Source organism: Carya illinoinensis, chromosome 7, assembly GCF_018687715.1.
Source record: "Carya illinoinensis cultivar Pawnee chromosome 7, C.illinoinensisPawnee_v1, whole genome shotgun sequence".
Taxonomy (NCBI): Eukaryota; Viridiplantae; Streptophyta; class Magnoliopsida; order Fagales; family Juglandaceae; genus Carya; species Carya illinoinensis.
The window spans coordinates 11,990,339-12,110,298 of record NC_056758.1 but is presented as its reverse complement, the minus strand read 5'-3'; the positions used below and the strand labels follow the sequence as shown (position 1 = coordinate 12,110,298).

General features: G+C 36.6%; 3 protein-coding genes and 2 pseudogenes across 3 annotated transcripts; 4 read left to right on the top strand and 1 right to left on the bottom strand.

Moving 5' to 3' along the window:
• Positions 1–15,853: 15,853 nt before the first annotated feature.
• LOC122316713 (auxin-responsive protein IAA4-like) lies at positions 15,854–17,299 on the top strand. The gene is made up of 4 exons (XM_043133451.1): positions 15,854–16,301; positions 16,439–16,641; positions 16,758–16,860; positions 16,989–17,299. The coding sequence occupies exons 1-4, from the start codon at positions 16,081–16,083 to the stop codon at positions 17,062–17,064; spliced, it is 603 nt and encodes a 200-aa protein (XP_042989385.1). The 5' UTR covers positions 15,854–16,080; the 3' UTR covers positions 17,065–17,299.
• A 25,497-nt stretch (positions 17,300–42,796) lies between these two features.
• Positions 42,797–46,835, top strand: LOC122316172 (annotated as a pseudogene).
• Positions 46,836–48,331: 1,496 nt separating this feature from the next.
• LOC122316171 lies at positions 48,332–49,372 on the bottom strand. The gene is made up of 2 exons (XM_043132705.1): positions 48,811–49,372; positions 48,332–48,666 (listed from the first exon to the last, which is right to left on the bottom strand). Exons 1-2 carry the CDS (start codon positions 49,370–49,372, stop codon positions 48,332–48,334), a joined length of 897 nt encoding a protein of 298 aa, XP_042988639.1.
• A 23,617-nt stretch (positions 49,373–72,989) lies between these two features.
• On the top strand, positions 72,990–77,391 carry LOC122316169 (cysteine-rich receptor-like protein kinase 26). The gene is made up of 3 exons (XM_043132704.1): positions 72,990–73,082; positions 75,515–76,199; positions 77,162–77,391. Exons 1-3 carry the CDS (start codon positions 72,990–72,992, stop codon positions 77,326–77,328), a joined length of 945 nt encoding a protein of 314 aa, XP_042988638.1. The 3' UTR covers positions 77,329–77,391.
• A 227-nt stretch (positions 77,392–77,618) lies between these two features.
• LOC122316168 lies at positions 77,619–78,689 on the top strand (annotated as a pseudogene).
• The last annotated feature ends 41,271 nt before the right edge of the window (positions 78,690–119,960 follow it).

Below are 119,960 nucleotides of genomic sequence, written 5' to 3'. Positions count from 1 at the left end.
CTGGACCAAATAGGTCCAATCCGGTCCACAAAACCTCCTGAAACTGGACCGGACCAAACTCCTCCCTAATCCTTATAATTACCACTTTCTGAAAAAACCAGTGATCACCTAATAGATGTACATTCTTCCCATTTCTCCATCAAGAATAATCTTGATATATTCAAGCACAACACAATATGAAAGTACAAAAAATTAAATAAAGGCAATATGAGAACACAATATAAATAAAAAGAATATGAAAGCATGCCGGATCCGAGCTATTTAATTAATTTTGTTTTCCCTTTATTTTTCTTATCAGTCCTCCACTCTTGATTGGATTCGAGCGATTGAATTTGTACATGTAAATTAGTTGGAAAATTAAAATTAAGGTGTTTATAAAGCAAGTATAACTTTATTGATTCTCCTGAATATTTTCCTAAAGCTATATCATTTTTTAAAAAAAAAAACATAAATGTCTTATATTTGCCTAAAGCTATAGCTTTTTCGAACCACTTATAATTTACACAATATCAATCAAGATCAAGGCACATTGGATACAATTATAAGCTTGAATATCCAGTATATCTAGGAATACAATAAAATTAGCAATGAGCAAGATTGAGAGCAGGAAAATCAAGGCGCATGAGTAGTGATTTTTACCAACGAGCAAAATCATAGGAAAAACAACAAATCAAGGAATATCTAGGAATACAAGAAAATCAGCAAGGAGCAAGATTGAAAGTAGGAAAATAACAGGAAAATGAAGGCGCATGAGTAGTGATTTTTACTAAGGAGCAAAATCATAAGAAAATCAGCAAAACAAGAAGAAAGTTGAAAGCAACAAAATCACAAGTAGCAAAACAAGGAATACCAAAGAAAACAAGATTGAGAGCTAGGAAAAATTACCAAGGAGGTCGTTGGCAGTGGAGTATGTCACTCTATAGATGGTGGAGCAAATTGGGTTAAGGGTGGTTGTCGATGGTGGAGGGGAGAGTAGTTTGGGTTGGGGGGCATGCATGATAGAGGGAATTTTTTTTTTCTAAATTTGAAATATTTGGGATTTAGGTTGTAGGAGAAAGAGGGTAATCTAGTCAATTCATGCCTAAAAATGGGGACAATTTGGTAATTTTATACAATGGGATTGCAATACAGTTCTCTTAGAGGACTTTATATAGAACTACTCTTCGAATTAATCTTATTTAACGTTGGTTTGGAGTCTATCTTGCTTGTTTTCATCCATTTGAATATGATTACATGTTGTTTGATGCTTTGGAATGAGTTTAAAAGCATCTAATTCATGATATGCCATAATCGTTTTAGTTTATGATTTTTCATTAGAGGCTATGCTATGACATGTTTAAGATCAAATTCTCTGCAGGAAAACATTCATTATGATGTCAAAAATATGTTCGTTAAATTTGGTAAAATTTCAATATTGTATATAGAGGGAGAAATTTGAAACCATAGTTTTAAAGTTCAAGTTTGGGCCGTTACTTTGAGCCTATTTTTAACCAAACAAATTTTATCTTCTGGAAACAAATTTTATATAGTTAGAAAGCTGGGTACATAAGCTTTAAATTGACATATCACACGCTTGATTTAGACCTAACATGAATAAGTTATGGCCAATTGAAAATGGATGGTCGAAAACGAGGAAAACCAGAAAATGGGGTTAAGGATGAAGATGATGAACAATAGGTTTTTTTACCAATCCTACTCTCGGCCTTGGTGAGTGTAATCTACCCTTATACTTTAGGTGCATTTTTGCTCACGTTATCAACACACATATAGATATGTTGTCATAACTTTGTGTTTTGGCATGAAAAAATATCAAAAACAGCAGTAGTGATGTATAATCTCCACTGCAGCAAGTGAAAGGCAAGAAGCCTCTTGAGCCAAAACAAAGCCCACACGTGTAGGTGACTTGTGGGGATTCATTTTGCAGCTCCCACTATCTGTTTTCTTCATGTATGGCACATGTAAACTTGGGCGGGTCTCCAAAGTTCATACATATATGTTTTTATTAAGGTCAAGAGTCGAAAATATTTCTTTTAAAGGTCATTTTTGGTAAAAAAAAAAAAAAAAATTAAAACAAAAAATGATTATTATTAAAACTTATTTTTGGGACACTTGTCATACTTCCTAAAATTTGATTTTTCTGTGTTACATGAAAATTATATAGATTATTTGTGGATGCACGTATTAAATTATTATTGTGAAATGTATGTCTATATTGAATATGTGTCCCTAGATTTGATGACGTATTAAACTCTTTTCATTAGGTGAGAATGTGGGTTTTCTATTCATTAAACCATCATTCATACCGCTATGATTGAATGTTTGAGTTCATTTATATTTTTTAAAAAATTAAAATGGATAGAGTTGGCATTGGTAATTTGTTATTCTCATGTATAATGTATGTATTTATTTTTATGTGAATGGATAAAGTGTAGCTTATAAGTATATTGGTGATGTAAAATTTCTATTTACATATTATTTTCTTAGAATATTTGTAGTAGAAATTTCTTTGAAAATATAATATTGGAAATGTAATTTTATTTTTAATGCTTTGTAAAGGGATGTGTTTCACACAATGTTTTGAATACCGTACCAGATGTCATACCGGTCAAGGCACTAAAATGAAATATTTCGGTACCGGTACCGTTTCAAGATAGTCGATATATGAATAAATTATATATATAAATATATATTAATTATATTCTAAAATAATAGTCTATATATGAATAAATTATACATAAATACATATATATATATAAATTATAAATAGTCTAATTTGAATTGGGGATAAAAAATGAGCTTGTAGTTTGAAAAAAATAAAAAAAATAAAAAAGTAAAGGCCAAATACCAGTTGGTACGAGCCAGTATAGGCCGAAATATCGGCCGATACTGGTCAGTATTTGGACCGGTACGAAACAGGTGAAATTTCTGTACCGGACCAGTGGCTAGTACGGCATGTACTGGCCGGTACGGTACGAAATTTAAAACACTAGTTTCACATCTATAGATATACTTTATGATCAACTTAACATAATGCAACAAATTGCTAATGAGGCTTTAGGTAAAGTATATACACAATGTGTTTAGTGTAACAATTATGGACCTTTTATATTTGATGAATGAATTATATGTAGATGAGTTTTGAGGTTTTTTGAAGACTTTACTATAAATTTTATTCAAAATTAATTAGATGTGGTATTTTGACTCTATAGTGGGAGATGATTACTAGTTGTTTGTGAAATTTTTGATCTCACTATGTAGGATGAAAGTCAATAGTCTAGTTAGATTTTAGAATAAAACTAAATGTGTGTTAATGTCAATTTTGTACAATAAAAGTGGTGATAATAACCATTAAGAACGTATTTGTTGACCTTACTAAAAGAGATAAATTAGATAGGACCAACTATGACATATGGCATAAAAATGTCCAGTATATACTTAATGAATATGAAGTCTTAAAAAATATGTCTCATCTTATGATACAACTTGAGGAAGGGAATACTTCCCAACATTATCGTAATATAGAAGCCTATCAAATTTGGGCAAAGAAAGATCTGTGTGCGCGCTTTATCATGTTTAGCAGTATGCACAATGATCTTATTAGAGAGTTTGAAAACGGCTCAACTGTACAAGACATGTGGAACCAATCGAGAATTGCCTATGGGGGACATCAGCTAGCAGGCATTGTGCTCTCACTTTGAGGTTTGAGATCGATGTTTGGCTTAATTCGTTATCTAAAGGTTGTTGGTAATAATCTCATTAATGAATAACAAGCTACTACTATTATACATCTTTACCTTAATCAACATGGGGGAAAATGAAGCTCGTTTTGACACATAATGAGAATATTAAAATTTTTGTTGATATATCTCATCATTTGAAGCTGATGCACCATAGTACTCTTCTTGTTGAAAAAACTAGGAAGCACAATGCATTTAGGCCTAAACGCAAGCAACATGAGAGATTTGCTAGAGTGGCAAATACACTTGGGCCAAGAGATGGAAAAATAGCAAAGCGTCGCAGATGTGCTAGCAATAATAAATCCAAATTGAAGTGCTATAACTATGAAAAAGTAGGACACTTTGCTTGTAAGTGCATTGAGACAAAGAAGGTATCCACTGAATACAATTTTCTCATTACTTATGTTTGTTCACATATGCTCACTCAATCCTTGAATGAATTGTGGAGCAATAAAAAATGTTGCTCGAGATCGAGTTGGGTTCATTGATTATAAAATAATATCAACTGAAAGACAATATGTTATATTGGGTAACGGAACTTGGGAGGAAGTACTTGGCGTTGGCACCTACCAACTCAAGATGCATTTGGTGCTCTTGTTACTTCTCTATGATGTGCTTTATGCACTTTATATGTGAAGCATGCTAGACTAGGCCATATAGGAAAAGATAGAATGACTAAACTAGCTAGAGAAGGCTTGTTGGGGTCTCCCGCTAATGTAAGTCTACCTATGTGTGAGCCTTGTTTATCTAGGAAAGCATGTAGAAAGCCTTTTGGAAAGGCTCCTGGGGCATTTTATCTTTTAAAGCTAGCTCATTATGATATTGATAGATCTATGAATGTGAAGGCACACCATGATGCCTTTTATTTTCTCACCATTATAGACGACTACTCATGTTTTAGTTATGTCTTTTTAATCTCTCATCGCTTTGAAGCACTGGACTACTTCAAGTGCTTTGTGATTGAGGTTGAGATTAAAAAGAAAGGAATTTAAAAATCTTACGAGCTAATCAGGATTGAGAGTACTTGTCTAAATAGTTTTAGGGACTATGTGAGCAAAATGAGATGCATAGACAGTTAACGATTCCTAACATACCACAACAAAATGATATTGTGAAAAGGAGGAATCATACCTTATTGGAAATTTTTGATCAATGATCGCACATGCTAACCATCCAATATCATTTTGGGAGGATGCTCTTTTAGTTGCTGCCTACATTTCAATTTGTGTGCCTTCTAAATCAGTTACTTCAACCCCATTTGAATTATGGAATGACGCATAACAAAATTTAGAACATTTGTGCGTTGGGGTTCTACAGATTATGTCCATAGTAATTCCCATAAACATGAGAAACTTTGCCTTAGAGCAAATAAACTTATCTTCATAAGATATTTAGAGAGCTCAAATGACTATGTAATGTATGGTGAAGATTCTAAAAGAGGAATGACTGAAATAGAGTCGCGTGATGTCACATTTATGGAGAATCATTTTTCCAATATTGGTGAAGCAAAGAAAAATCTTGAACTTTTTGAGTTGTAAGAACTTGAGGGAGTTACACTATCTTTTAGCCAAGATGGAGAATTATCACATTCTAGAATCACAAAAGATAGTGGGAGTGACTTGCCTTCTAGTAGAAATATACTATTAGAAAATGATTCACAAGAGTCTCAATTATGTATAATCGAATGTGGACCATTTCTCGTCATTATTTTGAGATTGTGGGGAATCTTCCATGTTGCTCCATGTGACTTTTATGAGCATGTTTCTTATAACGAAGTACTAAGTTCAACTGTTTCAAATAAATGAATGGCTGCTATGAGAAATGAGATGAGTTCTATGGCAAATAATCAAGTTTGAGAGTTAGTTAATTTTCCACCTGAGTGCAAATCTATTGGAAAGAAATGGGTTTAAAAAGTTCCAAGTAGATGGATCAATTGATAATTTAAGGCTCGAATAGTGGCGAATGACTATACACAAAAAGAGGGTATAGATTATGAAGAAACATTCTCTCCTATGGTGAGATTTGCTTCCACTTGATTCATTCTAGCTGTAGTTGCACATTTGGATTTGTAATTTTTTCAAATGGATGTGAAAATTACATTTTTCAATGAAAAACTAGACTAAGAGATCTATATTGATCAACATGTTGGTTTTAAGGTTAAGGGCCAAGAGTGCAAAGTATGCAAACAGAAACATTCCATTTATGACCTTAAACAATTGTCTCAATAATGATATTTTAAATTCCATTGTGTATATGTCAAACATACATGAAAGAGTTTTCTAATTTTGTCTTTGTACATAGATGACATCTTATTAGCCAGAAATTATGTGTTAGGAGTTAGGTGAAGCAAAGGACATAGGTGAAGCAAATTATGTATTATGAGTTAAAATTTTAAGAAACATACATTAAGAAAACTCTGGAATGATTCCATATGCACAACTCAAAACCCATAAATACTTCGATTGAAAAGTGTTATACATTAAGCCTAGAACATTGCCTTAGGAATGATGTGGAAAAGAAAGAAATGACTAGAATTACTATGCAAGTGCAATTGGAAGTCTGATGTACGTTATATTGTACATAAGACCTAGCATTTGTTTTGCAGTTGGATTGGTTAATCGTTATTAGAGTAACTCAAGACATGTTCAATGGCAAGCAATTAAGGGGATTTTTTGATATTGTCATGGGATAGCAAACCTCGTTCTTTGCTATTAGGGTGGAGACATGAAATTGAAGGGTTATAACGATTTTGATTGGGCTAGTGATAAAGATGAGCATAAGCCCACAACAGGTTATGCATTTATGCTTAGTGGGGAAGCTTTTTTATGCTGTAGCAAGAAACTATCAAGCCTTGCTTTGTCCATGATGGAGTCAGAGTACATTGTTTATTTAGCAGCTATACAAGCGGCTGTTTGGTTGAGTAGATTTTTTCAGCTTCTAGAGGTTATTACTCTTGTAGATGGAGCCGTTAAGATATACATTAATAATATGACAGCTTTAGTATATGCTAAGGATGCCAAATATCATGACAGAACCAAACACATAGATATTCATTTTTACTACATTTGATATGCTATTACACGAGACGAGGTGATCCTACAACATATATCTACTAGTAAGACAGTAATTAATCCTCTTACTAAAGCTAATAGTATAAATGTTTTCAAAACTCATGTTCGAAGTTTGAGATTTCATCTAATTTTATATATGTTGCATTAAGGATAACATAAATTTATTGTAAATTTGACACTATTAGTATCTATTGCATTAGTGAAATTATTGAGTTTATCTCATATTATTAATTGATTTATATTAATGAAAAGCACATATTATAAAGATTTCACCAGACAAAGATCCATCCATTCAAATGGATGATCACCTTGGTGCTTGAATAGTGAGTAAGATGAGACAAATTGATTACTTTGACATTTGAAAATTGAGCAAGTAAACATCTTGATGCTTTTGGATCATTCAAGATAAATTTAAAAATGTCACTTTAACTTGGCTAAGATGAGACTTACAAGAGTCATATATGAAGCATTTGCACAACTTTATGAAACCTGATTAAAGCAGAATGTGAGATCTTATGCAGATGCTAGATAAGTAACTATGCTAAGAAACTCAAGTTAGAGCGCCTTTCTTGGCGACTAGATTAAGATTCCTACAATGTTTGAGTGTGACAAGCCCAATTGAGTGGGAGTTCCACAGTAACATACATTTCATATTGTATGTGCTATACACGACTATATGAGGGAGTGATTGGATAGGTCTCTACTCCATCACTTTGTAGCCCTAATGGATTAATAGATGATCTATCACTGTGTCCTTGAACCTAGAACTATATCATGAGATGAAAACTTAATGTTGCTACTTTAACATATTTTCTTAAGGCCACGAATGATATAGTCTCATGGAACATATCTAGGAAAGCAGTCAAATCTAATTGAATTGACATGAATGTCTATGGAAGATTATTTGGATTCTTACTTATTATTTTATGTCTCATAGCTCAGGCAATTATGTTGTTTTGATTCGATGTAATCGTGAGCATATTATATAATACAAGGTCAAGAATTGTTTTGAGTTATAAACTCGTGAGGGATTAAAAACCATTGACCTAATGAGATCAAATAGTTTGGAGTATAGAAGAGATGTTATAAGTTATGTACTATGTTAGTAAAATGATGACTTAATTTAGTACTCCTACCATTTGCCTTGTCGTCAGGTCATATGCATCATTTTCTTTATGAGTGATAATTGATTGAGAGATCAAGAGGAGATTATTAATGTGCATAGCACCCATTGTGGATAAGTAGAAGATGTTAGTAATGGGTACCCCATGGCGCATGTTGTGTCCAGATGGGGTGGAGAAGTTATTAATTAACTCTCCACTACTAGGAGTTAATTAACTCCCCACCACTACTACTTAACTTCAAGGAAGTTAATTAATCATCCTAATACAAAAATCTTTAAATAAAATTTTCATGTACATTAATAAAAAAAAGAGTGCAAAGTGAATGTCCAAAACAAAGGCTCTCCTTTGTCTCTACGATTTTCTAGAGTAATTATCTTGATTAGCTCTTGATCTTGAATCATGAAATTATTTAGGAGTCACTAGTAGCTTCTTAAGTGACGTCGATGTGCAATCACCATAATTTGACGTGAACTGTAAGATGAGCAAAAATTCTAGCTTGTGGAAATTCCGCTTCTTGAGAAAATTCGAATTATCCTTATTTATTAGGAAGAAAGTCCAATCATTCAAACCAAGAAGCTTATTGTCCAAACTTGAACTCAGAGAAGATCCTGTGTTACAAGCTGGCATAGCAAGCCCATTATGGTGTAATTGATAAGTATGCAACATGGGTAACGATACCCTTACACCTCCTTTAATACTAGTTTACTAGCTAGCTATTTTTGTTGGTTTTGCTATTTGAATCTGGATTAAAAATCTTAAAACATGACCTTCTTGCATAATCTAAAAGAAAATAAATTCAATCAATCAATGTAATCATGTCATTTAATTAAAAATAAATTCAATTTTATACAAGTTTGACATATTTTCTTCTATATTATGCAAGAAGTTTATGTTTTGAGATTTTTAATGCATATTCAAATAGCAAAATGAACCCCCCCCCAAAAAAAGAGTAGTAAAATAGTAGGAGTTTTGCTACTCATCATCCCCACCCACTATGTTAATATCGTATTTTGTATGCTTTTGGGCCGAGCGCTCAGCAGTTTGGGTTTTCGATATTGGGCCAGAAGGGGAGAAGGATCTATCCCCAACACCATTGAGGTGGTCTTGTGTGGGCCTCTAGCTTATCCGGTGTGGTTGTACGGGGTCGGTGCGTATACTTGTGTCGGTGAACAGTAAATAAATGTAAGGAAAGTAGAGAGATATATACACACAAATTTATATAGTTCGGCACTGAACTTACGTCTTTGGGAGTTTTGGGATGAGAGAATCCACTATAATAAGATTATTTTACAGTCTCTCATCCTCACTGTACAATAATGTTTGTAGGTCGCTCTTCCATATCTAGACTCTATCACTGGAACTCATGTCTTGAGATTGAAGAAGCCTTGCCCAAAAATATATTGAAGTGGTAAGTCCTTTACCTTTTATCTTATGTCTTTCCTTACTTTATATCACATCACTTTTCTTACTTTATGTCATATCACTTTTCTTTATATTCCATCTATCTTTTTTTCCTGACCTACCCCTAATGCCATATCTCCCCTTCCCTCCCTTTCACTCCCTTAGTTCTCCTTTTATTTTTTTTCTCTCTTCTTTTATCCTTGATGACTCTTTGATGGCCTGCGCATTAAGAAACATTTTTATAATATTTTATCCCTCAACGCATCGGACACTATACGTACGGACTAAAGACTGATGTTTTTTTTTTTTTGGTTTTTTTGAAATGCCAAGATGAGAATGATGTTCATCTGAAGAATGTTGGAAGTAATTTGAATCAACAGTTGCGTGTTGCGTGTAACTTCGTTATAACCTTCTATCCCATGACATATCCTTACCCTCATGATACTGTCGATTTCTGTCAGAAAATGGTCCTAAAATCCATTGCTTACTTGATTGTCACTTGGGCATAAAAAATCATTCACGTCACTTTTCCAAACTGTTGATGATTATGGTAGACTTATTACCAAACCCCTTACCAATCACAACCTGAACCGTGGAGGCTTTAAGGTCACGAGTGGTTTGTCTCCCTCCTACCTAGCCAAGCACATAATGTGAAAGCGATGATTTTTTTATTATTATTTAATAAATATTTTAACTAATTTAATAGAATTAAATTTATAAAATTATTTTTATTATTAATTAAATATAACATGAAATCATCATAAATTTGACACAATCTTAACCATAAGAAATTATAACTTCATTTTCAACCCTAAGAGCGTTGGCAATAATTTATTTATTTTTATATTCATCTTCATATTTACATGATATCTTTTTAAATTAGTCTATATTAGATTATGTATTTTTAAAATTTTACATAACTATAAATAGTATTTATTCAAGTTTGAAGAACCATAATTCACTCTTCAAATATTATTTTACTATTTTTTATCTCATACTCATTAAAATCAATTTTGTAAAATTTGTAGTAATATGATTGTGATATATTAAGTTTATATTAAGTTAATGATACAAAATATTTTTTTAGTATATATTAATATTTATTGATAAAAGTAATCATTTTGATATATAAAATTGAAAATATTTAAATATATAGAATTTGTATTTTTGAACACATTGTGTTAATTGTAAAATATATAAAAATAATAATTTTAAGAAAAAAATAAAGAAAATAATAATATTTTATTGTTATTTGGTTCAAAAATATATAATCCAATGTAAAAATTTTTCTTTATATGGAAAATTAATTTTTAAAAGTTGTGATTTTAAAGATCCATATAAAAAAATTAATGCTAGTGCGCTTAGCATAGGCTTGAACTTACAATATATAGGACCTCTATTTTGGCCATTTTTTATGTGGTTTTTTCTGTATTTAATTTAGATGAATCTTTTGTCTTTTTTTATATATATATATATATATATTGATTATCTATTAAAATTCATCGTCAGAATTAATTTAAATTCTGTCTGACATCAATTTTAATTTTTCTCTCCAATTTTTACATGTGCCCACGTAGAAAAGCATTCTTTCAAAATTTAAAATGGAAATATTACATCAATTTCTCCTAATTTTTCTCAAAGATTAGAATGATCACAAGATTATAGAGATTAAATGAGTATAGAGAGAGAGAACAATTATTATGAACTTATAACAAATTTATTTATCCATTATTCAAATTCTGGTTTATTTAAAATTAAATAAATAAAATAAAAATACCAGATAAGCGAAAGCTGTTAGATCATTATTGGTTTTGAAGGGACCCATCCTGGTCGAGAGAGAGGTCCCCAAATGGTGGGATATGATTGGAGAAGAGGTCCCTCCGGCTAGAGGGTAATCTGTAGGTAAGATTAACAAAGCTCTTAATAATGGAGTATCAATAAATCATCAAAAGAAGTGGGACCCTTTCGTGTCAGTGGCTCTTACCTAAACGATGAAGCTCTGGATTGTCTCGACCTTTGAATCACATGTAATTTGCTGATTTCGTGCAGTACCGAACGGGCCACCTCTTTTGGAGGTGTCGGTGCTAACTTTTATAAATCTAGTTTTTATATAAATTTTTTTTAAAATTTACTCCATATAAATAAAATTATATATTAATATATGTATTAATATTATTTTTTTTATAATTAAAATTTAAATTAATATTATTTTTAATAAAATTTAATTTTTAATTAATCACATTAAATTAATATACATATTAGTATTTAATTATATTTGTAACTAGATTTTTTTATTTATATAAAAATAAAATATTTCGAATTTAAATTTTTCATTTAAAAAATCGAATCATATATCATCGCACTCTTGATACTAACTATTATATATTTAAGTAAACTACAAATAACATTTTATTAGAAGATTTTATATATGCTTGGCATCTAGAAGATCAATTAAAACGAACATAGTGCATCTTTACCTTATAAAATTTATCAATTTACATCCTAATTCCACATAGGCCATTTTGATGAATGAAACCTCCGAGCTATGAAAATCGACACATTGCACTCCTAAAGTGTAAAAGAACCGTGCTTTATATTCTTAATCAATTAGAATTATTGAAATTATGAATGAAAATAAGACGAGGCAGCATGATCTTAAGAGCCAAATCTTAATTGATGGCACAAAATATCAATTTGTAATTATATAAGAGTGTACTAGGTTTATTTATTTATTTATTTTTATTTTATCTATATATATATATTGAGAGATTTGGGGATGGGGATCGAACCCTAAACCTCTCTTATAGAGGCTGGGTCTCATGCCATTTAAGCCACATGATTTGACATATTATAAGATAAAAGTTAAATAAAAATATTATAAAGTTAAAATATTATTAAAATATATTTTTTTATATTATTTTTGTTTCGAAGTTTAAAAAAATTGAATTGTTTATTGTATTTTGTTTAAAAATTTGATAAAATTATAATAATTAGAGGAATGAGATGAGTTGAAATGATTTTTGAAAATAAACGAGACCTTAACGTGTCACTTTGGATAATTTGATGTGCAAAACTTTAAACTTTTGTAGTTTTTTAGTGCAAGTGTATATATCTCAAAATGTTAAAAAAAGTTGTTACTCGTTATCCCACATGACATATACCATATACATAGATTTCTACTCTCTCTCTTTCTCTCCTTCCTATATCCATCCATCTTATTTATGAATGTAGTTGTTTTTGCTTAGTTTTATTTTATTTTATTCAAAGCTAAAAAAGACAAATCTAACAACTTTCTAGTAACTCCCAATAGACATGTGTGGCATAAGCAGACTCCCAAATTGCAAATTGTCTGGAGGAAATGGGTGGTTTTGCAAAAATACCATGCGTGGTCCTCATGTGCCACTCCTTTAAGTCAGCTCTTTTCATTACAAACGCCAGATCATCAAACTTGCCACTACTAATTCTTTTAGATCTAACTTTTGTGGTTGAAAAGAGACCAACGTATTGCTTTCAAGCGTTATTACGGATTTTGAAGTCTAACAGAGTTGGTCCAACTGTAATCCATCAACATCTATTTTATTACTTTTCCTTTTACTTTTCTTATTGTTAATTAAAATAAAAATATACTTCATCTATCATAATTGTGTCTATAGAGGTTGGGTCCTCTTATTCTATAAATGGTGATGTTGAGTGTCTATTTAAGTAAAGAGTGTTATCTCTTGTATATTTCTATGTAGAAAGTATCAGTAGTAGTGAAAACTAAACCAGTCATAAAAAGAAATAGTGTATTGGTAGAGTTCTAAATATATTATTTTAGTTTATGATGTTATGTATGATATAACAACATTCCAGAATGTATTCGGTTTTGAATATAAATCTTTTGATAAATGAATGATGACAATTTCTCTTAAAAAAATAAAAAAAAAAATTTACAACACAAAATGCTGGTCTAGACCTATGTGACCAAATAAATCATCTAGTTTTCTGCAGGAACTTGGAGCTTATTGGATGCTCAAAATCCATTACCATCTACCAACATGTTATAGAGGTCCATTAAGGAAAAAAAAAAAAAACACGTGTTGTGGAGGCCATTAATCCCTTCCTTAAAAAGGCTTACACAACTGGAAAAAAAACAAAAAATAAGAAATAAAAGAAAGTTAAAATGCTAGCTTATAAGTTATTTTCCATTAATAAATTCTCATAGTTTAAATTTATAGTTTTTTTTAAAAGAGGGATGCCATTCATCATCATATACTATACATTTTATATATTTTAAAATTACTTTTATTTTTATTATTTTTTATTTTATTTTATTTTTATTAAACTAATTAAGTTGTTCTATTTATTATCTATATATTATGTATTTATTATATAAAACATAAAAAAATTAAAATAAATATAATATATAACATATAGAGAAGAAAGGTAGAATTATTATTTTTAAATATTCATATGGGTTTGTCTATTAATATATTTTCGTCGACATGCAATAATGATCTCTTTCCAATTTCGTAATTTTTTATTAAATCAAACTCGATCGTTGTTGACCTATCAGCCATATACCTTCTTTCTTTTCACGTAGAGATTATAATTTTACTCTAATCCAATGAGATCACTAGCCTTTATTACTAGACATGTCGGCTTTTAGGGACTAGACTGTTAACTGTTAACACCCTTTCAAACCCAAACCTGTTTAATTGATATTTAATGATCATATTTACATAGATATCCCTAAAAGTATATTATACCGTATTTAAGTTTTAGTTAGCTTTAAAAAGACCAAAAACCCCATGCAGATCTGGAAAGAGAGGCAACAAATAGCATATAACTGAATAGGCTGGTTCCCCGCCCCACCTCGGCCCCCACACCCGCCTGGGTCTGGGGGCAATTTTTGCACTGCACCTCGACACTGCCTCTATCCCGTTCCGCCCGCATCCGTTGAACGAACGAGCGTATTTTTTCCCGTAATTCCATAACAAAATATACAATAAAGATGCCCCGGCCACAAAAATGACAAAGGCGGCGAGAATAGATGTTTCCATGACCATGAAACAGAAGTTCCTCCATAAAAATGACAAAGAATATAAAATAGAATAAAATAAAAAATAAAACCAAAATTCTATACACAATCATTTTTACGTATTTTTTTATTTACTTTACTAATATGATTGACTGTGTCATTTTTTTAAATATAAAATAATTATTTTAATCAATTATATTAATAAAATATATAAAAAATATATAAAAATAATTCTACGTAAGAGAATTCGATAGCGGATTGGCTAGATAACAGGTTATGGGCAGGCCGAGTAACGGATAACCTGTTATCAAGACCTGTAAGTAATGGTGCAGTAATTTTTTACAAGGCTCGTTAGAACTTCATTCTCTAGATGGAGGCAATTTAGGTAGAATTTAAAATTTAATAATCATGCTTTTTTTTTTTTTTTTTTTTTTTTTGTTTAAAAGAAGGATAATGTCCGAGATCCAAACAGAAGTTAGTTAATTGCTCATGGAGAAAACCCTTGAGACAAATAGGCTCATATGGGTTTGAGGCTTTAAGGATGCCCACATGTCATACCTGCCCGGCTGCCCCTACTTTGGATCCAATTAAAGCCCTAACCAACACCATGCCTTGCCCATCAACGACAGCCCATGTGCAATCTACACCGATTCTTCATCCAAAGGTCCTGATTTCTTTTATGTGATTCAAAATTTTTCATCTGATCCGTATGATTGGGAATCACCAATCTTCAATATGGGCGGCTAAGCTCTGTCCCAAACTTGTCTCCAAAATGTAAGTACATGGCCTCAATTGTGCTGTTCATGTGAGAAACACCCTTAGCTGCTAATGTCCAAATTCACAAGGTAATTAGATGCCTTTGCACGCCCCATCCATGCATACTGCTCTCCCCCACTCTTTCTTGGTGCGTGAATCTACTTTCTAACCAAAGGGAATCCAAAGTTTCCAAACTCCCTAATAAAAAAATAATGATGCATCCACAAAAAATTAGATGCTAGAATTACAATATTCTCAAATGTATAGATCATGATGACAAGTGGTGAAGAAATTAAACTTTATTATATTATAAAGAACTTAAAGAATAACGTTATAATATTAATTAATGCAATTTTCTTGCAAACTAGCTTCATCATTTGAGATAGTAGATAATCATGATCTACATATATATATGTTACTTTTGCGATGTCATCATATATTATATGAATTTTGTGATAAATTCATCAGAAATGGAGAGTTGTTTATTAATAAGCATGACAATGATGGTGCTTCAAGAGAAAGGTGCATGGGTGATAAGCATGGCACTCGAGAGGTAAAACCCCTTTGGTGAATAAGTCAAAATCGTATTATATGGATCGAGTACTGTAAGATCTATTTGGGAGCAAATAATGTGCCATGCACGCGCTTCAAGTAGAGATGGTAATGCATATTTCTCTATTTTCGTAGACAGTTTCCATTAATTAACCTTCATCACTGTCTTTCCATCTCCAACTCTATATAATACGCCCTGATTACCAATATTAGCTAGGCATGCCACGCATTTCTCTGCCTTTTCCCCCTAGGAATTATACTCCCAACCTCGCCGGAACATAGAATAATTTATTGTGAAGTTGCAAACTCAATCTGGTTTTGGTATCATAACCGATTGTTGGGTTTCAAAATTTGATAGAAACATCTTGAAAAGTGGGAAGAAAAGTGTTTCATTAATATCTATCTAAGTTCGTCCCAAAATGGAAGGATGTATGGCGTTCGACAAAGAACTCAACCTTGAGGCCACAGAGCTTAGATTAGGCCTACCCGGCATCAAGGAGTCAGAAAAGCAACCATCTAGTACCATCAAGAGCAACAAAAGAGCATTTCCCAACATGGATGAGAAGTCATGCGGATCTAAGGACAGTTCTAAAGCGTCACACGCACAGAAATGCAACCAAGAAATTGCTTCACCCTCCAAGTAAGCACTTTTTATGTTCAATTTTGATGTTACATGAAACCTTGTATTATATATTGTTTGTAATTTTTGAATATTAAAGTTCTTATGTTTTGGCTACAAGAGCTAATCTGGTTGATAGACATGTCTTATTATTATAGGGCACAAGTTGTCGGGTGGCCACCTGTGAGATCTTACCGGAAAAACTGTTTCCAAGCAAAGACAATGGAGGCTGAAGCCGCCGGCGTGTACTTGAAAGTTAGCATGGACGGAGCTCCTTATCTAAGGAAGATTGATTTGAAGATCTACAAAGGATACCCGGAGCTCCTCAAGGCCTTGGAAGACATGTTCAAGTTCAGTATGGGTATGCGCATCTTCATCTGAACTTGCATCAGTGCATGGTGGAGAATTAAAAAAATGGTTATAATTATAATTATTCTAATTTTTTTTATTCCTCATTTCCTTTTGTTCCTTCTTCAGGTGAGTATTCTGAGAGTGAAGGCTACAATAATGGCTCAGAGTTTGTGCCGACTTATGAAGACAAAGATGGAGATTGGATGCTGGTTGGAGATGTCCCATGGGAGTAAGTTCTCTTCTTTAGTACCTATCTGATCTCAGTTTACAATTTGTTCTAAAAAAAAAGGAAAAAAAAAAACAAAAAAAATAAATGACGAAAAATTTATTCTAATAGTCATTTTTGTTTGATTGCAGTATGTTTATATCCTCGTGCAAAAGGCTGAGAATCATGAAGGGGTCAGAAGCTAGGGGCTTGGGTTGTGCTGTGTAAAGTCCCATAATTTAGAGCCAGTACCATTAAGGACGGTGAAGAAAAGGAGATCCATTTCTCTTGAAGATCACCGAACGCTAACTTTTTATCCATGAAGAAAGTGATCAGAAAGGGAAAAGAGAAAAAAAAAAAAAAGAAAAAAAAAGTGCATGCACGTTGTATAGTTTCCTAAATTTGCTTTGGTATGAATTGTATAAAGTTTCGAGAAATATACTTAATTACTATATACGTTCCACATGAGTTTCTTTGTTCCACGTTCGAGTACTACTATGCATGAAGGAAGTTGTAGTCCAAAACTTGTGTTTCAAAAAAGTAATCTCAACGTTGTGGGAGATATGGAATTAATCACATGAGAAGAGGTTCATTTTTTTGGGTGTGGTTGTGCCAAAAGATCATACTAGCATCGATCGATACTATATGCGTAATCTAGCACCAATGAGACGGAGAAAAAAAGGATATTGAGATATTTGAGACTACAGAGATGGATCTAGATCATAGGGGAGACGAGCACGGCGAGAAAGATTAGAGAAGAAAACATGTAGTTCTTAGATCAAGAAATGATACCGGCACAAAGAGATCTCATAAAAGTAAATTTATAAATTGATTGTAAAGTTATTTTATTGTAAAGTAGATTTTATCATATGAAGCGATGTTAGTTTGTAAAGTTATTCTTATAAAATATCTTTATGACTAATTAAGCTACTGTTTGGATTTGGAAAGTATCTTATATCATCATTACAACTTTTTTAAATTTTTATACAAAATATGATAAACAATTCAACTTTTCTAAATTCCAAAACAATATTAACAAAATTTTATTCAACTTTCATTTTTCATTTTAAACCATCTCATATCTGAATCCAAACCAGCCATGATTTTTGTCTAGTTAAGAAAAATAAAAAAATTATCAAGCCCATCTTATTAATCAATCATGCGCGCAGGAAAAGAAAAACAAAAGTAGTTGTAGAAACAAACAATGAACCCGAGGCAACAAGCATTCAAAAACTATATGTACACATGATTTAACAAAATAATATAACTAAATGGCCGGATCCCATTTTACTGAAAGCAAAGGACCACTCGAAAGCGCAAACCAAAGTTAACAAACCACCATTTATATAGAAAACGAGTTTGCCATGATTTAACATTTCAAAATAGCCCAAAAAATTGCACTTTGAGTCAGGTGAGAAAAAAAAGGAAAGAATGGGAAGGGAGAGCTTACATTGGGGATTGAAGAAGCTAGAGAAGGGAAGATCCATTACATCCACATTAATTGCATCCGAAACTAAAAACGTAGAAGAAAGGATGCCTGATTTTCCGGCTGCATTAACAAAATCCAGTAAAAATCTACACTAAGCCAAACCTGATAGCATAAAAACCAATAACCCTAGCTTAAACAACCTAGCTACCCCAAATCCAGAAGAGGTAACCAGTAAAACATTAACCAATATGTTGAAGGATTTTTCCGCTTTAATGGTATGGCCAGGCAGCCCTCTATTCTTATATTATGTGACAGTTCTTGGTGGTGGTGTGCTTGGAGTGCCCTTTCATAGCTTAGGTAATGATATTTTGTTGCAAAAAAAGAAGATAATTATTTACATGGTTCGGCACTGAAATCTACATGCACAGGTCTTGGGTGTAAAATTCATTATAAGCATGATTAAATACAAGTTCTCTCATTCTTTCCGGTAGTCCCTTCAAACCTCAAAGGAAGCAGCTCGATCTCCCTCCTTCCCCTTACTTTATATATGTCTTGTTCTCCAACTTTTTGTCACATTTTCCCTTTATATTTGATCAAGCCTTGACATTGTCAGACCATCTAATTCTCCCTTCCATTCTAGCATGGACGAAACTAGAAATCTAATTTAGGGGGCCAAATTACATGTAAAAAATTGTCTAAAAATATGACATAAATTCATATATAATAATAATAATAAAAAAAGTACATGTCGTCAAAGTACAAAGTTTGAACGAAAAAAAAGGAGTAAAATATAAGCAATTATGTTAATTGAACTAATCGTTCTTTCATTGAATAAAATTAGTCAATTATGGCATCTATTCTAAATCTTTTAAGAATTTCCTTCTCAATGTAGACCAAATTCACAACATTTAAAATGTCCAGAGCTTTTTGAATAAGCTCTTTTGTACTTGAGACCAAATTCACAATATTTAAAATCTCCAGAGCATTTTTTTTCTTTGTAAACATTGACAAAGACTATCAGCGATCCCCATAATATTTCCCTTTATCAAATGGAAGATAAATATAAATTCATATGGTGTTATCATATCATAAGCTGAGGAAAGTATCCCACGTTGGCTATAAGAGCTTCCTTCATCAATAATATTTTCTAAAACTAAACAAGTTGTACAAAACATTTTTATCAATCCATAAAATGATGAAAATGGAAATCTCACCTTGTATCTCCAACGTGTTTTAATGTTCCAATTTGATTAAGCCCTATACCAATCTCAACTTCATTAGTTGTAGTCAACTTGGTAGTTTCACTTGCTTGAGCAGCACATAATTCATCATTACATTTATAGGAAGCTCCAATAATATTAATAATGAAGGTTAACTTAGAGAAAACCTGGTGCATGGGGATAACCTCCCTTAAGGTTGCAATCAGAGCTAATTGTACTTTGTGTAATAAACAGTGTATGTAATATGCATATGGGTAATCATATAAAAATAGAGCTTGCAAACCATTCCACTCACCTCACATATTACTAGTGTTGTCACCTTGACCTCAAATATTTTAAATGTTGAGATTATGATGAGATAAAAAATTAGATATCTCATTCTTTAGAGTTCATGCAACAATATTGTCAACATGCACAAGATTAATAAACCTCTCTCGAACAAATCATTTTCTATAAAAAAGTCTTAAAACAATAGTTATCTATTTTTTTAGACTCATCACATGTTTCATCAACAATAATACAAAACTTGGCATGCCCAATATCATCATAAATCACACTTCTAACTTTTCTTGCAAAATCTCTTTTTGAATTTCTGATGAGATATATTTGGCATTTTGTTGGCTGGACATTTTCAAAGACAAATTCTTCAACATTTTTATTATATGAGGTTAAAAATTTCAACATCTCAGTAAAATTACCTCAACTCTCAATATTTAAGCTTTCATTCCAACCTCTTAAAGCAAATGCTTCAAAAGTGAGCCATCAAATAGCATCTATTAAAGCCTGAATTCGAAGTCAATTCTTCAAAATTTTTTATGTTGTTTATCGATGTATCACTCTGTTAGTATGCTACAATTGGTTAATCAAATCTTCACAAGCTTTGTTAGCAACATTATGTGGTGAACTAAAGTCTTTACTCACATGACACAAAAAGGCAACATCTTATCCGTTGTTAACTATTTCCCAATTGCGAAAGCACTCTACCATCACTACAAGAAAATTACTTATTTGCGACTAGTTATTTCCAATGAAAATGAGTACTTCCGATTAAAATGAGTATGTTTTCGTCTAAAATAGTCAATTTTGTTGCAAAAAATTAGTCACAAATACTCATTTTTCTTGTAGTGCATAAATGCATTTGAACTAAAGAACTCTTGAGTAGTTTTGGAGAACATTGCATAAGATTTTGAGGTTGCATTTGGATAGTGAGGTAATCTTAGATATTCTGAGAATATCTAATGATAAAAGGTAATGAAAAGTAGGTAAAAAGTAATAATAAAATAATAAATAGTAGTGGACTACTCAAACAGAGCCTAAGTGTCAATATTTGTAGTAGAAGTAGGTTCAACTTATGAAATATCTACATCTTTTTTCTTAAAAAAGGATTCAATATTTTTTTGTTTGTCAATATCATTTAGTCTAAATCCTTCAAAATAAAATAAATAAAATGACGAGTTGACAACTCATAAAATTAAGTGCAAAGCTAGTTTAATCAATTTTTGATATGGGAAGACTTATATATTCTTAAATATTTCAAATGCATATAAGACACTCCTTTAGTAATTTTTGTATTATTGTGATTTATGATGGGCTTGCAAATACTAATATATTATGGCGATTTTTTTTATTTTTTTATTTTTGCAATAGAACTAAAATTGCTGGGAAAAGCCAGTTACTAGTAGTGAATTCATGTCCAACATCAATCCTACTAAAAATGATAATGAAATTTCAATCATAATTAAAAAGAAGTAGATGCTTAAGATATTCTGTTTGGCATGCGTTAATTAAAAGAGCAACATGCAACTAAACAAGGTATAGACCTGAATACATTTAAAAGAAAATTATATAACCATTCATCGATAAAGACTTTTAATTTGAGTTTTTGCCTAATTTAAGCCTTGATCACTTTATATGTGGTACGGTTAGTGTAATATCCTAGGCCCAAGGGTGTTTTAACACAAGCCCAATTTCAAGGCCCAAGTCCATAAAAAAAAACTTAGAAATATTTTCTTTTCCTTCTTTCCCCCTACCCGGACGTTTCACTTTGTCTCTCTGTCTACGTCTCTCTCTCATCCTCAATTAGTTTTTGCTACACCGCGATCTCTATCTCATCCTCAATTAGTTTCTGCTACAGCCCAAGCCTTACCCTGGTGTCGTGCACAACATTGCATGAAGCCACTAGTAAGTCCTCTCCTCCATCTCCTTCCCTCTCTGTCACTGTCTTGCTCTCTTTCTCACCTCCTTGTTATATCGCAACCAAATCGGGTGCTATTGTTGACCAAACCCTACATGACGAGCATGCCGCTGACTACACTATCGCTCGAGCTCTGCCACCACAAGCCTTGTTGAGCCACTGTGACTACCCAAGACCCTGCTTGGGATTTGGTGGAGGTTGAAGTGTCAGGACATATAACATAAGGTCACATACTATTTTTTTTAGGGGCCAAAGGTCATATATCCAATAGTGACCCTATCTCAATTTTATTAATAACATTCACTTATGGCGGAGGAATATTGTAGCAACAAGATAGACACTTGGGATTTATAGATAAGACAAAAAAAAACAATCCCAAGCATCATACCCAAATAAAACAATCAAACCAAACCAATAAAAGAATCTAAACAGGCCTATAAGGAAAACAAGTGAATTCTAAAAGCCTATATAGAAAGCACAAAGAAATCTACACAAGCTTAATACACAAAAAAAAAAAAAAAAAAAAAAACCAAAATCGAAGCACACAACCAGCTAAGTCATATGCCCCTTTTACATGACTGTTAACATGCAATACACCTAGCTTGTTTCTAATAGCATGCAATAATTATAGTGGTTGTATCTCAGCTCACTAACACATTGACCAATGGCAATAATAACAAGGCTAGCACACCCCAAAACAATATCAAGAACCATTTTTATTTAAAAGTAACATATTTTTATTTACAATAAATCAATTTCTCAGTAACATTTCCACACTTTTTGTTCACTGTCCAAAATCAAGAACCATGATAAAGTTCATTGCAATAATTTCCTTAATACAATTATACACATATTTCTACAATCTACACAATCTAAAATCAATAATCAAAGTCAATAACATTATATAATTCTATGTAACTGAAATTCTTAAATTTAAAATCTTAAAATTACCATTTGCAATTGATGTTGCGACTGCAACGTGAAGATGCAGGGATAACTAACTGATCTATTAAACTTGCAACACGTGTAAAATAGAAATAACCTACTGCTTACTTAAAGGAAATATTACAATGACTTGGGGACAAGAAATAGAAATAATGACAAGCATAAACGATAGACTTAAGAAAAATGATAGGGTTACTACTCCACTTTAATCCATCTATTACTCTTTTTGTATTTGATTTTTTTTAAAATTTTTTATTTTATTTAATGATTAAGGAAGTGAATATTAGTAAAGTTATATATTTTTTTAATTGTTTCTTAGTGATTAAAGATGTTAAAAAGATACTTAAAAGAAAATGAAAAATTGAAAATAAAAAGACTTAAAATGCACTTGAGTAGTGAATGGATAATGATAGGATTACTCGACCCTAGACTCAATACTTAGACGGCAACACTTGAAAATACTAAAAGGTTCCTCCAAACGCTGTGTCCTGGCCAGATTATTGAAACGGTGAACTCCACTCCAGCTAATGGCTTCTTTTACACTGCGTTTAGAGTTTCCCCCCATTTCCTACCTTTTCCAAACCCTTCTCTAGAAGATGTCATAACAACTTCCGATTTGATGGGAAAAAAGTTATTCACATTTTTGTTTCTATTTTATTTGATTAACTTCTATCTAATATATGGGGGGCTTCTGTGTGCTCGTCCCGGGACAGATGCACCATGCTGCTGGGCTGCAGCTTGCAGATCCTAGCTCATCCCGGCTCTACTCCCCAACGGCGCGCAGATGGGGCACGATGCTTATGCTTGGGCTCACGCATGGCCTCCTTACTAAAAACTGCAGTAGATTCTATCAATCTTCAACTCTGTTGTATTTGGATGTTAGATAATGAAATGGAGATAGCTAGAAATGATGTGAAGAAAAGAAACCACTTGGTGTTCTCAATGTAAATTATGCTTCTTATATAATTTGTCTAGTACCCTGGATCCTCTCTCTGTTTGCAATAAAAAGATGATCAGTACTGGTGTCTTTTTAGTTTTTTAACCCCCACCAACTCAATATTAAAATCTTTGTAGAGCTTCATTTCTGAAATTTGAAGGTATCTATACACATTCATACTGTGATGATCTGTCTCTGAATCAATGTCTTGAGCTGCTTGTACAGTTAGTGAGACCATATATGTTGGGATCCACCTATTATTAAGTGGAAAATGATAGCATTACTATTCCATTATTACTTATTTACTACTATTTTTTTATTTGATTTTTTTATAATTTTTTATTTTACTTAATGATTAAGAAAGTAGATAGTAGTAAAGTTATATCACTACAAGAAAATATGTCTTTTCCAGCGCCACTAATAGTCGTAAATAACCCAAAAAACGCTGGGATAATTATTTATAGCGTTTTTTGATACGCCGGATGTTAGTCGCATTTGTATACTCACTTGTAAATTAAACTAGCGATAGACCAAAAACGCTGCAAATATTCCACTATTTACAGTGTTTTCTCACGCTGCAAATAATCAAAAAAACGCTGGTAATATCAGTTTGCCTGTGACCATAAAACGCTGAGAAAAACATTCTGCAGCGTAGCTTCAATGTTGCAAATAATACAAAATTCGCTGCAAATAAACTGGATTATTTCCATCGCTGTCAAGCAACGCTGCCACTATCAGTACATTATTAATAGCGTTTTAAAATTACGCTGCAAATAAGTTTATTAACAGCGCTATAAAACGCTGTAAAAGACTATTAGAACGCTGCAAATATTCGTTTATTATTGGTAGCGTTTTAATATAACGTTGAGAATATTTTTTTTAGCAGCGTTTGTAATGCTGCAAAATCTAATAACAGGGTAGCCAACATATTAGTCCCAGCGGGATGTAAAACGCTGCAAATAATATTCTAAGCCAGATTTTTTTCCCAGTGCCTCATTCAATGCCGAGAATGAGGTAGTTTTTAGACATACCCAGTACGTAATTGTTACGTACTGTTTGGTACCTAATTCAATCCAACTCAGACCACAATCCAAGATAGAAGCATATTTGCCTTTTAACAACCATAACATTTTCAATATAAGAAAAATTCAAAAATCCAATACAACATTGTTACAATCTTTTAGTAATCAATACATTAGCTTGGTGCATTAATGGAAGGGAATTTTAACTACTATGTTTTGGAGTCTAGCTAACAAGAAATACTTGTGTAAATTTCAAGTTCTCTCCATAAATACAGCCCAATACAGTAGTTTTAGGTGTTCATGGAACTGGAGATCATGAAGCTTCTACCCCGAGAGCCGCTGGAACATCTATAGCACCCCCTCATGTGAGACACCATAGGTTACGTAGCCCTTCAATGTTAGTTGTTGCAATCAAAGATCCAGCTACAAATGTACAAAATTAATTTCATGCTTCAGCTCTTTGGCATTCCCAGCCTTTGTATATGATAAATATCCACTTGAAACAAAGTCTGGATCTTCTGACAGCAGTACACCAATGTATTCTACATGGGTTACACATAGATCTACTTATCTGCATATAATATATATATATATATATATCAAACGTAACATGAAATTCTACTTTGCATTTAAGACCAAAAATAAAAACATCCAGACTCTATATATATACACATTTCAAACTCATTAATAAATGTCCAAACAGATTGGGTTATGCTTGAATTGACAATAGAGTTTAGAGATGGAAGAATTTAATGCATGAGGTGATGGAGGATTGATTGAACAGGACGTTGAGGCTTTTAAGCTGCTGCATACAGGTCATTTAATCAAGTAACTGAGTCTTCTCAGCAGCTTGTATACTAGAGATCAACAATTTCAACTACACCAAACGTGAAGATTACCTAATCACTGGCTGCATGGGCCTAATTTTGGTATCCTCATTCTCTTGTATGTCTTTTGTAGAATTTTGGTAGGTTTTACTTGCATATGGCTGTAGCAGGGTAAAAATGTTAGATAAACTAACTTTTCTTGCCATTTATTCCTGAATCCCAACTCTTTTGATTTCTTTTTCTTGCACATGGTTATATTTAATGTTCCTTCAAGTGGTCTACCAAAGAAAATCCTGGAAGCTTGATACTTAATGGGCTACAATCTAGTGATAAAGAGAACATAGAAAGAATATTCTTTAAGGCCTTCTGCTGCTCTTGTACCAGAGGTTCAAAACGTTGCAGAATTTCTAGTTCATTTAAAAAAAAAATGTCTAGCTCTCATTTCTTTCTCTCTGGATGAATTGCTGATTTGAGATCAAAGCAATTCATGTCAACTATATCTAGAATACTATATCATGTTATCCAGGCAAGTAGACCCATCATGTCAACTATGAAAATGCCAATTATCAACAATATCTAGTTGTGTTTATCCTATCAAACACCATAATTAGTAACTGAGCAGAGAAGAAATTCCATAAAAACAACCCATTTTATATGCACAACTTCTTTTGGTTTCAGCATTATAAGCTTGGGTAAATAACCACCCCAATAAATTTCCCAATGACCTGAACTGTGAGAAAACACCAAGTTCAGCCCCAATAATCGACATCTACAAGAATCGACCTGAGATCAATGATTATTTGGACTAGATCAGCAATCTTTTCTAGTATATTCATAACATACCATAGACCAATGCATGAGGCTAATAACAAGTGTAGATGTTTGAGAAATGAAACTTTTCCTTTCCTTTCCATTACATGTAGCAACATGTGGTTTAACATTTTAAATGTTTATTGATGTGGCCTATTACTAATGATGTTATCATGGTGTTTTTTTATTTATCCTTCATTTATTCTTGTAACGTAGGTATCTTTTGGTAAAATCCGTTGCGCATATAAGTCCTATAAGCAAAAGTTAGGTTCCACACAATTCCTCAATTGTGCTTCCATAATTTTCCCCAAAAATCTGAAAAACATTCTAAGATAGGTGCATAAATGCAGTAATCACAATACTAACCCTACATGAACCTTTGAAGGGAAATACATTTTTGTTTCATACGTGAAATTATCGTATATCGAAAATCCATCATACTAGTGTTTTCTACACAATTATAATCATTGCCACCTAAAAGCTAAGGTCAGTCAATTAAAATATAAGTCATCCAAATCTGTGCACGTGTTGGATGCATAATCAATGGGTGGAAGAAAAGATGGGGAATGAAGACATCACCTGAAATTTAGCTTCCTCTTTTGATGTAGTTTGCAGTTCAGGCATCCTCTATTTTGGCACTCATCACACAGGCCCACACCTTACCAATCTACTTTTCCAAGCATGCCAATCATAGTACAATGGCATTGCAATAAATTCCCCGTCCCATTCAGACCTTTCCATGGTTGGTCAAATGCATATCCTGTACATGAGTTTGTCAAGCCCAACAGAAATATTACCATTAGTTTTTAAAGTCTTCAATAAGTAGTAAGTGACTTATTAGCTAACAACTACAATATGTTTAAATTTATAAAGATAATGGTGGCTTAGAGGTTTACCTTTATGATATTACCACATTGCATAATCTCATGGATTGTTGGTTGCCCAAACTGAGCATATGAAAATTTAAGGATATCTCACATGGCACAAAAAATAGTTTTACCCAACCCAGCTTGCTCCCACAAAACATATACATATAGCCTTCCATTGGATATATATATATCTTGTCAATATATAATACCATCGGCACAACAAAAAATGCACCCAAAAAGCAACAAAAAACCTTCCCTTGTCTTCTCACATGTCCCCACTCATTGAGTCTCTCGCTGAGACTCACTGAGAGGGGTCGGGTTAGCAGCGAAGAAAGCCCTCAATAAGCGGTCAGTTTCCGCTTGTCTCTCCAACAGAAGCTGCATGTTTGCCTTCATTGCTCCATCTCACTCTTGGATGATTCAGCCTCCTTCTTATGTTTCTTAATCAAATCTAGGTACTCTTTCTCTCGTGCCAATGTGCGTTGTCTCGTAGACTCTGGGATTATCATCTCTCCCAATCCTCTTGCATAGCTTGGTCTATGACCAAGTACTTCTTTGAAGACACCTGCTATCCTTTCATCAGTTCGTTGATCTGGTTCTAGAGTATCCAACTTCAAAACCATGTCCTTCTGAAATACAACATTATAAATCCATTAACTACAATGATGTGTAGTTAAGTTAGCATTTTTTTGCACAATTAAAAAACAATAATAACAAGCAATTATGTTAGGCAAATTCAGAAATTCTACGAATTTACTCACATATTTGTCTTCGGTGGCTGGTGTTAAAAAGTTATTTTTCTTCTTTGACCAGTGGGTTTCCTTGAAGAAGTCTACCATATTCGCCGATTCAGCCCTCTACCAAATGTGTGTGGAATGTGGCATGGTATAACACACAGTCAGGAAAGAGTCGTCGACATATTTCCACACCGGGATTGGTAGCTTAATCCTGGTATTTATTAGAATAACAAATAAATCCTATACGTTTCAATAGGGACAAGATGCTTTGTCCCTATATGAAAATAATTTACTACAGAATAGAAGTAAAAAGTGTAATAGCCTAAACCTAGTACCTTCTCTTCAAGAATCTGCACAAAGGATTTGCGACCTGCTGTGTGGTTAATAACCAGCCTCTTCCTACTCTCCCTATTTTTAGTAGATAATTTCTGCCATGAAATAACCATTAAATTAAAACAATTTTCACACATATGTTGAGTAACATCCAATCAATGTCGTGATACATTAACTAACTGAATAATAAGTTTGTATTGACCACCCTTGATGCATACCTTGAAGGCCTCGCTACCCCATCTACCACATAGCTTCACCCAAACAAGGGGGCTGACCAAAACTGTGCCGTTAGCCAATGCTTTGTCATGGTTGGCATATGATAAATATATCCTATGCAATTCATGGTGGAAAGCATTAAATCGCTTCCGAAGTTGTTTCGTTACAGTCAATCGATGGTTCTCCAATTCCCAATCAAGTTCAAAATCCCCCTGCATATATAATCAAATGTATTTGGTTTAATCAATTATACTACGACCACTTGAAACCTACCATCATTAAAGTGGAAAAGTCTTACCTGAACACGATCGATTAACTCATCCTTATGTGCTTGGGGTACATCGCTCCACCTTGCATAACTCATGTCACAATGATGTTTGACTATCCATGTTAATCGTGTTGTAAACATGTTGGCATTTGAGCAGCATGGTGTTGTTTCTCCATTATTTATCTTCAACAGCACCTTTCCATGCTTCCGCAATTTTTCAAATTCAGTGTACTTAGCTGGGCCACGTCCACATCTCCTTTGAGCCTAGTTTCGTACAGGCTCCATGGGAATGTCCTCACCTGTAAGTTCATAAATAACATCAAATGTATATGGTTACATTATTTGATGTGGTATAAAACTGAGCATGTGAAGCAGGATAAAATATGTCATTACAGTTAATAAAATTGGTTATGTGAGCATTACCGATCTGAACTCCTGCAGGCTCTGCCTCTATATCATGTGAGGTCACTTGAGCTGGCTCCGTGGGGACGTCCACACCTGTGGAGCAGGATAATAACAATAAGAGAAATTCTTATGGCAGTCCGCAAATGGGGACTGCGTTGCAAGCATAATGAAACGCAGTGTTTCATTATTAAATAAAACGTTGCATTTCATTACATGAAACTAAAATGCTCCATACATAGATGAAATTTCCCCCCCTCACCCAAATGAAATCGCTCCCCATACCTAGATGAAATCGGCCCCCCTGACCCTATCACTGTGGTCATCAACTATCCCCATCGTATGTTGCGTCGTCGTCCTCTTCCTCAGAGAAGAATAAATCCCCTTTCTTCTTCAGATGCAGATAAAAATCATAAAATGTGTTTGTATTTGGTTCTGGTAAATCCCCTTACTAATTCTTGATGTCTCACTAATTAGTACATAGTATTCATTTATTTCCACATATGAGTGAAACTCGAGCAAGTGATTTGCAAAAGCATGACTACTATCCTTGCAATCGATCTCCCTTCTCGTTTCCTAGAAAACAAGTACTGCAAATGAGACTCAAAATGGAAGAAATGAGAAACGAGTGAAGTAGAGCTTGAGACCCAAAAAAAAAAAACTTGAGACCCATGGAACGAAATGGAAGAACTGTGAGAAACAACAACTGCATGACTAAAATGGAAGAAATGAAAAACGAGTGAAGTAGAGCTTGAGACCCAAAAAAAAAAAAAATTGAGGAAAATGGAACGAAAACAAACAGCATGTTCTGTTGATAGTGGAGGAAAAGGGAAAGAAAACAAACCTTGAGTATGTGATGTCGTTGATGGTAGAGGTGGGTTTTCCATCCATGGAGATTGGTCTGGGGCGCAGGAGTATTCCAGAAAGTCAAATGTTATCATAGCTTTTGGTTTTAGAAGGAGGGGTAAAGTAGTAATTTCAAGCCTAAAAATGTGGACAATCTAGTTATTTTAGACACTAGGACTGCAATACAGTCCTCTAAGGAGGATTGTATATAGCACCGCCCTAACAATAATGTCATACAGGTTCTGATGGAATTTACAAATATATTGTAACACCATTTTTGTGTAAATGGTTAAGAATATACATAAAAAAACAGCCAGCATATGTGGACTGTACCAATTTCAACTCTTGCAGGCTCTGCCTCTATATTGGGTGCGCTCACTCTGTTAGGCTCTATTGGGGCATCCACACCTGTATCACATAATAGTGTTAATATGCAGTCAGGGTGGATTGGAATTTACAAATATATAGAACTGCATGATATGTATATTGAGAACTCATCAAAAAAATCATAAACATGTAACTATACTGCTTTGAACTCTATTTGTCTTCGGCCTTATACTGGGTGAGGTGACTCTGTTAGGCTCTGCCTCCAGTGTTGTGGTCGCACATGGTGGCTCCCATGGATGGCTTGGGGGTTGGGTAGAGTCATCCAAGCTGGCCTCATCGACATTATCAGGACTATGATATGAACTAATTCGAGCACCTCGTGGCCGGCGGGCTCGGCATGAGTAAGGTGCCATTCTTCTACCACGGAATCCTCGGCCTCTGGGCCGACCTCGGCCACTATATCCCATTGGCGCACCTGCATTGATAAGGAGATATCATTTGTGTTAGGATCATAATTTACAAAAATCAATATCAAGCGAAAAAAGTGTTTGAATATCAACCTGAGCCGTTCATGCTCCTTGAGTGTGAATTCCTTGAGATGGGATTGCAACAGATTCTTTTAGAACACTATGCGCATATGTGAACCCTTCTTCACCCGACCTGAGATCATAATTAAATCAGTCTCTCATCTCTAACCTCAAGTGTAGTTTACAAATATAAGTGCACACTCCAATTTGCATAATGCATTAAACTAATAAGAATTGTCGAGTATCGAAATACTGTGTATCTTTTGGTAAGATATGAGAATTCACCTAATATCATTATGTTGTCAGTTGGTTATTCTGAGTCAGACTCTTCCTCGGTGGATGGGTCATCATCATCTGAATATTCCCAATCACCATAAGCATCTCCAGAACCAGATGGAGCCATAGCATCATCAATAAAATCTCCCAAAATTCTGCTATTACCACCCGACTCCCTCTGGTCTTGTGGCTCAATAAGGGAAGGTTCTATATCAGTCCTACTAAGTGGAGTTGACACTGGACATGCATTACAATGCAAAAGTGGATAGTCATATGGGGACTCATTCTCTTGATAGGCATCATCATCACTCGATTCGCCATCAATGCTTTCTAAAACCCTCTGCACTGGTGGAATATCATACACATTCCTATTATTGTACTTCTGCACAACATACCAATTCCCTTTCTCCCTTAGATCCCTAATGTAAAAACACTGGGAAGCCTGGCATGCCAACACATATGGTCCGTCTTTATACCAAGTCCTATTCATATTGAGACTAGTTAAATGATCGTCTACTCGTACCCCCCATTTTTTGTCACTGACATCAAACCAATCACAGCTGAACAAGTACACTCTACGACCCTCCATGTAGTGTAACTCCACAACATCATTGATAATACCATAAAAGTCTACATTATCAGTATCTTGGTCACCAGTTACCAACACCCCAGAATTTTGTGAACGTCGGCGAAGTTCACGAGACTTCGTATGGAACCGTTTACCATTTATAATACAAGCAGCATATGATGCAATCCACCGATCAGGTTCGCAAGCTAACGCATACAAATTTGGGGACACATCAAGTGGATCGTTGCTACGCTGGTCCAGAACCTACATTCAATCGGGGTAATGAGTGAACGTGTAAGTTTCAATGACATCGACCACCAGCGTCGGGTATAACACATGAATTAGTGTCTAAATATAATTCTTAACTTACACGTTGCTTGAACCAAATGGGAAACTCAGTTTGTTGCGTGCGCTCTATAGAATTCGGGTTTGACACCTTGCATTTGTCATAGTGTTCCCTGCATTTGTAGAACACAAATGGGGAAACAGATTTAGTCAGTGATGTAAATTAAATGACAAATGGTAGTAGGTTGTTTCAAGATAGCATGAAAGGAAGTAATTATTGCTTACTCTAAATAGGGTCTGATCTCAATGCACTTGTTTAGCACGTACCAAATGGCTGCAGCATGGAGTTTATCTTCTAATTGCACATTATTAGCTATACCCAAGGGACGAAGTTTCTGGTTGAAAATTTTGAACCCATCTATACTCTCCTCTTCAACAACATCAATGTTGCGATCTGGTCGATTAAACTTCGTCTCCACATCTTGGAGATAGATGGAGCAAAATGTCAAACACTCGATGTGAACCCAGGCTTCCGCTATTGATCCTTCTGGATGGGCTTTATTCTTAACATACCGCTTGAATTTTTCGAGAAATCTCTCAAACGGGTACATCCACCGATATTGAACTGGACCTCCGAGAATGGCCTCACAGGGTAAGTGTACAGCTAGGTGGACCATAACATCGAAAAAAGATGGAGGGAATATCATCTCCAATTTGCATAAAATGGTGACGATATCAAGTTGAAGCTTTGATAGACGATTCACATCTAGTGTTCGGGCACACAACTCTTTGAAGAAACTACTAAGTTCAGTCAAAGCCAATGCAATATCCCTCTTTAAGAACCCCCCCACAGCAATAGGAAGTAGTGTTTGCAACAAAACATGATGGTCATGGCTTTTGAGCCCAGAGATTTTGGAATCCCGTACAAATACACAATGAGTGATATTAGCAGCGAACCCATCTGGATATTTAACCTCAGCAAGCCACACACAGAATTTATTCCTTTCATTTCCATGTAATGTGTATGCTGCATGTGGCATTGTAACACACTCACCTTCACGTTTCAAATGTAATTCCTTTCTGAAGCCCAAGATCTCTAGATCACGCCGTGAATTAGTGTTATCTTTTGTCTTGCCAGGAATGTTCATAATAGTGCCCAAAATGTTCTCAGAAATATTCTTCTCAATATGCATAACATCTAGATTATGTCTAAGCCGCAAAGTTGACCAATAAGGTAGTTTGAAGAAGATGCTTTTCTTAGTCCAATTCAACTCCTCTGCAGTGCGTTTCTTCTTCCTACAAGATTTTCCAAATTGAATATCTCCAAGCATTTGTAATTGAGTTAAAAGATCCGCTCCTTCAACCATTGTTGGGGTCATGCGAAGATCTTCTTTACCATTAAACAACCCTTTTCTCGTTCGCCAAATGTGATCTCTCGGTAAGAGACGTCGATGTCCCATGTAATAATGTTTCCTACCATACTTTAACTAGTTGGAATCTGTTTGTGCATTACAAGACGGACATGCCATTTTCCCTTTTGTTGACCACCCAGATAGATTTCCATAGGCGGGAAAGTCATTGATTGTCCACAATAAGGTAGCATGTAACATGAACATTTCCTTAGTAGATGCATCATATGTAGGTACCCCATGCTCCCAGAGTTCAAGTAACTCATCAATTAACGGTTGCAAATAAACATCAATATCATTTCCTGGTGATTTTGGACCAGGGATAATGAGGGATGTCATGAAGAACATGTCTTTCATGCATAACCACGGCGGTAAGGTATACGGGACAAGAATCACTGGCCAAATGCTATAAGGTTTAGCTAGATTGTTGAATGGATTAAATCCGTCGCTTGCCAAACCAAGCCTAACATTGCGAGCATCCCTAGCAAATCTGGGGTGAACTTAATCAAATGTCTTCCAGGACTCTCAGTCAGCAGGATGTCTCATACCAGTGTCATCGGTGACCCGTTGCTCCTTATGCCATCTCATGTCACCTGCTATCTTGCTTGACACAAAGAGACGCTGCAATCTTGGCTTCAAAGGAAAATGCCTAAGCACTTTTTGAGGGATCACTCGTGACCCGTGTGTATTTGGCATCCATCGTGAAGCCTTACAAATAGGGCACTCATTAAGATTAGCATTTTCCTTCCAAAATAAGATGTAGTCATTAGGGCATGCATGAATTTTGTGGTACGTGAATCCCAAACCTCGCTCCAAAGTCCTGGCCTCCTCATATGATTGTGGCAATTCAGCATTAGGAAAGGCTGACTGCAAAAGGCTTAAGAGCATATCAAAAGACTTGATTGACCACCCACCAAGTGTTTTAATGTGTAACAACTTCACAACGAAAGAGAGCTTTGAGAATTTTGTGCAGCCATCAAAAAGAAGACGTCGGGCATCCTCTAATAGTTGGTCAAAAGTTGGGGTTGGGGAGGACTGTGGTATTGCTGAGTGAGTTGGTGATGTAGTGTTGTCATCAGGAGCATCTCCGCATGTGGCTGCTTGTATGTCATCAAACATATGGTCCATGTCATCAATGTAGCCGTCTCCACTTTCAACTTCAGGATCGTCATCATCGTCAATGATGGGGAGAGTTTCCTCCTCCCCATGAAATATCCACTGGGTGTAGTTTGGATCTATCCCTTTTATGAACAAGTGAGACTCCACCTCAAATATAGGCAAGAAGAGATTATTACAGCATATACGGCACGGACACCGAATGCGATCACTTCCCATGGAATGGGTTCGTGCCATTGTTAAGAAATTTTTAACCCCTTCAGTGTAAACATGTGATAGAAGTCTATCACCTTTACTCATCCAACTTTTGTCCATCTAATAAAAAGAAGAAGGCATGAGTGGTTTTGATATGAAGTCATAATAATAAAAGCGGTAGGTTCTAGAACAAACTAGCATGTGGAGCATGATACAAGTAGAGGGAATTGCTAGTTGAACACACACAATGATATACATGTTAATGTAAAAAAATTTAAACTTATGTTTAAATTAAGAAGTAGTATCATGGGTTGGAGGTGATAATAAACATTATCCATAATAAACATAATTTGCAAAATCTTCCAAGTGTATTATTAATTATAATACACTTGAAAGGTAAATTATAAAAAAAAAAGAGGTAGACACAATATCAAGTCGACAACAAAAGCATAGAACAAGATATGTCTTGTATTCATTTCTTGGTACTATTTTGTTATACTATTCATTTCAGCCCATGGTAGGCGTTTGGACACAAACAGTAACATATATATGAAGAATCGGATTTTAAGTGCACAAGAAATTACATGATGACTTGCAAACTTTATGATAGGCTAATAAGAATAACCACCAGTTTGATTCATGGAAGTAGTGTCACATTTTGAATATTTTCATGGATATTTGAAGAAGGGAGGTTTAATATATAGTTTTAGGGGGTCACAAATCTGTACAGTATTTTAAAAAAGAATATGATATGCTTGGAAATTAAACTGGATAAAACTCATCACAGTTTTTAAATAATAAGCGTGATACATTATTCATGGATCTTTCAATTTTAAAAGTTGGAATTAAAACTGAAACATTGAGACTATTCCCTTAGTCATATGTTATGACTCAAGAATGTAATATCTAGTCATGGTGTTTCTTGTATGCAATATCTAGAACTATGATAAAAACAATCGATTGTAACGCTGTGTGGAATGTTGAAGCTGGGCTTTGAAAATGACAAAGAAGAACACAAGGGGCTGAAAGTAGTTTCCAGCCTTATAGGGCAACACCATCTCACTGAATTTTGGCATGGAGATCATGGTTTCTGATATTGAAGAGGATGTCTATTCACTTTTCGTCGTGCCAGGGTATTTGCATATATTAATCAGTTCCAGATTAATTGCATTGGAATCAGGTGAAGTATAACTTTATTTACATCTAGTGTTTTTCCAGCAAGGATCTGCTCTCAATTATCGCTATCAGGCCTATCCCAAACTAGCATTGTGTTTAATCTTGAAAAAACACATAATTAATCACTTTCTACCCATAACTTATACAATTATGCTCTTATCAACAACATTTGCAGACATTGATTCAAGGATCCATCAATTAGTGTTTGGCAAGCAGAGGAAAAAAAAAAAAACCACCAATATCTAACATGATTTTAAAACTTCTCAACTAAAGTAGATTTTCTGTCATCACCAATAACTTTTGTAAATAATGGTTCATATCTAGCCCCCTGCCTTATTATGAACAATTTTATTGCATATGAGAGTTTAGAAAACCAATTTTACGATGCAACGAAGAGAGATCCATGAAAAATAGCTAGAATAATCAACATAAATGCAATTGGGAAAGGTAGGGTGGTAGAAATCTTGATGAATCCAAAAAGAGATCAGAAAAGAAACTCCACCTTTTATTCTGGCGGCAAATAAAAGGTAAAAATGAAAACACCAAGTTCAAAAACAAAATGGTGCAGAAAAGTTCAGAAACAAAACAACCAGCAGAAAAGTTCATCAAAAAATTATTCTTTTATGCCTGGTAAGGATCACTTATAAGCAGTACAACATCAGTCATATAGTGATGGGGATACACACAAAAAAAAAAATAGCCTCATGGTACTATTATGCAATGATGAGCAAGACAGTATACCAACACAATCCATATACAAAAAAGTAGAGCTGTATCCCAATAGAAAGTCATATCATTTACTAAATACTACAACTGTTACACAGAGCTGTATATATACACACAAAGAGGCCTACATGAGGCTAGTTCATTTCTAACAAGATGAGCAACACATTTGGGAAAAACGAGAAGCAAAAAAATAATCAAATATGAGCAGAAAAATGAGCGGATTACCAAGCACAGTAGATGACATCAATGATTATTAAATGGAAGAAGACACCAATTACATGGAAGAAGATACTTCTTTAACTGTACATATCTATCAATGAGAGAATATATTGATAGATTCATATTTATCCCAGATTATAAGTTAGGTTCTACACAATTATGCATATCTGATTAATAATGCATTGGCAACACGGCACTACATGAGATGGAGATCATAGGGTGGGGTAGCTGTGGAATCAGGTCAAAAGAAAAGCAAGCAGCATGGTGGAAATTAATCCATCATGCATTAATTATATTGCAATATGTTTAAAGTATTCCAACAGACAAATCCAAAAAATAAATGCCGACTTCCAACAGTAATAGCATATCAAAATGTTAGTTTGCATTTTTAACTTTTATAACACAAAGACATCATAGCTTAGCACGCTAGCTAGATTAATTAGGAAAATTAGAAAAATGGAAGTACTAGACTTTTATCTGTGATTTTAATACTTTTGAAGGATAATCTAGCCAAAACAGTTATTTACTAAGAATAATAGTGCTAGAAAGTACTACACCACTATATATATATATATATATTTATATATATATATTCATATCTCACAATAATCTCACCTTGGCTGATATGTCAGCATTTAATTGGATTTTTAAAACAAGGATTAATTAATCATTTGAAAGCTATTAAACAGCATTATCACATTAATAAATATGATAATGGTGGGATAATAGATATTATAGTTTATAGCATTTTCTTTATATAAAGTTAATTAGGTTATCAATTTAAGAATAGCTAATGTCTGACTTAATTGGATAAATGACTAATATAGCTTAAAATTAAAGTACATAGACCTAACGAAGACAATTCAAGAATCACAATGCAACAAACACTCTAGTTTTTATATATTTGTATATATAAAATTGTTATGAGACATGATGAACAGCATAGTCATATATATTAAACATATAAAAATAGTGATACTTGATGAAGCACAAAAAGGAGTCCCATTGAGTGTGGTAATTTAAATTAAACTTAATGCATTTTAAAGCTTATCCAGTACTAATTTATAGATGTGTGATGCACTCTAACCTATCCACTAATTTACAGAAGTGCATGCTTGGTATGCACAAAAATTTTATAAAAGAAAATAATTTATCATATCTAGTTTACAATAGAAAACACAGTCAGAATCTAACATATATTAACGTTAGGTTATATTGATTTAATTATAAGCTTACTTTTGAAAGACTTTTATATAGACTGGCTTGGCACTTCTCACCTATTTATCTCTCGTGTCCAGATCATTATGGAACTATAACTATCACGAACAAGAAAAATATTTATTTGTAATCAGTTATTTGCTAGGAAAATGATCATTTCCTACTAAAAAGAATTATTTATTCTCGTTGCAAATAACTGGTCACATATAGTACATGCATTTCTTGTATATGCATCTTGCATGTGATCTTGTTCATGTGTAAGATTATTAAATTGTCAGCAGCTTTGTAGGCTTCATATATATATATATAGTGCACCATGTCCCGTGTCAACGGGCAGAAGAGTTCACATCATGAATCTGACTGCAAAATATTAGACATGAGGCTTTGATATGTTCCAATTGACTATCAGCAATTAAGAAATTGACAGTACCATGAGTGATAAAAATCATGATCTTTAATTAATTCTTTCGTTGAATTGTTTATATATTTTGCTAATTATGTTCTTTAATTAATTTTTTTGCAAGTACTCGATGTATAGTCCATTTTATCTAGTCTCTATTTTTTTTTTTCTGAAGTATAAACCTGTATGTTGTATTCATGTATTGATTGAATTACACAGTTTATCAAAGTTTACACATTTAAGAATCTCCTGAGGATAATCCTCCATCCAAACTCTCTGCTGTAGCTTATCTAGTCTCTTTTGAACCTATTAAATATATATATATATATATATATATATAAATATCATATATACACTACATATATATATGATCTAGCTCCCCCATGCACTGCCTAAAAGATAAATCTTTCTTACCGGGCTTATAATCTTGGCCCTATATATTTTTCCACCAAACTGCATACAGGTTTAATCAACTTACTGAACATAACACAATGAGATTAATTCAAACAAGTGATCAACTTAAGCGACAAAGGCGCTTTCGTCGTAGCTACGCGGTCGATAATGGTACGTACTGAACTTATCTACAGAAGATGATCATGACAGATAGTTAGAAATCCATTCTCATTATATGTGTTTGTAGATATATGTATATATCTACAAACACATATATAATAATAGTGATACTTGATGGTTAATTAATATTTACATCATAATTAAATGGAGATGAGATTTTTGTTAGTATCTTAATGGAGTTGTCAATAAAATCTCCTCATTTGGTCAAGCAGGAAACCAACAACTCTTTGGTTGATAATTATGAAAACCAAATCTCATAAGTCGATACATATGAAAATCACGTGTAGATAATAATTAAAGCAAATCATTGATTTGATATTATCTCTAACATACCAAAAAAAAAAAAAAAAAAAAAAAAAGCATAACAACTCTAAATCAGTTTTTCATTACTTCCATTATAGTCAAGTTATAGGCTACAACATTGCTTGTATGAATCATGGACGAAACTGTAAATACTTGACCTAAACGTTGGGAATAAAATGGGAAAAAAAGCAGAGGAAATTACCAGCTAATTTTTCATAGACCAACTGAGTGGAGGAAATGAAGGGGAAGAGGCTTCTACCAATAACCCTTTGCCACCAAGAAAAGGATCGTGCTGCAACAATAACAGAGGGGATTAGTATATTCGTGTAGAGGAGGATTTTGTGGAAAAAATCTCAGCATAATGCGTCAAACACATGGGCTGGTGTTTACATTCCTAAGAGGAAAACCCAGAAATTCCTTCCATAGGTACCAAATGGGTGGAGGCAGCGAGTTAGTGGTCATTAATTAGTGGAGGAACACAAAAACTATTAAGAAGTGATAGACCAAATTAGAGGGACAAGAAAACATACCTTCACAATGACCACTATGAGCTGAAAATCAGCATCGGTCGACGCTGCAAATTGAAGCCCAAATCCGCAGTGAACAGCCTAATAACAGGGCACCAAAACCTAATGCTCAGCGAAGGGGGCTCTATAGTCGGAATTGATAGACCAAAAACAGAGGAATTTACACGAACTAGGGGGAAGGGGGTGGGAAAATGGGACTCCGAAAACTGAAAGAGAGCTCCGTGAATGTGTGTGCCTTGTGAATCCTTCTAGCTTCAAGTTCGGTTCCCCCCAAATCAGTTGGTCAAACTCGCGATTTGCAGGTGGAGGTAGGGCAAATAGGTTTTGCAGATGGAAGCTTGCGGTTAGGGAGTTCTCTGAACACGGGGGAAGAAAGGTAATGTGGTTTGCGAAATGTTGGGGCGGGGGGTGGGGGAAATTAAACATTTTTACTACTTTGGCGCCCAGCTTCATCCCGACGTAGCTCCCAGTGCCGTAACAAGTCCATTTCTATTTACAGCGCCACTAATTGCCGCTATTACTCAAAAACTCGCTGTAACAAATAATTTCAGTACACTCCTCCCGGACAGGTAACAAATGTGTTAACACATTTGTAGCGATGTGAAAACGCTGCAAATAATCCCAATTTGCAGCGTGTTTATTTGCAGCAGTTCAAAAAACGCTGGGTTAAGTGGATTTTCTTGTAGTGTATATTTTTTTAATTTTTTCTTAATGATTAAGGATGTTAAAAAAATCCTTAATCAAGCAAAATGATAAGTGAGGGTTATTGCTGTGTAACCAACTATTTCAGCCAAAAAAAAAAAAAAAAAAAAAAAAAAAAAAAAGGAAAGAAAAGAAAAGAAAAGAAAAGAGAAAAAGCTATTTGAAGTTCCTAAGTTGGAAGTTAAGCCTAGCCAGTGAGTAATATGCTCAGAACACCCACTTTTTTCTGTTTAGTTCACTGTGTTAGATATGATCTGTAATGACATTCAGATGGAAATGAAACTTGTTTTATTTTTTCAATCTTAGCTTCTGTGTATGTCTGATATGATTTGTTTCCACTGTTAGCGTATCTGGGGTGAATTTTTGGGTCCTATTGTTTTTGTTGTTTCCACTCGGTTCTGCATGGACGGTTGCTGGGATGTGATGCTTGTATTGAGTTTTACAGAGATTGACCCACCAGCCCCAGCAGGGGCATGGCTTCTTGGTCGAACCATAGCTTGACCCACAAGCAGAAGGGTGAGGCTGTGGTTAGGTGAGATGTTAAGGTCTGGCTGTCAAGAATGGACACCCACACGGACATGGGGGCTGACTTGTTTCGTTCATGGTTTTTGTTATGGGATAGATCTCACTGTTCATGACTTTGGTTGGGTTGGTTTTTATTGAACCTTTGTGGTGCTTATTTATTTCAAGAACTATGTGATTATGTTTGGGAGGTTGAAAATGGAGGGGTGACAATCTCGTTTTGGTACAAGATGTTTGATCCTTCCCTGTTTAGGTTATTTCTTTCTCTTTCAACGCGTACTTGATCGTATGGCTTCATGGATCGACTACGTTTATTCCGTGATGGATAATGGATTTTACCATTGGCAAAGCAAAAAGCACCTGCAACGTTTGTTCAGGTATTTGTGAAAATGAGTTCACGTGCAAAAGTTTTCATTAAAAACTTTCTTTATTTATCGATCTGTCCTGTTATATATTGTTTTAGCTTGAGGTTAAGATCCTTAAAAAATCATTTCCAAAGTATTCAAAATCTCTAACCCTCGATTTCCAAAAAGATTCAAACCATAAAATCTGTATAATCTCAAACCTGGTTTTAGTATGAGTATCTGAAAAATGAGGTTAAGAATCTCGTTTTCGTAAGCTTATTATGAGGTACTTTTGATAAAATTATTACTTTTACCGTAATCTTTCAGGAATGCTTTATTTTCTTTTCAAGATTCATTCACCAAGATAGACATTATCATTAATAATATACAAGAAGTATAAAATATAAATATAAACATAACTTGTACGTAAACTATGGCCCGTTCAAACAGAAATATAATCAGAACAAGGCTACTTTAAAGAGAGAAGAGAGCAATTCCTTTTAACGGGCATCTCTTTGCTCTATTTTCACAACAGTCAGTGTTAATTCACGTGACTAGGGTCCGCATTTCTTTTTTCTTTCTAAAAAGCAAGACTGCTCCCAAATATATTATCCATGGTCAATCCCACCAACTCACCAAGTCCACTAATATTAAAAAACCCTCTACTCGGCAATACCCGGCTATTGATTTTATTAAATCACTTCTCTTTAATCTTTTCTTTTTGAATGTTGAATCAAGAGCTCTTATAACTAAGCCCACAGAGACCACCCAGATTAGCTTCCTAGACCACTTTGCGTGGTGTCATGCATAGCGTAGAAACTGTGGTAGATAATTATAAGAATTGATCCAGCACAAATTGACTAGCTATTCAATTAATTTTTTTGTTTTTTTGGGATATCAGTTTCGAGGTAAGAAAAGTGGCATTAAAAGCTTATTTTTCCGACAGTGGCACACATACACGACTTGTTTATAATGATCTATTACATCGGCCAATGCAGAACAAGACCTTAGAGGGTCTAGGCCCATATAATGCCCATAAAAACTGATGAAAACTGAAATGAACAATTCTTATATTTTTGGGAAAAACCATTGCAATTATTTGTTCTCGGATGAGTAAGAATCAACAGATATTACGGTTTTTCTGGGTGCTAAAAATCTAATACAGCAACAGAGATGCATTCAAGTAGCAGAATATGCCAAATCTTTTCAGAGTTCAGGGTGTTCAATTCTTCAACAATAGTAGGTGAAAATAGAAAGCATATAGGACATAGAACACTGATTTTTTTCTTTTTTGGAAAAGATAGAACACTGATGTTTGCTGAACAGTGAACAGGCACTACAGGCGTGTTTATATTTTTTTTTTATATTTTCCGCACCCTAGCGGGGATACATACCTCTGATCTATGGCGTACGTTTGGCCATTGTAATTTGATTCCTTGTTTTCCATGTCTACATGTATTTCTTATTAAGATGCTCGATCTGGTCAAGTCATAAAAATTAGGTGTTCGAAGATGTGCTGTTTGAGAATACTTTTCTTCATCTTCCTAATTCTGATCTTGCATCTGTTTGCTCCCACGTTAGCGCAACTTGCGCAATATCCCTACGTCTGCTCTGATAATGGTAACTACATCAGTAACAGTACATACAGAGCAAATCGCAACACCGTCCTGGCGTCTATGTCTTCCAATACCAAAATCAGCTACGGGTTTTATAATATCTCCGTCGGAGAAAATTCCGACCAAGTAAACGCGATTGCACTTTGAAGAGGAGACATTGGGCCAGACGAATGCCGAAGTTGTGTAAATGCGTCGAGTCACGATCTATTGCAGAATTGTCCCAACCAGAAGGAGGTGATCATATGGTCCGAGAAATGTATGGTGCGATACTCAAAACAGAAATATATTTGGTGTTTTGGAAGCCTACCCTTTACATCACTACAACTACATACGAAACGCCCCAGATGCAGATGCGTTCACAAAGGTTCTAGGGTCCTTGTTAGCGAGGCTAAAAAAGCTCGCCGCAGCAGGAAGTTCTACTCGCAAATTTGCTGTGGGAAGCGAGACATTCCAACAGAATTCCCAAACAATACATGCACTTCTTATGTGCACCCCTGATTTGGATGAACTCGATTGCAAGAACTGCCTGGAGCAGATTACGGGAGGGGTATTTTCGTGCTGTTCTGGAAAGCAGGGAGGGATATATTTATCAGCCAGCTGTAATTTAAGGTATGAGACTTTCACTTTCTATGACCCCATAGCTGAGGCACCACCGCCGTCGCTACTACCGCCGTACTACCGCCGTCGCTACTGCCGCCATCATCCCCTCCAACAGAAGGCATGGTCTAATATTACGTGCATGCCTGACACAAGTACTTGATACCTCCTTCTTCTTCTTCTTTTTATTTATTTATTATTATTATTATTATTTTATTTTTCTTTTTGTGATGTTTTTCCAAAGACTGCGCCTACCAAGTTTAGTACTCCTATCATACGGTTCCCATACACACAAGAACTTAGGGCTTGCAAATGCAGGATTTGATCCGGGTTTTTTCATACAGCATCGAAAAAGAAACTTCAGAAAACAGAGGATGGGTAAATTGTTGAATTATTAGGAACCATGGATCATACTATAAAGAGATGTTCATTCCAAGAGACGAGAAGATTAATGCAGATGTTTCAAACTTGCACAACTTAACTTGTTAATAGGGGAATGAGGTTGCTCATAAACTAGCTAGACATGTTTAGAATATTGTAGACATTGAAATGTGTTCGGAGGGTGTTCCCACTCATATTTCTCAAGCTATTTGGCTTGATAAATAGTCTTTGTAATGTCTTTGATTTGAGTTAATGAAGTATTATTTCCTATAAAAAAAAAAGTATTACTCTTCTACATACATGTATTACATTCATGCTTACTCAAATCATCTTTAATTTTAAGTTCAATTAATCAAAAACAAATATGAGAGACAGAAACAAAGAATAGAGAGGAATGTTTTACAAATATTATTTGCTGCCACGAATCATTCGCATATCAATCGAAAATTTGTCTATAACAGTGTATATATATATATTTAAAGTACACATTGTGTAGCTTGTTATGGTTCCTCAATCCCCACTTCACCTTACCAGCTTGTTAGGAGCCTTGATGAGAAGGGGTCAGATTCTTAACTTTTTATTTTTATAGATGGAAATCTGGGCCGGGGCAAGATCTAGAGTCTTGACAAAAATTAATAACTTCTAGACGGAAAGGGCCTATCATTCAATAGAGGCCTTACCTTGTTAGCTCTAACAACATCCAGACGACTCTGCGCCGGGCAAGATGCAGTGACAGAGTCTCGACAAAAATTTATAAATTTGACTAGGTTGAATACGCAACTATATTCATCCATCATCTATTTTTCTGGAAGCATCCGGACATACTTCTATTTTATTACACAAATAAAATAAAATAAAAATTAAAATTAAATAAAATATTATTATAATATAATTTTTTAATATTATTTTTATATTATGATTTGAAAATATTAAATTGATTATTATATTTTATACAAGAATTTAAAAAAAATATAATAATTATATGAAATGATGGAATGATTGTCTGGTTATAAAAAAAAAAAAAAAAAAAAAATTATATGAAATAGATCCCAAAACAAACAACGTAAACTTACAATCAAATGTGTCAAACTTCTATTGTTTGCAGGAAAGGAAGGTAACCCATCTCGAACTACAATCCTTAATAGTTGTGTCAGCTAGTATTGGTTCTCTAGTACTGATAAGAATCGGAATCTTCATCTTCTATTCAAGGGTGATCAGGAAAACAGGAGAGAGAGTTAAAAGTAAGTTCAATAATCCCAATCACGCCGTTCACTAGTCCTTCTAGAATATGAGCCCAGATTTAACTTAGGTCTTGCTTGGGACTTTACAAATTAAATGGATATTTTCTTGAAATCAAGTTAACAAGCTGAAAAATTAAGTGTTTTGGGCGACTTTTAATAAAATTGATCCATCCAGATTTCTTACTACTATATGCACATTATATTAATTGAATGACTAGCAATGAAGAATAACATTTCAATGTATTATCTTGTTCCTTATGTGAAGCAACGCATGACATGAGTACTGTGGAATCATTGCGGTTCGACTTTGGCACAATTACAAAGGCTACAGACAACTTTTCTGATGAAAATAAATTTGGAGAAGGTGGATTTGGTGCTGTTTACAAGGTGATGACATTACTGAGATGAAAAGCATCTAAGAATTCTTTGCCATTGGATTTTAGATCCATTTCTTTGAGTTACTGAGTATTGTATATATTCTACATCATGAAATATTTTCATTTTTCAGGGTATCCTAGAAAATGGACTAGAAATAGCTGTAAAAAGGCTATCTATGGTTTCTGGACAAGGCCGAGATAAAGAGTTTGGGAATGAAGTTCTCTTAGTAGCGAGGCTTCAACATCGAAATTTGGTAAGGCTCTCAGGATTCTGTTTGGAAGGAAAGGAAAGGCTTCTAATCTATGAGTTCGTTCGTAATGTTAGCCTGGATCGATTCATATTTGGTATGTTTACACCTATTTCCCTTCAATTAATTCAGGTTCTACGCAATTTTTTTTTTTTTTTAAAGTTTGCGCTCGACATGTATTTGTTTAACAAAATCAATTGTTGCATAGCATGAAGATCCAACAAAGCATATCCAATTGGATTGGGAAAGGCGCTACAAAATTATAGAGGGCATTGCTCGAGGGCTCATTTATCTTCACGAAGATTCTTAGCTACGTATTATTCATCGTGATATCAAAGCCAGCAATATTTTGTTAGATGAGAATATGAATCCGAAAATTTCTGATTTTGGCATAGTAAGATTGTTAGATCAAACTCAAGGCAATACAGGGAGAATCATTGGAGCCCGGTAAGTACGTAGATTTGGGCTAGAGATAATTAACCATGCCATCGCATCATCTATACCAACAGTACACATAGTTATGTTGTTTCCTAGAAAAAGCATGGATTTCATTGAAAATTTGCCTTACAATCTCTCACTGATGTGATGAAATTTAATGAATTCTACTATGTAAGTATTATAGTGCATGTTATCATTCAAACAATACTAATACTATTGTTGTACAAATGTAGTGGATATATGCTTCCAGAGTATGCTATGCAGGGTAACTTTTCCTCAAAGTTTGATATTTTTAGTTTTGGTGTGTTACTTTTGGAGATAGTAAGTGGGCAAAGGAACAGTTCTTTCCCCAATGAACAAATTGGAGAAGTCCTTATAGGCTATGTATGTACAATTCTCCTTGTAAACCTTTCTTTCCATCTCACTTTGTGACTACTAAACATGCATATGATATTTGCAAATTAAATATCTGTGTAGGCATGGAAAATGTGGAGGGAGGGGACACCTTTAAATCTTGTAGATCCCACAATGAAGGTTAATTCAATTGTTCACTTAATGAGATGCATCCATATTGGGTTACTCTGTGTTCAAGAAAATAAAGCTGATAGACCAACAACAGCTTTAGTCATTCTCATGCTTTTTTTTTTTTAATTTTTTTTAAATATTTTTATTTTTAGTTTTTAAAGAAGAGCCGGTAACCACCCACTTAGCGGCCCCGTCCTAATTTTATTAAAAAACCCTCACTTATAACGGAGGAATGCTGTGATAACATTAAAACACTTGGGGGTGTATAAGATAAGAGCTAAGAAACTAATCCAAAACCAAGTGTCCAAACAAACAACCCAAAACACAAAAGAACCAAAAAATTCTAACAGGCCTAAACTCAACATAAAACAGAAACCAGAACCAAAAACCAAAGCACTTGCAAAAGGAACAGTCAACATAAAAGAGTCAAGAAAACAAAAAAGCGAGAAACGTACCAGGTGCTACGCATTGCGCAAATAAGGGAGACCAATTCTGTCCAAACAAAGTAGACCACGAAGCTGTTCGGGTAAAGTATCGATAAAAGACCAATCCATAGTTAAACCCTCAGCTCCCATTTTGGCTAAAAAATCAGCCACAGCATTACCTTCACGAAACACATGGCTCAAGCGATACTCCATACAACCCAAAAGACCCCTCAATTCCTCCCAAAAATCCTCTAGGTACCAAATATTACACTTACCCTTAGTACATCAATGGACAATCATTTGGGAATCAATCTCAATCTCAACCTAACGGAAACCAAACTGGTGGCACCTCCTAACCCCTTCCAACAAACTTCTCAACTCAGCGAAATTATTAGACCAATGACCCAAGAAGACCGAATAAGCTGAGTGAATCCTACCAAGACTATCACGAATAACCCCAGCACCAGCCGACCCTGGGTTCCCTAAGCTACTACCATTAGAATTAAGCTTCATCCAATCTTGAGGTGGCTGCTTCCATCTGATCACACGAGGTTGTTGGAGCTTAGGATATAAAACTGGGATATCCAACCTTTTCAGAATATCAACGTCATGGTTAGAAATCCTAGAAACTTTCATAAATGAAGGCATAATCCTCCGGATCCACAACTTAACAACATGCCAAACTGACTGAACTGATTCCACTTTATCCTCAACCTGAGCTTTACAATGCCTATTCCAAAGCTGTCAAGAAATAATAGAAGGGAGAATCCCAAAGATAATCCTTAACTGAGAAGACTTACCAGCACGACGAAACCAGAAATTAATTTGCTCCTTCCAAGTATGGAAAACACCCATATGGACACCTAAATGGGTCGCTGCCAACTGCCAAATACGTCTGGCAAAATCTCCAATATAAAGAACGTGATTTAAATCCTCCAAATATCCCCTAGCACAGCAATTACATTTAGACACAACAGGAATTCCAATCTTCTTGATCTTCTCATCCACACTCAAACAATTATGGTAAACCTTCCACATCATGACAGAAATTTTCTTGGGAACATGAATATGCCAAATCCAATGGGCCCAAGGTAACAAAGGAGCTTTCACACAAATACAGTCCCAAGCACTTTTTGTATTAAAATTCTCATTATTATCCTTCATCCAAATTAGGATATCCTAACCATCCTTTCTCGTGGCCAAGAACTGAAACAACTCAAGGGCTTTATGTTGACCCACTAATCTTTCCAAAAGAGGAATATCCCACCCATTATCAATCCGGCATTCTTTGACTCTAAGCAAAGGTCTCTCAATAACGGGAAACTGATCCCCAATAGGACCCCCATCCACCCAATTATCATACCAGAAAGAAACATTTCCCTCATTCACAAGCCACTTAGAATTATTTAAAACCTCCGGGATACAATGCACAATAGCTTTCCAGAATCTAGTTCCTTTAGTAGGGTTCAAGAGGGATAAATAATTACCTTGCACATACTTGCCTCTAAAGAAATCTGCCCATAAAGAATGACCCTGAAGAAGGCGCTAAGCAAATTTCATATGTAAGGCCCTCTGAACATCTTCAAAGTCCCAGATACCCAAACCGCCTTCTTTAGTAGGATGACAAATCTGTTTCCAAGCCACCCACTTCCTCTTACCTTTCCCTTCAACATCACCCCAAAAAAAGGAACTCATAATCCTATTCAGCACCCTGTAAACACCATTAGGAACATGTAGAACTGCCATAAGATGAATTGCCATGCTCGATAAAACATGATGTAAAAGAATTACACGACCCCCAATAGATAACATTTTCATTTTCCACCCTGCAATTTTCTTATTAAAATTCCCAATTAGATCACTAAAGTCACAAACCTTCAGACGACCCACCACAATAGGAACACCCAAATATTTAAAGGGAAAAGAACCTTCTGAAAAACCAGTCATACGGAGAATGGAGGACTTTCTAGTATTAGAGATTTTGTTAGAAAACAAAATAGCACTTTTATTCTTATTAAGGACTTGACCTGTCCAATTCTCATAAAGATTAAGAACCTTCATCAACCCTCTCATAGACTTGTTCCCACCATTAGCAAAAATAATAATATCATCCGCATACATAAGGTGGGAAATAAGGGGAGTACCTCTGGCTTGAGAAAACCTACCAATTTTACCATTATCAAAAGCTTTCTTAAGCAACCGAGATAACACATCTTGCATAATGACAAATAAGTAAGGAGAGAGCGGGTCACCCTACCTCAGACCACGCTCACCTTTAAAGAAGCCCAAAGAGATACCATTCAACATAATAGAATACCAAGGAGAGGAGATACAAAGGTTAATCAGGTCACAAAACTGAGAAGAAAAACCAAAAGCACCCAGAACGTGAATAAGAAACCTCCAATTCACTCTATCATAAGCCTTGGACATATCAAGCTTAACCAAAACATTTCCCCCATAGATAGTTTTATAAATAGAATGGACCATTTCTTGAGTAAGACTAATATTTTCAAAAATGCTGCGACCAGGGATAAAGGCCCCTTGCTCCTAGGAAATCATCTTAGGAAGCAAATTCGTAAGACGACTCACCAAAATCTTAGCACAGATCTTATAAACCACTGAGCACAAACTGATAGGTCTAAACTTATCAAAACCCATGCATAGGAGAATCAACCTTAGGAATCAAAACAATAAAAGACCCAGAATAATACCTAGGAAGCAACTGTCGTTCTCATGCTTAATAGCCACTCTAATACTCTAGCAGTACCCGGAGGACCTCAATTTCTTATAAACATGCCATCTGAATGTTCAGATCAAGCTAGAAACAGCCATGTCCAAGCATCAATAAATAATGTCTTAATTTCTGAGCTAGATCCTCGTTAGCGTTCACACTGTTTCTTTTTTTTTTATAATTATTTTTTTTATATTTGGTGTCCTTATTATATGAGGCTTTGGCTTTTGTCTGTATTAGGAGTTTGGTTGGAATCCAATAATATTGTTATGTTTACTATTGTTAAGACTTGTTGAGAGTTCTATAGTTCAATGATGATGTGTATGAAGGGAAAATATACATCACCGGTCATCTGTCTCTTCATTTAACCCATTGATCCTCTTTAATCAAGTCCTTAATTTATCATCTCTTGTTACAATGCAATGTACCGCAATTAACTCCCTTGCTCGCCCTTTATTGCAACATATTTTAACTATCCCATTTTAATCATATTTGCACTAATTTGAGAGGCAAAGAGGATTAAAACTATAGAGATCGAGCAACATTTTTAATAAATACTGATGTTTCTTTTCTACCACCCCGTTTTATTGTGGTGTTTCTTTACAAGTATTTTGTTGAATAACTCCCTTTGAGGCATAAAATTCAGGCATATGAAACTTCAAACCATTATCAAACCAAATGTGCTTTAATTCTTCTATCGAATTGTTTCTTTTTCAAAGCAAATAAAGATTAAAAGAGATGTCAGGTTTAACTTTTATGATGCATGAGACATATTCTGGTACACTTGGATCGAAAAATCATCAATGATGGTAAGGGAATATTTAAAGAACTGTCAAGAGAAGATATGGAGAAAGGACCTCATATATCACAGTGTATTATTTTAAAAGGAAAATGAGATAGTCTATGTTGTTTGGCTACAGGACAAACTATACAATGAGAATTTTTTGACCACTTTATATCAAGTACAATCTTACTAACAGAAACTAATCTAGCAAAGGAAATTTGGCCTAACCTATAGTACAATAAATCAAAAGAAGAGGAACTTACAGAAGTAACATTTGATCTCAAACAAGGAAAAATTGCAGCAATTTTCGAGCTTGCTTTGGGTTCTTGTAGCAGATAGTATAGACCAGATGAATCTGTCGAGAATCCACTAGCCGAAATAAAGTTGAAGGAGAAAGTAGGTGCGCAATGTACAGTTTTGAGAACTAAAGAATTTGAGAGATGCACGATACTTATATAAGTTACATGGGCAATAGTGCCATTAGGGTGTTTAACTGTATGGTTAGTATGGGAGGAAATAGAAGTAAGGAAAGAGGTGTAATTGACCATAAGAGATGATCCATTCTTTGGATGATAAAGATAGTGGCTTATAGGAATTATTAAAAACGTAATAGTTATGAGTTTTACTTGATAGATTAGCATTTTTTTGAATATATGAAATGGGAGTTGGTAACAAATTTGTAACACCTCAATCCAATATTATAAGGAATGGGTTATAGATAATTTTATTGGATCTAAATTAGGTTTAATGAGCCATATTGGATAAGACCACGAATCTATCAATTTTAGGTTTATAGGCCCAAAATTATATTTTAAAATCTATCAATGTTTAGTTGATGATTTTGAATAGGCTACGGTTCAAAATTTATTATGATGAATTAATGCTTTTTATTGGTCTAAATAATTAGATTAGATCCCATTAGGTCATGCCACTTACCCAAGAGTGACGCTTATGCCTAAAATCTACAAAATATAAAAACTTTAGATACAATATTCCTCAAAAGATCAAATACCTTAAGAATCCTTTCGAAGAAAGTAAACTCGACACTCCTAATACATATTCTCCAAAATCTTACAAATTCATGTATGTCACCTAGCACTTATCTCACCTTTCTTTTATAATTTTGTCACATGCCATCTATTTCAACTATAACAACCATTAAAGCCATTTGTAAGAAACATTGTGGAGATAAAGGGGTGAGTCTACTAACTCCGTAAGTATTAAACCTATACTAGTGTGAAACCATGAGCTAGTTACAAAATATAGAACAAAATAGATTATCAAAAATAAAAAAAGATATTTTAGAAATATTTATTTACAATAATAATATAGAGAAAATACATTTGTCAAAAGCATAGCCAAAACATGCATCATAACGGAATAGAGGCCATGTTTAACCCCCATGACAAGGTTATAATATCTTGGAAGGCAATATCAGACAGAAGCAAAAGTGAAATCTCCCTCTTTTTAACTTGGCGTGCTGAGTGTGCGAAGTGATGCCTAATGAACCTTTGTTGTAAGCCCCAAGCCCCTGCGCAACCCAAACCAGATTTAGTCTACGTTATAGAGCCAAAACGACATTGTAGTGGTAAGTTTTTTTTTTTCCCTTTTCAGTTTCATCTATTCCCGTTTGTTTCTCCTTGTTTTCACGTTCAGTTCCCCTGTTTTTCTCCTTCAAATCCTTTCTCCTCTCTCTTTTCTTTCAGTTATCTCTCACTAGTTTTTTTTGGCAAAACCGTGCTCATCTCCCTCTTGCGCAGCCTCTCTTCCAGTGACCTCTAAGTGCTGCGATTTTGCAGTTTCTCAGACTTGTTTTTGTGCTCAAAGCCACCTCCAAGCCGGTACCTTTTTTTTTCCTCAAGACCTCTCCGCTCTCTCGCTTTCTCTGTTTTATTTTTCTGAGTGTTTGTTTACTGTTTTTTTTTTCTTCTTCTTCTTCTTTTCATTTTCTTTTCTTTCTTCTTCTCTGGTAGATTTCTTTCAAACTTAGATGTTCCCTCTTTTACTCAGTTTCTGTTTTTCTTTTCTTTTCCTTGTTTTTTTTTTTTCTGCAAAGTTATATATATATTTTCTCTTTTTCTATCACAAACCGTGCTTCTACTTTGTTTTCCTTGGAGTTTTAGTGCTAATTTTTTAGTAGATTTTCAACGGTGTTGCTGGCTTTTGTTTGGATATAAACAGTAGAATTTAAGAAGATTTGGACATTTTGTTTTGTGGAGTTGTGAATGGAGAAGAGGTTGATGTGGTTATTGCTTATTTAGTTGAGTTTGTGGTTGTTTGAGTTTTGGGTTGCTGTATTGGTGTTGATATTTCTATTATTTGAGTTTGATGTTGGTTGATGGGTGTATAGGTTAGTATTGAAGTGGGTATATGGTAGATTGGGTTGAAGTGTGGGCTGTTCGGGGATTTTTATGTGGTTGTTTGGTTTGCGTTAATGTGCTGATATTTGATGTGGAATTATGGATTTTAATTAATTAGATCGAAGTGACGATTGTAGGTATTTAATACTTAGTGTATATTTATTTTTATGAATAGGTGTCGAGGCTAATAGAGGTCGAATTCAAGGCATTGATAATACGCTACAGGAAGCAGGTAAGCGGGGTTCCTATGCTAGATTTGCATAAAAAAAAAAAAAAAAATGAACTGAGGTTGGTTTGTAAAAATGTGTATGTTATGTTTTGAAAAGAAAAAGTAAAAATGACCTGAGTTATATGTTTTGCATTCAATCATGAAATCTATTTGAAAGAGAGAATGTTTTTTTTTTTTAACATGAAAAGTGTAGACATGAGCAATATTTGACATGTTCTAAAATGTGAATAAGAGCGAATATGATATTTGAGTTTTTTATCCATGTGATATGAATTGTTTTGGATCTATTGTTGATCATTTGAAAATGATATGAATGTGTTTCACACGTGATTTGATATGATATGAATATGAAAAACCTTTGGCATACTTATCTGTTATTATTCTGATTCTGAATATGGTTTTGATATGATGATAATGATTCACGTGATATGTTTGGTACCAACATGGTATGATATGAGTGCAACCACCTTGGAAACAAAGTGGTCTTTTATGTGTTCTTTCCTGTGTGCACACTCGGGGCTCCGAGATTGAAAAAGGGAAAGTTTCACAATATGATACTGTCTGGTTTGGCCACCGGGGATAGCACAACCCTACCACGGGGGTTAAACATGGTATATGATACGATATGATGCGTTATGATATGATAAGAAGAGGATATTCAGTTATGTTATGCCAAAGTAGTTTTTGAAATGAACAGTTGTTTTTTTTTTCCAAATATGAAAATATTGAAATGTCGCTTTGCTTTCCCTAATAATATGTTTTCAAATCTACAAATGAAAATGAAATGTTTTCGTTTCCTGCATATGAAACTCTATGAAAATGCTCATGTTGTACGCACTAGTATATATACTTCGCTTATTGAGTTGTTGATAACTCATCCCCTTATCTCCAAATTTTTTTCAGATGATATGGAGGGTACAACTGAGGATCAAGAATAGAAAGTTGTGAGTGTGGATGTGAAAGGTTAAGATGATGGAAATAGAGTGTTGAATTCTTTAGGGTAGTATTAATAGGACTTTCTGTTGTTCTTTAGATTTGTTATTGTTTCTGGACTTAGTAAGACTTACGGGTTCTTTTTTTTTTCTTTTTTTTTTTCAGTTATTTTGTTGGGACAAATGGGAAATTGTGGACCCTTTGATTTATGTTATTCATGGAAATGACTATATGGACATCTTTAAGCGTTAGTTGTGGAAAATATGATATTGTTTATTTTTTTTTGAAGCCTTTGAGGATTTTAGATTTGATGAGAGGCAAGTTTACAAGTGACGGGTAGTAATTCTCCGACCCCTATGGGATCAAGGTGTTACATTTGTACTAAAAAAATCTCTAATGCCCACGACAATATTCAAATTCGATATTATTTGTTGATGGTGTCATACAGTCGGGAGTTTTAGTTTCGACAAATTGGTTGGGAGTGCCATCCTATGGAGTAGTCTTAAGCAGTGCCAAAACTCAAAATAAGTTTGATTTCATAGGCTTGATATTAAGACACAAAAGAAAGCACTGCCATAGGCCTGAGAGTTGAAAAGACTATGACAGAAGTTACTATGAATATGAAGTATGATTAGGATAGTCCAAATCCAATAAAAAGGGTGTACTCAACTTTTGTTTTGTGGAGACTATTTTGTCTCTTGTTGTATATTTCTTCTGATAATTATGAGTAGTTTAAGCACAAATACATTACCATTTAATCAATAAACAAACATGATAATGATGTCCTACCCCACAAACGTTAAATCATTGATATCATCCTCGATGTAGTGTTCAAATTATTGAGGCTCAAGGTCATTCATGGCTAGTAAAATTGAATCATATAAAGTAGCACTGAGCAGCCTCAAGAACATTGTGGATCCAGTCAAAGAAATAAAAGAACTATAGAATAACAGGGGTGCAAGCTGTTAGTATATATATTTGTATCTTAGAAAATCTCTAGAATATTAGCTCATATCCTTAATTTCCTGTAATTATGCTAGGTTAAAATTTTTCCTATCAGTTATATTTCTTTATTTACTTTGGCCATATTCAACTATATATAGGCCACCTTGTATAGTTTGACACATATAGAAATATACAATTCTCCATAACTCTCTGTGTTTCAACATGGTATCACAACCATTCGTCTGAGTTTCTTTTTTTTTCCTGTCTGTGCATGGCCTCTTTCTAGTGTTTCCACAGTGATTTTTCCTTTGCACTTGACAGAAGTCCTACCACGAATTTTCGTTGTTTTTTCACTCAGTTTTTCATCAAATCTGATATTGAGAGGAGTCTTGAGAATTTTATCAATATTTTCGTGTCAACCGCATCTTGATCTGTTGCTGCATGTACCCCCATGCACCGCTCACACTTTTTGTGCATCGATCCACTTACCCCACTCGCCCAACCTCTCCATTAGCTTCCCAACCTCATTTAGCCCATTCGGCCTAGCCCATTTCTCATAGCCTAGCCTAAGTAAGCCTTCCAAGCCTTTTTTAATTTATTTTTCCTTTGTGCCTAGACCCATCAACCTAGTCCGACCCTTTGAGCCGTTCATTGTCCGATTATTGACAGTTGAACAAAAAAAAAAAAAAAAAAAAAATCTAGCAGTATGTCTCACCCTTCTCCCAACCTTGTCAATATTGTTCGTCCTATTGATAATATTTTAGACCGCTCTAATTATAATATGTGGGCCCAAAATATGGAAGTTTTTCTTGAAGCCCACAAATTGTGGTATTATGTTTCTGGTGGTATTCTTGCACCCCGAGCAACAAGATGATGAGAGTGTTGATGTGTTTGCCTGTCGGCTTGAAGATTGGCATAGTATTTATTATAAGATATTGTCTTGGTTTATTAAAACTTATGTTTCATCCATTCATAGCCTGCTTCCCAAGCTTGGTAATGCTAAACCTTGGGATTTTTTTGCTAAACGCGACAACTGCACTCATGATGCTTTGTTGCAGTTTCAGCTTGAGACTAAGGTTTACTAGATGCGTTAGGAATCAGGTCAGTCCATTGCTGATTTCTATTCTCAAGTTAATAATCTTTGGGAACAGTTGTCTACTGTAGATCCCCAACTCAAATGTTTTGATGACATTGAGTTGTTTGCCACCTACCGTGATCGTAGTAAGTTTATGTATTTTGTGATGGCACTTCATGAGGATTTTGAATCTACTTGGGCCTCTCTTTTGCATCACACACCTCTTTCCACTCTTGAAATTGCAGTTGTTGAACTCATTTCCGAAGAGAATTGTCGATCCATAATTTTATATCTAATATTTTTTAAGAATACTAATTCAATAAAGAAATCGGTGGTAAAAGCTAGTCACTAACTAGTCTAAATGTTACATAAATTAATAAATGAACACTAGGTACCATATAGATAGGCTGTCTGTCTTTAACAAAAATGGCCGATTGTAAGTAAACAGAACATCAAGTTTGTTTGTTGGATGTTTGAATCCCCCCAAATCCAAAACTGAAAGGCATATGTAAATACAACATTTGGTCTCTCACTGCCGACATCATCTTATCAAGCAGAGCTTAGCTGATAATCCCAAGTTACAGCATCATATTCATGTTAGTGTTTTAGAAATTGAATGGAATATGAATATTTGTAAAAGTTGAAACATTCTTTGGCATGGTCTCCTTCCATGGGATTATAACATTTTTTTCCTTCCTTCTAATGCACACTTTTTTAGAGTTCATACATGCATATTTTTCAATAACCATGTTGTTTGTTTCGAATTATTTTTATACAATAAATCAACTCTAAATTCTAAAAATCGAATAAAAACTTCACGAATCCTAATTTTATTCTCTCACTAAAAGTTTTTCTGTTTTTTTATAGCCTGTACCTACTCTATGTCCCCTGCATGGTAGATGTTGGGTTGACTTTTTCTCAACTAGTAGTGTTTGATTCTACCTTGCATGTACATTAATATTGTAGTTGCAAAGGGAGTAACAGAAGTGTCTATGCACACAAGCATGCCCATCCCAACATAAATGACTCTAGTCCAAACTTCAGGTTCCAAAATTATGTCTCTCTTTTGAATCAATGCAAAGAGGCGTTAAAATTCTTTTGTACTGCTAGTAGATGAAATATTAGCATTAAATTCCTCCTTACCTAAATAGTAATTGCATATATTTTAAATTTATGTTATGCCAACCTCACTCACCTCCTACAAAAATCACCTCCTCTTGATCTTAGGTCAAATTCTCAGCTACCCAGAAAAAATCACACATGCACAGAAATTGTCCATGATATAGCATGTTGAGAATGACATGTTGCACATGACACTCATTTTTTGGGCCATTTTCTTTTGGGGGCATAATACCTTTTTTGATTTAAAAAAACAAAAAACAAACTTTGATAAGTTTTTGTATTACAAAGCACAAGCATAAGGACCTTGTAATAAAGAGGGAAAAAAAATCAATGTTATAGATTGGGGTTTGAGCTTTCACTCCCTTGTTCTTGCTGCTCTGTTTTCTCAAAACATGCATAATATATGACGTAGACTTAGATGAAATCAAGACACGAATAACTGATTTGAATACGTTGGTTTTATTGGGTTTAAGATGGTATTTGGATGCATACAAATGTCAATGTTTTATAGGAACTTTAATTCAGAAGTGTATTGTGCAAAGTGAGTAGTTGTCGAATTGGCTGTGAGATTGACCCATGGCAAACAAGGAAATTACAATTTGATTAACTAAATATGGCAAACAAAGAAGACAAATAACGCAATTACATTAAAGATTGCATAGTCATTGCCCGTGGCATCTTGGTTCATTGACTAATTCTCTGTTTTTGGGTTTATATACAATAATTTCAAACATTCCATTAATTTGCAAGAGAATCAACAATCTGGTTTGCCTCACAGTGCTTTTATATAAATATATATATATATATATTTCTTCCAAATAACCAATCAATTTAAACATTATAACTACTACTTTATGTAATGGTAGAGAAATTTAAACATTTTTTGGTTATCAAATAGATAGTAAAAAATTAGTCCTGAAAAGCAAAGCAAGACATGTTAAAATACAAATCAAACGATAATAATAAAAAAAAAAAAAATAGAGATCTTTAGTCCTAGCAACTTTAAGAAAAAATTTGACATAATTTTAAAGAAAACATTTTCTGTATTATGTTAGACTTACAACATTTAATATTATCCCATATTAGCCAAGATATTGATTTTTTAAATAATAATTTAAAAGATGTTGAAGTATGTTTATTATATTTACCTCGCACGACTAGACATGATGACCTTGCACTTGAAGTGATGTTTATTTGCAAAGAGAAATGAGTTTCTTATTATTTGTATTTTTTTTTTTTGTAATTATTATTTGCCATAATACTTATGGTGTTGGTCAATTTGTCATGCTTGTATTTTATTGCATTTTTTTTTTTTTGTAACTTTAATAGATAGAAGAAGATTTTGTGAGTTATAATGTCGGTACAACCCAAGAAGTTAGTAGTGACTCCACTTATATTCTAGTTAATGTGGAGAAGAATTAGAGTCTTCCAACCCTCTCCATCCACATACATATACATAGCACTCTAGCTGTTCTATCTCACATTTATCTAAGAAATCTAAAAAAACACTTAGTAACCAATTGATGGTTTGTAAACACTTTACTAAAATGTAAACTATTGACCATGATATCCCAAAAGCTCAGTGTAATTATTGCACTAAGTTATACAGTTGCCACTATAAAAATGACACTTCATCTATAATACACCACCTTCAAAATGCATGTGAAACTTTTGAGTTAAAGGAATTTGAAAAAGGCAATTATCTAGTGTTTAGAGGGATGCAGAAGGAATAATATGTAGCTCACAAGATCTAGTAAAGTATGATATAGAAAAACTTAAGAATGTTAACTACTCAGTTTTTTATTAGGTATGAATTGCCTTTTATGCTAGTGTAGCACGAAAGGTTTATTGAATTCATGGTTGATTTAAAGTCTCAATTTATTTTATCATCCCAAATCACTTTAAAAATGATTGTATTAAGTTGTACAATGAACAGAAGATACAGTTAAAAAAATTGTTGGATGGTTAAAGAATCTCTCTTACCATCGATACTTGGATGCCGGTGTAAAATATGAAACTACATGTGCATTACCACACATTTTATTGATTGCAATTGGAGATTCCATAAAAAAAAATTTAAAATTTTGCCAAATTCCTGACCATAAAGTAAAACTATTAAGAGAGTGTTAGTCTTGTGATTGCATAAATGAGGTGCTGATAAAATTTTGACCATCACAGTTGATAATACCTCTTCAAATGATGTTGTTGTTGGTTATATAAGGAGAAAAATAAAAGACAATGGTTGTACTATATTGGGTGATGAATTTCTTTACATGCAGCGTTCTGTGTCTATATTGAATTTAATTGTTATGGACGACTTGAAGGATGTCTATGAATTTGTAACAAAGATTAGAGATGCCGTTAGGTATACAAAATCTTTGCCGTCAAGATTTGTCAAGTTCAAAGCCTGTGCGGCAAAGGAAAAGGTCAGTGGAGGGTGATTTGCTTAGATGTTTCTATTAAATGAAACTCTACATATTTGATGTTGAGTAACGTTGAAAAGCATATACAAGCCTATGAATAATGTGTTTGTGGATGAATAATTCGTGAATCCCATTGGTGATATTAGAAAAATGTATAGATTTTTATAAAGTTGCTAAAAACTTTTTATGATATTACATTGAACATTTATGATCTTTTGTATGTGATGACTAATATATATTTTGAGCAACTTTACATAATTGAAGATACATTAAATGAAATGTGTTTGAGTAATGATATTATCACTAGTACTGTAGGCATAAATATGAAAAATAAGTATTAGGATAGCATAAATAGGTTCAACTTGATGATATATGGTGCTTTATGCCTGATCCACGATACAAAATGATGGCAATAAAGTTTTGGTTGCCCAAGTGCGAAGGGGATGAGTTGGTGGATAACATAGAGGGCAAAGTTAAACTTCTTTTAGGCCAGTTGATCTAGCAATATAACATATTTTATGTGGCTAGTGGGGGGAGTTTTAATGTGGCTTAAGGAAGGCCAAGCACTACTAATACAAACATTGGTAATGAGTCAGCACTGCCTCCGACTAAATTTCAGATCATGTTCACCAAATATCTTGAGGAGTGGGGTGTTAAGGAATTTAGATTAGAGCTAGAGAAGTATTTGTTTGAAGCGTATGTAAAATACTCATTTAGTTTTGATATCTTAGATTAGTGGAGAGTTAATGCTGTCAATTATCCTGTCCTTGTTGAGGTAACACATGATGTGTTAGCCACTCCCATTTTCATTGTTGCCTCAAATTCTGCATCCAATACTAGAGGAGGCATATTGAATCCTTTTAAGAGTTCATTGTCTCCAAAACTGTCGATGCCCTCATTTGCATTTAAAATTGGTTAAGGACAAAACTTGTCAACATTTGAGAGGTTGAAAAATATGTATAGTCGATGAACCTTGAAGGTAAGTTTGAAAGTTGATTTTTTTTTTTAATATCTATCTAACTCAATTTCTTATATATCTAACTCAGTTTTTAATATTTTTTTAGATGATTATATAGCTTCATCTTCAACTAAGACTACTACGAGGCTCTCTTTCCATTCATGCTGAAAAATTTAGAACATGTTCTGAGAGAATATATTCAGATTCTTAGAAGGTAAGAGATTTGTGCATTCTTTTTTAATTTTGGCAATGGATTTTCTTTCCTTGAACGATTTCAAATAATTGTCATTTTTCACATTCAAAGTTAACATTGATATAATTGATCTGATGTTATCCTTTTCAGGATTGTATGCTATGGTTTGGGTGTCAATACTTCCTCCAGATATAAGAAACTTGTCATAAAATTATATGAATATTTGTTTATATTCAATGACTAATGATTGGGTGGTTTAAAGGTGGTATTATCAATTGGGACAAAGCTTCAAGCTGGAATGTTTTGCAGATTGATTAGAATGCGCAGTTTGGTCATGGAAAGGACCCTTGAGACCCCATGCTCTACTTGTCGATGAAAATGCTTGCATAGGTAACTTCCTACTCAAAATTTAGATATTTTGTTTGTCATTATTGTCCAATTATGGAAATGTTATCTCTAAACGTGCAATTGAACCGTTGGCAGGATGCAGAGAATGAACACACCATGCAAGTAACACATTCAAAATGGATGAAGTTCTTGAGTGTGCCAGAGTCAAAGTACAATATGGCAATGATGACCAAAATATTGAGGTAAAGAAATTCATATCATGGTTTGAATCCTCCTATAATGGTTTTGCACCTGGGGAGGACTCCAACACTTGCATGTATCTATTGATTCATGCTATGTCAATTGCATCCATCAGGTAAATAAAGAAGAATTGGCAGTATTGGAGTTCTTGATTCAACCTTAGCTGAAAGAAAGGTATGGTTTATTTGGAGGAGGTTGGGAAAGACTTGCAAATGTTTTCATGGCAGCCAACTCCTCCAACAAGCAGCTGAAACAACAGGCTAGCATGATAAGAGGGAAATGAGGAGACTCGAATCGAAGAGAACAAATAAAAGAGTATTCAAGAATATTATTGAGAAATGAACTGTACACAGGAGTATTATGTAGAACACACCTAGGGTACACTAAACTTACTGTGTAAGTGAGTACATGTGAGTAAAATGTAAAATAAAATTTATACAATACAATAACTGGTAATAGCCCCCCTTAAGCTGGAATGTGTAAATTAAAAACACTCAGCTTGCTAAGAATTGCATGAAACCTATAAGAAGCTAAAGGTTTAGTAAAAAAATATGTTAATTGATGTTTAGAGGAAACATGAAGAGTTCCAACTGTATCATTTTTAACCATATCTCTAACTAAATGAAAATCTAATTCAATATGCTTAGTCCTTCCATGAAAAATTGGATTAGAAGCAATATAAATGGCTTATTGACTATCACAATAAAGAACAGATAGAGAAGTAAATGAGATGCCAAAATTAGCAAAAAGAGAAATAAGCCATTTGATTTCACAACAATAGCGAACAGATGGAGAAGTAAATAAGTTGCCAAAATTGGCAAAGAGAGAAATAAGCCATTTGATTTCACAACATGTGGAATCCATAGAGCTGTACTCAGCTTTAGCAAAGGATCTGGAGATAGTAACTTATTTCTTAGATTTCCATGAAATTAAGGAATCGCCAAGAAAAATGCAAAAACTAATAACTGATCTTCTGGAATTAAGGCAAGTGGCCCAATCAAAATCACAAAAAACCTTTGAGTTGCAAGGAAGAGCTGCTGGGGAATAACATTCCTTGGCCTGCAACAGCTTTGATGTATCCAACCACTTTAATAGCTGCATCATAGTGTGATTGTTGAGGCCAGTCTAGAAACTGACTCAAAGTAGTAATAGAAAAAGACAAGTCAGGTCATAGAGTCAAATAAAGAAGGTGGCCAATTAACCTTTTATAAGAGGCTGGATCATCAAGTAAAGGACAGGACCCCAAAATTTTGTTTTGGAAAGTCTTTAAGTTTTGATCCGTCGGACAGCTAGCAGGTTTGGCAGCCAATAAACCAGAATCAGAAACTATTTCAAGAGCATATTGTCTTTGAGAAAGAGAGATACCCTTAGAAAATCTTGCAACTCTGAGTCCCAAAAAGTACCTCAAGACACCAAGATCTTTAAGCTTGAAATGGAGACTTAAGAAAGCTTTAAGATCAATAGCAGTTTGTGAATGATTTGATCAATAACAATTTAATCCACATATACCAATAGTGCCACAAAAGAGTATAGGCTGCATGCCAGGAGATAAGGCAGTTAGGATCCAAGTTTTATTAGCTTCAAGAGCATTGATTTCAGCTACCATTGCATCCCTCCAATGGGGATATTGGATGGCTTGATGAAAGAATTTGAGTTGATATAGGGAATCAAACAAGGAGCAAAAATGCTTATAGGAGGGTGAGAATTTGGAATATGACAAATATGAAGAAATGGGTTAAGGAGTACTTGAAGCTGAAGAACCATCAACCAAAGGAGAAGTAATAACTTTCTTATTTGATATTAAGGAACAATGATAGTGCTACAAGTAATCAAGTGATCTTCTATTTCTTGTAGACTTATGAATAGGAATTGGTGGTGGTGAATTCTGGGATATATCAGATTGAATGGGTGGATAAGGGTTTGAAGAATGAGACATAGAAGCATCTGAAAGAGGAATTGGTAGAAAAAGATTTGGACATGAGGAAGAATTTTGTGGGAATGAGATGGTGATAAGCTGAATTTGGTTTGAAAGGAAAAACATGTTCATGAAATATGACATCTTTAGAAATAATAATTTTATGAGTGTGAATATTAGACAATTTGTACCCTTTGATTCCAACAGAATATCCTAAGAGTACATAGACTTGAGCCCGAGAAGAAAACTTGGTAGAAGAAGAAAAATTAAAGTGAGGATGTGTAACAAAGGCAACCAAAATTTTTTAGATGTTTGTTGTGACGCTCCTAGATTTCTGTTTGGGATCGGACGGACATCTGAAGGTTTGGACATGCAACACAAGATTATCTGCCCCCGTTTATGACATATAAGATGCAATGTTCCTAACATGCATATAGCATTATGCAATATTGGTAGTGGATAATTTCTTTTCTGAGCAATACTATGCACCAAACTTATAATATCTCAAATACTTAATAAAATAATCAACTATGATTTCAGAACAAGTCTCAGAAGACTGTAATCTCAAAAACATGGGAGACTAGACTCCATATTTATATTATCAAAATACACTATGGAGGAACTTCATCAAGTAACTCGTGTAATTTGACTAACAAGGCCAGAGTACTGTCCAAAAACTAACTATGGAAGCTGTAAGCTCTGCGACATGTCTACAACATCTAATCAACCTCCTCCAGTCTACCAATCTCTGCTCCATACTCTGATCTTGACACATTGCCTACTATTGAGGGGGAATGGTAATTGGGACTACCACGGTGAGATTTGATTATAAATTTCAGTAGGTTAACAGGAAGCTCCCACACAGGTTAATGATGCAAGTATTGCAGTAAAAGTATGAATGCATAATTAAAGTTATAGGTAAGCATAACATAACCTAACATATAGTATGGCATAACTGACATACCCTGAACATAAACGTGAACCAAACTTGACTTGACATGACATAAACTTGAACTTAAAACATAGCATGGACTATCGACATAACATAAACGTGAACATACATAATATAAATATGAACTTGAACTTAACATAAACTTGGGCATAACATGACATAAACATAAACTTGAGACATAATGTGAACGTGAACATAACATAACATGAACGTGAGGTTTGAATATAACATAAATGTGAAAATAACATGATATGAACATGAACTTGAAACTTAACGTGAACATGAACATAACATAAAATGAACGTGAGCTTGAACATAACATAAACGTGAACATAACATGATATGAACATAAACTTGAAACTTAATATAAACATGAACATAACATGTACGTGAACATAACATAGCGGCATATTATACTCTTTCACCTTAGTACTCGGCAACGCATAGCCTTGACTGCAGTACCAAGCAGCGCGTATCATCCTTCTATAGTACGGCAGATTATACTCCTTCACCATAGTATTTGGTAACTGAACAAGTGAAATCAATGTGACGTTTGAAGGATGATACCAAGTGATGTTTTCTTTGAAGACTCATTTATTCTTTGAATTCATTTGTTATCATAAAAATCAATGTGTAGATATAATTCAAGTTTCAAGTTTGACTTTTTATGATAACAAGTGACGTTTTCTTTCAACAATAGCACTTTGTTGAGGTGTTTAAACACAATTGTGTTGGTGCACAACTCCTTTGCTAGCAAAGAAAGACTTCATTTCAAACTCTAAAGCATTGTCGGTATGAATGGTTTTGATTTTACAGTTAAACTGGGTTTCCACAAAAACAAAAAAAAAAATTGTAAGTATGAACATGTCTCAAACTTAGATTTGAGCAAATATATCTAAGTGCATCAAGTGTAATCATCTACTATAGTGAGAAAAAAATCTAAAACCATCATGAGTAAAGTAGGAACTTACAAAGGTGTTTTCTTGAAACAAAGATGCAATAGCTTTTCAAATCTAGAAAATATGAGGGTGGTTGCTTTGAGCAAATCACTCCGTCAAATCATTTCACATCTCTTCCGCATAATCGATGTAAATGACAGAGGATGTGATTTCTTTCAACAAAGAATTGAGTAACCAAGAAAAAATAACAGTGTTTTCAACAAATCCAAACATGATACATTGGATCGTTCTGAATAGGCAATGACAAAGCACCATCAAGAAAACAAAGTTTGTTTTTGCAATGAGAGCCATAGATATGGACCGATTCCATGTGAGGTAATTATCTCTAGTCAGTGATTGGGAGACAAGCATGGCTCCTGAGTGATCACCACTTGGAAGAAATATACAGATTTGAGGAATTAGTGGGGAGTGCGAAAGAAGAAGATGATTCATCAGTAGGGATGGGCATGACGGCGTTTCAGTGAGTTTAGGTTAGGGTTTCATCTACTATCATGATAAGAGTGAAATGCGGAGATGGGAATTGAAGAGAACAAATGAAAGAGTCTTCTAGAATATTATTGAGAAATAAACTGAATATGGGAATATAAAGCAAAACACATCTAGGGTATACTAAACTTACTGTGCACGTGAGCACATGTGAGTAAAATGTCAAATAAAATTTATACAATACAATGACTGGTAATAAGGCACTCCAAGAAATGGTAAGAACTTTAATCTCAATATGATTTTATTAGATACATTGTAACTCATACAACAGGGTACATATACTTATACAATCTTATATGGTGTATTTAATATAGGGGGATACACAGTGGTCTTTTAACAACTTGCATCTAGCTAGCAGTCCGGCTCAAAAATTTGATCATTGAAATTTGAATGCAAGGTTTTTCAATGCATGAGTTCCCACCAACCCAGAGTCAAGTCTTGGGTAAGATCATTGGCAATCCTTTTTATTTATTTACTTATTTTACTTAAGGTCTTGAGAAAGTGGGATGTAAAACCATTGCTGAATGGGAAGGGTATTATGAGTGTTTTGGAGTTAAAGCTGGAGGACCACTTGTCAGGGAGTGGCTAACAGGGTAAGTCATTGTTATTATTTCTACTACTATCATTACCCCTACCTCATGATGAATGGGTTTAGCCATAAGGAAGGGGTAGAGAGAGGGGTTAAACTTAACAAATCGGAATTGGTAGAAACTTTAATTGATTCATTAAAAATGGCAGTAAAAGAACAATTTGCATGGCAACTTTCCCATCTCTCTGAAGGTGTGGAGGAATGCATTGATTGGATGAAACAGACCAATTCTAAGCGTTTAAAGACACATCAACCGTTGACTCTCTATAATCCACTTTTGATATGTAATTTTTATATATTTTGCAATGTAATGTATAAATATTAAATAATGTAATGTGTAGTGAATTGTATTAAGTGTTGCATGCATTTTACATGTTAAATATTGAATTTATTTATTTTAGATGCATTTAGTTACAAAGGTAATTAGTTGTTTTATATATATACAAAATATGCTTTTCACTATTTTTTCTTGAAAAAATTGTAATAGAATATAGACTTTTAGATATAAAAAATGCTTTTCAGCATTATATTTTTCTTGAAAAGGATTTAATAATATAGGTTTTTGTATATATATATATATATATATATATATATTTTTAAAAAGCAACCCGAGTACGACCCAGAACGTCGATTTTTGGGTTGTAAAAACCTACATTAATCTAAGTTCTTGCCTGGGTCATAACTCGGGTATACTCGGCTCGAGTTTAAAATCTAGATTTCGAGTTGGGTATACTCGAGTACCCGATCAAGAATTCGGGTGAACGACTCTACAGGGAGATATCTGACCTAAGTCCCATTTGGATTCAGAGTTAATCTTAACTCATCTAATCTAAACATTACAATTTTCTCAAAATCTCAAATAAAATATAATAAACAATTTAAAATTTTTAAATTCTAAAATAATAATAATTTTAAAAAATAATATATTATTCAACTTTCATCTCATCTTAATTTAGTATTCCAATCCCACCTTAGGAGACAATTTTTATGCAGCACTATATAAAATATATAAGTAATGCTACATACAGTCACTTTTACGTACTTTCTACACACTCTATTAATATAATTGGCTGGATCAATTTTTTTAATATACAACCAATCATATTAATGAAATATTATGCAAAAAAATATATAAAAATAATTACACATAGAATTTTTAAATATATATATGTTATATTATTCTATATACAAAAGCGTGCATCGGAAAAGCAATATTGTTTTTCATTTTGACTTTTTCTGATGGTTTTATCTCTTATTTTCTTAGCAAATCTACATGTTGCTTTTTTAGAAATATCCAATTTGGGTTAGTGTCTCGAATGACTTTTTTATAATTTTTTATTTACTGATTAAGGAAATTTTTTTTAGTAATATTGTGAATTTTTTTATTTTTAAAAAAAATATTTAATAATATAAAAAAATAAATGAAAAAATTTAAAAAAAAAACTTTTTTAATTTGTTGGGTGAGTTTTCAGGCTAGATGTAGCACCACTTTTTTCATTTTACAATTTTTTCAGCCTCCTTTCACCTCTATAGTGACTCTCTCTGCTCTGTGTTAAAGATTGAGTATATTCTCATTGAAAATGAAAATGAATTCTGACAATCCTCTGTACATTGAAGTCATATATATATATATATGCACTGCCTATTGCAGCTGTCATTGCTAAAAGGAATAAAAATGTACAAAATCTGCCAGCTATACAAATAACTAATTATGCTATATATGCATGAGTGTGAGTGCTATAGACAAAAGTTCCTGGAGTGTCAGTTCTTGTGGTGCGTGGCTAAGGCATGGCAACAGTATGTACAATCATCTCTGCTGCAGACTGTCCTCTGCCATCTCTTAGTGTTATGCTGCCTTTTAGTGCTCCTGCATCCTCCTCAGTAAGGACTCGTTTATTTCCTTGAAGCTTCTTGGATGATTTCTGAGACTCCCCCTCAAGATGAGCATATATGTTGAGTATGCCCATCTTGGATAATAACAGATGGAAAGATGGTGCTGTCAAGGCTTTGGTAAGTATGTTTGCTACTTGAAATTTTGAAGGCACATGTACTGGTTTTATCACACCTGCCAGCACCTTTTCTCTAACAAAGTGATAGTCTATTTCCACATGCTTAGTTCTCACATGGAATATGGGATTTTTGGTTAGGTGTATTGCGGATTGGCTATCACAATATAACAAAACAGGTTGTGAATGTTTAATGTTAAAGTCTTCTAAGAGAGCCTTCAACCAAATGATTTCACAACTAGTTTGAGCCAATGCTCTATATTCTGCTTCAACAGATGATCTTGACACCACAATTTGTTTCTTTAACTTCCAACTAATTAAAGAGTCGCCTATAAACATGCAGAAACCAGTTATAGATCTCCTGGTTTCAGGGCATGCAGCCCAGTCTGAGTCACTATATCCTTTAAGGTGCAAGGAAGATTTTGATGAGAGGAAAATTCCTTGTCCTATCGAGCCTTTAAGGTACCTCAATATTTTGTGAGCTGTGTGGAGGTGAATGTGAGTGGGCTTATCCATAAATTGGCTTAGGATACCAACAAAGTAAGTGATGTCAAGCCTTGTGGTACTTAAATAGATCAACTTACCTATTAGTCTTCGATATCCAGTCACATCTGAGAGGCACTCACCAGAGGAATGTGACAATTTGAGGTTGGGTTCCATTGGAGTAGTCACAGCCTTACTCCCAAGTAGACCAGCATTTTCAATGATTTCTAAGGCATATTTTCTTTGACAAACATGAATGCCATTGTTTGATCTTGCAACTTCTAATCCCAAGAAGTATTTGAGCACCCTTAATTCTCGGATCTTAAATTGGTCATGAAGATGAGCTTTCACTGAATTGATTTCAGTCAAGCTATTACTTTCTAAGATGATATCATCTACATATACTAGAAGAGCAACAAAACCATCTTTGTTACTTCTAGTAAACAATGAATAATTTGCCTTTGATTGATGGAAACCAGTAGAAACAAGAGAGGCAGTGAACTTCTCATTCCATTGCCTTGAGGCTTGTTTCAAGCCATATAAAGATTTGTGAAGCTTACATACCATTTTCTGTCCTTGAGACTCCCCCTTAAGCTGAAATCCAGGTGGAAGGTCCATGTATATTTCCTCTTCGAGATCACCATGTAGGAAAGCATTATGAACATCTAATTGTTCTAAATGCCAACTATGGATCGCAGCAAGAGCAAGGAACATTCTTACAGTTGTCATTTTTGCTACAGGGCTGAAGGTTTCTTGAAAGTCAAAACCCTCTCTCTGAGTGTACCCCTTTGCCACTAGTCTTGCCTTATGTTTGTCCACACTCCCATCTGATTTTAACTTGACTTTGAATACATATTTGCATCCAATTGCTTTCTTGCCAAAAGGAAGGGAAGTAATGGACCAAGTACCATTATTTTCAAGGGCCTCAAGTTCATGATTGATAGCAGCTTACCAATGGTCATGCACAACAGCCTCCTCATAAGTTTTTGGTTCAGATGTGAGGGTAAGGGATAAGGCATATTTTTGATGAAAAGGAGAGAGGCTTGAGTATGAGAGTGATTGTTGTAAGGGATGGGCAGTGGAATAAGTAGATGAGGGATGAGGGATGGATGAAACAAGCTGACAGTGATATTCATGCAAGTATAAGGGTGGGTTTTTAATCCTATCTGATCTTCTAAGCTGTAAAGGTGGAGGGTTTGGAGGTGAAACAGGTGATAGTTGGGCAAGGACCTCAACTGGCTCAAGGTTGCTTGATTCAAGAGGAGGGAGTGAGCATGTAGGAGTGGAAGGAGGTGTATTGAGAGTTGGAGGGTCAAAGGATGGTTCTGTATATGGCTCTATGCTTTGTGAGTGAGGGTTTCATTGGTATGGAACAAAGTCAAGAAGGGCTGGAGGTAAAGTAAGAGAAGGATTGAGTGGAGATTCAGAGGATTCATTGACTGTTTTTGCAAAAGGAAATTCAGTTTCAATGAAAATGACATCTCGAGAGACAAAGCTAGTATGATTGGTGAGATCATATAGCTTGTAATCTTTAATCCCAATAGGGTATCCAATAAAGATGCATTTCTTGGATCTGGGGTCAAGTTTGGTTCTGACTCTTTTGAGTGTGGAAACAAAACATTGGCAACCAAACACCCTTAGATGATCATAGGATGGTTGGGACTTGAACAACATTTCATATGGTGATTTGTTTGCAAGAAGTGGGGAAGGAATTCGATTGATAAGATGTGTTGCTATTAGAACAACATCACCCCAAAATTTGGCTGGAAGGTTGGCTTGAAGGAGGAGTGCTCTAGCCACATTTAAGAGATGCTGTTGTTTTCTTTCTACCACTCCATTTTGTTGGGGTGTGTAGACACAAGATTTTTGGTGAATTATTCCATGAGATTTGTAAAATTCTGGCATGTTAAATTCAAGTCCATTGTCAGTTCGAAGTTGTTTGATTTTGGTTTCAAATTGAGTGTTGATCATGATGATGAAAGATTGTAGAAGGGACTGAGTTTTAGACTTGAATTTCATGAGATATATCCATGTTGTTCTGCTATAGTCATCTACTATGGTTAAGAAGTAGTGATGTCCATGTAATGAGGATTGAGAATATGGGCCCCAAATGTCAATGTGAACAAGATCAAAAGCAGAATTTGTGGAGGTAACACTTGATTTAAAACATAGTCTTTTCTGTTTAGCTAGATAGCAGACAGTACAATGAGAATGACTAGGCAAGGAACTAATTACATTTGGATAAAGAGAATGAAGTAATTTCATTCTTTGATTAGACAAATGACCAAGTCTACAATGCCATACATCAAAATCTTGTCTATTACAAGCATTACAGATATGACTTTTGGAGGAAGTTGAAAAACCTTGAGTGAGCTTTTGACAAGGGTTGGAACTAAGGGGCCTTGGAAGCAGATAGTATAGGCCATGATAAACCTTAGCTATTCCAATCGTCATCCATGATGCAAGGTCCTGTATAAAACATAAAATTTTCAAGAAAATGAGACAAAGAAGGGGATTGAGAATGAGTTTGCTCACAGATAACAAGTTGAAGCTGAAAGAAGGAACACAAAGTACTCCTGTGAGGGTGATAGACTTAGAAAGTTGCACATTGCCAATGTGGGTCACTGCAACTCGTGTACCATTGGGTAGTTGAACATGAGCATTGGTGTTTGAAGTGATGGAGGTGAAAAGATTTGGGGAACAGATTATGTGATCTGTGGCCCCAGTGTCAATTATCCATTGTGGTGAAGTTAAGTTTAAACAATTATGTTTCAAAAATGAAGGGAGATGATGTTGATGATGCTTTGTAGAAAAAGAGGTATGTGAAATAGCAGATAAACACATACCTGCCATGTGTAATTGAGGGATATTAGGTGATGAACTGGATGAAGGAATTGAAGGAGCTTCTGTGGAGGTATGGTTTGACTGCTGTGCTGAACCATCTACTAGTGCCATCAACTTCTGAATTTGAGATTGAGTGAGAGATAATTGAGGTACTGTGAAGGAGTCCTTTGGCTCAATGGGAGAAATGACTTGATTAGCAGAATGTTGAGCTTGAGCATGGTTGGGAAACTGGCCTTGCTTGGGTTTAGTGAACTTGAAATTAGGAGGAAATCCAATCAACCTATAGCATTTTTCTCGAAGGTGGCTAGATTTTCCACAATAGCCTGCTGAGTTTCACCAACTGTAGTAAGTGCTTTGCAGGTGCAGTGACCACAAGAGCAGTATGGTGATGGCCTATAGTTATTGAGTTCCTCCCAAATGCCATTGAGATGAGTAAAATATTCACTCACAGATTGTGTGCCTTGTATGAGTGTGCCAAGCTGCTGTTGCAGTTGGTAAATCCTCACTGAATCTAGTTGAGAAAAACGTGTGTGGAGTTTATCCTACACTGTTTTGGTTGAATTGATATAAAAGACATTGGAGGCTATCTCCTTGGTGATAGAATTAAGGATCCAAGATAAGATAATGTTGTTGCAGCGCATCCATGGGATGTATAGAGGGTCATCATGAGATAGAGTGGGGATGCTTCCATCAAGGAAGCCAAGCTTATTTTTGATGGAAATAGCAAGAGTGAAGGATCTCTACCATGATAAAAAGTTGGGTCTTGAAAGAGGTGGTGAAATAACCACAGTGGGAGTTATCACTATGGTGTATGTAGAATGGGCTGTTTGGATTGTCTGATGGTGAAAAGGGATTGTGGTGAGGGATGGTTTATGTTTCTGTATCATCATCTGTCATGGTGATGAAAAGGGAAACTATGAAAGATGGGTGAGAAATTGAGGTCTGCAAATATTTCTAAGAATGAAAGAAAATTGCAGAGGGATTGATGAGTTGAGTCTCGACCTAGGCTCTGATACCATGTTAAAGATTGAGTATATTCTCATTGAAAATGAAAATGAATTCTTACAATCCTCTGTACATTGAAGTCATATATATATATATATATATATGCACTGCCTATTGCAGCTGTCATTGCTAAAAGGAATAAAAATGTACAAAATCTGCCAGCTATACAAATAACTAATTCTGCTATATATGCATGAGTGTGAGTGCTATAGACAAAAGTTCCTGGAGTGTCAGTTCTTGTGGTGCGTGGCTAAGGCATGGCAGCAGTATGTACAATCATCTCTGCTGCAGACTGTCTTTTGCCATATCTTAGTGCTATGTTGCCTCTTAGTGCTCCTGCATCCTTCTCAGTAAGGACTCGTTTATTTCCTTGAAGCTTCTTGGATGATTTCTGAGGCTCTGTCTATTTCTCTACATTTTTCCCCTTCTCTGAGTGTTCTCTCAGTTATCTTCTCGCACTTTCTTGCGAATTCTTTTTGTTTTCCTAGCTCGTCCCCTTTCGTGTGTGGTTCTCCTGGATCCTAGTATTTGCTGAACTAAAATGGAGTTTGTCGCTGGCCTCAAAAGAGGGAGGCTGGAAGTTTCTTTGAATGGCAATGGCTGTTTATAAAAATCTAGATATTAATGGTTTTATCTTTTGTGATTCTTGTCCTCTGGTGGGTAACGAGGGAAATTTTGAATCTTAAGCTCAGTTTTGCTACGGGGAAGGAAACAAGACATGAGAGTATTTATTCATGGTGTTTATTACTTCAACCCAGCGGAAACAGAAATGAAGGCAAAAACAGGAAAAAAAAAACATAAATACAACTTTGTTGAAACTATTATGGCTTTAGGGAGCTTCCTTTGTGGTCTTCATGCTTTGGAACTTAACCAGGAACGGAGAGAGAGAGAGGGGTATGGAACAGACTGAGACATAGAGAGAGACGTTTGTGAGAGATGTTGAGTGTGTCGGCACAGGTCAGGATGTCTTTTTGTTCGCAACTATTCTAATTTTATATTGTATAATATTATAATTTTTTCAAATTTTTATATAAAATAAAATAAATAATTTAATTTTTTTAATTTTAAAATGATAATAACATTAAAAAATATATTTTAAAAATATTTCATTTAATTTTTAATTTTTATCTTAACTCAATTCATTTAATCTCATTTTTAAAAACAAACCCGTGAGTTTAGATAAGATGAATCGAGATTAAAATTAAAAGTTGAATAAAATATTATTAAAATATTAGTTTTTAACATTATTATTATTTTAAGATTTAAAAAAATTAAATTATTTAATATATGCGTAAGAATTTAGAAAAATAATTTAATATTTAATATTAATCATGTAGGGTCCTGATCAAACTTAACATATACATATCAACATGTCCATACTTTCTACAGGTATATGATCATAACATCAACTAATTGTCCACATTCGTGAATGGTACGTTTACCCCCAGGATTCGTCATGGAAGATTTACTTCTGATCTTTGTCGTTTGGCCATTATCATATATAATTTGATTTATTATTAAGATGGTTGATCTGGTCAAGTCATAAAAAAGAGTTGTTGATCAAAAGTCATAATAATAATAATAATAGAAATGATTTTTGCAGTCGATAAATACAGTCGGCGTGCAGTCGTTTTGAAAAAAATAAATTAATATGAAACCTATATAAAAAAAAAATTCATATTTCTAAGAACATACACAATAATATAACTCGCAACATCCTTTGCTCAGCCAGTATTCACGCGGCAAATTGCTGCTAATTTTCCTTGTCTTGAATTAGTTAGATGATCTTTCCAATCTTCAGTCTTCACTTCTTGTTTTATGTTCAATTATGTGAGTTTTGGGCGCTTTATTCAACGCAGAAGCAGCCCAAATTTCTGGTTCGGGAACTTGGGCTGCTAATCATTGTGGAATTGGTGGGGGGAAAATAATAATAATATATTTAAGAATAGTTCTTAAAAAGATAAAAGAAATGAATGAGGCAGTCCTTAGCGCAAGATCTTGTAAACAAATCTTGTAAGACGAAGTATCAAGTAGGTTCTTGGTTTTCAGTATCGTCAGAGAGATTTTAACATGCACGCGGGATGAATAGACAAGCATTTGATACACGATGATTTTTTTATTTTTTAACTTTTTTATAATGCATCTATATATTTATAAGGCCAATGGGGTATTGCCGGGTAGAGTTTTTTTTTTTTTAAATTTTTTAATCTTTGTGGACTTGGTGGGATAAAATAATAATAATATATTTAGGAACAGTTCTTACTTACTTTTTAGAAAGAAAAAAGGAATGTAAGAGCCTCTAAACCTATGAATAAGTACTAATTTTTATGAAAATCGAACAAAGAAAAATGAATGAGACACAGGAAATAGAGAATACCGTATAATTTATAAACAAATCTTGTAAGATGAAGTACCAAGCGTCTTCTTGATCTTTGGTATCATCAGAGGGATTTCAACATGTACGCAGACGAGTGGACCAATATTTGATACATAATATTGCTTTGTTTTTTCTTTTTTTTCTTTTTTTTTTTTTTTAACTTTCTTATAATGCATCTATATATATATAAATAATTATCATATACATTTTCTACACTTCGCGAACGTCCCTTGGACGTGGCCCCGTTACTAGTATATATGCATATATATCAACTTGAAGACTAAAGAGAGAAACAGCGAAGATGTGCTGTTCAAGACTACTTTTCTCCTCCTGCCTAATTCTGATCATGCATCTGTTTGCTGTCACGTTAGCGCAAGATCCCTATGTCTGCTCAGATAAGGCTAGGGTAACTACACCAGTAACAGTACATACAGAGTAAATCTCAACACCGTCCTGGCGTCTATGTCTTCCAATACCAAAATCAGATACGGGTTTTATAATTTATCCGTCGGAGAAAATTCCGACCAAGTAAACGCGAATGCACTTTGTAGAGGAGACATTGGGACAGACGAATGCCGACGTTGTGTAAATGCGTCAAGTCACGATCTATTGCAGTATTGTCCAAACCAGAAGGAGGCGATCATATGGTACGCGAAATGTATGGTTCGATACTCCAACAGATATATATTTGGTGTTTTGGAAGCCAACCCTTTATATTCCTTCTACAACACACGAAACCCCTCAGATGTAGATGGGTTCACACAGGTTCTACGTCCCTTGTTAGAGAGGCTAAAAAACCTCGCCGCAGCAGGAAGTTCTACTCGCAAATTTGCTGTGGGAAGTGAGACTGCCCAAGACTCCCAAACAATACATGCACTTCTTATGTGCACCCCTGATTTGGATGAACTCGATTGCAAGAGCTGCCTGGAGCAGACCACGGCAGAGGTATTTTCATGCTGTTATGGAAAGCAGGGAGGGAGATATATATCACCCAGCTGTGATTTAAGGTATGAGACTTATACTTTCTACGACCCCATAGCTGAGGCACCACCGCCGTCGCTACTGCCGCCATCATCCCCTCCAACAGAAGGTATGGTCTAATACTACGTTCATGATTGACAGAAGTACATGATATCTTCCTTTCTTTTTGTGATGTTTTTCCAAAGACTGCGCCTAACAAGTTTAGTACTCCTATCATAACGTTCCCATACACAGAAGAACTTAAGGCTTGTAAATGCAGGATTTGATCCGGGTTTTTTCATACAGCATCAAAAAGAAACTTCAGGAAACGGAGGATGGGTAACTCGTTGAATTATTAGGAACTTTGGATCATACTATAAAGAGATGTTCATTCCACGGGATTAGTTGATCATCTTAGAAAACAGAAATTACTTTATTTTTGTTGTTACGGCTTACTTGTTCTAGCTAGCACCTGGAAAGGGTGCGAGACCACCTTTGAAACCTACTAAACGCGGTAGAAAATATTGCAAATACATTATAGTTGGGTCTCCTGCATATTCCCTTCCAAAAAAAGGGCCACCGTTTAAAAAATAATTTTTTTTATGTGAATTCCAAATTTGTTAACCTTTTTCAAATAGAGTACGAACACTCGAAAAGTGTAAATATCATTTCTATTCTTGGTATCAAATATCGAATATATTTTATAGTCTAATCATTCTTTCCAAAGTTCTGTTAATCATGACTCTTATGCTTGGCGCGTTATGTTAATTCTTAATTATGGGGATCTTAATTTAATCACAAGTGGAAACTCAAGTTGAATAGATTGCACCTGTGCCATTTGGCGTAAACCACAACGAACTGCTTGATGAAAAGTTATAACCTGTAGATCAAATAAAATAAGATAAGTGGACTACTATCAATGATTTTGTATTGTTACACAGCTAATATATATATATATATGTATTTAATTTTGTATTTAGGTAATTTGGTTTTACCCCATATTTTATGTGATCAATATACACTAGAAGTTTAGATATGCTTATTTCCAGAATCTCGAATGTTTTATTGAAAGCAAACTTCTGGTGTTTGCAGGAAAGGAAGGTAACCCATCTCGAACTACAATCGCTATAGTTGTGTCAGCTATTGGTTCTCTAGTACTGATTATAATCGGAATCTTCATCTTCTATTCAAGGGTGATCAAGAAAACAGGAGAGAAAGTTAAAAGTAAGTTCAATAATCCCAATCACGCCATTCACTAGTCCTTCTAGAATTTGAGCCCAGATGTAACTTAGGTCTTGCTTGGGACTTTACAAATTAAATGGATATTTTTTTGAAATCAAGTTAACAAGCTGAAAAATTGAGTGTTTTGGGAGACTTTTAATAAAATTGATCCATCCAGATTTCTTACTACTATATATGCACATTATATTAATTGAATGACTGGCAATGAAGAATAACATTTCAATGTATTATCTTGTTCCTTATGTGAAGCAACGCATGACATGAGTACTGTGGAATCATTGCGGTTCGACTTTGGCGCACAATTACAATGGCTACAGATAACTTTTCTGATGAAAATAAACTTGGAGAAGGTGGATTTGGTGCTGTTTACAAGGTGATGACATTACTGAGATGAAAAGCATCTAAGAATTCTTTGCCATTGGAGTTTAAATTCAATTCTTTGCGTTATAGAGTATTGTATATATTCTACATCATGAAAATTTTTCATTTTACAGGGTATACTAGAAAATGGACAAGAAATAGCTGTAAAAAGGCCATCTATAGATTCCAGATAAGGCCGAGATAAAGAGTTTGGGAATTAAGTTCTCTTAGTAGCGAGGCTTCAACATCGAAATTTGGTAAGACTCTTAGGATTCTGTTTGGAAGGAAAGGAAAGGCTTCTAATCTATGAGTTTGTTCCTAATGCAAGCCTGGATCGATTCATATTTGGTAAGGTTACACCTATGCCCTTCACTTTAAGGTTGATCTACTCAACTTTATTTATTTATTTTGTTTGTGTTCGACATGTATTTGTTTAACAAAATCAATTGTTGCATAACATGAAGATCCAACGAAGCGTATCCAATTGGATTGGGAAAGGCGCTACAAAATTATAGAGGGCATTGCCCGAGGGCTCGTTTATCTTCACGAAGATTCTCAGCTACGTATTATTCATTGAGATCTCAAAGCCAGCAATATTTTGTTAGATGAGCATATGAATCCGAAAATTTCTGATTTTGGCACAGCAAGATTGTTAGATCAAACTCAAGGCAATACAAAGAGAATCATTGGAACCTAGTAAGTACATAGATTTGGACTAGAGACAATTAACCATAACATTGCATCATCATCTATATATATAAGTATTATAGTGCATGTTATCATTCAAACAATACTAATACTATTTTTGTCCAAATGTAGTGGATATATGCCTCCAGAGTATGCTATGCACGGCAACTTTTCCACAAAGTCTGATATTTTTAGTTTTGGTGTGTTACTTTTGGAGATAGTGTGTGGGCAAAGCAACAGTTCTTTCCCCAGTGAGCAATTTGGAGAAGTCCTTATAGGCTATGTATGTACAATTCTCCTTGTAAACCTTTATTTCCATCTCAGTTGGTGACAACTAATCATGCATATGATATTGGCAAAATAAAATAATATATTCTCAAATTAAATTATCTTAATTTGTAGGCATGGAAAATGTGGAGGAAGGGGACACCTTTAAATCTGGTAGACCCCACAATGAGGGTTAATTCAACTGTTCACTTAATGAGATGCATCCATATTGGGTTACTCTGTGTTCAAGAAAATATTGCTGATAGACAAACAGCAGCTTCAGTCCTTCTCATGCTTAATAGCCACTCTATTACTTTAGCAGTACCCGGAAGACCTCCATTTCTTATGGGCATGCCGTCTGAATGTTCAGAACAAGCTAGAAACGGCCATGTCCAAGCATCAATAAATAATGTCTCAATTTCTGAGCTAGATCCTCGTTAGCTTTCACATTGTTTCTTTTTTTTTTATTTTTTATATTTGGTGTCTTTGTTATATGAGGCTTTGGCTTTTGTCTGTATTAATAGGAGTTTGGTTGGAATCCAATAACATGGTTATGTTTACTATTGTTTGACTTGTTGAGAGTTCTACAGTCATTGTTTAGAATATTTAATTCCCTGACCATAGCTCAAATTAATTCCCTGACTATTGTTAGACTTGTTGAGAGTTCTACAGTCATGGTTATGAAGGGAAATTATTTGTCACCGGTCATCTGTCTCTTCATTTAACCCATTGATCCTCTTTAATCGAGTCCTTAATTTATCATCTCTTGTTACAATCCAATGTACCACAATTAACACCTTGCTCGCCCTTTATTGCAACATATCTTAACTATCCCATTTTAATCATATTTGCACTATTTTGAGAGGCAAAGAGGCTTGAAACTATAGATATCGAGATACATTATAATAAATACTAATTTGAGAGGCAAAGAGGCTTGAAACTATGCGTGAGGAAGGTGAGAGAGAGTCCGAGAACCGTAAAGCCAAACAACGCGAGGGAGGAGAAGAAGAAGGAGAGGGGATGTGAGGGGGGACACGAGGGTATTAAACCCTAAAGTCAAACGACATCGTTTCATTTTTTATTTTTTATTTTTTGTGTGTAAACAGTAGGTGTAAAATGATGCCGTTTCACTCACACTGTAAAACAACACCATTTTACATAAGAGTTATGTATAATACATATTATCATCCGGTTCGGCAATTTGGGCTTGGTTCAAACCGGGACCGAACTGGCCAGTTTTGGTTTCATTAAATTTATACCCATGGCCAACCGGTTCTCTACTGGTTCCAAACTCTAGCGGCCGGTCTACATCTGTGACGGTCGGACGCTTCAGTTTCTGTATAGCCCTACAAAAAAAACTAAATCTCTAAATGGGTCCTGGACAAGTTAGTTCTAGATCGAAGAAGACGATTAATATTTTTTGTAAGAATAAAGCTTTATTGAATCAATAAAAAGGTGTAAGCCAAATACACAGGAATTATATAAGAGAAAACAAGAAGCCAATTAAATTTACTACTTGGTCAAAGATTCCAAACTTTATAATTTTTGTTAACTAAAAGATTCCAAAATATTATGAGTATGAATTGCAAATTGAAAAAAATTCAAGGCAGCAAAATGATGTCCACAGCTTCATGTTATCATGCCTGTATCCTTTTACGGCAATCAGTGTCTAGATGTGGTCATGCAGTAAATACCAAAAAGTCAAATCTTATCAACTAAAAAAGATTCACTAACTAATTACCATGCACGGTCTGAACTGTATTCCATCTGCAGAAGCATACTTTCAGTAATCTCGTACTTGCTTTCTTCAGACACATCAGACTTATCTGCACCTCCATCCTGCACATATGTTAATAATGAAAAATCCAGTAGATTGAAAGCATGTGAATTAATGAGGCAAGGAAATCCACAACCATCACCATTATTCAAGGTGAGGAAGATAAAACATACTTTCTTGAAACAGATTTTAACATACATGACTCTTATTCCCCAGAATAAATGAAAGGAAGAGGAGAAAACTTCCTTGACCACAAGCATAATATCTCAAATGCTTCTTAGTTTTCCGTAGAAAAATTAAGTTGATGGGACCTTCCACCATGTCTAGAATTTGAGGATCTCATGGAGGATCCAAAAGCACGTATTGGAACTTGAGAGGGAGAGACATGGTCCCAGGGAGAATTGGTAGAACCTGCGCTTAACAATTATTGAGCCGAAGTCACAGGCCCAAAATCAACAGAAACGGTCATAAACACCCAGTTCCATTGAATGTAACTTGTATTTGACATATGCGGAGAATCATTCACATCTAGAGAACATACCAGCAGAAAGAGGTGTCTGGCCACCCAACCAAGGGGAAACTAGTCGCGCATCTGGTGATGCCCCAACTAGCATTGGGGAGGTGAAGGTTGATGGTGCCTGCTGGTATGAGAGTGACTATCCCGGTGTGGTGTATCTTCCCATTCCCATCTTCCATCATCCCAGTCAGATCTACCTACAAGATTTGAGTTAGATTGAGCAATATTGTAGTTCTTTAAGATATACAGAAGTATCCCCTTGATGAAATAATGCTAACAAATTGAATAGATAGTATGCATATATTCTTTACTTCATTTTCCTTTTTACAAGTCCCTTTTCAATGAACTATGTGTATATTCAACACCTTATAGGTCACCTTTCCAACCAGTTTCTAGAACCGATGAGGATTTTCAATTTCAAACATAATATTCATCCATACCTTGTCCTCTTCCATTTTTCTATATTTCCAAGAATGAAAAAACATTAAGCAAAACCAAAGATAAGTATTGCATACCAGGTGTCCTCCTTGAACCTTCATATCTGCTTCGTTGTCTTCCATATTCTCTGTCATGGCCATGATCATGCTGACCGCGTGCTTCCCTTCTATGATAATTCTCTCTATCAACACTGTGTCTATGACTCACTCTTCTTCTTTCACTTCTACTGTAGTCCCTGTAATCTTTTATTTCAATATCTCCGTTATCTCTGTCATACACGGGACTCCTAGACCGAAAATTCTGGTGACTTCTAATGGGTGTATTTGAAGTCTTGAAATGGAGAAACAAACAGCAGATCAATTATATTTGTCAACAACAAATGCAGTAATATATTGTAGCATTAATGAAAAGGAGCACATATTCTAAAACCAAGGTGAATCAACTCAACAGTTTAAGCATCAAGATACAATCAGATTAATAAAAGCATGAACCAATCCATTTTCAACTTCAAGTGTCATGAATTTATCTACACTACCACCAATAACAGTAATTCGTATTTTTGAAGATGCTTACAAACCTTCAAATTGTCAAAGTATTGTGTGAATGACCGAATTAATTGGCCTCGATAAACAAGGCTACCCACCAACTTTCGGTATAAATTGGGATCAGCAAGTAAGTCACGTCCTCTTTACGAAACTTGACATTTAATTCAATGGGAGTATCAACAGAAGTAGCCTCCTGTAGGCTAGCTGTAGCCACCAAGTCACTAGAATATTTATGTTGATTGAGTGAAATACCAGAGGGACTATAATGCACCTCAAGACCTAGAAAATATGTGAGAGACCCAAGATCTTTCATATGAAAGGACTCTGAGAGATTAATCTTGAGCTGACTAGCAGAATCGGAACCAATGATCACAATATCGTCAACATAAACCAAAAGAACAACAATACCCATATCTGATTTTCGAAGAAACAATGAAGTGTCATACTTGCTCTACTTGAATGAAAATTGTACTAAGCTATTGCAGAATTTATCAAACTTGGCCCTCGGAGCTTGTTTGAGACCATAAAGAGAGCAACAAAGCTTACACACGTGAAGTAGGAGAGGAAACAATCCCGAAGGTGGCTTCATATAAATACACTCTTTTAGATCCTCGTGAAGAAAATCATTCTTGACATCCATCTGATGTAGTGGCCAATCACTAGAAGTAGCAAGAGCTAGAATTGTACGAACAGTAGTAATTTTAGCCATAGGAGCAAATGTCTCTTCATAATGGACACCATATTCCTAGTTATTCCCAAGTGTAACAAGGCAAGTTTTGTAACAATCCAAACTTCCATTAGATCGGACCTTGACTGAGTAAACCCATTTTCAATCCAGAGGAAAAATGGTGGGAGAACAAAATTCAATATCCCAGATGTGATTGGCCTCTAAAGCAAAAATTTCTTCTTGTATAGCTTTTCACCAACAATCATGCTTGGCAGCATCTAAGTAGGATGTGAGAATATCAAAATTGGATAATACAGTAGTAAGAGCTGAAATAAAATTGTTAGAACTGGAAAAGGGAAACCCATACATATTAGGGGGTACAAACACTCGAGAAGAGTGACGTACCAAAGGCTCAGGAGGTGCTGCAACTGACTGAATTTGGAGCGTGTTAGGATCAGATATCAGATGAGCCACCTGAAGAGACTGTGGGCGAGTACGTCTCATATACACAATACCTAGTTTAAAGTGAGAACTGACTTAAGGAAGATCCGAGATCTGTTACTCAAAGGAGGAGAGAACCACAATAGAAGATGAGGGCATAAAGGACACAGTAAAGAAATGTTGATTTTCAAAGAAAATAACATGTCTAGAAATGCCTGTACAATGTAATATAGGATCATAGCAAACAAATCCCTTTTAACACACATTATATCACAAGAATGCACATCGAACAGATTGAGTTGGTAATTTATGTCGCTCATGAGGAAGTTAATGAACAAAACATACACAATCAAAAGTACAGAGGTTATCATAACTATGTTGCTTAGCAAATAAACGGAAATAGAAAGACTTCATGAGTAGGACTTGAAAAGGTAAACGATTAATCAAGTGAGTAGCATTTTTTAGAGCTTCAACCCAGAATATGGATGGAACAGAGGATTCTAACAACAGAGTACGTAACACATCTAGGAGATGATATTTTTGCATTCGGCTACTCTACTCTGTTGAGGAGTAGCTGGACATGAATGTTGATGAATAATATCTTTAGAAACCAAGAATGCCTGAAACTTAGTGGGCAAATATTCACCACCGGAATCTGTACGTAATGTCGTAATAGAAGCATAAAATTGATTGCCAACATATGCTAAAAACTCAGTAAAAGTATGAAAAACATCAGATTTAGAGCGGAGAAAATAGACTCAAGTAAATCTGCTATGATCATTAATGAAAGTCAAGTAGTATTTAAATTTTTTATGTAAACTAATTGGGGAAGGTCCCCAAACATCACTATGAAAAATATCAAAGCAATGAGAGGCATTACGAGCATGCAAAGGGAAGGGAAAAGTTTTGTTTTTACCAACTTTGCAAGGAGCACACTCAAGAGATAAAGAAGAACGTTCTTTATTACCAAGTAAACCAAAGTTCAATACATGAGATAAGATCTGAGTATTGGGATGGCCTAAACGACCATGCCACACCATACTAAGATCTGAAACATTATTACAATAAAAAAACTTAGTAGAAGAAACTGAAGAAAGTGTTGGAATAGGCAAAAGTAGTGGAAACAAGTGCCCCACTTTAGGTCCCTTCGCGATCGGCTCCCTTGTTACCTGGTGCTACACAACACAACCTTCACAAGAAAAATTAACAGCACAATTGTTTTCAACTAATTGACCAACAGAAATAAGATTCGTGGAAAACTGAGGAGCAAGAAACACATTAATGAACTTACAAGAGGCATCTTCGACAGCAGCTATTGGCAAAGAACTGCCATTGGTAGTCTGAATAGCAGATTGACCAACGTAGGGTCGAACATGAGCTAGAGTAGTGGGATTATTCGTCATGTGATTAGAGGCACCCGAGTCCATGTACCAGAGTTTAGTAGAATTGCTACCTTGGAACCCCATTGTTGATAATGCTAAAATTAGCATCTGTTGCACCATTTCGGGTGTGTAGTAACTCGCTACAGGAGGTGCAGGAAGAGAGGAGTCACTTGAAGAAGAGCCTGGACCCATAGAAGTCGCTGTGGGGGCTACAATAATAGAAGTTTGAAATGCCTGGGCCTGACGATTCTGGGGGCGGATACGACAGTCTTTGATAATGTGATCCTTCTTCTTGCAATAAGAGTAATGTTTCTTGGAACAATTAGTAGCAATATGCCTAAATTCCTTGTAGCAAAAACATTGCAAGGTGCTAGAATGTGCAGATAGTCCTCATCGTTGAGCAACATAAGCCATAGGGATGGACCTTGAACTACCACGAGATTGCTCCAGAGTAACTTGAATAATAAGCCGTTGTTCTTCACGAACTAACTCACCAAAACAAACATCAAGAGAAGGAACTAGAGAGTGATTCAACAAACTAGAGTGAACAAATTCATACTTAGGGCAGAGTTTCATAAGAAACTGATCACGACGACGAGTCTTGTAAAGACATGGAATAATGGAAAGAGAGGCAACAGGAACATCCTTAGTAACAAGATCAAAATATTCATTCTAAAGAGTCAGAAACGTAGAATAATAGTCTTGGATGGAACGATTGTCATATTGAAACGTGGCAATTGCATGCTCTAATTGAAAACGATGGGCACCATTAATTATCTTGATGATATACTTTCTTTATGTAAGTCCACATGGATTGAGCGGTGCGATGAGGCTGCAAGTTGGAGGCAATATATGGCTCAATCGAGCCAGGAAGCCAAGACATAATCCGAGCAACAATCACAGCCCATGAAGGAGAAGACAGTGAACCCTTGGATTTATCTTAATTGGGTGCACAATCCGTGCCATCAATATGGCCCCAAAGATCTTTTCCCTTGAGGAAAAGTTCAGATTAAAAAGCCCAAGTAGAGTAATTTTTACCCATAAACATAGCACGCACATGTGTAGAGTCCATCGTAAATAAATGAAAAACTGAAACAAGAAATAACCAAAAAATTGCCAAGAAGTAAACTGCACCAAAAAATACCAACAAAACCGAAACATGAGAAGAAAAAAAATAGACGAAAGCCAAGACCTTCAGACTACTATTATGAAAATACAGTTCAAAAGTACTGTTCTGAGACTACTGTTCTGAAAAGCACAGAGCACTATTCCGAGAGGCTCTTGATACAATGTCAAAGTATTGTGTGAATGACCGAATTAATTGGCCTTAAGTAATCTATAGATTATATAAGCTTTACAAGAATTCTATACGTGGAAAGAATGTAATTCCCTGAATGACTAGCCCTATATGGAAACTATATTTTGTCAAATATGCTAACTGTACAAGGCTAACTAAATTAAGGAAGGTGAAAATATGGAAAGAAGAATAATTATGGACACCTTCTGCTATCCATTGACACAAATGTCCCTTACCACCAATGATTCAATTAAATAATTTTGACAATAAACTTAGGAACAAGTACATAGAATTGCAAAGGCTACCAGAAATAAACAAAAGCTTTCAAGAACAAGAGGCAAGTAAGATGTGTTAACTTGAATCCTATATGCAGTGCCTTGATATTGCTAATATCGTTGTCATGCTCACATTCTTGTAGTTAGATGTTTCAATGGCTCCAAGGATAGAACTTGAGACTAAAAGGGTTTTATATTGGCTAACTAGTGCTTCAAAAGGACTTTTTTTTACAAGTAATAATATCAAACTCTGTGGGCAGTAACAGGAGTCTACGAACCTAATTAAGGCCACGATTTCCATGGGATGGAGTTGGTTGAATTAATAAGCTAGTTAGTGCAACAATGGAGGCTTTGATGTTACTCAGTTCCCTCGTGAGAGGTTGGGTGCATGTAGAGCTATGGCTAATTTATGTTTGCTCTTAGCATCCAAAGATTCGAGAGTAACTAGTATTCTAGTGAGGAATAATATGATGGAAGTTTGCCTCATATCACTTAGTACCGCTTCTTTTCAACTTTTAGACAAGCCAGTGATCATTTCAATACAAATGGGATAAAATGATATAACATCAACTTACATCTGAAGATATAGATTCACTTGAGTGATGAGACCAAGGTGTATCATTAACTTGTTCTTCTTGAGTCACTATACTTCCTGCAGTACAAAGAATACATAGTTTTGGCTCAATAAAAATAGAAAAGGAAAACAAAAAGGAATATAACCGTTGCCACACACTGAATAAAGTGATACACAATGTATGCAATTGATGAATCAAAAGCACATCAAATACATGTTTGTACGAGAAATGCAATTTTCATACTTTTATTAATAAGTAAAATCAAATTTTATTGAAATAAATAAAGGGCTTTGCTATATACAGTCGGCAAATACAGTCGGCGTGCAGTCGGCTGTACGGAATGAATAAAAAAAAATTATAAAAAAATTTTTTTATATTCAGGGAGACCTACATGAATAAAAAAAAGTTATAAAAATAATTTTTTGTTTCATGTAGGTCCCTTATTAATTCACTTTTTTACAGCCGACTGCACGCCGACTGCATCTGCCGACTACAAAAAGTATTTCTCATAAATAAATAGGCATAGCCTAAGTAAACAGGATGTATACAACAAAGAACACCTAGTAACAAATTAGGAGCTAGAAAGTGATAAAACATTTACCTTCAACAATTTTCATGCTTATGGCATGAGTAAACCTTTACATGGGTCACTGTCATTTTGGAAAGAAGTTTTGGTAACAGAGAGTTGGAGGAGTATACTTTTAAATGAAGGATTTGATGCAATCCCCTTGATATCTCTTCTAAAGACAATATCCAACAGTAATCAACTATTGTTTCTCTCCTCAAGTAAAAATCATCTTAAATCTGGAACTGGTAAGTGATGATCTCTAAAATATTATCATAACACATTTCTTTTCTTAGCACCGACTAATCCTGGGGGTGCACAGGCGCTCGGCAAGGAGTTCCTTGCAAGTGTTCCTAGTATAATTTAAGGGGAAGTTTCCCTAGTCTAATGGCCCCTAGAAACTATTTGCACCTGATAGGATTTGAACTTTAGACCTAGAAGAAGCATGCCACCAAGACCAAGGCCTTTACCACTTGAGCCAACTCCTAAAATATCATCACAACACATACTACCAAAAACACCTTCTTGAAGCATGAGAGGCAATGCCTTTTAACTAAATGGCAACCCAAAGAAACAAATTACTAATAATTATTGTTGGGCAGTATATCAAGAATGAAAATTTCAAGACCGCAATTTCAGGAAAAATTTACTTTATCATCTATATAACCACATTGTGTTAGACATAAAGAAGATACTACAGCATATAATAACTTAGACCGCAAGCTAATCATGTCCGCATAACTTTACAAGGGTAAAATGCCCGGTTGATATCAGTAGTAAAGAAAAAAGAGACAATATAAAAACAAAGTTCTACCTACTTTGCTTGCATTTGATTCATGATAGTTCCTACTAGCACGATTGGATCTACCGTTGTTTACATTCCTTCCAACTTCATCTAATCCAGAGGATTCAAAATTCTCCTCTTCCTCTAAAGATGCCAAAACAAAAGCAACTCTTTCTCTTGGGGCCTTGAATCCACCATCAGCGCAGACTCTGCTCGTTTTGCAATAGCAATAACATCTAACCCTGTTATGTGGTAAATTACAATTAGTGTAACAATTAACAGCTTTTGCCTATCGATCGTGTAAGTATAGTTCCAATTAATATCAGTGGAAGAAAAGCACTAGGATTCTCTAACTCCAGACTGATAGGAAACCTGTAAAAAAAATCAGTGATTACATTGTACATTATCATATATTTGCAAATTAGGCGCACCTAAAAGATATTTCCTCTCTGGAGGTCAACTCCACTCTATCCATCCCAGGAAGACACAATCCTCCACTGCTCATCTTCTCAGGTTCCAATGTCTCTGTGGTCTTGTCCACATCTATAATTCCAGCATCACCTCCACGTCTAACAAGCAAGAACATCAGAAAATTGAAATATATGTATCGACAATACAGTTCTAGTATCGCAGAAGTGCAACCTACTATTTGTAGGATTTAAAATAGGATACACGGCTATAAATGGAATATATAGAGCATGGTATTACAAGCTTGGTGATCTGATACTAACCTCTATGTTTAATAGCTAAAATTATATATTAAGCCCCACAATAGTTGCACCTGCACATATTGCAATAATGAAATCAAGCGCACCAATAGTAACGTGCTAATTAAATAAATACAATCAAGAAATATGTTCATCTAGCAGCTGAAATTAGATTGCGAACAAAATTTCTAATGTCTATGAGATGTACCGATCCATCTGAAATCACGGGTACAAGCAAAATCGAATAACCATAATGCTAATGGAAAAGAACCTAGCGGAACAAAACTCCAAATACAGTGTAAAGGCGACAAAATAAACTGATGGGCGCATAACCACAATGCAAATGCCATTGTAATGCCCAGGAAAAGAACCTCAAATTTCCAAAAACTCGTTCCATAAAGTCTACAGGATCTGAAACTTTAAGGAGATGTTTTGAAACAATTTCCACCTCATCCCATCCCATGTTATCTCATCTCACGTCATTTCCTTCCCAAACAATATCATTCAAACACAAACATTTTCAAACTAATCATTACAACTTTTTCAAACTACTCATTGCAATTTTTTCAAATTTCTATATAAAAAATAAAAAACAATTCAACATTTTCAAATTCCAAATAAAAATTAAATTAAAAAATTATATTTTAAAAATATTTTAACTTTATAACATTTTTTATTCAACTTTTTCTCTCTCATTTCCTAAAACCCAATAAATACTTAACTCAAACCATCTCACTACTTCCTATCAAATAGAAAAAAAAAAAAAAAAAAAAAAAAAAAACCTATCTCACTACTATTCACAAACCATTTTACTATTATTCATAAATTTTTCATCTCATCTCATTCTCTAAGCATCTCCTAAATCTCATCAAAATCATCTCTTGAGTTTGCACAATTCTTAAACCTTAGATCTCATCAAAATTATTTTTAAAGTCTACAGAATCACAAACTTGGCTCTAATACCAGCTGTTTCTTTTATAAGTAAAATGATTTTATTAAACCACGTAATTACACAAGACCCAAGCCCCAAGTACATACGAAGTATACAAGAAATGAAACTAATTACAAGCTAAGCACTGCAGAAAATAGCATAAAAGTCATTAAAGGAAGGCAGACGTAATTTGTTTGCAGGAGACTAAGATGAAGTTTATTGTAAAAAAAATAATAATAAGTTTGTGGAGTTGCTCTTATGCAGAATGGGCCTCCCTTGCTTCCAAGGATGCTTCAGGGGGGGTATTATAGTGATGTGGGATAAGAGAGTAGTTAATTTGGTAGAGGAGAATGTTTGCGAATTTTTGGTAGCTTGTTCTTTAATGAATGTGGAAGATAGTTTTGGGTGGGGGTTCATAGGAGTCTACGGGCCTAACGACACAGCAATAGAAAGTTTCTTTGGGATAGGATCGCTGGTTTGTGCAATTGGTGGGACAGCCCGTGGTGTATTGGAGGGGACTTCAGCATCACTCAGTTTCTGAGTGAAAGGTTAGGGGACTCTAGCACAAGTTCAGCCATGGCTGCTTCTCAGCTTTAGTTTTTGAGCTATATTTGGTTGATCTACCTTTAGCTGGGGGAGATTTCACTTGGTCCAATGGGAGAGCTTGGTCTAGGTTAGACAAATTTATTGTCTCTCCTTCTTGGGAGGCCCACTTCCCCAACCTATGCCAAAAGCACCCCCCTAGGCTTTGCTTTGATCATTTTTCCCTCTTATTAGACTGTGGGGATCTCTATGAGGGATGGAGATACTTTAAATTCGAGAACATGTGGCTAAAGGTCAATGGGTTTATGGACAAGGTTAGATCAAGGTAGTCTTCATATCAATTCTCGGCCACTCCTAGTTTTGCTTTAGTTGGGAAAGTTAAAGCCTTGAAAATTGACTTGAGAAAATGAAATATGGAAGTCTCCGAGAACATTAATGGCCAGCAAAACACTATGTTTCAAGAGTTGGAGCGTTTTGATGAAAAAGAAGTGGATGGGACTCTCTCGGGTGAGAAGCCTCAAGAACATTGTGGATCCCGTCAAAGAAATAAAAGAACTAAACAATAATAAGGTTGCAAGTTATCCATAATTTTGTTTCAGTAGTTGTCATTTTTTATCTCCATTTTTTCTTGGGCTTTCCATCAGAGGAAGCCTAGGTGATTTTCTCTCCGTGAATGTGCTTTTTTGAGTTCTTATTTCCATGGAGATCTAGCAGTAGGTTGTTTTTACATAGTTTTTAGGACATATAAGTGTGGAGGATGGGGTATAGAAAGATAGTCCCTATAGAAATGAAGGTGTTTGAGATTAAGTATGTAGGGGCAGCACAGTACGCATCGTTGAGAGGGGAAGGAAGGTGACCAAAGATTTATTTATCAGTTTCACTGCTACGAAATGGGTTGCACAATCCCTGGAAGGATGTGTTCGAGCGGATGCCAAGAAGGATTTCTTCAAATCTTTCAGCTATGGCGGCAGTGCATATATTGCTCAGAGGTCTTCCAATGATTTTGGTAGACACTTGGCCATTGTGGAATATAGAGGTGGTGATAGGAGAAGCATCATCATTGTCCTAGAAGATGTTGGAGGTCATGGCTGGAAAAGTTTGGCTTGGAGCTTTGTGAGATGTGTGGTGGTGGGGTGAATGTTGTAGGAGAGAAAGAAGTTTGGGAGGCGTGAGGTCCTCAATCATCGATCTGTACAAACTACCACCATTGCTAAGTCATATGCATAGGTTGTTGGCGGAGTTGTTCCAACCATGAGAGGAGCGACAGGTGGAATTGAGTTTGAATTGAAGGACAGGGATGGAATTTTGAAGCAGAAGAGCAAATTAGAAAGGCCAGTCAGAGAAACTTTCACTAAAATGGATGGAGGCTCTCTAATCAAGGGAGGAGTAGCTGAAAAGACTTCCTTACTTAGAATACAGGAAGATATTATAGCTACGAGGGAAAGGCTCATGAGGTTAATTGCTAGCATTGATTTGGATTTGGGCATGGATCAGGGGCCAGAAATAGCCTGTGTTGCACCTGAGGCTATGGGCAAGCAAGTGGCTAGGCTGAGCCCATGCGGCCTGCAGAAGGACACAGGGGGAGTTGAGGTCTTAGACAAGTCTCGGGGAAGAGCCAGCACGAAATGGGCTGGGAAGCATGCAGGGCCATCTTATGGGGCCAAGCCTAGCTAGCAAGGGTTTGGAAGGCCCGAGAAATAGGCTTGGAAACAAAAAGCCAAATTCTTAGGACTATCATCATTCGAGTTTGGGTCATCGTCGGGCATTTCTCCATCGACGACTAACACTCACTGCATTGGGCCTCCATAGACTTGGTCGATGGGGGCAGACGAACAGGTGGCGACTCTCCCAGAAGAGGGGGAGGCAACAGCAACGCCGCCATCAATCTCTAATGAAACTAGGATAGATTTCAAGGTAGAAAATGTCGATGATTTTGGTCTAACAGTCACACAACCACTCAAGACAGTGCTAGCTGTTGAAATGACAGCTCTCTCGAGTTTGGAAAAGGACCCTACAGAGAAGAGGGATGGTGAGGTTGACATGGAGGCAGCATGAAGCCCTTTGGTGTTGGTTCCTTTTGATGTCTCTTAGATTGAAGGAGAGTTAGATAGCATGGGGACAGCAGATGTAGTCCCCTTGGTGTGGGAAGATGTCTGCTGTTGGGAAGATCCATCCCCATTGGTTTCTCTACATCCATTCAAGAATAGTAATCCTCAAGCTTCGAACTGCGTCCTGAACAACGCAAAGGAGATGCAAGTCAATGTGGGGATTTCATGTGAGGGTTTTGAGGACTAGCTCATTGTCCTTTTCGCAACTATAGAAGTTGGAAAGAACAGTTTGGGATCACCTAGGGAGCTCGCTTCTGCTAAGAAGAGAGCAAGAGAACTCCAAAGACTTGATTGGACAGTAAATGATGGAGCAAGTGGAAAGAACTCTAACCAGGGAAGATCGAGGGGAAGGGCAAAGGTCGTGGATTTATGAAATCAAAGATTATTTCTTGGAACGTAAGGGGCCTGAATGAAAAAGATAAATGCCTTATAGTTAGAAATCAACTTCGTATATGGAAGGTCGATATTGTATGTTTGCAAGAAACGAAATTGGTGGTTATTTCCCTTGGTATCATTAGAAGTTTGTGGGGTTGTAGTCAAGTGGGATGGCATTATTTACCATCCATTGGAGCTTTCGGGGGAATTTTAGTAATGTGGGACAAGAGTGGTGGAGAAAATGGAAGATTTTTTGCAAGATTACATAGCAGCATGTTTGTTGAAGAATGTCATGGATGGGTATCAATGGGCTTTCACTAGAGTTTATGGGCCTAATCTTGATCAGTCCAGAAGTTTACTATGGGATGAGTTGGCCAGTATTGGCAGTGTTTGGGACCTACCTTGGTGTATCGGAGGTGACTTCAACGTCACTCACTTTTCGAGTGAGAGATCGGGTGGTTTTGGCTTCAACCCACGTATGGTAGATTTCTCTAATTTCATCTCTAAACAAAATTTACATGATATTCCTCTTGTAGGTGGCTCTTTCACTTGGTCTAGCAACCGAGATCGTCCATCTTGGTTAAGGCTAAACATATTTCTAATCTCACCAGATTGGGAGGCTTATTATCCGAACCTCATTTAGCAGAGGTTACCTAGGTAATGTTTGGATCACTTTCCCATCCTTTTGAATTGCGGAGGCATTTGAAGGGGTCCAAGGTACTTCAAATTTGAGAACATGTGGCTGAAGAGCGATGGCTTTGAGGACAGAATATGACAATGGTGGTCATCTTACCATTTTCAAGGCAGTTCTAGTTATACGCTGGCTTGTAAATTAACGTCTTTGAAAAAAGATTTGAAGGAGTGGAATGCGCAAGAGTTTGGTAATTTTGAAAGCTAAAAAGTTGTCCTCTTGTTGGAGCTTGAGGCTTTGAAGGGTGTGGAAGAGGAGAGGGTACTATCTAAAATTGAGCGGGCTTATAAAACTCAAGTGATTGCGAATATTGAACGGATCTCTATTTTGGAAGAAATATCTTGGCGACAAAAATCACGAGCTTTATGGTTGAAGGGAGGGATAGGAGCACTAAGTTCTTTCACCAGGTGGCGAACTCGCATAGGCAGAACAATGCTATAGAAACTTCGATGATAGACGGGGCGACCTCATCCAACCAAATTGAAATCTAGGACCACATTGTCAATTACTATGATAGGTTGTTTTTGGAACATTTTTTGTGAAGGCCGAAACTTGATGGGCTGGTTTTTGATGTTCTTGATCCCCAGGCTTTGGAACAACTTGAAAGGTCGTTTGATAAGGTAGAGGTCAGATTGGTAGTTAAAGGTATGGTCAATGACAAAGCTCTTGGCCCTGATGGCTTTTTCATGGCATTTTTTCAAACTTGTTGGGATGTATTTAAAGTAGATATCATGGGGGCTTTCCATGAATTTCATGAAAGTGGACTATTTGAGAAAAGTCTTAATGCAACCTTTTTAGCACTCATTCCTAAAAAGCCTGGTGCAGTAGAGGTTAGATTTTCGTCCCATTAGCCTGGTGAGTGGGTTATACAAAATTTTATCCAAATTATTGGTGAACAGGTTGAGCAAAGTGATGGCAAGCTTGATTTCAAAGTCTCAAAATGCCTTTGTTCAAGGTAGGCAAATCCTTGACTCAATTCTTATTGCCAATAAATGCCTGGATAGTCGAATTAAGTCAGGAAAGCTGGGACTTCTATGCAAGTTGGATATGGAGAAAGCTTATGATCACGTCAATTGAGGATTCTTACTGTATATACTTGAGAGATGTGGCTTTGGTACAAAATGGAGTACTTGGATCCATCACTGTATCTCTACAGTTCATTTTTCTGTACTGAGAATGGCACGTCAAAAGGCTTTTCCAAAAGCTACCAAGGTCTACGACAAGGGGATCCCCTTTCTCCACTTTTCTTTATTTTTGTGATGGAAGCCTTTAGTAAGATGATTTCAGGGGCAGTGGTGGGTGGATTCCTATCTGGATTCTCAGTGGGTGAGGTAGCCTCAGGTTCGCTCAACATCTCTCATTTATTGTTTGCTGATGATACTCTCATTTTTTGCGAGGCCAGACATGAGAAAATTCAAGCTTTGAGGGCTCTCTTATTATGCTTCGAGGCGGTGTCAGGGTTGAAGGTGAATTTGGTCAAATCTAAGGTAGTGCCACTAAGGCTTATACCCGATGTGGAGAGTTTAGCGTCCATCTTAGAGTGCAAGAAATATCTTAGCTTCCCATGAAATATCTTGGCCTTTCGTTGGGCGCGACTTTTAAATCAAAATCCATTTGGGATGAGGTGCTATAAAAAATGGAGAGGAAATTAGCCGGCTGGAAGTGGATGTACTTATCCAAAGGGGGCTAGGTGATGCTCATCAAGAGCACTCTTTCTAACTTACCAATATACTTCCTCTCATTGTTCTTGCTCCCCACCAAGGTGGCTCATCTCATGGAGAAACTTCAACGTGATTTCCTATGGGGGGGTTAAAGGACTAGTTTAAATTCCACTTGGTGAAATGGCCCACAATTTGTTCTCCCATTAAAGGAGGCTCGGGAATCCGAAATCTGAAATCTTTCAATAATGCTTTGTTGGGCAAATGGTAATGGAGATATCACCATGAATGAGAGGCCTTGTGGCAAACCGTCATTGCTTTGAAGCACAGAGAATCATTGGGAGGTTGGTGTTCCAATGAGGTGAGTGGGCCTCATGGATTTGGGCTTTGGAAAAATATTAGAAGAGGTTGGGACACATATGCCGCACATACTTGCTTCAAAGTTGGAAATGGAATAAAGGCAAAATGTTGGCATGATTTATGGTGTGGTGATCGGGCACTCAAGGAAGTTTTTCCTCAAGTTTATGGCATAGCTAGAAGGAAAGAGGCATCAATAGCGGATCTAGTTATCATCTCCAATGGCATTCCTCAATGGAGCATTTCCTTCAATAAAGATGCACAAGACTAGGAAATGGATGAATTTTTGGTGTTTTTTGACTAGGTGTACTCCACTCGGATGCCCATGATAGGTGAAGACAAGATTTATTGGTGCCCTTCTAAGAAGGGAGTTTCATAGCACGTTCTTTCTATCATTCTTTGACCATGCAAAACTCAGATTTTTTCCCATGAAAGAGCATCTAGAGCACAAAGGCACTTCCAAAGGCAGACTTTTTTGGTTGGACAGCTTCTTTGGGGAAGATTCTGACTATAGACAACTTGAAGAAATGTGGCATCATAATTATGGACTGGTGTTATATGTGCAAGAAGAGTGACGAGTCCACTGACCATCTATTACTACATTGTGAGGTTGCTATGACCTTGTGGAATGATGTTTTTGCTAGACTGGGTTTAGCTTAGGTGATGCCGGAAAGGGTATGTGACCTTCTAGCCTCTTGGAGAGGTATGCAGGGCAACTCTCAAATTGCATCCATAATGAAGATGATACCTCTATGTCTATGGTGGTGCATTTTGAGGGAGCGGAGTGCAAGAAGCTTTGAAGATCAAGAGTGATCGATGGAAGAGCTTACAAATTTGTTTTTCGTTACCTTGGCTCATTGGTCGATTGTAATTGATTTTTATGACATGTCTTTTCACGAATTCCTTGTATCTCTAAATTAGAACGCCTAAACGTTGTTCTTGTATAAGTCCCGTATACTTGGGCATTTATCTCCTTTTGATCAATATAATTTTCTACCGATCAAAAAAATTTTGTATCGGTCAAGGTTTGCCCTGGTTTTAGGACCCAACAGGTCCACAATACTATTGTAACGCCCTGTTCCTGGAGGTCCAGAGAGTTAGCTCTTGTTACTTAATATCAACTTCAATAACACAACTATAAAATTCAAAAGACTCCATAAAAAATTCATTTATTCATGCAATCCAAATATCCATATTCGTTCATAGGAACTACAAAGAATTTCTAAATAATATAAATTAAAAACTCTCCAAAGACCTGAAAATATCCTTAATCATCAAATCAATATATCCAAAAATAAATCAATTTATTAACTACGACTCTCAAATAAGCACTTGTTCCCTCGGGCACTTATTCCACTACGATCATCACACTTTACTAAAACTTCCTACTCTTGATCTCAAGCTGAACTATCAAAATTATCTGAAAAATATTTGAAAATAAGGGGTGATCAACAACTCAATAAGCAGAGAACATTTACTAGTGTGCAAACATGAGCATTTATAGAGTTAAAAAAATGCAAAATAAAATAATTTCACTTTCAGAATGCTGAATTATAACATGTTATCAAAAATATCAAAGCAAAATTTTCAGGAAAATATTTTTATTCAAAGTTCCTTTGGCACAACATAACTGAAACATCACATCAAAATAGAATTCCATGTTTAACCCCCGTGGTAGGGTTGTGCAAACCCCAGCGGCCAACCGAGCAAAAACAGAATGTGAATCTTCCCCTTATTATTCTCAGAGCCCCGAATGTGCATACATGAAAGACTACCAGAAAACCACTTTGTTTCCAAAGTGGGTGCACCAGAAACAGAACGGTTAGTACCAACCCAAACAGAAACCACTATTAGCACCCATAGTAGGTCAAACAGATCATCATCTACAAACCACATCCCAATTCAGAATGTCATGCCAAAAGTTTTTAGAAATCACATCATATCATATCAGAGTTCATAAACATCTTCAGAATAAAACAGAATAAGATCACAAAAAGTATAATTTATGCAAAAAATTTCATATTCGCTCTCTTTTGCACAGTTCAGAAATAAAATGCCCAAATAGCTCATGTCTAAAGTAGTCATGTCAGAAAATACTTTATTCTTATACAAAATTTCATTGGTAATGCAGATAAATAATTGAGGTCGTTTTAAAATTATTTTTCATAACAAAACATGCATATTCTCCAAAATTAATTTCAGTTCATTTCTTTTATGCAAAAACTAGCATAAGAACCCCGCTTACCTGAACTTCTTAACCTTTCAAAAGTTTTCTCAACAATGCTGAACAAAAATCAATCGTCACCTATAAAATAATAATGTAATTTCCATAAATTTCCAATCAAAAACATATTTTGATATTAACCTATTATAAATTAACCCATTCTAAAACCTCAAAATCTAAACATCCTCATAATTTCTAAAATACCAACGCCGCCAAAACCATCAATTATCATAAAAAAAATAATAGTTTCCGTAAAAACTTTTGCCTGACCCAAACTAATTTAAAAACTCAAGTCCAAAACATCTTAAAACATTAAAACAACCTTTTGAAATAAACCCAGTCTTAAAGAAAAATCCATCTAAAGATAAACCCAACAAGATCGAAACACCTTCACTAAAAGGGTCCATTCCAAACCGGAACCAACGGTCTTGCCAAAAGTTGAGCTTAAGGGTAAGATCGTAATTTAAAACATCTTGCGTGCAAACTAACGGCAACGTAAAAAGCAGAAAAGCTCTAAAACCAACAAGAAACTACCTCTTACCTAAGGAGGAAAAAAATCACAACGGAGACACCGAACGGCAGAGCAAGGTGCAACTGAGCTGTGGGTCCACAACAACGATCGTGCAACACTAGATCACGGTGGTGCAACGGAAAAACTACCGTTGGTCTGAGCGGCTAAGCATGGAAGTGAGAGAGAGTGCTGAGATAAGAGAGATAAAGAGGTCTGTAAGCCGAGAGAGAGAGAGAGAGAGAGAGAGAGAGAGAGAGAGAGAGAGAGAGAGAGAGCCACAGATCACGGAAAAGCTGGGTATCGGCGTCACTGGGCTTCCCTTGTCATGGCTAAAGTCACCACACGAGAAGACTTGCTCTGTTTTGAGAAGCCGGAAATAGGGGCTTTCAGTGATGCCTAGCAGTGGTTTCATGCGGTTTACGATAGTTTGGAGCTAGCAAACGTGGGGTGGCTTCCCAAAATGGAGTGGTGGCTGTTTCAAGGCTCTTAGTCTATGGGTAGCTTTCTTGATAATGCTCTGCTTATGAGAGCTGAAACAGGGGTGTTTTTGTTGGGGACTTGTCGGAGACAGAGATGATTCTAAATAAAAGGAGAGATGAAATTTAACATGGTTCGGCAATTGCCTATGTCCACAGCTGCTGTAACTTTATTATGAAACAATTTTGACAAAAATCCTTTCTCTGTAAACTCTCTTTGCTCACCCACTCTATTCTTACTTCTCTGAGCACTCTACACGCAGCACACACTGCCTATTTTCTCTCTACACTTGTCTGTACACACACTCTTACCTCATCACAACACTTCTATTTATAATACTGATGGGGAGTCATCGATGAGAAGGTGCAATTGAGAGAAGCTGCAGCCGCACCTTTTGAATTTGGTGCATTCGATGCCTTTCGGTGCATTAAATGAGCACATGCAATGCATGACCCACCATTCTTGTCTCCATTCGCAACAATTTCCCACTTGGAGACAAATGAGTCTACATACCTTTATAGCAACCATCACAGCAACTTCAAGTCATGCCTTTAAGTACGGAGACCAACTGAAGTTACACACAGCTTCAGTTTGTCAGCAGTAACTACTTTTGTGAGCATGTCTGCTGGGTTCTCTGTTCCTCGAATCTTCTCAAATATCAGCTGTCCACTATCTAGAAGAGATCGGATAAAATGGTATCGCAACTGTATGTGTAGTCGACACCTTCCTTTTGTTGAAACCCCTTCATGACCATTCTGGCTTTGTAGCGCTTGCTACCATTGTGCTCTTCCTTAATTCTGTACACCCATTTGTTGTGCAAAGCCTTCTTGACTTTTGGAAGCTTAGTTAGCTCCCATGTCTAATTTGACATGAGTGACTCCATCTCATCTTGCATGGCTTTCTCCCACTTGATCGAATCTTCAATTTGTAGAGCTTCATCATAACTTTCCAGTTCACCACTATCTGTTAGCAGGATGTAGTGTAGAGATGGTGAGAACCGCTGTGGTGGTCTGATCGTCCTTGAAGATCTTCGAATAATAGTGAGTGGTGTACTTTGTTCGATCTGTGTATCATCATTCTCTTGATCCTCGTTCTAATTAGTGTTGACTCAAGTAACATCAAAGTCAACAACCTCAGGTTTCTTTGGCTGCTCCTCAGGTTCAGCTTATGACTTAGCTTTGTACAGAATCTGCTCATTGAATATCACATTTCTACTTCTGATAATTTTGCAATTTTTATCATCCCAAAATCGATAGCCAAATTCTTCATCACCATAACCAATGAAAAAATATTTTCTAGATTTGGCTTCTAACTTGTTACGATTAGTAGAATCTATGTGAACATATGATACACAGCCAAAAACTTTCAAATGGGAAAGATTTACCTTCTTTCCGCTCCAGACTTCCTCTGGTAGATCAAACTTTAAGGGAATTGAAGGTCCCCGGTTAATCAAATAGGCTGCAGTGTTAACTACATCAGCCCAAAAACATTCAGGCAATCCTGAATTTAGCCTCATGCTTATGGCACGTTCGTTGAGAGTTCTGTTCATGCGTTCAGCTACGCGATTCTGCTGCGGTGTCCCGGGAATAGTCTTCTAAAATCTAATCCCATTTGCAGCACAAAATTCTTTGATCCCTCCATCGATGTACTCTCTGCCATTGTCTGACCTCAGACATTTCAACTTCAAGCCTGTTTCCTTTTCAATCATGGCTCTCCACTTCTTGAAAGTGTCAAATGTGTCAGATTTGTTTTTCAAAAAATAAACCCATACTTTCCTGCTTGACTCATCAATAAAGGAAACATAGTACAGCGATCCTCTAAGAAAAGCGACTGGGGATGCCCCCACAAATCTATGTGCACCAACTCCAACTTTGTAGACTTTGGAGTTCTGCCATTTTTCAAGAAACTAACTTTTTTCTGCTTCCCAAAAATGCAACCTTCACACATGTCAAAATCAGTTGATTCCAACTTTGGTAACTTCCCCTTGGATAATAGTACTTTCATTCCTTTCTCATTCATGTGATCAAGCCTTTGATGCCATAGGTTGGCATTTGCGTCAGCAATTGCAACAGTATCTCTAATGCTTAAAGTCATGTATAGAGTATCTGTTTTTACCATAGCTCCTTTGTTATCTTCCACGTGCCACCGAATGCCCCTCAGCATCAAGTTGTCCTACAGAAATCAGGTTCCTCATAAGCTTGGGAACATGTCTCACCTTCTGTAGCAACCATGCACTTCCATTGGGCAGATTGATTCGTACATCTCCCATGCCTTCAATTTCCAACGCTTCACCATCTGCTAAGCACACCTTCCCGAAATCACCAGTAACATAATTCTGCATGATTTCTCGGTGTGCTGTAGTGTAGAATGAGGCTCCTGAATCTAACACCCAAGATTCAATTTGGTTGTCGACTGAAAGGAGTAAGGCATCTTGGAGGTCTTTTGTTGTGGCATTAGCAGAGTCATGCTCATTCTTCTTCTCTGCTTCCTTGCAATTATTTCTGAAGTGGCCAATCTTGCAACAATTCCAGCACTGTACTTGTTTTCCGGACCTAGATTTACTTCTGCCTCTTCAGGACTTTGACCTGCCCCGATTTGAACTTTTACTAGCTCCTCTACCTCTCGTCTCGAGGTTTAAGGCAAGACTGGAAGTTGATGCTTCACCTGTGTCTTTTCTGTGAACTTCCTCGCTAAGAATATGGTCCTGGATATCTTGATACTTCATCTTTGTTTTGCCATAAGAATTGCTAACAGCTGTTCTCATGGCATCCCAGCTTTTTGGCAATTGAGCCAGAGCAATTAGTGCACGTACTTCATCATCAAATTCAATCCCCACTAAAGCTAATTGATTGATGATGGTGTTAAACTCATTCAGATGCTAAATAACTGGAGTTCCTTCTGCCATTCTCAAGTAGAATAGCTTGTACATCAAATGCACTTTGTTATTGGCTGATGGCTGCTCGTACATGTCTGATAGAGCCTTCATCAAATCTGCTGTGGTCTTTTCCTTTCCCACATTGTGTGTAACTGATCTTGATAGTGTTAGTCGAATGACTCCCAACACTTGTCTATCAAGGAAACTCCAATCTTCATTGCTCATGTCATCTGGCTTTCTTCCTATGAGTGGAAGATGTAGTTTCTTCCCATAGAGATAATCCTCTATCTGCATTCTCCAATAGGCAAAGTCTATACCGTCAAATTTCTCGATACCAGCACCTTTAACTTCTTCTCTAGCCATAACTTTACAAATGAGTTCAAATTTGAACAAACAAAGATCACGGTTGCGTCTAAAACACTCGAATTAGCTGGAAATGAGTCCAAAATCGTCAAAATTGGATCAAAATTGAGTTTAAATAGGCCAAAACAGTTTCGGTCAACTAGAGTGCGACAAGTGGCAGGATGACGTTGGCTCGGCTCAGGAACACGGCTCGGCTCAGGAACATGGCTCGGCTCAGATCATCTGGTGCATGTAGTACACGCGGGGCAGCAGTGCGAGTGGGCGGTGAGTGGGCGCGTGTGGTACATGTGCGGGTTCCTCCTAGGGCGTGTGTGGGCGCGTGGTTTTTCAAGTGTCTTCCTCCTTTAGGGCGCGTTAGGAGTCCATGGACACGTGAGGTTCAGTCGTCTTCAACCTCGAGTGTGTGTGGGGGCGCGTGAGTTGTAGTAGATGCATGCGTTGATCTTCTCGGGGCACGTGTGGGCTCCTCTGACCTCCATTTTCGATTCCATTTGCGGCAACGGATTTGTCTCGACGCGAGGAACACCCTGGAGTTGTCAAAAATTGATTTCAACCAACTTGAATTTTTAGATAGCTCGAACCAGAGCTCTGATACCAGTTGTTGGGGACTTGTCGGAGACAGAGATGATTCTAAATAAAAGGAGAGATGAAATTTAACGTGGTTCGGCAATTGCCTAAGTCCACAGCTGCTGTAACTTCAGTATGAAACAACTTTTACAAAAATCCTCTCTCTGTAAACTCTCTCTGCTCAACCACTCTATTCTCACTTCTCTGCACCACTTTACACACAGCACACACTGCCTATTTTCTCTCTACACTTGTTTGCACACACACTCTCACCTCATCACAACATTTCTATTTATAATACTGATGGGGCGTCGTCGATGAGAAGGTACAGTTGAGAGAAGGTGCAGCCGCACCTTTTGAATTCGGTGCATTCGGTGAGCACATGCAATGCACGACCCACCATTCTTGTCTCCATTCACAACAGTTTTTAGGTGTCAAAAGGTGTTGAGTGGTTTCCTTATGGGCTGGTGCTGCGAGATGGGGGTTTGGGTGGCTACAATTGATGAAAAGGGCTAGGTGATAGTTAGATTTCAGGTGGGACAAGGCAGCTACATGGAGGAGATTTTTCACTGAGGCATTACAGCCTGGAGTGGTGCTTGGAAAGGGAAGCAGCGAGCAAGGAAGGGAAGGCCTCAAAGGACACCAAGAATATAGGGGCATCTAAACACTAGAAATCTTCTTGGTGACATAGTTCACATGACACCGAGAAGATTGGCACTTCAATCACAATTTCTCCAAAGAAATCACATGACATAGTTTCAGAGACAAATTGGCACTTCAATCGTATACAGAGTCAGAAAATCTTCTCGGTGAAAACTTCATAGCAAGATAGATAAATTAGGGGGGGAAATGAAAATCAAACAAACCCATCAAACCAACCCAATAGATACTAGAGAAAATCTTCATCACGACAAAGCTTGAATCACGAAACCACCCATAACTCCTCAAAGCCAACATGGAGAAACAGAAACAAAAGGGGAAAAAAAAACCTACCAATCCAATAGACTATCTTGAAACACAAGCTGAGACAGATAAAAGTACCAAAATTTATAGAGAGGGAGAGAGATTGAGACAGAGAGGGGTTCACCATGGGTTTTGACGTCTACAATGGAGAGATTGGCGGTGCGCAGAGCTAACGGCGCTGAGCATGAGGCAGGTAGCGGCATGAGAATGAAGACAATGTGAAAAATGACAAGGTTCGTTTCGGAATCGGGAATGCATCTCGGGCTTTCAGCTTTGTACAAATGTTTGATCAACGAACGGATCTTAAAACAAATGCAAAAGCAAAAACTGGCTGTAGACCATAGGTGAATAAAGAAATCTAATATTTTTAAAAAATACTAGTTCAATAAAAAGATCGGTGGTAAAAGCTAGAGCTAGCTAACTAACTGGTCTACATGTTACATAAATAAATATATGAACACTAGGTACCATATAGATAGGCTGTTTGTCTTCAACAAAAAATGCCCGATTGTAAGTAAACAGAACTTCAAGTTTGCTCGTCGGAGGTTTGAATCCCCCAAAGACCAAAACTGAAAGGCCTATGTAAATACAACATTTGGTGTCTCACTGCCGACATCATCTTATCAAGCGGAGCTTAGCTGATAATCCCAACTTACAGCATCATCATATGTTAATCCAACACGAAACAGATCTTCCAATGTTAATGCCAGTAATAGCTGATAACCCCAAGTTACAGCATCATATTCATGCTAGTGTTTCATAAACTAAATGGAATATGGATATTTGTAAAAGTTGAAACATTCTTTGGGATTGTCTCCTTCCTCGGGTTATAATGTTTTTTTCCTTCCTTCTAACGGACTTTTTTTAGAGTTCATGCATGCATATTTTTCAATAACCACGTTGTTTGTTTCCAATTATTTTTATACGATAAACCAACTCCAAATTCTAAAAATCGAATAAAAACTTCATGAATCATATTTTATTTTCTCACTATAAGTTTTCTGTTTGTTTACCCCTGTATCCATGGTAGATGTTGGGTTGGTTTTTTCTCGACTGGTAGTGTTTGATTCTACCCTGCATGTACATTAATACTATAGTAGCAACCAGCATAATAGAAGTGTCTCTGCACACAAGCATGCCCATCCCAACATAAATGACACAGATAACTACATATATTTTGCATTCATGTGATGCCAACCTCAGTCACCTACTACAAAAATCACCGCCTCTTGATCTCAGGTCAAATTCTCAACAACCCAGATAAAATCACACATGCACAGAAAATTAGAAAAAATTTTATAGTTTCTTTTGGGGGCATAATACCTTTTTTTCATTTCTTTAAAAAGAAACTTTGGTAAGTTTTTGTATTATAAAGCACAAGCATAAGGGCCTTGTAATAGAGAGGGAAAAAAAAATTCAATGTTTTAAATTTGGGTTTGAGCTTTCACTCCCCTCGTTCTTCCTGGTTAGTTTTTTCAAAATATGCATCAAATAAGATGTAGCCTTAGATGAAATCAACACACAAATAACTGATTTGAAGATGTTGGTTTTATCTGGTTTAAGATGGTATTTGGATATCTACAAATGTCAATGTTTGATGGGTACTTGAATTGAAAATAGTGTGCTATGCGGAGTGAGTACTAGTTGTCAAACTGGCTGTGAGCTTGACCCAAGGCAAACAAGGAAATTACAATTTGATTCACTAAATATGGCAAAGAAATAAGACAAACAATGAAATTACATTAAAGATTGCATAGTCATGGCCATGGCATTTTGGTTCATTGACTTATTCTCTGTTTTTGGGTATATATGCAATAATTTCAAATATTCCAATAATTAGCAAGAGAATACTTATATTAAAAAAAAAATTAATTAGCAAGAGAATCAACAATTTGGTTTGCCTCACAGGGCTTATATATCTATTCCTATATAATAAGTGCATATACCTGTAAACAGTGTTTTTGTCATCCTCTATGTGAGTAGTCTGTATTTTGCATTTTTTGTCTTCTCTATCCTTCTGTTTTAGTGTTTTGTGCTTGTTTAGACGAGGGCATTTTGGTCTTTGGGTGCAGCTGTGTCAGAGGGTTGGAAGGTTTAGGTTTTTTTTTTTTTTTTTCCCCACCTTGGAGTCTTTTTATTTCCCTTGCATCTTCTCTCCGTCTTTTATCTTCTCCTCATCTTCCTTGCTCTGCATCTTCTCTCTCTGAAACCATACTGCATATTCACACCGACCCAAGCATGGTTGTCGCACGGTGACCTGCATCACCAAGTTGATTGGCCACTGTTTTGGCCCTTCGGTTCCTCCATCAAAACTCACGCTTAGCCCTGTCGCATTTCTCACAGCAATGCCACTGTGAACCTCACCACCAAAGCAACGCCAACGTCAAGAACCACCACCACTACCCACTGATTTCAGCTCAACCACCTTTTAAGCAAAAATGTTTTTTTTTTTTTGGCATGTTTGGTTCCTTCATCAAAACTCACACCCAACCCCGTTGCACTTCTCACGACAACGCCACCATGAAGCTCACCACCGAAGGTACCCCAATGCTGAGAATCACCACCAACAGCCACTAATTTCAGCTCAACCACCCCTTAAGCAAAGAATTTGGTTTTTCCCGTCTCTCTCTCGTTGCTTTTGAAGAAAAGGGTCATTTTTTATTTTTTTTTATTTTTTTTGCATGTTTTTTTTTTTTTTTAAAAAATGTGTGGATTTCTTCTCTTTTTTTTTGGGTAGCCTCTTGCAGGAAAAAAGTTACAAGTTTTACAGGCTAAGAGCATTGGTAATGGCTTATTTATCTTCATATTCATCTTCATATTTGCATAATATCCTTTTAAATTGGTCTACATTGGATTATGCATCTTCAAAATTTTATATAACTATGAATAGTGCTTATTCAAGTATGAAGAACCACGATTTACTCTTCAAACATTATTTTACTATTTTTTCTCTCCTACTCATTAAAATCAATTTTGTGAAATTTGTATTAGTATGATTTTGATATATTAAGTTTATATTAAGTTAATGATACAAAATGTTTTTTTTAGTATATATTAATATTTATTGATAAAAGTAGTCATTTTGATATATAAAATTGGTAATATTTAGATATATGGAATTTGTATTTTTGAGCACATTGTGTTAATTGTAAAATATATAAAAATAATAATTTTAAGAAAAAAATAAAAATATTTTATTGTTATTTGGTTCAAAAATACATAATCCAATATAGGGGTTTTTCTTTATATGTAAAATCAATCTTCAAAAGTTGTGATTTTGAAGATGCGTATAAAGAAACCAATGCTAGTGCTCTAAGACATCTTGAACTATTGAGCATAGGGTTGAAAATCAGTCCATTAGAACCCCCCCTAGACTGAACATATAGAGACTAGAATGGACCGATAGCTATTAGTTTAGTCTAATTATTTTTTTTTTTTTTTGAAGTAAATTAATAAAAAAATTATTTAAATTATTAAATTAAAAGCAAGTGAATTATTAATGCAGATTATGTAACTAACTCATTAAAAAAATATTTTATATGGTCAATGATAATAAATTAAATGATAATTACATCATTAACTTATATAATTATTGCTAGGAAAAAATTTCCCCTAACAATTTGACCCAACTCAGGTGGGGATGCCATCCGGCCCAAGGCCAAGCCTAGGCCCATCCAACTTTGAGCCACATAACTATAGGCACTCTCCAGCTCAGGAGGACTCGAGTCAACCCGATAGGTAGGGTGGGCCAGGACCTAAGAGGCGCTCAGCACCTCTGCCATCAGGGAAGGAGCAACACGCCACCTCAAAGGGATAGTATGATTTGACCTCTCCCCCTCTCAAGCTAAGTTGCATTTATGGGGCTTTGGCAGAGGCCACTCGAGAGGGAGGGCAGGGGATGGAGCTGCCTTGGGGACAGGTATAAGTGTCGCCCTCAAGCACTAGAGGAAGGTAAGTTAAACGATACTCCCATACTTAGATATTTTCCCTCTAAATGAAACTGACTTAAGTATTGGAGGCCCCATCTAGCGACCCACTAGGCTGCTAGCGTTGGGAGTGGTTTTGTGTGTGCAAGTTAGTGAAGACCCGAGCTCCCAAGTACTCTAGCCCAAAGGCATATGAAACACGTCATTAACATTTGGCATTGTTTGTAGGATCAGACTAATTTTACAGTTGAAAGTGTCCTTCCCACGCTGACATGAGCCCCTCTTGGAGGGCTCAGAGGTGTGACTGAATAGCGAAGGGAGGTGAGGACCAAGAATCTGCAAGGGGAAAGTCTAGACAGAAAACCAGGATGACCACCTGGCAGAATGAAGTGGGCACCATGCCAGGAGCTATTGAAGGAGGGGTTGAGGCCACCTTGTCAAGCAAGGAGGTGTTCCTGACCCCATCGCCAGCCCCCGAGTGCTCCCCTGCCGAGGACAACACGAGAGACAAGTACATGTTAAGAGAGGCAGAGACGAATGAGCCCTTGGAACTAATTATGCTTAACCCAGACCGGGTCAACATGGCCGCTAGGGTTAGAATAAGGATTGATGCCAAGATAAGAGAGGCGTTGCAGCGGTTACTGGTCGAACATCGGGACATCTTCGCATGGACTTATGAAGACATGTGGAGAAGTGGACCCCAAAGCCAGAGGAGTGATGCAGAAGCACGAGAGCGTCAGCATAGAGAAGAATGCCTCCATTGCACTTGAAGTAGACTGCTTGCTGACAGCAAGATTTATACAAGAGGCGCTACTCAAACTGGTTGTTTAACATAATACTTGTCAAAAAGCACAACGGTCAGTTGAGAATGTGTGTGGACTTCATGGATCTAAACTAGGCATGCTCCAAGGATAGCTTCCCACTCCCCTGCATCGACCTCATTGTAGACTCGACGGCAAGTCACTACATGGCGGTGTAGCAGTATAATCCCCTGTTGGTGATAAACGACGTCTTTTCCTTATAGCTGAGGTACATGCAGGAGCTAACTATTAGCGGCTGGTCAACCAAATGTTTAAGGCCCAAATTGGAAGGAATATGAAAGTATACGTAGACGACCTATTAGTGAAAAGTAAAACCCCGGCTCAACACCTGGAGGACCTTCAAGAAGCCTTTGCAGTACTGCGATGGTACGTCATGAACATAAACCCAGCCAAGTGCGCGTTCTAAATAGGCTCAGGAAAATTCCTGGGGTTCTTAGTGTTAGAAAGAGGAATTGAGGCCAATCCTGAAAAAGTGAGCACCATTTGGATAGGCCTTCCCCTCGGAGCATTAACGACGTGCAGAAGCTGGCTGACAGGTTAGCAGCCCTTAACCGATTCGTATTGCAGTCAACAGACAAGTGCCTGCCTTTCTTCAGAGTGTTATGGAAGGCCCACGACTGGGACGAGGAATGTGACACATCATTCGATGCATTAAAACAATACCTGACCAACCCTTTGCTACTCAGCTAACCCTAGTGTGGAGAAACATTGACTCTATTCTTGTCCGTTTCTCCACAAGTGGTTTCCTCAGCCTTGGTGAGGGAGCACGGTGGGGTCTAAAGGCCAGTCTATTATATAAGTCGATCATATAGAGGAGCGGATGTCAGGTACACCCAAGTCAAACAATTTCCCTGGCAAGTTTTCGTCGATGGCTCTTCTTTCAGAGCTAGAGGGCGAGTGGTGGTGCACATCGTCATTAATGAGGGCAAGGAGCATGACTATATTGTCAAGTTAACAGTCGAAACCACCAACAATGAAGCGGAGTATGAGGCGCTCCTCCTTGTCTTGACGATAGTGAGATCCTTGGGCAAAGAGGAAGCATAATTCAAAGCAGACTCCAAGGTGGTAATTCACCAGGTGAGAGGAGATTTCGTGGCAAAGAGCGAGAAGTTGAGAAAGTACCTGGCAATGGTGCATGCTGAGCACGCTTGCTTCCAATATTTCCAGATTCAGCAAAATCCACAAGCGGAAAATGATAAGGCAAACAAATTGGCAAAAACTACACCCAGGCAAAGGACTACCCCAGTGCCCACTATAGGGATTGAGCAATTGGAAGTAGAACCGGGTGTGCCTGAATGGGCACAAGACACCTGGCGGTACTTAACAACAATGAGGTGCCTAACAACATGGAAAAGGCGAGGAAGACGAGATATCAGGCGACATGATTCACTATAGTCGATGGAGTGCTATACCGCAAGGGGTACAACGCCCCCTACTAAGATGTATCTCACATGAGCAAGCCTAGCAAGTTTTGGCAGAGATACACGAGGAAATCTGTGGAGATCATGCTAAGAGAATGATACTAGCGGGAAAGGCAATATGAGCCAGGTACTACTAGTTGCATGCCCTGAGGGATGCTGAGGAGTATGTGCAGACGTGCAAGAAATGCCAAGAGTATGTGGAGATCATCCATCACTTGCCAATAGAACTGGCGCCGATAGACTTTTCTTGGCCATTCACACAGTGGGGAGTTGACCTAGTGGGACCCCCTTCCCTCAAGAAAAGTTGGGGTAAAATTTGTGTTGGTGGCAATGGATTACTTCACCAAATGGGTAGAGGCTGAAGCATTGGCAACAATTATGACCAATAACATTATTTGCTTCCTTTGGAAGCGCATCGAGAGTGGTGCTAGGACCTCTTGCATTGTGTCTGATAATAGAAGGCAATTTGACTCAGATCACTATCGAGAGTGGTGCTAGGACCTGGGGATCAAGTTTTGGTACTTGTCATTAGGACATCCCCCAGTCGAATGGTCAAGTAGAGGCCACTAACAAAATCCTGCTGCGGATATTAAAGAAGAAGCCGAGTGACCAAAAAGGGGCTTTGTCAAAGGAACTCTCGGCCGTCCTGTGGGCCTACCAGACAATCGTAAAGACATCGACCGGCGAGACCCCATTCACCTTGGCATACAATCACGAGGCCATGCCACCAGTGGAAGTCAACATCCCAACTCACCAAGTGTGCCACTATGAGCAACACTCCAATGATCGACGCTTGGAGGAGCAGCTCGACTTGGTAAGGGACGTTCAAGAAGAAGCAGAGATGAAGATGGCAGCATACAGAAAGAGGGTGGAGCATTGTTTCAATTGGAGGGTGTGCCCTAGGTCATTCAAGGTAGGGGACCTTGTTTTAAAGAAGACGGGGGTAGCGGTGAAGGAAGAAGGCAAGCTTGGACCACAATGGGAAGGCCTTTATGTGGTAGTTGCCAGCAATTGCCCCGAGGCATATTGGTTGTGAGATTTTTGCGGGAACGAATTTCAACACCCATAGAACGCCGAACATCTATGATTATTTTACCGATAATGCCCAAAACATGCATTTGTATTTCCTTGTTATTATTCACCCCACGAATGCCAATGTAGCTTCCATTAATGAGAAATGCATGATTATTTCAGGGACCTAGAGAACTCAATCCCAATGTTCATACAGATAACCCTTCCCCACGATGTCAATAGAGGGGAGTGGATCCAGTCGCAAACTACTCGAACAGAGTCCCTCCTCGTATGGGTCAATGGGTAGAGTGGTCCAGGCCCTCCCGACCTCTCCTGATAAGGAGCGTAAGTTTAGCCCCAAGGCAACTTAAAATTTACCCCATCCCCATCACCACAAAGAGCAGAGGGCCCCTAGGCCTTCTGACTTACCTCCCTGTGGGGTACCAAAGGGACGGGTGTAATACCAAAGGGCTACTCGATCCCTCCCATGGTGGAGAGTAGCTTGTCTTCTATAGTCAACGTGTGAGGCAACCCTTGTCATGAGCGTTGACTAATGGGAGCTGGTCTAGTCAGAGACTGACTAAAGAAACTACCTCAAAGTACAGGTCAATAGGTGGAACTAACCCCTGTTAGACCGCCTCACCTGCGAAGGAGAGCTGGTCCAGCCCTAAGGCTACGCGAACATTACCCTATTTTGTCATGATGAGTAGTGGTCGTGACACTAGCCCAGTCCAAACTTACCTTCCCTGCGATATTAATAGATGGGAGTGGATCCAATCGTATGGGTCATCGGGCAGGGTGGCTCCGGGCCATCCCGACCTCCTCTACAAAGGAGCGCGAGTTTGGCCCCGAGGCAACTCAAAATTGACCCCATCCCCGTCTCAGCAAAGAGTTGGGGGCCCGTAAGCCTTTCAACTTACCTCCCTGTGGTGTGCCAAAGGGACTGGTGTAATGCCAAAGGGCTGCTCGATACCTCCCGTGGCGGAGAGAGGCTTGTCTTTGATAGCTGACATGTGAGGCGACCCCCATCATGAGCGTCGACTAATAGAAAAGGGTCCAATTATGGACTGTCTGAACAGATTACCTCCACGTAAGGGTCAACAGGCGGAACTAACCCTAGTTAGACTGCATCCCCTATGGAGGAGAGCGAGCCTAGCTTTGAGACTGCCCTAACATTACCCAATTCCATTATGACGAGGAGTGGACACGGCACCAGCTCGGTCCAATCTTACCTTCCCTGCGATGTCAACAGATGGGAGTGGGTCCAGTTGCAAACTGTCCGAATGGAGTCCCTCCTCGTATGGGTCAATAGGCAGGGTGGCTCTGGGCCATCTCGACCTCCTATGCGAAGGAGATCTAGTTTGGCCTCGAAATTGACCCCATCCCCGTTGCAACAAAAAGCAGGGGGCCCCTAGGTTTTCCAACTTGCCTCCCCGTGGGGTACCAAAGGGATGAGTATAATGCTAAAGGGCTGCTCGATCCCTCCCACGGTGGAGAACTGCTATCCTTAACAACCGAAGCATGGATTGACCCTCGTCATGAGCATCAACTAACAGGAATGGGTCTAGTTGGGGACTGCCTGAATAGACTACCTCCACGTATGGGTCAACAGGTGGAACTAACCTCAGCTAGACTTCCTCCCCTATGGAGGAGAGAGGGTCTAGCCCTGAGGCTACCCGAGTATTACCCTGTTTCGTCATGACGAGGAGTGGACATGGCATCGACCCGGTCCTAGCTCCACTTTCCCACAATTTCAACATATGGGTGCGGGTCTAGTCACAAACTGCCCTAATGGAATCCTTTTGCTCATGGGTTAATAGGCAGGATTGGCTCCAGGCAATCCCGACCTCCCCCTTGTAGGAGCATGGGTCTAGCCTTAAGGCTGCCCGAACAGTATCCCATCGCATTGGGCAAAGGGACGATTATGTCCCTGAAGGGCTATAAGAGGAGGGTGTGGTTTGAGGCGTCCCTACCTCTCATTCGGAGGGGTGTGGGATAGTCCCTGGACTACCCAACTCAACCACAGAATCTCCCCCGAGGCCACACACCTCGCTCGGGAATGCTCCCATAAGGGAATGAACGAAGGCTTCTCTGAGGGAATGATAAACCTCCCCCGAGGCCATGTACCTTGCGCGAGAATGCTCCAATGAGGGAATGAATGAAGGCTCCCCCCCCCAAAGCCACTCACCTCGCGCTGGAATGTTCTAGGGGGTGAGAAAGCTCCCATAAGGGAATGAACGAAGGCTCTTCTGAGGGAACGACGGACCTCCCCTGAGGAATTCACCTCACGCAGGAAAGCTTCCATAAGGGAATGAACAAAGACTCCCTTGAGGAAACAATGGACCTCCCTTGAGGAAATCACCTATCGTAGGAAAGCTCCCCTAGGAGAATGAACGAAGACTCCCCTAAGAGAATGAACGAAAGCTCCCTGACGCGAAAAAGTTCTCCGAGGGAATAAACATACTTCGCCCTCGGAGGAGCGCGGACAGCCCAAAGACCAGTTAAGCCCACAGAGGCCCTGGGGCCTCACCATGTCGAGTCGGCAAGACAGGTCAGTAATGGTTAAGATTAAATTTACATATATACACCTATGAATTGAATTTTGCAGTGAACTTGGTGGGGTTTGGCTTATGCACTGCTTGGCCATTTATTGAAAATATGCTAAGTTTGCAAAACATCACATCGAGGGAATTTCCATCACGGCCTCAGCTATCCTGCATAATTCAGTGAGATGGGGACCTTATGCACAAGATCACAAGCCGATTATGCTACAGAAAGCCTCGAGGGTCAACAAGAGCAGAAGTTTAGTAATGCCCAATAGGGTATCGCCAGGATAATCATCCACTCTCCGCGACGAGAGAAAAAGAACGTGCATAGTTGCCTATGAAATGCTTGTGCAACAGAGGGCATCGCAAGTAAAAGCATCGAAAGTAAATGCTACTGAACAGGAAGACATAAAAAATTTTATTCATCAACTGCCAAAACCATTACAACTGAAAGATCACGACACAACAACAAGAAATTATGCAAAGAGATACGAAAGAGAGAGGATAACAAGAAAAACCAAGCCAAGCTCGGCAGGGTACGAGTGTACCCTCGAGAGAAGTAACAAGCCAAAGAGTCCATCTACACTGAGTGATGAAGGCCTAGAGTAGGAGAAGATGCCCTGCCAATAGGAGCCAACTAGGATGTAAGGAAGAACCTTAAACTGCATAAGGAGTTCTAAGGCAAGGAAATCCATTGAACAATTGTCCAGCAAAGTTGGGGACATGCCATCTTTTTATAACATCTCCCAGTAATAAAGAACAACATAACTTTTGAAAGGGCTCCATTAGATCAGATGCAAATCTCGCGGAAACCTTCAGCACAGATCCCGTGGCACGCGTGGGGAAACGACATCCACAACATTAAGGCAGGAAGACCAACGAGTGGATAGTGAATGATTACCTGGTCAAAACCCTTCTGAGTCTATAGAAGAAACGCTAGCCATAAACTCATTCTTTCGGGAAGGTTGCAAGGGCAACGGAAGAGCAAAATTTGAAGGGTCCCCTTGGAAAAGAAAGATGCGTATCTTTATTGGTTAATTTGTCTACAAAGGAACATGTGGCATTTGCTACCAACGCGGCCACAAAAAAAACAACAAACAAGAAAAAACAACAAGCACAGAAAAGGAAAGAAGAAAGAAAGAGAAGAAGAAGAAGAAGAAAAGTAAAGAGAAAAGCCCAGGGCATGAGTCGGGGGAGGTGTGTACACCACAAACATAACCAAATTAAATAAATCAGCCCAAAACTAAGGCTGTACAGTCACCAATATATCAAGAGTAAAGGTTCAATGCGTATATACATGCAAATAAAAAGGGGGGGGGGGGGGAAGCGAAGGGTTCCCCCACCCCCCGGTCAACTTATGGCTCCTCCTTCAAATTGGTGGGGTCGGTGTCCTGACCGTTGCTAGAGCCACATCCGTAAATGTGCTAGGGACCATGTCCAACCCTATCCAAGCCCTGGCCCCTAAAGCATCAGGGCCAGGAGCCGATAACTCAGGGTCTAGCAAAAGCAATTCACATCGGGGGTTTGTCAATAGGTATACCCTTAGCAGCTCCTTACCAGAAAGGAACTCGTGGTACCATGTCTCATCCCTGACCCCCCGTACTCCCAATAGTTCTAACCATTGTTGCTAAAGCGTCAACCTCAGCTCTTCCCTCTCAGCCTTCAGGGTCTTGATGGTCTTCACTCACTTGAAGAAGTCTAGGATGATCTTCAGGAACTGGTCCTCAACAAACGAATAGGAAGACACCATAGAATCATACTTTTTGGAGAGAGAGGCATGCACTACTCAAAGTTCCTCCAGCTTCTCTATCTTACTAAAGAGCATCTCTTTCAGAGTCTTTCGTACCTCTAACTCGCGCACCATATCAAGATAACACAAGACGAATTCTTCTTGGGACCCCCATAACTCAAATTTCGCGTCGCATAGCCGCTTCATCAAGGCCAGAATGAGACCCGTGTGCCCCTCGGGGAGCCCTGTGTCGACCGTGGGTTGAGGGGAGACTGCGATCACTCACTACTGGGATAAACAGTCGGCCAATGACTTGTCAAGCAAACACCTAGTAAAATCATAAGGAACGTATCGAAAGAGCGATGGGAAAAGAAAATCTGAGTTCAGGACCAGACCTGACTGAGAGAGCCAAAAAGACCAGTAAAAGGATGGCCAAATATGGGCTGCCCCATAATGGTCGCCTCGGGCTTCTCTCCCCAGCTAGGCTAACTTCGAGATGAGTAGTTTTGGGAAGCGTTGGAAAATAAGGCAGCCAGGCGCCTTCCTTCCGGGGAGAGCATGGTCGGGTCGCCGGCAATAGCACAAGATGAGGGAGAAGTGAGACCTGGTGAGGGAAACGTCGGCCCGCCAATCGTCTGTGGGGCACGAAGCAACACCCTCGAAAGCAAGAGGGCAGTGATCACTCCCCCACCACTTCGCGGGTGGGGCCAGTGGGTGGAAGTCCCCTAGGATGATTGACCAGGGAATTGGGGGGCAGCATCATCATCAGAATCTGGCTTGTTCGGGGAGCTTTCCTGTGGCTTCTTTCTTTTCGCTTCCATTGGAGGGCTGATTGACCGCTAACGTGACAGACAACCGATGGGCCCCAGCAGAATCGAAGACCCAGCCAGGCATAAAGCCAGATGCATGGGAAGGTATTGCTGCAAATGGCTTTCACTCAACAGCACATTGGACCAAACTTCATTCGAGTGGACAACAACCCATTCCCACACAATCTTGATGCGAAGGGCCTCCTTTGGCATCGCTGGCAACTTAGGGAGCTTCCCCTCAGGTACCACCTCCCAATTCGCCAAAACAGGATAACTCTGTCCCGCAAACTACCCAGGTGGGTACTCCTACCCGGGAATAGAAATGAAGAAGAATTGTTTGGAGCCCAAGGTCCTCCTATCATATTCTCGCTCGAGGCGAACTAAGGGGTAAGCAGGAAAAAAATCATAGAGGTTACCCCTCCTCTTCGACACTAAGTGAGTGAGAAAGAACTCACAGCCAGTGAGATCGGCCAAGTGTTGCAAGCTTCTTCTAGGGTCTACCACCAAATCACATCGCAACCTACTAGGATTCTCCAAGCATTAGGGAGGAGTTGGGCGGGTGCCATGCCGACCATGTCCAGCACATCGCTCACCGGAAGGCAGAAGGGCAACCTAAAACAGTCACCAAACATGGAAAGGAATAGCACCACTTTGTAGGCATATCCCTCTGGGTCCACAACTCATTCATTCGGCTGCAGAACCTCAAGGATGGTGTGTTCTGGAAGGCCAAACTCTCTTCGTGGGTTCTCCAAGTCAAAAAGGAATCACCTCGAAGTGCCAGATGAACCTTCGGTTATCTACGAGAGCCCTGACACCCCCTGTCTCAAAAGGAGAACAGGCTTGACTCGAAGACCCAGTGGCCTTATGTTCTCTTGAGCCCTTCGAAGTAGGTTGGGTAGACTTTTTAGGAGCCATGAAAAAATGTGTGGCTAAAGGCCAAGGTCTCAAGCAGCAGTAGAGCAATGAAGAAGGTCTGGAGGTGATAGATACCCAACCTGGGCGGTAGGGGCAGAGTAGTCGCTCGATCCTAATGAATTTGAAATGTTAGAAAAGGAATGTGGAGAGGGTAGTTTCAAACCACAGAGCACACAAAACGATGTGGATCACGATGGGTGTAATAAGAAGGCTATCTGAGCATATTACTCAAAAGGAAAATGAACGGCCAATCTGCCCGATTGAGGACTCGACCATGTGAGGGGCCATCACCGCTGGCCTCGTGGATCGAGCAACAGGGAAGAGAAAATGATTCCGACCAAGTCATGTCAGAAACAGAGGAGCTATTAATTGTTGGAGTTCCCATTGAAGTCTTTTGATAGGAATTGGCGGGGGAACTCCCCTAGCAGTTCAGCCCAACCCAGGTGGAGATCCCATCCTGCCCAAGGCCAAGCCTAGGCCCATCCAACTCCAGGCCACATAACTACATGCACTCCCCAGCTAAGGAGGACTCGGGTCAAGCTGACAGGTCGAATGGGCTAGGACCCAAGAGTTGCTCAGCGCCTTTACCATCAGGGAAGGAGCAGCACACCACCTTAATGGGACAGTATGATTTGACCTCTCCCCCCATCAGGCCAAGTCGCATTTATGGGGCTCTGGTAGAGGCCACTCAAGAGGGGGCAGGGGATGGAGCTGCCTTGTGGACAGGTATAAGTGTCCCCCTCGAGCACCAAAGGAAGGTAAGCTGAATGATACTCCCATAATCAAAGATTTTCCCTCTAAACGAAACTGACTTAAATATCAGAGGCTCCATTTGGTGAGCCATCAGGCTGTTGGGGTTGGGAGTAGTTTTGTGTGTGCAGGTAAGTGAAGACTGAGCTCCTGAGTAGTCTGGCCTAAAGGCATGCAAAATACATCATTAGCAATTACTATATAAAATAATATATTAAATTATTAAAAATACTTTTAAAAAATATATATATAGGAGTTTGGTCTGGTCCAGTTCAAAATTATAGAACCTGGAACTGCACAAATGGTTTCAATCCACAATTTATGGGATCGGAACCGATAGGTCTAAAGTTCGGTTTGGTCGATTTTTTCGATCCAGACGGACCGATCTGCTGAAGGAGATCTTAAGAGCATGTTCTGAAGTAGTTTAAGTTGTTAGAGATTTGGTCCTGTCATATAGTATTTAATATTGTCATTGTGATTTGCAAGCTAAAGGCAGCGAGAATTAGGTGTCCGAATAAAGTTCTTTTGAGACTTCGTGTTGTAGTCATGGAATTAATAGGTATTGTGTGTTGACTAATCACCTATAAAATAAGTATTGTCTTGATAATAGATGTGTTAGTAGTCTGTGTTGTCCCTCTATTTTTGCTCCATATAGATTAAATACATTCATACACCATACACCACATATTGGTTTAAAGCTTTGTTACTCATCATCCACATATACCATCATATATTTTTTTAAATTTTTTATAAGGTTTTTTTTTTTCTAATTTTTTTGGGTTTATTTTTCTTAAACTATTTGAATTCTTTTACTTATTATCCACATCTAAACATTTGGTAGATGAACAAAATAATAAATAAAGAAAAAAGTGTGGTGTGTGGTGTGTGAACTTATGTTTAGAGCTTTTCTTTGATTTTTATCTTTATATATGTTCTAAACTTAAGTTGGATTTTTATATGATGTGTGTAAAGTTGGTATGATGTTGTAGACAAAGAAGGCCTGGACAGTTCTATGCCCTTGGCTTGTGGTGTGGGTAAGGCGGTGACCGAGGAGGTTTCGAGAAGGAAGCTTCTTCAGCATTTCTCCTAACTTTAAGAGCCAAGCATTTGTGATCCGATGTTTTACTCATATCCCATCAATTAAATTTCAGTAATATCATACTTTGGTTTCATACAGGGAGCTTCACCATTCAAAGCACTCAAGGCTTTTCTTCCTCCCTAAACATTTTTTTTATACAAAATACATATACGCACATATTAATTCTACAAGAGTTTGTGGAAGGAAAAAAGCTACTACGCCACCAACATTGACTACTCCATTTGATCGTTCTGTAAATTCTTTTATTTAATGATTAAGGAAGAGATTTTAAGTGTATTGATGTAATTTTTTTATTTTTTTAAAATATTTAAATATATTAACAAAATATTAAAAAAAAAGAAAAGTAACTGGTGGTCAAATGGATTGGTACTACTTAGGCGGCAGAGTAGCCCACTCCTTGTGGAAGACTAATTCCCTTTCCACGCAATTCAACCATATACTATGGTAAAAGTCTTAACTTTATCAACTAGCTAGCCCAACGTAATAAGAAACAAGAATGGAGTTTTTATAGACTAACTGAAAAAATAAAGTCGTCTCGTTTGTTTTCACAATCATTCTCATTTCATCATATCTAATCATTATAATTTTTTTAAATTTTCAAACAAAATAAAATAAACAATTCAATTTTTTTAAATATCAAAATAAAAATAATATTAAAAAATATTTTAAGAATATTTTATTCAACTTTCAACTTTTATCTCAACTCATCTCATCTCATCTTATCTCATTTGTAAAAACAGACGAGGCTTCAGACTCCGGTTTGGATGTTGAGTTGAGATAAAAGTTGACAGTTGAATAAAATATTATTAGAATATTACTTTTTGATAATATTATTATTTTGTGATTTAAAAAAATTGAATTATTTATTATATTTTGTGTTAAAAGTTGAAAAAATTGTAATAATAAGATAAGATAAGTTGAGATGAGTTGAGAGGAGTTGAGAAACCAAATGCAACCGAGATGGGATCCAACGCTGATCACAACAATTTTTTATTTTATTTTATTTTTATTTAATAATTAAAATTTATTTTTAATGATGTGAAAAAATATTTAAGTGTTAAAAATTAAATAAATAAATAAATAAAACATATACACACTACTACAAATATAGGTTTTAGTGACAGATTGAAGATAGTGACAGTCTCCAAACTGTCACTAAAAGTCATTTTCTATGACGGTTTGTGGGAACTGTCACTAAATGTTAGGGAATAAATTTTTAACGTTCGAACGGTTTATTTAATTTGTTCGCACGTCATAATAACGTCGGAACGTTACGTATATTTACGTGCGAACGTAAACATTTTAGCACCAACGTTCGAACGTTATATGTAATTACGTGCGAACGTAACCACTAAGATTCGAATGTATATTTGTAAGGTTCAAACATTATATTTTAATTTGCAAAAATTAATCATAATATATATTTGTTTAATATTAAGGTTGCATAATATTAATCTTCAATACATACATTAAATAATATTGTCAATTACATATGTCGAAAATAGAAAATAAAATATGATTATATAATAACAAATGACATTCAGAAGTACTGCTGGTTTACAAAAGATCGAAACTCTTCAGTCAATGTCTCAACCTTATTATTTAGCACATCTACATGATTTGCAAGATGTGCGACAGCTTGATCTATATGCGCAATCTGTCTATCAATCTGTCGGTCTATATGCACCTTCATAT

Excerpts from the sequence above, each read along its gene's own strand:
- LOC122316713 (XM_043133451.1), top strand. The coding sequence starts at position 16,081 with ATGGAAGGATGTATGGCGTTCGACAAAGAACTCAACCTTGAGGCCACA. Across the intron at positions 16,642-16,757 it reads CATGTTCAAGTTCAGTATGG|GTGAGTATTCTGAGAGTGAA; the intron begins GTATGCGCATCT and ends TTCCTTCTTCAG. Across the intron at positions 16,861-16,988 it reads GTTGGAGATGTCCCATGGGA|TATGTTTATATCCTCGTGCA; the intron begins GTAAGTTCTCTT and ends GTTTGATTGCAG.
- LOC122316171 (XM_043132705.1), bottom strand. The coding sequence starts at position 49,372 with ATGCAAGATGTGTTATCTCGGTTGCTTAAGAAAGCTTTTGATAATGGT. Across the intron at positions 48,667-48,810 it reads GGGTGATGTTGAAGGGAAAG|ATTTCTTTAGAGGCAAGTAT; the intron begins GTAAGAGGAAGT and ends CTTTATGGGCAG.
- LOC122316169 (XM_043132704.1), top strand. The coding sequence starts at position 72,990 with ATGGCAGCAGTATGTACAATCATCTCTGCTGCAGACTGTCTTTTGCCA. Across the intron at positions 73,083-75,514 it reads GTGCTCCTGCATCCTTCTCA|GGTAACTACACCAGTAACAG; the intron begins GTAAGGACTCGT and ends AGATAAGGCTAG. Across the intron at positions 76,200-77,161 it reads ATCATCCCCTCCAACAGAAG|GAAAGGAAGGTAACCCATCT; the intron begins GTATGGTCTAAT and ends TGGTGTTTGCAG.